The sequence below is a fragment of the Xyrauchen texanus genome, chromosome 46 (assembly GCF_025860055.1).
Source record: "Xyrauchen texanus isolate HMW12.3.18 chromosome 46, RBS_HiC_50CHRs, whole genome shotgun sequence".
In the NCBI taxonomy this organism is placed as follows: domain Eukaryota; kingdom Metazoa; phylum Chordata; class Actinopteri; order Cypriniformes; family Catostomidae; genus Xyrauchen; species Xyrauchen texanus.
In genome coordinates this window covers 15,834,936-15,949,732 of record NC_068321.1, presented here as the reverse complement: position 1 = coordinate 15,949,732, position 114,797 = coordinate 15,834,936, and the positions used below count along the sequence as shown (strand labels likewise).

The window sequence follows — 114,797 nt, the reverse complement described above, 5'->3', positions numbered from 1 at the left end:
AAAAGCACTTTACAAATGTATGTAAAATAGTCTGGCAGTGTAACTTAGATTATAATGTGACCTCTTGTTCGTGATGTGATGTTTCGTTCTCTTCTACAATGTTTGATTTGTTTTTTTTATCTCTAATATCATGTTTTATGTGTATACATTATCTGTGTATATTCCCAACACTCTGACAGTACGATATCTGTATGGGATATGTGATTTTTTTAAAATTATATTTCTTAAATATCTAAAATACATGTCTTTTTAAAACTAAAAATGGATGGAAAAACACGTCTTATTGGCTAAATTAAATAACCGGTACATTAAATATATTTTAATTCATATTTATTTCATTTTAAACAACATAATTTAAATGATATTCACTTTATCAGCAACAGCGCATGGACGTGAATATCGCGATATCTGCCTTTGATCTCGAATTTGTCTCATCCAGTACGAGAAGTGAGAAATGTCCGGTTTGACAGTACATTTCACTCCTCCCCGCCGTGTACTCACGTCTATTCTCGAACGAGATTACCATTTTGTCATGGTCACATGTAAACAAACATTTGACGTCATCATCGTGCGTGTCTTGTCATCAGACCGGACGTTTAATATTTACCTCCAGATATGCTAGTTTAACAGCATTCGGAATTATGATTTAACATCTCACTCTGCGTGTAAGTTACAATGTAAGACGTTAGCCAGCTTTCCATTCTACATGTCCCTTTAGAACCTACTTAACGATCAAGAGAATAAACTCGCTATAGCAATCAAGTGAGTTAATCATAAGTAGTTGCATAGTTATGTATTACACGCATACATTCGTATAGATGATAAATATGTTTACGTTAATCTGTTTGTTTTCTACGCTTGTGTTGACTGCATAGATTCAATTCACCATGGGTGCTGAACAGAGTGGAGATGCTGAAAATAAGCATTCAGATTTCAATGCTTCAGGTGCTGAACATTATATCGGTAACACTTGAGTTTTACCTTCGGATATTATGTTATTGTTGTACAATATGATATACATGGGAATGGTTATCATTATATTCTTTCATATCTTTGTGTCCTCATCATTGCCTTTCAGTTGTACCCTCTCCAGCCAAGCAAAGAGCAAAAATGGATGACATAGTAGTCGTTGCCCAAGGAAATGCATCATTACGGAACATCCATAATGATCCAGATGTCATAAAATTACAAGAAATTCCCACCTTTCAACCTCTTCTTAAAGGTACAGAGCAGTCCACATGACAACTGATTGTAGTGGCTTCTCATAATTGATTTGATGCCATTCAGTATCAGACCCTGATTTTGCTCTCAGGTGTGCTCAGTGGTCAGACCTCCCCCAGCACTGTCTGCCTGGAGAAGTTAGATGCTGCACAGGTTCTGCAGCTGTGTGTCCGATACCAGGATCATCTGCACCAGTGTGCGGAGGCTGTAGCTTTTGACCAGAATGCTCTGGTTAAGAGGATAAAAGAGGTATTTGCCATTGCTTTCTACTGATCTTTTCTACTAAATGTTTCTCTCTGTCAATTGTAAAAATTGGTCATTCATTCCATTGCTAGATGGATCTGTCAGTGGAGGTGTTATTCAGCATCATGCAGGAGAGGCAAAAACGTTATGCCAAGTACGCAGAGCAGATCCAAAAGGTCAATGAGATGTCCATGATTCTGAGACGCATCCAGATGGGCATTGACCAGACGATACCACTGATGGAGCGTCTCAATAACCTACTGCCTGAATGTGAGCGCCTGGAACCCTTCAGCATGAAGCCTGATGGAGACATCAAATAGAGTTGTCACGCCACTACACAGTGGGTTCATACTGTAGGACTGGTGCTTTGTAGAGACCCTCCTCAGGTCATCTCTTGTTGTTTACCTATGGAGCTTTTCACTCTGCACTCTGAAAGGCAATAAGCTTGCCTGGATCAGGTGTTATTTGGCCACAAAACAAGTTGTACTGTGCAAAATGGAAGAACTAAAATACCGAAATGCTTGTGTATAGATTTACCTAGGCCTAATTGAGTGCTTTTAAAGGGCATGATGAAATACAATATACTTCTGCCTCTGGAATTTAAATGTCATTTAATGAGAAATAATGTCATTAATGCATTTGGTGCTCTTGAATTCAAGAGTCGATTCATAGGTGGATGTCACTGAAGTTAATGGCATTAAATTGTTTAAAAAATTTGTTTTCAAGAGAGATTTATTATTTACAAATTATTAAATATATAATTATTTCATCACATATTATTTATGATTAATAGAGAACAAAAAAATTCACAGCATGTTTCAGATTCTGATATTTGCATAAAATGTTAATAATTCATGCCTTTTAGTGTTGTAGTATTATCATATTATAAATGTAACATTGGTCTCACTACAATTGTTTTGAATTTCTCAGTGGCACTTTTTATTGTTTATTTTATTTCCTAATTTAAGACTGTTGGTAACATTATATAATAACATTCATTATTAATATGAATTATTAATACAGTATTAAAGGTACACAGTAAAACAGTTTAACTCCTAAAGACATTACATTAATAGTAAAGTATGTACTAGTAAATCATGAGAACTCACACTAAAATGAAGTTTCCAGTCATATCAGTAACCTTATAAAAGCTTTTTTTTATCCACACCTGGGGATGCCATGTTAGAATCACATGACCAGCTGAATTATACTCACTTAATCTCAGTAACTGTGCTGTTATTGGACACTTTCAGTAATTTATTAAAGTAATCATGGCTGACTGTGAATACTACATTTCTACAATGGCATCTGAAACTGAAAACTATTGATTTTAAATTATGCTGCATCCAAGCCACTAGGTATCAATGTAAGTCCAAGATGACACAAAGACAAAAGCTACTGAGTGCACCTTTAATTAATAATAATATTAATGACTTACATATTTACACTGATCTGCAAAGTATTATATAATGTTAATGATTAATTATTAATGAAAGTTATGAAATGTTACCAGGTTATTGAAATATGATTAAAATAATGTTATTATTTTATAAAAAAAAAAAAAAAATATATATATATATATATATATATATATATATATATATATATATATATATATATTTTTTTTTTTTTTAGAGCGAATCTACAGACACTTTGCGCCATCTCGTGGGTATGTAAAGAATACATTCACATTACATTTTTGTCCCTCAATGTTTCGCCAGGGAAACTCTACTGTCCATTCAATAGGCAACAGTGGCGTTAATAGATAATCTTAAAGGTATATTTAACCCAAAAATGAAAATTCTCTCATCATTTACTCACCCTCATGCCATACCAGATTGAATGACTTTCTTTTTTCTGTTGAACACAAACGAAGATTTTTAGAAGAACATTTCAGCTCTGTAGGTCCATACAATGCAAGTGAATGGTGGCCAGAATTTTTAAGTTTTAAAAAGCAAATAAAGGTAGCTTAAAAGTAATCCATAAGATTCCAGTGGTTTAATCCATGTCTTCAGAAGTGACATGATAGTTGTGGGTGAGAAATGGATCAATATTTAAGTCCTTTTTTACTATAATATTTTCTTGCTGCCTAGTGAGTATGCACAAAGAATGCGAATCGCCAAAATCAAACGAAGAAGAATGTGCACGTGAATCATATTGCATCTGAAGTCATTGATTTAACCACTGGAGACATTTGGATTACTTTTATGCTACCGTTATGTGCTTTCTAAAGCTTCAAAGTTCTGGCAACCATTGTATGGACCTACAGAGCTAAAATATTTATTTGTGTTCTGCTTAACAAATAAAGTCATACACATCTGGGATGATGTCAGGGTGAGTAAATTATGAGAGAATTTTCATTTTTGGGCGAATTATCCCTTTAATGTAACTTAATGTTATTTTGGTCACCGTATGCAGTCAGTTTAAAAACATCTACTCGTGTAAAATTCCTGACATTATATTGACATATACTGTAACGTGTTTACTTCGTTTTAATGCATTTATCATCATATATGTAATCACACCTCTGAACACCACTTATTTATAAAAAAGAAACAGTTCATTCTCCGTGCCAGCAGGTGGAGATAAAGTGAGCCTCAAAGTAACCCACAACAGAGTGAGATGAAATCTGGTCAAAATAGCATGTGAAACGCTAACGTGATTGTGTTAACTGAGACTGCCCCTTTATAGCTCACTCCATATATCATTTGTAAATCAACACAAGACATTAATTCGCCAAATAAAAAGTACTGATTATGCGTCGACTGGGCTCAGTGCAGCAGAAGATCCCATGCGTTTTCCTAACGGAGGTGAGAGACGAACCGTCCAGAAAACGCGAATGTCAGGTGCGTGAAAAAGCAGCATTTTATAACCACAGCCCGTTGAACATTACTAATAAATTATAATTGCAAAAAACGACGAGGCACTGCATAACAATTTAGCGCGTGTCCTCGGTCTTATTTGACAGCCCCATCATTTTATATATATATATATATATATATATATATATATATATATTAATAAGTGCATTGCAACGCTTGTTATCATTAGCAGATAGACTATGCACAAAGCATTATGCTCGGTCGAAGTATGTCATGCATTTCTTAGTACATTAGATGCTAACTACACCTATTTTTTTCCAACATGTTTGCAGTCCCATTGGTCAGTGTTTTAATGCTTACGCACTTTTTTTTTGCTATTCAGCAATTTCAGGTGGTCGCCACTGAGAACGTGAACCCTTTAGCTCTTGCATCAGATATTCACAGTGCAGTTGCAACTGAAAAGATAGATGGAACATGCTGCTATGTCACAACATACAGAGGTATAAAATGCAAAGCTCACAAAACAATCCTTAAAGGAAAATTCTGGGTTATATTCAAGTTAAGTTCAATCAACAGCATTTGACATAATATTGATTACATCAAAAAGTAAATTTGTCTTCACCCTCCTTTTCTTAAAAAAAAAAAAAAAATCAAGGTTCCAGTAAGTCACTTACAATGGAAGTCAATGGGATCAATCTGTAAACATTAACATACTCACTGACCATGTAATGTAAAAAAAACAAAACAGACGATTTAAACAACTTTACAGTTCATAATGCATGAGTTTTAATAGAAGAATGAATGTAAGTGTATTTATAAAATCATAAACTTCACATTTCTGCTTTTATACCCTCCAAAAATTGACCCATTCACTTTTATTGTTAGTACCTCACTGTAACCTCGATTTATGCTTTTTTTTTTTTTTTTTAAAGAAAAGGTGGGACATGTAATGTATTTTTTTGTTAATATTATGCCACAAATGCTGTCATTTGAGTTTAACTTGTATTGGACCTGGAATATTATTTTAACACGTACAGCAGACATACACATTGAACTCTGTGATTTGCGATGCTGAATCTAAATTGATTATGAAATTGAATCTTGAAAATATTTAATGATTCTTATGCTATGGTAATGACATAACAAAAGCTTTAGTATGGTATATTAATAATGTTCAAACCAATGAATTTCACATAAAGATGCTCTTTATTTTGCTTTAAAGGGGAACCATATCTCTGGGCACGCTTGGATCGGAAACCCACCAAACAGGCGGACAAGAGATTCAAAAAGTATCAGTATTCTCAGAAGTCCTGTAAAGGTATTGTCTTCTAAAACTATGTTATCTTGCTTTGGTCACATGATTTAACTTGCACTATTATGTGGCCTCGATTTATTTGCAGAGGATTTTTCAGTCAAAAAGATTGTCACATTAACAGTCAATTGAGAATTTCTGAACATCTGCCTTTGATTTGCTCTGCTCAAAACAGGTTTTGTGTGGAATGTAGAGGAAGATTTCCGAGATGTGCCAGAGTCCTGGATCGCTGCTCACAGAGTCCAGAATGAGAATGGCCATCCAGTGCCTGACGAACACGGACACACCCCAGGTGGGTTTGTGTATCAAGATCACACTCGCCTTTCTCCCTAATGTCTCTGCTCCAATTTAAACTGCACTGAGGGAAAAAAATAGGATACTAATGGCAAAACAATATTCTTTTGGCATAAAGGGTGGGTTCCGGTTGACCATATCAACAAACAGTACTGCTGGCATGCCTCTGTGGTCAACTATGATGCTGGTGTTGGACTTGTCTTGAGGACGGATGAAAAAGATGAAGGATTGCTCAAAATTGTAAGCGTTCCACTAGCAGACCTCATGGAGCAAACGCTAGAACTTATCGGGACCAACGTTAATGGAAATCCTTATGGCAAGTATTATATAACTGTATAGATGAAACTAGATAGGTAAAGTTTGTCAAGACAAACTTTGATAATGGCTTGACAAAGCCTTGACCTAAAGTTTAAACTATTTAAAAATTTTAAGTTTGATGGATTTACAGACATTACAATAAGCTAAACAGAGAGCTAGATAGATAGTCAGTCAGACAGACTGTCACATAATTTGTCAGAATAATCATCAGATAAGTTAGAGAGCAACTTAAGCAGATTGAAGGGCTTTTGTGGGTTTGTTTACATTTCTGACAGTTGGGATTTTGAATTAACGAGCATTCCGTTGACCCATTTGAACATTCTGTCAGTCCAAGTCTATGGGATTTTCCTGATAATTTGATAGTCCGCTGTGCGAAAACAAAGTCCAGTTTGTTCGAAAAGATGTGGCACACTATTCCAGAACAGTCTGAAGGTCTGTGACAAATTTTCGTGGATGTAGCTTAATAGCTCTAGGAGGAGTTTGTATTAGAAATTTCGGTCTTGGATTAGCGATTTCAAAAAAACACTAAAACTTTGTAGAAAAACACTATTGGCTTTGTCAAGCAAACATGATTCCTGTTACGGCACACCGCAGGCAACAGTGCTTCCGGGTCCTTCAGAGCAGTGACTTTTAAAGGTGGATATGAGCATAGCTGCATTTGTAATAATAATGTAACAATGTTTATTAAAGCAAATTAAATCTGTTATAAAAGGATATCTATGGTTTAAAGTGAAGAAATATATTTAGGTTCTTTCTGACATATCAACAAAACCAGTTTTAATCGCCCTGTATGACGTTACAGATTGAAATAGTCTTAAAATAAAAATGTAAAAACTACCCTGACATGCAATGGGTTTCTTTATTTCTGTTTAAAACATTGTTCCATAATATATACAGTAAATAATAATATTTTATATTTAAACATTTAGTATTTAAATTTATAAAAGCCGATTTAGTTTTAACAAGTTACTTAATGCATTTAAAATAAATGCAGACATATTTTAGAAGTTTTGAATTTTTATTTGCATATTCATTATACATATTATACATTCATACAAACAGCCAGTATACGCTGCAGTGTTGGAAAAGGGGCCCCTTTCAATCTTACATGGTGATCTTGTTCATATAAGATGATCCTCAAATGATTTGGCCTCATTTCTGTCACAGTGGTTGTGCTTTGGAAATTAAAAACAGCCGTTTGGATTGGAGTTTGTTTGATAAAAACAAAAAATGGAATCTGCCAACAGCCGCAGTAGGGCAATGGGGTAATAATAGAGCAGAGATGAACACAATGTCAAGAATCTGTGAAAGATCATAATTTATGTCAAATCCTGAGATTGTCTTGGTCCTCTGCCATGAAGCCCAAATCTCCAATAATCACTTGGTGTTTCAACCCCATAAACGGCACTTTTCTTTTTTTGCCATTCCCAGCCCAATTTGAACAAGTTGAGCCAGTGGAACCAGTTATTTTCTGGGATGCAAAAGAACTGGAAAGTGCTGCCACCTAGTGTTTCTTTGTAAACAGTAGTTTCAAGGAATATTTTTCAAACAACACCACTTAAAAACCTTTGACTATATATGAAGTATGAAGTGTCTAAACTAGAGCTTGGGTCTACATCTGTATTGTCTAGCAAGTAACTGACTGGAATTGTGTAGATTTGGGAAGTAACTGACTGACATGGAATTCTGTAGGTTTGGGAAGTAAGAAATATCCAGTCCATGTTCTTGTGCCTCACGGAATCCTACAGATCCAAAACCCGCCTCAACTGGAATACCATCAGCTTTATTCCTGGTTTCAGGAATCCAGCGAAGGGCAATTGGAAGGAATTGTTTGGCACTGTAATGATGGGACACTGTTGAAGGTAAATTATTATTTTACTTTCTTTTCATAACATATTTTTGGCAGATTCGATCACTTAAATCTTTTTCTCCAGCTACACCGCCATCACCTTGGTCTGAAGTGGCCTGTTGGTGACACCTTCCTGAACACCAGACCTGTGGTTGTCCATGTAGAAAAAACAGAGTCTGATCCTGAAGTTTCAGAGAAGGACTTGTTCAATGCTTTCTCCCGCAAAAATGGACAACACTTCAGCTGCATACAGAACATCCAGTTTGAATGCTGAATTCCTAGATGTCCTACCAGACATTCCTACTTTGTTTTCACCTTTGTTTTTGAACCGGCGTGAAGTTTGAGGGCTTTTGTCGACCATTAATATTAGCCAAAACATTACAACTGCCTATTGTGATTATCCATTGACACATTGTCCATAAGCACTTGGTATGACAGAAGTGTGATGTATAGTAATGCTGTGGTTATGCCCAAAAAAGGGATAGTTCACCCAAAAATGAAATTTCTATCATTTATTCACCCAATCTGTATGAATTTCTTTCAGACTGACTGTCACATAAGTCATGTTCTCATATACAGCCCTTTAGATGGTAGGTGTGAATAGCACATTTGGTACTTTTACCAGTAAAGGCAACCCAAAGGTTTTCCCGTAATTTACCTGGTTGCATGTGTGAACGGGGCAACAGATAGTCAGATTAGCTGTCAGAGAGAATCATTTAAAGCAGGTTAAAGGCCTTTTGTGGGTTTGTTTACATTAACATTTTTGACAGTTGGAGTTTGAAATAATGAGCTTTCCGTCCATTTGAACATTCTGTCAATGTAAATGTATGGGATTTTTCCCAATATTTGATAGACAAATCAGTTAGAAAAGACATGGGTGTTAAAAATGTCAGTCTTGGTTTAGGATAAAAAAAAAACACTCTTTTGGCATTGTCAAACCAACATAATTACTGTGACGTTTTTATTTAAATGTACTTCTGTGGAACACAATTGGAGATGTTAGTCTCAGTCACCATTCAATGTTGTTGTATGGAAAAAGGATTAAATAACAGTGAGCAGTCACTCAGATACATACTCCCTAGCATTTTTTTTTGTGTGTGTCCCATGGAAGAAAGTCATACAGGTTTGAATCAACATAAGGTGAAGTACATGATTATTTTTGTGTGAACTACCCCTTTCATACCTTGCACTTTTTCTTTCAAACAGTGTTGCTTTTTAATTGTTTGGTTTCACTTTATATTAGTTGTCTTGACTTCAACTATTATGTGCTAACATTAAAATACATACAGTACAATGTATTTATAATTAATAAATACATGAATTGTTTATGTGTCATGCCACCTAACATTTAGACCCCATCCATCCAACCTGCCACCTCGCAGCCTCACCTCCCATTTCCCGTTACACCTTCATGTACCTGTAATAACACCAGGCATTGACCATAGCACTGTTGAGTGCCCAGCTGTAGCATGGCCACCACCACTTCTTTGATCTGATGCCTATCTGGTAACGGTTTACACATTGGTCATGCAGGTCAACACCTCCAATATGTGCATTTCAGTCTTTATACTGTAAGTGATTTCATAAAATAATGTAAATATAAACTTTTTACTTGTCTGAATTTCAACATTATAATGGAATCATAAGCTAATAGTCATAAAAAGTATTAGGATCCTTGACCGATTAGAATGAAACGCATCCAAACTGGATGAAGGGGTCTCAATATTTTGCCCCTTACAGGACATATCATAAAAGGTTGAAAATGATAAACTACAGCAATTAATTCCATGCTTTAAGTTATGTTTAGGTGGAATATTATAAAAGCAAAAACCACTAAAAAAGACCAATAACCTTGATTTATTAACCTATTAACACAGTATACCCCATTTCCCAATGATATATGTACTTACAAGGCATTTGCCCGCCGGCAACTATTGTTGCCGCTTGGACTTTTGAGTAAGTATACAAGACGCCATAGATCTCTTGTCATTTTTGTTTTGTTTGGGTGATTCTAGAGACCTTCATGATTATGTAGATTTACATATGTCAATGAAAATTACCTTTTATTGGGAGGGTTTGACTTTGCCATGTTTCCTGGAAGTAGGGGTAGGAAGTTGACCGCATTATGTGACAGGAAGTGAACACCATTTTTTTTTTCCTCCTTGAAATCCTTTATTTGGTTGTTTGCTTGCAAGTCATTGATATATAAAACATGGATAGCATCTAGAAAAATACTTACAAAAGGAAAATGACAACTATACACTGTGGCAACTATAGTTGCCGGTGGGCTTAAATGGTCTGACCTGTAGGCCAGTGCTGAGCCTCTGAACCTTCTTCTTAAGGTCAGTCAGCTGATCCTCCCAGGGCTTCTTTTTCACTCTGCAGTTTGTTCTGAGACTTCTGACTTCTTTGAAGATCTTTGTTTAAGCTCTCCAGTTATTCTCTCAGGGAGTCTTCCTTGGCTTTTGCCACTCGTACACCATCCTTAGCTCCCTGCAGCTCTTCACTGAGGTCCCTCACACATGCCTAAAAAGGAACACAGGGATATGATATTTTTATAAACTAGGTTTGGAAAGTTAGTGTTGGTTAGGATTTAGGGTCAGGATATACCATAAGTATTTGGACTGTGAGACACTTTTCAGAATTTTAGCACTTAACGCCACCACTATGGATTTGAAATGAAGCAATCAATATGTGATTGAAGTAGCCTACAGACTGCCAGCTTGAATTTGGAAGATATTTACTTCCAAAGTGGGTGAACAGTTTAGGAATTACAGCATGTTATATACACAGACCCCCATTTTCAGGGGCTCAAAAGTAATGGGAAAAACGAACATACTCATAAATAAAGTGATCATTCTTAATACTTGGTTTAAAATACTTTGCAGTGAATTACTGTCTGTCTGGAACCCATTGACATCACCAAATTATAGGTTTCCTCCCTAATGATGCTTTGTCATACTTTTGATGCAGCTGTCTTAAAGGGATAGTTCACCCAAAAATGAAAATTCTCATGTACTCACACTCATGCCATCCCAGATATGTATGAATTTCTTCTGCAGAACACAAACAAAGATTTTTATAAGAATATCTCAGCTCTGTAGGTCCATACAATTCAAGTGAATGGTGACCAGACCTTTCAAACTCCAAAAATCACATTAAGGCAGCATAAAAGTAATCCATATGACTCCAGTGTTTAAATCCATATTTTAAGAAATGATATGATAGGTGTGGGTGAGAAACAGATGAATATTTAAGTAATTTTTTTCTTTACATCTCCACTTTCACATTCTGAAAATGAAAGTATATAATAAAATAATAAAGGATTGAAATATTAATCTTTTTCTCACCCAAAGTGATTGCATTGCTTCAGAAGATCTATATTAAACCACTGACTACTTTTATGCTGCCTTTATGTGATTTGTGGAGCTTGAAAGGTCTAGACACCATGCACTTGCATTGTATGTATGTACAAAGCTGAGATTTTCTTCTAAAAAAATCTTTGTTTGTGTTCAGCAGAAGAAAGAAAGTCATATACATCTGGGATTGCCTAAAATTATGTAAATGATGACAGAATTTTCATTTTCAGGTGAACTATCCCTTTAAGTCGATGCTTGTTTGTGGGTCTTTCTGCTTTCAGTTTTGTGTGACTTCAGCAAGTGAAATGGATGTTTAATTGGGTTGAGGTCAGGTGACTGACTCAGCCATTGAAGAATATTCCACTTATTTGCATTGAAAAGCACTTTGGTTGCTTTCACAGTATGTTTTGGGTCACTGTTCATCAGTACTGTCCTCTCAGTTTTGCAGAATTTTGCAGAATTTGCTGAACACTAGTGACCCAGTTACATTGGCAGCCATACATGCCCATGCCATAACACTTTCCCCACCATGTTTCACAGGTGATGTAGTATGTTTTTTTTTTTTTAATGAAATAACATGGAAGTAGCCTACACCTGGCCATAAAACAGCTTCTAAGTCGATTGTCGACTTTTGAGCATCTGAAAATAGGGGTCTATGTACAAAAAATTCTGTAATTCTTAAACTGTTCACCCAATTTGGATGTATCTGCACTTCAAACACATATTGATTGCTTCATTTCAAATTCATTGTTGTGACATACAAATCCAACATAATGAAAAGTGTCTCACTGTCCAAATACTGTTCCAATGGAGGGCAAGTGTATGATTAGGGTAATACTTTTAGGGTTAAAAAAGTTTTTAGGGTTAAGGCAAGAATCTAGAATAGGGTGTAGGGGCAGTTCACACAGGACACCTTCTTACATTAGTCTGCACTATTTTTTAATTGTCATTCTATGTAAACACGTCTTAAACATGTCTCCTTTTTTTTAGAATCTCGTGCCATAAGCCACTATGTGTCAAGTTACAAGAAGTTAGATGTTTACTTCTGTGTTCTATACCATTATTCAGCTATGTGTCTAACTGTTTTTGAAAGCAAGAATTAATCATGTGTGAATGGCACATTAGAATTTATGGTTAGGCACAGGTTTAGGATCATGGTAAGAATTTTTGGGGTTTAGGTTTATCTTTGTTCTCCATGACAAAGTTCCAAGAGAGCTTTACTGAGAGCCTGCTGACAAGAAATCAAACACTGATCTTATTCATGGTAACATACAAACATCTATAAAAAAAATCCAGAAGTATTCTAGATAATCCACTGTGTGATACCTTTAGCTGTTTCTCTTTGAGGGCCAGCTGGGACTTCAGACACTCCACAAGATTCTTCATGGTGTTGGATGGTGACCTAACGTTTGCCTCTTTCTGGGCCTCCAGTTCAGTGCGGAGATTAAGGAGTTCATTTTCTGTCTGAGTGAGTTGAGCACGCAGCTCTTCAGCCTCCTGGAACATCCATTTCATTTGGGCAGCATGTCTTTCCTCTAGACTTAGAATTAAAAGATAACTTAAAGAGGTTAAACAAATCAATATCTTTCCACAGCCAGAAAGTTATAACAGAGTAGAAAGAAAGTAGAATTCTAGTAGTCAAGAAAGGATTAGTAGTTCTTTTAGTTCTATTTAAAAAGTTTGATTGTATTATCTGACTTACCTGGCTGTTTCTGCAGAATGTTCCAACTCCTGTCTTTGTTGGTCCAGCTTTGCAGTGACGACCTTCAGCTTGTGTGTCAGAGAGGAGAGGGAATTGTCTTGCTCAGCCACTGTCTGCTCCATTTCTGCTCCATTTCTGCCAACCGCACCAGGTGCTTAGAGGTCGGCACAGTGATGGTGGGTTTTTTCATTAGTTCCTAGTGAAGGATAACGCCAATGTAAGGAAACCAAGATTTTGCAAAGCAGGACGTGCTCAAGGATCAACATCATCTGTTGGCACTATCAAACACACTTAGTCCCTAACCTTAACAATAATTTACCACTTAAGTCAGTGGCAAATTATAGGTTTTATAAGACCATTGTTGTTCAAGCCCTAAGTCTATTCCTAAAACTAACCCTGAAATCTGATTGGTGGATCCAGGACTACATTTACAACGTGGCTTCCTGAGCACTGGGGACCAATTCAGATTGGCAATCTAGTATAGAAGTTTTATAAAGAACACTCTTTCTAAAGTGTACCAGAGCAGTCTGTTTGAAGCGGCCCATTGATGTGTCCATGTAGACGTCCAGTTTCTGATGCAAGGCCCTGACCTCCTCCTCATGTCTTTTGATAATCTCCTGCTCCTGTTAGAGGAACAGAAAAATTAAAGGTGGAGTAAGCGATATCTTTCCTGAGAAAGATATTTGTACTCAACAGCCAAACAAACACACCCCTCCTTTCAGTGCTCCTTCAAAAACTCCACCCCCAAATTCTTGCACACTCAGTAGTGTTGAATGGATCGGTCCGATCAGTTTATTCAGCGCACACACAAAACGGACAGCTAGCGGACCGTGAAGAGACATTAGCGGAATTTGACAAAAAGCGTACTGGATTCAAATGACTTACTCCACCTTTAAGAACATAACATCAGATCAAATATGGCTCATAATAGTAGTAGTATTAAAAGATAACTGAAAAAGTCAACAGGCACCTGTCGAGCCTTTGCTAAAAAGTTCTGGTTCTTTTTGAGAACCTCCTCTTTCTGATCCAGGTGGCCCTGCAGGTTGTTGATGGTCTGGTGTGCAACCTTCAGGGCGGCCTGGCTCTACGAGCCCTCCTGTTTGCTCAGGTCAGCCAGGAGCTTCTCTCTCTCTCTGCAGCAGCTGGTAGGCGGAGCCTCAGTTCATTGATAACTTTGTCTCGGGATAAGATATTTTGTTCTGCCGTCCATAATGCTGCCTCTTTTTCCTTCAGCTTCTGCTCAAACAACAAGATGTAATGCAAACTTTCCATTTATGAACAACCAAATACATTGTTTTTTTTCATGCAATTGTTTTATGATGTGTTGGTAACACTTCAAATTCATCTTATCACTTATGTAGAATATCACATGGTCATCCTATGATGAGTGGAGAAGTACCTCTTCCAGAATTTTGCAGGTAGCTCTTGTCTCAAGGATGGTACGAACATGCTCTTTGATTGTTCTAAGAGCGTAGTCTAACTGGTGAGCCAAAGGCTGATTTGGATCTGGATGAGAGCCGGTGGCATCCTCAAACTAAATCCAATAAAGTACAAATTAAACAGTAGTTAAACTGCATTTTAGTTAACAATTTAAAAAAACACAGTAACAAACTCTAAGCAAGGAACAATCATTTGGGGGTGTGAAATTTAAAGTGTACTTGTGTACAAATTATAATGATAGAACTATACAAATAGCTTCCTGTATTTATGTGCAAGTCAGAGCTGATGCAAATATTGATTTAATTGTTTGGTGGCACCTTCTGAGCTTTGATAAGGATTTAATTCTGCTGTTTCTCATGGGTATCGAGTTGCCGCTCCAATTCAACCTCCCTCTGATCCCATATCTGCTCCTTCTCCTCAAGAAGCTGACCCAAGTTAAACAAATGATTAGGTCTCACTGCAGAAATTATGCATGAATGTGCATTCTGTATAAGACTAGGTTAAAATATCTATTTAATGCTTTTTACATTATTCTGCTGCACCAGCTTTTCTTCCAGGCCACTGAAGGTATGTTCTTTTTCTGCCACAATGTTCTTTAGGTACTTGATCTTTTCTTTCTGGGCACCAAGCTGTCTGCATTGCCTCATTTCTAGCAGACGAACCTCCTCCAGTTTCTTATGCCACGTACTTACCTACATGGGTTGATATTAAACTTTGTCACTGAGTATAAAATACTGATTTACTTCATATGAGTAACATATGAAGTACACTGAAAGGAATTTTCTGGGTTCAATACAAGTTAATACAAGCATAATGTTGATTACCACAAAAAAATAAAATAATTCAGACTCGTCCCACCTTTTCTTTAAAAATGCAAAAATGGAGGTTATGGTAAGGCACTTACAATGGAAGTGAATGGGGCCAATTTCTGGAGAGTTTAAAGGTAGAAATGTGAAGTTTATAATTTTATAAAAGCTCTTACAATAATTATTCTGTTAAAGGTCAAGTATTATTTGAGTTGTAAACTTGTTTAAATCGTAATTTTTATGGCCATTGTTTGAGTTTTTGTGTATATGGCATTAAGTCGTCATGGCAACAAAGTTAGTAAATGATTTTATCCCACTAAAATCATGTTAACACACATATTGTTTATGTCTTGTTTCTATACTTTTGAGTATTTTTCAATTACAGATTGGCCCCATTCACTTCCATTGTAAGTGCCTCACTGTATTTTTAAGAAAAGGACAAATTAGTTTTCAAGCTATACATTTAATAAAATTAATTTGGATAATTCCAAGGCTAGAAAAGTGCAGTTTCTGCAGAGAAAAAGTCTAACACTAATGGACCTTAAGTGTCCAAAATGTTTCCAGATTATATTTTGGGGCCACTGCAAAGTTGTGAATTTATGTTAATAACGTCACACTCTTCGACTCATTACCATAATCAATCAACCTACTTTTTGAGCTCTAATGGAGTAGAGCTCAAAAGTATACAATCGCTAAAATTTGGTATAATTTCTTTAATTAATTCAAACAAATCTATAATACTTATTCTGGAGACTTCAGAACTACAGAGCACAAGTCGTATGCTTATATACTTTTCTGGTGCTTCTGCATCCTTTTTGAAGCATGAAAGCTATATTTCCCATTTATTGCAACTGCATGGAAAATGTAATAAAATTTTCTTCTTTTGTGATCTATGAAAGACAGCAAGTCATACGGGTTTGGAACTTTCATTTTTGGATGAACTATCCTATTAATCCTATTTAAGAAATTAGCAGAAAAGTCTACCAGTTGTACTGATGTTTTCCCAGGCCTGCTCCAAAGTGTGAAGCTTCCCCTTGGTGATCTCAAGCTCTTTATTAATGGAACTAATGCGCTCATGTAAAGATATATTTTCACTCTCTGAAATTAAAGGAGAGTATGGTAAAGAAAAAGAGAAAAAAAATATAGGCCTTGTGTTGCTTAACCAAACTTACAGGAGATGTACCTCAAGGTGCTCCTGGGTGGTTGCTTTCTGAACAAGGTGATTGTCTTTCTGCAGGAAGTTTCTGTACTTGATAGTTAGCTCAGTGTATTGTTTGTTGGCTCTCTCCAGCTCTGAGGCAGGAACACTATTCTCAAGAGATTTCTCCAGGGCCGCCATTTTGAAAGCTGCCATTTCCTGAGGGCAAAGCAAGTTTAAAGAAAGAAAGGGTCAAACATTTGGAATCATTTTATGTGTAACCTCAGCATAGTTGTAGCTCATAACCATTGTAAACTAAATTGAATTTAAAAAACTTTTTTTATTATTATTATTAGCAATGATTAGGCTTATGTGGGAAGCCAACAATACGAGATATAATTTTTTGTAATTAAAAAAATAAACCGTATATTTAATTTGTCTATAAATTGCATAATATGCAGATTATCATTCATAATCAATTACTACATATAGTTAAAGAACTAAGCTAATTTACAATGATATACCAAGGCTTTTATACCTTGAATCTCAGCAGGTAGTCGATCCTTTCTGTGACTGCAACCTCCATTTGGGTAAAGTCATCCTTTAGTTTGACATTCTCCTTCCTCAAGTGCTGCTCAAGCTCCAGCAGAGTTGTATAACGTCTCGTCAGACACTTCTCGTTCACCCTGAAAACCATCATCTTTCGCACCGTCTCAGACAGCTCCCTTCTGATCTCCACTGAGTCCTTTTCAAGAGCCTCTATCCAGTGCTGAGAATCAACACATAATGAGAAGAGTAAGATATGTGAATGTGGATGTGGATGTGGATGAATTAGAATCTTAGAATTATGAACTCTAGATCTGATGGTACTTTATATGACTGGTAGACATGCAAAAACCAAACTGTAGCTGTAGTATGACATGTAATGAAGTAGCAATATAAAATATATCCATAATGTTAGTGATTTGTTTATTTCATTATAAGGATTGTTCTGATTGGAAGCCAACAATTGGAGGGCTTATTTTTTATTAAAACGGAATGTTCTATTTCTACAATTTAGTAATTTAATAATTTATTAATTTATTATTATTATTAATATCATTCATAATGTTTCAAACCTGAATTACTTTCTTTCATGTAGCACAGTCAAGTACCTCAGTATGGTACCTCAGTCAACCTTCGTTTTCATTGCATCTTTTTTTATTGCAAGTGAATGGTGACCAATGTTGGGTAAGTTTCTAAAAATAAGTAATCCACTACAAAATAATAATTACTTTTATATAAATGAAATCAGATTACTTTACTGATTACTTAATCTAAAAAGTAATCACATTACTAATTGTTTTAGTTTTAAAGTAACTTTCTAGATTACTTGTCTGTTTGAAATTTTCTGCTCAATTTCAAAATGTCTATATTTCCTCCTCGTTCATTGTTGCACACACTTAAGCTGTCACAGAAATGCTAACAGATGTACATCCATCCATCCATCCATCATCAACCGCTTATCCTGTGTACAGGGTCGCGGGGGGCTGGAGCCTATCCCAGCTAACATTGGGCGAAAGGCGGGGGACACCCTGGTCAGGTCGCCAGACAGATGTACATATTAATTCATATTTTAAATGTTTTATACATATACTTTATCGCAAGCATTGCTCTTAAAATGTTCGTTTCACTACTTGTTTTACTAAAAAGTTAGTTATATTAGAGTAACGAATTACTTTGTAATCGAATACACCCAACACCTGATGGTGACTGAAGCTAACATTCTGTCGAACATTTGAAAAAACATGAGGGTGAGTAAATGATGACAGATTTTTCATGTTTGAACTATCCCTTTAAGTGTGAGCACTGTGTAATGGATATCTGCCAGAATTTCTATATGGTGCATCCATAAAATAAAGTACTTCAGAGACTTATAGTGTACTCCTTGATTTTAACTGTATCCACCTCCCTTTGTTCCTCCAGTTTAGATTTCAGCTCTGCAAATGAGTCTCTCTCTTTCAGCCAAGACTCCCTCTCACTGACACAAACAAGGTGAAATAATATCATGATTTATTAATGACTGAACATATGTATATATATATATATATATATATATATATATATATATATATATATATATATATATATATATATTTGTTTTTTTTTCTGTTGGTATGACATACCTTTGATACTCCTTGTACAGTAGTCCTTGTTGATGGTGGATCACTGCAAATTTCCTTTTATACTCTTCCAAAGACGAATCAAGCTGCTGGATGGAGTCTTCCCTGTTTTTATTCTCCTACATGTCCATATTTGAAGTCTCATTATTACTTACTATACAGAAAAACAGGGCTGGGTTTCCATTTTAAAAAAACAACAGTAACTACACTGAAACGCACCTTTAGAAGTTGAACCATATACTCATTAAGATCATTGATGACCTCAGCACTCGTCTGTGTCATCTCTTCAGGTAAGGATAATGTCTTTTGTGGGATGGAACTACCAGCTGATTTGCTCATTGATTCAACCTCACTTTCCAAGCAAGCAATCTAGTCAAAGATTAACATAAACAAGAGGGATCACTCTCTGAATTAACTAGCAGCAGTGATTCAATGGAAGCAGGTAAATGTTTTTTGAGCTGTTATTACCACCTTATTCGCTTTCATCAGCTGATTAAGAGTGTTTGTAGCTTCTTCTCTAGAAGCCTTCATCTCCTGTCGTAACTCCTCGTTACGGCCGGTCAGCTGATCTGCCTGAGCTCTCAGTTGCAGGGTTGCATCAAACTTCCCCTCAGAGTACTTCATCTCCAAAGCCTTAAGAAAAATAGGATTATTACACAGAATATCCTAAAGTATGTTATACTAATTAAGTTAATTAAATTGTTCTTGTCACAATTCAGCACAGAAGTACTAATTGCTAGTCCTATACAAAATGAATTTCTGCTGCAGAACTTTTATGAGTCCTGCGTGTGATACATTTTTAAAGGTGCAAAACAATAGAACTGCATGTAGAATTGTTTAGAAGAATAGCATGTCACACTGTAGGACACACATTTTATGTCAACTACCCAATACATTTTTTTTAAACAATGGTTAAAAAAAGGTATAATTGGAATGTTTCAGCAATAAATAAGAGTGTATTACTCTGAGCTTCGTTTAAAGGGATCGTTCACACAAATATTTAATTCTCATCATTTACTCACCCTCATGCCATCCCAGATTAGTGAATTTATTTCTTCTGCAGAACACAAAAGCTCTGTTGGTCCATAGAATGCAAGTGAATGGCTACCAAAACGTTGAAACTCCAAAAGCTTATAAAAGCAGCATAAAAGTAATCCATAAGACTCCAGTGGTTAAATCCATTTCTTCAGAAGTGATATGATAAGTGTGGATGAGACTATAACTATAAATCTCCACTTTCACATTCTTCTTATTTTGTTTTTGGCTATTCACATTCTTTATGCATATTGCCACCTACTGGGCAGGTATGAGAGGTATTTATAATACAAAATATATATGTTTCTCACCCACACCCATCCTATAATTTGTAATCCTATAATTTGGAGTCTTATGGATAAGTTTTTCTGCTTTTATGTGCTTTTTGGAGCTTTACAATTTTGGTACCCATTCACCTGCATTGTAAGAACAGAGCTGATTGATTCTTCTAAAAATCTACTTTTGCGTTCAGCAGAAAAAAGTCATACACATATGGAATGAGGGTGAGCTACTGATGTCAGTATTATCATATTTAAATAAATTATGAAGAATTCCACAGAATTGCTCTGACTCAGTGTGGGCTCACTAATCAGTTGGTTAATAACTGATTCACAAGTGCAGCTCAATAAAGAGCTCCAGGTGAACATACATTGACAAGTCTCTCCAGGCTTGGAAAGCTGGTGAGGGTGTTTTCTTCTGTATGTCCTGAATGGCCTGCAGGATCTCCTTCATGCCCTGCTCCAGCTGTTTAATCTCATTCAACATTTCATTCACTGCGGGAGAGAAAGGAATATTCTAGCCATGGAATTTCACATGGAATTCTAAATGTTCAAAGGTCAGGTAGTGAAGAGGCTCACATTTGGCTTTTATCTGTGCAGATTCTGTTCTCTTGAGCTCCAGTTCTTTGTCTTTGTTGTTCAGCTCTTTCTGTAGCTGCTCATTCTTCGAAAACAAATATGTTTTTAGCTTAACTTTAATGATTATAATGTTCAAAAAGCTTTCAATGTTTTATTCTCTGATGTTGGCTTACTTTGAGTTTGATTTCCTCACCAACAGATCCAGAGATGGGGCTCTCTCTTCTGTTAGATCTGCTATACCTTTCATCAGCATCATCACCTAGCAATGTGCTACTAACTACTGAGATACCTGAAATTATGTAAATATGGTGTCAGTATTACAAATTATATAACAGTTAGTTCTAGTCCTCTATTCTGATTGGACAAGCGGAGTGTCGATAATTTGCATAACAGCACTGGTGCACTTCACAGTTAGTATCACTCTGCATTTCAAGTCAAGTCAAGTGTTTTTTATTGTCGTTCAACCATATACAGTTAATACAGTACACAGTGAAACGAGACAACGTTCCTCCAGGACCATGGTGCTACATAAAACAACATAGGACAAACACAGAACCACATGAGACTACACAGACTAAATAACATACCTATATAAAGTGCACATGCAAACGTGTGCAAAAAGTACGGGACAGTACAATAAATTACTAAAAATTAACAGGACAATAGACACAGTAAGAGACACTGCACCGCCAAGCAGTACACAGTAGTGCAAAAAGATGAGTTTCTAAAAATGCCAAATGTAAACATAACATACTATGATATAGTGTTTTATGGACATATGTGACAATAATTAAAGCTTTTGGAACTATTTTCATTGTGAAGCAATTATAGACAAAATACAAGGCCATATCGTGTCTAAAATGCAAGTTACTTAATATTAAGTTCTTGTTTATAGACCTAAAATAAATATCACACAAGCTCATGTGATATCGCAAAAATGTACCATGAAATAAATCATCTTGGTCTCACCTTTATTCTTCACCAGGGCAAGAATGCATTGTTTCAGATCAAGATAGATGCTCGATCTATGAATTAACACAAGTCCAGTAAAGTCCAGTTAAGGGTCAGAGAAAATTCAACATGGACAACTGTCCAAAGTCAGACATTATGGTCTCAAGACATCAAGATCACCTGTATCTGTCTTCATTACCTCTTTCAGGAGAACCTGGTTCTCTGATTTGTACTGTCTCTGTTTTAAAACCTCTGATCTCAGGAATTCAGTCAAATCCAGTTCTAACTTTGGATTTAACCCTGGAGTGGGAAGATAATCCCAACCCAGATTATAGCACATATTTATTTGAACAAAATCAGTATGGAATGTGAAAACACTGTAATGCTTCTAGGTAAAGGTAAAATGAGAGGGAATTCCTACAGAGTAAAAAGAAAGATTGAAGTGTACCAAGTCATTCTCTTGGATCTTCGTTCTCATCCAGTAGATTGTTGATTTTCAGCTCTCTTTGATCATGGTCTCTATCTCACAGTCTCTGACTCTGAACTGGTTTTTGGATTCTTTGATCTCTGCAATAGCAGCTTCCAAGCCATCCGTCCCCTGAAATACTTACAATAGAGTAGAGTATTTTACTTTGCTAAATGAGGGGACCACTTCAAGGCAAAGTCAACGTTTAAGTACGTATAACATAATATTTTATTAGAGCAGACATACTTGTTGTAACTTAATGGAGACTGAAAAATATACTGTATAATTGACCGTTGTCCCAGGCAACTATATCCTTCATGGCTGTGCTAGTTTCATGTCTCTCATATCACTCCACAGTCTCTTTATTCTCACATAATAAACTAATTTGAACTCAAATCAAGATTTCATGCCCATTTATTTCATAACTTTGTATGTAACAGTGTAATAAGTGGGATAATTATCATTTTCGACATCATCTAAAAAAAATATTTTGGGAGAAACAAGATCTGTTACAAATTCTGATCGCCCTGTCAGGGTTAATTTTGTAATAATGATCGCTAGCTGTACATTGTGACCTTTATAATCAAAATAACTTTTGAAGATGTTTTGTGACATCATCAATTTGGGGATGAGTCAACCTAAACTTCATCAAACTGTTTACATAGGCCACTATCAATATGAGATTGAGAGTTGATTGTAAACTATAACTAAAAGTAAACTGCACATCAACACTATTGGCTGTAGTAGTGATTACTAATTTATAATCTATATCAGCATGCTTAATAAACTCACAGACTTACACAGATGGATATGGCTGAGTGTGTCATTAAGCTCTTTGTATTTATCCCTGGAGTCCATCTCAGCCAGTTGGGCAGCACGCTCGGCCTCTAGAGCTCTTCTTTCAGCTACCTGGAGTTTAGCACTCGACTCGAATTTACGCTGCTGCAAGCTTGGTGTGAGGCCTTCAAAAAAACAATTACAAAAAGCAGATTAATGGTGCATTTATGTGTAAAGTTGAATGGGATCAGTAGTACAGACAGCAATTCAAGGGAGATTCATAACTATAATGGTATTCTTTGTAGACAACATGCACTTACAGTGGAAGTCTATGGGGAAAGTGTACTGGAGGATTTAAAGGGAAAGTTCACCCTAAAACTAAAATTCTCTCACCATTTACTCACCCTCATGCCATTCCAAATGTGTATGACTTTACTTATGCCGAACACAAATAGTTTTTGAAGAATATCTCATCCAGACCTTTGAAGTTCCAGTAATCACAATATGGCATCACCAATATTAAACTTCTTTTTTTTTTTTACTATAAAAAATCCCACACCAATCATATCACTTCTGAAGCTTCCGATTTAAACATTGGAGTCATATTATGGATTACTTTTATTCTGCCTTTATATGATTTTTAGAGCTTGAAAGGTCTGGTCACTATTCACTTGCTTTGAATGGACCTACAGAGCTGAAATATCTAAACATCTTTTTTTGTGTTCGGCAGAAGAAAGTCATACACATCTGGGATGGCATGAGGGTGAATAAATTATGAGAGAATTTTCATTTTTGGGTGGACTTTCCCTTTAAAAGGTTGTTTTTATCTATTTTTTAAATGTTATATTTTTGATGAAACACTTCCATGAATTATTCAGAAATATATGTTTATTATTTGATCTGTAAATTTGCCTAAATTGTAATTTTGAGACTACTTTTCTAGGTGAATGACTACATAATTTACATGATAATAATGACATTATGATGGATATAACTTTGGACAGATAAGGTTAGTAGGCGATTCTATCACAACAGTCTCATGCATGTGTAATATTTGAGAGTTATGGTTATAACTGCGAAACAGTGTGACAGTTGCATATTTCAAATGTTTATGCACAGTGCTGTACACTTGCCCCATAGAATTTCATATAAAGTGCATAACAATAAATATAATTTTTTGCTTGTTTTTACAAACACAGAGGAAATTATTTCAACTAATTATTGGTGAGGCCTTATACCCTAGATGTCAGGATCCCAACACTCCTGTAAGCTTTCATTTGGTGTCGAGATCCTTTACCTGTTTAGTGCTTTAACCTTGTGTTTGTGTGTTTCTTCCCATCTACTGGCTAATGTCTTGACCCCGCCCCCTCATTTGCCCTGTTATCTGTCTGATTATTAGTTGTTTGTTTCACTTGTCCTTTTCTCCCATTTATAATTCCCTCTGTCTGTCTTGTTTAGTTGCTGATTCATTCCTCATGTTTGGTTGGTTTGTTGGTCTGTTAAATTTTGCACTGCACTTCTGATTATATCTGTCGGATTCTTTTTGCCTGTTTTTGACTTAGTATTTTGTCTCATTTGACAATTGCCCTTTGGTGGTAAATCACTGCACCATACCATAAATGATTAAATATGTCTCTCTGCAGTATTTCTAAAGGTAGCACCACCACTCTAAATGTATTAAGATTGATACACTGGCGTATACAAATGGAAACAGACCTTTAACTTTCTTTAAAGGCTTTTTCAGCTCCTCGATGAGCATTGAGTTCCTTTCCATTTCTATCGTGTACTGCTCGACTTGCACTGACAGCATCTTGATCTGGTTGTCCCTCTCTTGCACAGCCTTTTGAAGTCAAACACAAAGTCAATGACTTCCTTAAAGCCCCGCTGGGACACAATGAGATGAACCAATATGATGGAAGACTTGGCAAAGATGGATGAAGAGAGTCAAATGTAAAAACACAGACATAGAAATGAGGTTCATAAATTACCTGACCCGGGAAAGACATAAACGAGAGAGCAAGAATGGAAAAGGAAACATTTGAAAGCCAATGAGGTAGATGAAAGGAAGCAGTAAAGCTTAAAATGAAAACAACAAAAGAAACATCACACAAATACTCAACAAATACATGAAATACTTGTAGGAAAAGCACACAGATTGGTTGGCAATGGATCTGAGACATACAGTATATTAAGTCATGATTAATAGCAGGACTCAACAATAAGTATGGCCTAATGACCCTGGGCCAGTGTGAGCTTCAGGCCAGGAACTGCCATTTGCATCAGTACTGTGATGGCACAAAATCTTACATTTGTTGATCATATACATGTGTTTTTTTGCCTTGGAAATGGAAAACTTTGGTATATAGCATATTGGACATTGTTTAAAAATGCCTAATATTTACATAGTTATCTAGATGGTTAACATACTCTAGATGAGGCTTTGTTAAAATTGCATGAAAGATCTTTGATAGTCTTATAAATCTCAGTTAGAATGGGTTGAACTTAAACAAAACTCCATATGCCATATTTTTTCAAGCAAAATTGTATTAATGAATTCATAAATATCTATGGAGTTTATAAATTTTTAATGTCTAGGTATTATTGCAAATTAAAAAACGATTTTTTAAAAGAAAACTTAACATTTCATGAAAAATATAAATATATTTTTAGATATTATTTTTGCATTTTTTGAGGTGGGGCCATTTTAGCAAGGCAAGTTAAAATCTAGACTACTTCCCCAAGCACAAAAGAAGATGTATTGTTGAGGCCTGAACATTTTTATAAAATGAAAAGGAAGCTGATAAAATTAAAATGTACATCTAACAAAATTTTAAGATATACTTTTCTTACAGTAGGTACAGTTGAAGTCAGAAGTTTACATACACCTTAGACAAATACATTTAAGTTTCATTAAGTTTTTCACAATTCCTGACATTTAATCATAGAAAACTTTCCCTGTCTTAGGTCAGTTAGGATCACTATTTTATTTTAAAAATTTGAAAAGTCAGAATAATAGTAGAGACAATTGTTTATTTAAGCTTTTATTACTTTCATCACATTCCCAGTGGGTCAGAAGTTTACATACAGTTTGTTAGTATTTGGTAGCATTGTCTTTTGTAATTAATAATTTTTATTGATTCACATATATATACACACCTCATAAAACAAAACATATATACAAAGTATTACAAAGTTAAGTGAGCCAGCTGTTATGAGTTCAACAGATGACGTAATCATTCCAACGTCCCGTAAATATACTCCACAAAACAAACTCCAGCCAACAGGAGGCATAAGCATGATGAACGAACAGATTAATCCACAACTGACCCGAAGCAGTGTTATTCCACAAAACAAGTTCCAGCCGCTAGGTGGAACCAACACAAAAAGAAACAAAACAGGCATCCCGGTTTCTCGGACGGTCAAGTCAATTCACTCACATAGGTCACATAAATGTATATACCATGACTTACTCAGTCCGTCAACTATATTAAAGACATCTTTTGTGTGAGCATGTAGATATTTTGCGGTCATCCGTAGTGTCTTTTCTCAATCTGGTCGGGAACTTCAGTGTGAATGTGATCCTCCGTTAATGCAAAAGTTTCTCCAAGGAAAAGTGCCACTCTCAAAATGGAGTCAACGCAAAAAGGAAAAAAATGGTGCCCAGCTTCCTCCTACAATAGTCAATGTAAAGCAAGTCGATCCACTTACATGAGAAACACCCAATGGTTTATTCACCCATTGTTTGTATAAAATACAGCGCTTGTTTCGGACATGTACTGTAAATACTGTACTTTGTGACCATCCTTCGCTTCTATTCTCAGCTTGGCCGGAAACATCATTGCAAAAGCGATCTTACATTGATGCAAGAGTTTCTTGCATTCCCTGAACCAATCGTGTTTCTCTCTTATCGAACTTGCAAAGTACAGGAACAAGAAAATAATTTTATTCTTCCAAGAAAGCTTCCCTTTTCTCCTCGCATGGCACAACACAATATCTTTATCGGATGATCTCAGAAATTTGGCCAGGATTGATAAGGGCCTTTCTCTCCCAGCAGATCTCTGCGAGCTTGATCGATTTCCAGCTTGAGGCCTGTTATGTCGAGCAAACTCTGGAAAAGCTTATTTAGGAATTTCACCATATCTCTGCCCTTCTCATGCTCAGGAATTCCAACAATTCGGACATTATTCCTGCGATTCCGATCCTCAAGATCTTCAAGTTTTTCAAAAACATGTTCCAAATCAACTTTGGTCACGGTTAGCGGATAATCCGATGACTCCAGATAATCAATTCGTTTCTCAACATCTGCCACTCTTGTAACTAACTCAGAGAATTTTTTTTCCATAGTCGTAATCAATTTATGTATTACAGCGAGATCCTCCAAGTCAGCAAGAACCTTCGTCAGCATCACCAACATTTTGGACAGCTGACGCTGGATCTCCACTCCTGCCGCACCAGCCAAATCGAGTCCCTGGTCTGTTGGCCTGACGGGGCTTTCATCCTGAACACGTAAGTGTCTTTGACTGTCTTCAGAGCCCGAGGATTTTAACTTCTTTGCCATGTTTTACCTCAAAGAGCAAATGTGTAACTGGGTGTATCGAATTTCACCAGATTATAACATAAGAATAAATTAAGTGCACAAAGCTTATCTTTACATGTCTGCTTCTACATGAAAATACCAGGAGATCAGCAGTTACTAAAATACTCAAACCAGCCCACCTGGCACCAACCAGGACCATCGCATCCATGCGATTATCTAATTAGTGCATAAAATCATGCAGATATGGGTCAGGAGCTTCTGTTAATGCTCACACCAACTATCAGAATGAGGAAAAAATCTCAGTGATTTGGACTGTGGCATGTTTGTTGGTGCCAGATGGGCTGAGTATTTCTGTAATTGCCGATCTCCTGGGATTTTCACACACAACAGTTCCTAGAATTTACTCAAAATGGTGCCAAAAACATCCAGTGAGGGGCAGTTCTGTGGACTGAAATACCTTGTTGATGAGAAAGGACAAAAGAGAATGGCCAGACTGGTTCGATCTGACAAAGTCTACAGTATCTCAGATAACCACTCTGTTCAATTGTGGTGAGAAGAATAGCTATCTCAGAATGCTATTCTAAGATGCGGTTTGGCGCTGTTTTGGCGGCACGAGGGGGACCTACACAATATTAGGCAGGTGGTTTTATTGTTGTGACTGATCTGTATATTATTCTAATAACCAAGATTATTTGGTTAGTTGTATTTTATTATTTGCATATACCATTGTTTTTTCACCTTTAGACCTTTTTTGGTTGCAATCTAAGCATTGATCACCACTCTTGTAAGAAACAGATATTAGATTTAGATTTAATAAAGGTCAATGACATTATAGATGTGTGTTAGCAATGCTAACAAATAGGTTGTCTGTTCCCACAGTTCGTAAGAGTAACAAATAATTTATGTCATCCCATACTCATTTTACAATATTATTGTTTGACCAAGGCTTGCACAAAAACAAAGCATTCTTTTCTTCAGAAGTGACTCCTTAAACTCAGACTGGTAAAACCACATTCACTTAAACTGAAAAAAACAGTAACTCTCCACAGAATTACTGAGAAATGAGGAACACTCACACCAAATGATCTAATTTGAATATAAGATGTTATTACTATTTGTTACAGTTGAGAGGATGGTGGGTGTGGAGCTCACAATCAACTCCTCCACTTTGGCATTAACAGCAGCCATAACAGGGACATCTTCTTCAGCTCGAGCCTGGATCTGTTCTGTCAACTCTCTGACTTTTAAAAAGACAACAGGCAAAAGCTTTCTTTACAAATAGTGTCAATAAATCCTTTTTTGAACCTATTAAGAAGAATTATTTTTTATATAATTCCTTTCTCAAGCTCAAGGTCGCTTTAAATGGTTATATCATTGCTATATATAAATACATTAATTACAAAAGAAAAACCTATTAAATCTTTTTAAACTGCACTATTATGACTCAATACATTACTACATTACAACTTTTTCTGTTGAAGCATAATTTTTTGTAAATCTGCTTTTTGTAAATCACATTTATTTAAATGTGTGTTGTGAAAAGTGCTATACAAATAAAAATGACAACTTGAGGACTATGAGGTAGTGAGTTTCATAATTTAGGAGCAACAACACAGAAAGACCTACCACCCAATGAAGACAACTCATGTACACAGTTCAGTCACGCAAACTTCTCAGATTTATGCCAGACTCAACCTCAGTTAGCAATTTCAAAAACAAAGATGCATTGTATGTTTTTGCAATTGGATATCCACTGTTTAATCTCAGTCTCAGACCACAGACAAAAATACAGAAAACATTTCACATATTAAAAGCTTAGTGTGACCGCCCCTTAAGTGGGAAGTTCTTGGCCAGAATAAGCTGCAAAGTGGACCAGACTTTGCTGGTAATCAAAAGTCTGCCTGTGCAAGTGAGTTTCATTAAGGATACAGCACCTGTATCTTGCCATGATCTCTGTCTTTTCTCAGTTGATCCATGATGGCATCTGTCTGCTGTACTGCAATCTTCATATTGTTGTACTCATCGGCCATCTTTTCCATCTCCTTCACAGACTCCTCCAGATTCTTCTGCAGGTGCTCATTCTCACCTTTTTAGGTTGGTAGCCATATCCTCGGCATGCTGGGAATATGGACAATATGCTGACCAAAATGATGACACAAAGCAGGGGACATATTATGGAAAACAATATTTTCATTCCTCTTTTGAAATAAAAGTTCATAAAAAAATTTTGTACATTTATTGTATGTGTATCCTATATTATGTGTATGTGTATTCTACATTGTGTGTATTGTTTACTGTACATTGTATATTATTATTGTGTTGTGTAATTATGTGTACATTAGATATGTAAATTGTGTTGTGTAAATATGATGTTTATTGTAAATTGGTATATGTCTCGTCACTGTCATGACTGCTATGTTGTTTGGAACGGCACACAAGACTTTCACCCACTGTTGCACTTGTGTATATGGTCGTGTGACAATAAAGTGATTTGATTCTCAGTCCACCCAGACGGTCTGTTGAATGACAGTTTGAACTACACAAACTACTTTTAACTTCAAACTACTACTTTACATATAGAAATCTTAAAAGGTACAAAATAATAACTACATGAAAATTGTAGATAAACTTTGATGTTGGCTTGACAAAGCCTTGTCGAAGAAAGTTTGAAAAAAAGTTTAAAAGCTTAGGGTTTTACAGTACAGTCAAGGACAGGTGGACAGACAGACAGATGGATGGACAGACAAGACAAAAGAGTGACAGACAGACAGACAAGACAGACAGACAGAGAGACTAATAAGACAGAATATATATTTAATATAAGAAATAGATAATTACAATAGTTAAGAAAAATATAGAAAGAGAAAGAAAGAAGGAAAAGGGCGAGAAAAAAGAATATGAGTCAGAATGATAGATAGACAGAGAAAGAGAGAGAATTATAAAAAGAAAGAAATAGTGAAATAAAGAAAAGGAAAGAAAAAAGAAAAGAAAGAACATGGAAATCAAAGGAAAAGAAAAGAAAAAGAAAAAGCGAGAAAAAGGAAAAAGGCAAGAAAAAAAAGAAAGTTAAAGAGAGTAAGAAAGAAAAAAGGCAAAAAAATATGAAAGAAAAATAGAGACAGAATTATAGATAGATAGATAGATAGAAAAAGAGAGAATAATAAGGAAGAAGGAAAGAAAGAAAGACAAATCAAAGGAAATGAAAAGAAAAAAGAAAAAATAGAAAGGAAGGAATAGAACAGAAACGAAAAGATAGATAGATAGATAGATAGATAGATAGAGAATAATAAGGAAGAAGGCAAGAAAGAAAAATCAAAGGAAATTAAAAGAAAAAAAGAAAAGAAAGAAAGAAAATAAGAGACAGAATTATATAGACAGACAGACAGACAAAAAATCTTAAATATAACCTTTCAAAACCAACCCAGTAACCTAATCCTTTGACCGCATCGGAACATATTTTAAATATCAATGTCATGATGGCATTATGTACGAGGCTAAATGTGATTTTGGTGTCACCTGCAGATCCTCCATGCACTGGTAGAATTGTTGGTTAGCTCTGGTAATTCTCCTCTAAATCTCATTGCTCTCCTCCTTGGTCTGAAAAATGTCTTTCTTATCCGATTCCTTTTTGAAGAACTCAAAATCCTGTTGCAGCTGTTCATTCTGCAGTATAATAAAAATCCATTACTTTATCACAAAGCATCATTTACAGGTGAATGAGTGGATATTATATGTCATATAAACATAAGGTGTAATGTTTCAACTTAATTATTGGTTCTGAATGGTTGAAACATTCCATGGGTGTTTTTTATTTTTCTATAATTGCACAGCTATGATGTAGTTCCAAGATTGCTGACCGCATTACAGTTGCATATCATGTAGCCACATTCTTCTGAAGTGTTACAAAGCTTCAAATTAACAGAACGTCAAAGATCCATCCATCATACCATGGGAAAAGAACCATATAAAGACAAAGACACTTGTCAAGCAAATCATATAAACAACTAATTTATTTATTTTATTCCAATTTCAATAATTCAAAAGAATTATGTATTATTTGTCATATAGCTGATTCTTCTGATCAAAAGTGACTTACATTACACTTATTACAAAGAAAATCCCCTTGGGAAGCAACCTGGGGTTAAGTGTCTTGATCAAGGGCATCATTGTGATAGTTAATTGATCAATAACCTTTCGTTTACCAGCCCAGCCTCTTCTCTCTCTCTAATATACACACAGTAGTGCCTACACAAAAACACACAGTATGCTGGACCTACTGTAAATGTGATGGGTGGTGAAGTTCCATTTGATGTAAGCATGTTTCTAATAAATAAGAATTCTGCCTAATCTGGGGTCTTACCTCCTGCTTAAACTGCTTTATATTGAGGGGGCATTGACAAGAGATTAGAGCAAAGATAGAAAAAGATAAAGAGCATATATGAAAGTAAAATGAATCGTCAGACAGGGGGGCACAGATAGACTGGTACCCAACATAAATCCATAAGACTCAAGTCTTTAAATTATTTTTGAGATGTGCAGATAGAGAATACTGAGAAATAATAAAAGCATAAAGAAAGTAGGGCTTACCTCTCTTTTCAGTTTCCTGTTCTTCTCTTCAGCCTCTTCAGCATGGAGAGACAGCTGTGAAATGCAAAATCAGAAATCAATGCATTAACTTGTTCTCAATCCTACACCTGCAGCTTGCATCTAGGTTATTATTTATTTTATATGGGTTTTTAATGGACAGTAAGACAGGAAAGTGCTAGGAAAATCAGATCTGGTAAGGACGGAGGTCAGACTTGAACCTGTGACCCCCTAAATAAACAGCTATTTTACTGTATTTGTCACACACGTGCTACCCACTGTGCTGTTAACAATGTATTAATTAATAAATAGCACAATAAAAAAAAATAATCCACTAAACAGCTTTGCTACTTTTCAATGTGGTATTTCAGCACAAAACCAGGAAATTCAGGCCTACCTCTTCGTTGGCTTTCTTTCCTTTCCCATTTCTTTCTCCAGCTGGGTAACCTCTCTCTCCTTGCGCTCCAAGTGACTCTCCAGTTGGTGAATCTCATCCCGGAGGAAATGGGTGTCCCCCCCACCCATCACGTGCTGTGCCATCTGGACAGGAATGAGGCAAATCTGAATAAGCCTCAAACAAAGAGCCATGGTGCCAAAACTCTTCATCTATGCATGTGTGTTGCTGATGCAGTCAAGCTGTCCAGCTCAATGATATCTAATTTATTTTTACAATAAATAACATATCAAGGAGAGACTGTGAAAGGTCTCACTGTGATCTTTAAAATTGGCATGGTTATAACTGCAGCAACACACAGGGAATTAGCTCCGTAATCTTCTTAACACTGCTCTTGCACACAGACAGCTCACAAACATCACATAAATACAAATCAAATGAGTCATGATCATTTGTTTTCATTTTTGCAGTAATGTCAGATAAAGTAAGTAAATAAAACCAAATAAATAAATTGCACTGCTGTGTTAAAACAATCCACAAAAAACATGTCTCTTGAGTAACTAATAAATCAGTTACAGTGCTTGCAAGGCTCAACTACATTCAAACTTTGTCTTGTAGATAAATTCAGTCTTAGATTTGCTATGTACAGTATATTTATTCATTTTAAACATTATACTTTAAATGAAATCCAATATTAAAGTTTTGCAATTTCCTACTGGCTTACAATGAAAACATTTTCAAAGATCAAAATCTTAAAGGGATAGTTCACCCAAAAACAAAAACTCATAATTTAATCACCCTCATGCCATCCCAGATGTGTGTGACTTTCTTTCTTCTGCAGAACATAAATGAAGATTTTTGGAAGAATATCTCAGCTCTGTAGGTCCATACAATGCAACTACATTAAACACATAAAGGCAGCATATAAGTAACCCATATGACTCCAGTGGTTTAATCCATGTCTTTCTTAAGCAATCTAATCGATTTTGGGTGAGAACAGACCAAAATATAAAAAAAATTGTACTGTACATCTTGCAATTGCAGTGCCTAGGCACGATCATTATTTCAAGCTCTATTACACTTCAAAGTGCTTGACACATGCACAAAACGCTAGATGGCGCTAGGTAGTTTAAATGAGCTTAAAATCATGATAGCCAAGGAGACTGTCGATTTCAAGATTTATTGTGAAAAAGGAGTTATATTTTGGTATGTTTTCTGGTCTAATGGTGCATTCCCATAAAACGCAAAGCGAGCGTTTCACGAGGCGCGATTACATACAAAGTCAATGCAAAGATGCGAATAGACACGAAAACGCTTCATTCGCGTATTTAAAAATCTGCATGACGCGCTGTCGCGATAGCCTACCAGCATTGAGATTGTCCGGATGTTACTGACATACTGATGTAGTAGCAGAAGAAATCAGGAAAAATGGATGAGAAAATGGTTGTAGCGGTGTGTGGGAACCTGGAATTGTATGACACAACGTAAACGTATCTGGGACTTCCACAACAGATACAGAGCAGCAATCATTGTGATATCGGCCATGGTTAATGGCGGAAAGATAAATTGTCATAGAAGCGCCACCTCCTGTCCTTTTCCAGAAGAGAAGGGGGAATACTCGCAGGTTCGCGTTACTCGTGTGAACGCGTGTTTAAACACAAATTTAATCCAGCGGTCAAACTCGCACGAACAATGCGAGGCGACATTTTTTTACGCGTTGTATGTGAACGCACCATTAGAAGGCATGGAGTCATATGGATAACATTTATAATACCTTTATGTGCTTGTTGGTGCATCAAAGTTTTGGTCACCAGTCACTTGCATTGTATGGACCTACAGAGCTGAGATATTCTTCTAAAAATCTTCATTTGTGTTCAGCATAAGAAAGAAAGTCATGCACATCTGGGATGGCATAAAGGTGAGTAAATGATGAGAGAATTTTCTTTTCTGGGTGAAATATTCCTTTAAGTTGTCATTCACTGAAAATAATGCTGGAGAGCCGTGGTCAATTTCATTGTATGAGAAAGAGCAGCTTTGACATTTTTACCATAAATCGCTCATTCTTTGTTCCACAGAAGAAAATGTCATACAACATTGGGATGAAGTGAGAGTGAGTATAAAGTATGGTGAAATCATTTTCATTTCTGGGTGAACAATCCCTTTAAAAATTAAACACATACCATTAAAATCATATCACAGATTCTCTCATCATCATCTCCCAAATCTTCAGGGTCAACTCCCATGAGCATTTTCCAGTCTGCAGCTGAAGGCATCTTTCTGTTGCAGTGTATTGACCTGCAGTGCTAAACTGAACTACAGTTTAACCTATTAAATGTCAGTGTGTTCACAAAAGGCGCTTTTCAGTGAAAACTCTCAGTCAGCTTTTCATATTGACAGCAAAAATATGATGCCAATATATTATTGTTATTTACATTATTCACATCGACTCCACACAGACCATTTGCCCAATTCCTTTATATAATGACGCCGAGATATAGTATAATAATAAATGAAGAATTTTTTCTATGCTAGATATTATGTAGAAATGTAATGAAAAAGCCAAGATTAGCTTTGTATGCAACTGGTCATACTTTCTCTTTTTTAGTCAGCTATATTATTATAAAAATGCATACATAAAGGTTAATGTTAAAATGCGCTACATAATGAACGTGTGAATAGTAAATAATAAGTGTTATTACATATTATTAAACGACAAAGACATTTAAATAACCCAAGCAGACCTTATAAACAAAAAAAACATAGCCATCTTTTATGTCTCTTGAGCTGCTGCTAGGCAACAGTGAAAACAGTCGTAAAGCGATGTGTCGTAAAGTCGTATCTCGGAGTTTTAAAATGTTCAACAATCTTTCGTAAAAGTTGCATTATATATATATATATGTGTGTGTGTGTGTGTAGTGTGTAGTGCAGAACAAAGTCATACACATCTGGGATGGCATTAAGGTGGGTAAATGATATAAGAATTGTCTTTTATTGGGTGAATGATTCTTTAAGTTGTTATTCACTGAAAATAATTCTGGACAGCCGTGGTCACGATTTCATTGTATGGAAAAGAGCAGCTTTGACATTTTTACCATAAATCACTCTTTGTTCCACGGGAGAAAATGTCATACAACATTGGGATGAAGTGAGAGTGAGTATACAGTACGGTGAAGTCATTTTCATTTTTGGGTAAAAAGATCCCTTTAAAAATGAAACACTTAACATTATATATTGTTTAGTTGTAAATGTAAAAATATGTACATTTTGCCAGTTGCTTTTATTCTGACGAGTAATATGTCCCGGAAGTAGTGTTGTGGTGTTAATGTCGTTATAGATCGCATTTGCTACTTCAGCCAAAATAAACACACATTCTCTTTTCATTGAGTTTTTCCCCAGATATGACAGGGTGAGTCTTCGATTTGATCATGTTATGTCGATCGTCAATGATAGATCAAGTCTGTTTGTAAAAATCCGTGAAATGAGAGCATGCTAATGGAATAGCTTGAGATAGACTTAGCTATCTCTTGGCTTTTTAACCCAGCTTTTCCCATCACCATTACATTTATTTATTTGAAATGGATTTGTACACAGCTGTGTGCTTGCAATATTTGATTTATCTCAATAAAAAAACAAAAAACAAATGTTAATTTATTTTTAAGAAAGCTAAATGTGTTTGAATCCCTTTTCTCTGTTGTGCTCAATCCACCAGGATAATTCGATTTATTTATTCATTCGTTCATTTTAGAAGTCGGCTGCGATTGGCAAACCAAGCTTGTGACATGGCTGGAAAAGAGGTTGTTGTTCAATATGCTTATTTTTAACCCCTGTTAGTGGCTAATTCATTATTTTATTGTTGCTACTGAATTAGACTTTCAATCCGAACAATTATTACAAAGTAATATTTCATTATTATTATATATCACAATTTATTACAATTATAAAACCACAAACCTCTTCATATTAGCTATACTTTTAACATCACTTGTCTCTAAGACAGTGAAGACAGATTTAATGGTACACTACATTTTTGGCCCCAACATTTTAGGTATCTTGGGGAGTTTTGCCCAGTAACCTGGTTAATTTCTGACCCTGCACGGTAACCATCATTTTCACCAAAGTATCATAGCTCCTGTAGTGATTGTTACTATAATGTGTAACTTAGTATTACCCACCACTGTCATCGAAAAAGAAACAAACAAATTGATTGTGAAAGCTTCTGACACTATTTGAAAGATAAAACCAATTTACTATTGCAAAACTCTGGTATTTTGGCAGAAATTGTGGTAACAATGGTAAGTAAGGCTTCAATTAGTCTATGGTGTTGTTGACTTTTTAAAATGTTGGTAACACCCTAACAGGATTTTCAGTTGTTTCAGGGAGTTAATCAAGTCTGTTTTGTCTTTGCAGTGCTCAATGAGGTCTCACGTCAGCGATGGCTGTAGTGTCATGGAAGGAGATCTGTCTTCTGAGTGGACTGGTGGTGGGATGCTACTGGAACAGCCTATTTTGTGGTTTTGTGTTCGATGATGTCTCTGCCATCTTGGACAACAAAGATCTTCGTCCCACCACACCTCTGAAGAATCTCTTTCTCAATGACTTCTGGGGTACACCAATGTCAGAGGTAATTTATTTCCCCCTGATGTGAACACCTGAATTAAATATATTGAAAAGAGATAACTGAAAGATTTCTTTTTTTTTTTAACTACTTCAAAGGTTAATCTATGAGCCCTAACCATTGTGCCTTTCAGCAAGACACTTAAACGGATACTGTAGTTCAATTAAAAAATTTAAATTCTGATTACAGCTCAAATTATACAAATTTTTACTTTGAGTCATGTTAGATAAAATCATCTGCTCTTGTTTTCCAGGAAAGGAGCCATAAGTCCTACAGGCCGCTCACTGTCCTTACCTTTCGTCTCAATTACCTGTTCAGTGAGCTGAGCTCCTCATCCTATCACCTCCTCAATGTGCTTCTTCATGCTGTGGTGTGTGTCCTCTTCCTCCACTTCTGTCGTCTGCTCCTGGACCGAAGCACCAGCCTTATAGCAGCCCTGCTGTTTGCAGTTCATCCCATTCACACAGAGGCTGTAAGTACTGTCTGAAAAAATCCTGTTATGTCTATTTAAAAGATTTACCAAATTAATGCAAAAATGCATTCCGACTTTTTACACCTTTTCTTTAAAAAAAAAAAAAATCGAGGTTACAGTGAGGCATTGAAGCCTAAAGTATGCATGTTCAGACGTGAACAGGACACGTGATGGAAATGATATCATCAGCAGAGATTTTTTTCCATTTGCGCGTCTTTGAATGCGCAGAATGCGCCTGGAGTTATTTGCACTAATTAGTGAGTCCACAAGGTGGCAACACTTGCAATTGAAGAAGCGCTTGAAGATGTAATCACAGCTAAACTTCAGGAAATGAAGATAAAAACAAAAACAGTGGATGTGCAAGTCAAGAATGCATGTGTGGGGAGGTTTGGAGATACCTGCATTTATGTAACTGTCCGGTGTATCATAGCAGTCGTAGCATGCATGCGGCAACCGACTGTGAATGCATGCACAGTAATATGGAGTATATTTTGACAGGGTCGCATTCGACTGGATGAAGACGTGGAGTGTTCAAGTAAAAATGGAAGTATACCTAGGGCTTTACAATGGAAGTGAAAAGAGACAATATTTGGAGGGTTTAAAGGCAGAAATGTGAATCTTACTATTATAAAAGGACTTAAATATGTTTTTTTCTGTTATCTTGTGTATTATTTGAGCTGTAAAGTTGTTTAAATATCTTTTCCAGTAATTTTAGTGTTTGTTGACATAACATCGTCAAAGGGAGGTAAGCGATTTATCACACTAAAATCATGTTAACCTGCATATTGTGGCTATACTTTTGAAATAAATGTGAGTATTTTAACGTTTACAGGTTGGCCCCATTCATGTCCATTGTAAGTGACTCACTATAACACAGATTTGTGCTTTTTTTAAAGAAAAAGAGGGGCAGGTGAAAATGTATTTTTGTGATCAATATTATGCCACACAAATGCTGTCGATTGAGATTAACTTTTGTTGAATTTCAACATTGAAAAAATTTCAGCGCTTTTAATGTAGACTAAAAACCTTTTTTTTTTTTTTTTAGATAATTTCAGTCTTAAGGGTCATATTTAATTTATTATGTAAAGTTTATACTTAAATGTAAGATAAAAGATTGACTTGCACTAAAAACTAAAACAATTCGAAATGTTACAGACAGTGTTGATGTTATCGCATATTGTATTTGCGTAATGAATTGTTATTGAGCATTTCTCACGAAAACTAGCAAGACTAAAAAAAAATGATTTTACTCAAAATCTAAATAAGAAATTACAGAAAATAAAGCCTTTTTATGGACAATTAAGATTTTTTACATTGTGACATCATTTTTATGACAGTCACAGATATATTATTAATACCACAACATGAAAAAAACAAATATTATTTAAATTAAGTATTTATACATTATAGTTGACCTCCCTCAGTCCTTTCATTTTTGTTCATTTTAATTTAGAAAATCATAGTACAATAACATCTTTTTCCTGTAATACAGTAAAAAAATGACTGTTACGAAATGATCATCATTCAAAACACTAGGAATAGTAAAAGTTAAAAAAGTGTCTTTAGATGTCTTCACTGGTCTCTGTGATGGCTCTAGACTCCGCAAATAAAAATGTGTCTGCGGACCATGGTCTCTGACGCTTTCAAACTGTCTATCATTTTGCGTGTTCTCATAGTACTGTAGTTGCAGTGAATTATTCCAAGTGTATCTGTCTGTATCCTGCAAGACTACAAGGAACATCCACTTCACTACACACCCACTACAAGTAACGCCCCCCTTTGATCATCAAGCAAATCTATTTGCTAAAAGTACTTTTAAAATCCTATGCAAACGCTGTGATTTCATTTTCTCTTAACTCTTTAAATATAACAAAGAATAAAGTTTAAATGATATGTTACATACCATATTATTAAAAAGAAGATATAAATGGTAAACTGAACTTGTAGTTTTGTGGAAGTGATATTTACTCTATTTACTTACAATTTCTGCATGTTCAATAATAAAAAATTTATAAATGGTAAGATATACATTTATCTGTTCTGTTCTCTCCAGTTAGCCTACAAGCTAATTGTTTAGCCTATTAGCTTAGCATAACACTAGCTTCTTCTCTTCACTTTCATTTAATTTCTCCTCACTGTAGCCACGTAGTGATACTGTGGTACAATTGAATTTAAAATAACTTTTAATTTGCGGTATATTGAATGATTTTATAATCTTTTCATTTTTAAAACCATTGTGGTTAGGGTTAGAGTCATTGATAGGTGAAGGTGTATGTTTGCGGCGGAACTCCAAATAATCACAACAAACAGAGTATGATTTTGGCATCCAACTGTTCCAATACTTAAGATTTCGCTGGTTATTTGGAAGTGGCGTAACTTGCATTGGGTGTGTCGTGTAATGCGTATGTCTTGTAGTAGACTTGTAGGACCCAGACAGACCCCTCTCAGTTATTGAGTCTTAGTGCCATTTTTAAGCCAAGTTGTCTGTTGAGGGTGTTATTTTACTGCTGTTGTGTTAAACAACTGTTTCTGCATGATGCCCATCTCAATGAAGCTCATCTGTTATCTTTGGAGTGCAAGGTTTTGGATGGAGGGGTCATGGCTAATTCAACTGCTCAGTCTTGTGGAAGTAGATTGGCTGAAATCACTTACAGCACCTTTAAGGGTCCTAAAAATAATGCCATGATACATGATATTTCATCTTTTTTTTAAATTGATTTGGGGTTAAATATAACCAGGATATTATCTTGACAGGTTTTGTGAGGATAATGATATCAATTTTATATGTATTTGCTCAAAATTGCATACTGATGTGGCATTTCATTCACACAAAACCTCATTGTTGCCAAGAAAGCACTGGTATTTTCTTCAGGACATACAAATCATAAATAATACAGTTTGTTGCATGCATGACTAGGGCCAGTGGAATATATTTCTTCAACTTTCATGCTACATATTTGTGCCTTTTGAAGTTAGAAGTTGCAGCCTTTTGGTTACCAGTCTCTAGGCTACACTACCCTCCTCTGTATGCCTCATAAAGGGCCAAGTTAAGCCTCCCCAGTGCCCTGGGCAAGCTCATGAATATGAATTAGGTCACGTGATCTTCAGTTCTACACCGGTTAACCAACATCATAATAAACGAATTAATATTCATGAGCCATGCCCATAAAGATTTGCTCATGACCCAGAGAGTCACAAACTACCAACATATCACAGAAGACTCACCAATGACATATGTTGAAGCGTGTCCAATAAAGAACAAATAGTAAATACAGCAGCCCTTGAATGGCCGTTATTATGAATGTAACACAGACAGAAATCATTTTATTTAGACTGCGGAATACATACAAAAATAGCCCATGCCAGTAAGGATAGATACAATTACCATGCAATCATGTTAAAACACTCAATCAGTGATCTGCATAAAATTAAATGACACTCATCACTATCATCAAACCACGTAAAGTGCCCTCTTTATGATCTTTTTGAAAGCAAGCCGTCAAATATGTCTTTGAAACCCAAAAGGTGCAGGGGATCATTGTGCTCTGTTTACATTGTCATTGTACAGTTCACATTGTCATTGTACAGTTCAGTCTGTTATAATTCACTGAGGTCCTCAGCTGATTTTGATTAGGCTGATCTCCGAAAACAAATGCTCTATGGTTTAAGGATGAATTCAGTTCTAAGCGCTAAGAGTATGGAGCCAATTCAGACTGGTAATGCATATAAATACATATTTTTATAATGTGAATCCTTGTGTGATTTATTTTTTATTATTTTATTTTTTTTCAATGTTAAAATAATGTTTCTTATCGCAGAGATAATTATAGCCTACAGTAAGGAAGCCATTTGTAGGTTGATTTCCCCGAAGAATGTAAACACTGGCTCTGTAGCACTTTCAAAACTTTATTCCCTTAGTTTGAGTGACGCGACAACTTTTGGCTCAACCTATTGTGTGACTTTGGGGCGGGAGTACCTGTAATACACTGTTTAGCTGTGAATTTGCTCGTGTTTGCAAGCAACAGCAGTCTAAGTGTGGCAAGAGTGTTCAGGAAAACTGTTTAGAAATAATAATTCTTTTTTTTTTTCAGAGTATGGTGGTACTCTAGTGGCAGGGCCCTGAGCTGCAACCCATGTTGCCCTTTGGGTTAACGCAGCCTTTGCCTCATAAGCCTCTGTGCGACATTGTTACTGTGTTGAATGTCTTGCGGAAAAAGTATATTCTCAATTACTTCATTTATGATTTATTCTACTCCTTTTTTGCTTGAGGAAATGAACATCAGTAAAAAGGTTAAGGAACTAGCATTCAACAGACACGCTGTCATTGACATAATTGACGTGTCTTTGCATTTGCCACCTCATGGTGGCAGTAATAGACAGAGTTTGTTGTCCCAGTGTGCATTGCATGTAAACAGTAGAACATTACCATAGAATTTCTCATTGAAATTGAGCCTCTTCCATTGCAGTTAATATTTGTTTTATACTCCTAATGTTGACCTTTCCCCTTTTAAGCAAGTTATCACTTGAATGAATTTCATAAAGGGCTAAATGCTTGGAGATTGGGAATAAATAAAGACTTTGATTAACTTGAATGTTGTAGTACGCTATCTGATTAAACAACCGCTATTTGAGGAGTGGTGGAAGTTTATCAGTTAAGGATCAGGGCTGCTTGTGAAAAGGTTGGGTGTTCAGTTCCTGTGATCTAAGATCTGAAGGATTATTCAGATCTCAGTTGTGTTGTATAACCATTATGCCCTCTGGCACAGCCCTAAACTGTACCACAGAGGCTGAGTTTCTCCAATTGATTTTTAGAAAGTTGCTTTGAATAATAATTATTTATTATTGCAATCCAGCAACAGTGGTTACTGTACACCTGGTCTAATGCCATACCTAGTCTGTATTTACATTGGCATGCAATACCTTTAGTAAGGCATGTACTTTTTATATAAACGGCTATGCCTTACCATGATTTTACCATGGGAAAGTGGTGTTCTTAGGCATGATGCAAATCCCCTGACCCCTGTTAAAATCGTATTGCTTTTATTGAATGGAGGCAACAGCAAAATGATAAAATACCAATCTTCAATAAACATGAAATGTATTAATAATTACTAAAGGAATAAATCATTCTTCAACCAATTAAAATAGTTGATTACACTAACTATAGGCTATTTGCCATTGTCAAGCAATGCAGCAACTTGACTAATTATTATAGAATGTGTGGCCACAGGTGTTTTTTTATAGTCATTTTGCCATGGGATTGAATGCGGCCAAACAGAATTTAGAGTGAGCTATGTATGGAGATTATTTTGATAAAATAGCTGTTTTATAAGAGAAGTCGCAGACAATTTTACGACAGGTAGGTATTCATTTACGGCTCTCCCAATTCATTTGGATGGTATTCACAAACCATGATTTACTGTGTAATATGCTGGTTGACCACTATCCTCTCTCCTATGGTTAAGCCGCAGAGGTTAAAAGAATCTGATGTCACGTTAAATGCTGAATTAAAAAAAAAAAAAAAAAACGACGTAGAACCATGAGTCAGGGGGATCTTTTCTACTGTATCTGCAAAATTTTTTTTTTACCGAGTATTTGCTTATTTTCTGAGGAAAATATCTAAGCAAACAAAAAATGTCTTGAAGCAGAATTGCATAAGATATTAAAGGGATAGTTCACCCCAAAAAATTAATTATCTCGTTGTCCCAGATGTGTATGAATTTCTTTCTTCTGCTGAACACAAATTAAGATTTTTAGAAGAGTATCTCTGCTTTGTAGGTCCATACAATGCAACTGAATGATGGCCAGAAATTTGAAGGTCCAAAAAGCATATAAAGGCAGCGTAAAATTAATCCATATGACTCCAGTGGTTTAATCCATTGCTTCTAAAGCGATATGATAGGTGTGTATGAGAAACAGATATTTAATATATTTAAGACCTTTTTTAGTATTAATTCTCCTCCCTGCCCAGTAGGTGGCGATATGCATGAAGAATGCTAATTGCCTGAAACAAAAGGAGGAGGATGTGGAAGTGATAGTGAAATTGGAGATTTATAGTAAATAATTACATAAAGATTGATTTTGTTTCTCATCCACACCTATCATATCGCTTTCGAAGCAATGGATTAAACCACTGGAGTCATATGGATTACTTTTATGTTGCTTTTTATGATAAGATGCGTGGATTAACGTCTCCGATGCGGAGGCAAATGAGATTCGTCCTCCACAACCCGGATTGAGATTCACTATGCCACCACAACAGTGGTGAGCGCATTGGGAATTGGGCATTCCAAATTGGGGAGAAAATGGGAGAAAAGGAAAAAAAAAAGAATAGCATTCTGAGATGCTATTCTTCTCACCACAATTGTATAGAATCTAAGTTACTGTACACTTAGTCTGCCGAACCAGTCTGGCCATTGTCTTTTAACCTCTCTCATCAACAAGACATTTCCATCCACAGAACTGCCCCTCACTGGATGTTTTTTGTTTTGGAGAGAGGTTGTGGCTGATTGGTTTACATGAAGTGCAATATATACCATGAAAGTTGTTCCTTGTGCTTAAATGGTGCTTGTTTAACAAAACCCGAGTACATTATTTTTGCGAGTGTTGTTATAACATCATATGTTCTGGTCACGGGACAATGCCCACATCCCCTGATGAAGCATTCATACTACTCACCTGCACACTTTACAAGTTTTACCAGCCGAGAAGTACATCCTTCATCAAAAGCTCTGACAGTACACTATTTTGGACGCAGCTACTTTGTCATCAAAATGTTTTATTTTAGCATATGGCCATCCTTCTTTAGAAGCTACAGTCCATGAGAACATTGCTATGCAACAAAAATGTGTGCTGTGCAGTAATATGGAGAACAAGTGTTTTGCCTCAGCTGTTACTATATTGTGGATTATAGCAGAGCTGTAACGCTACCTTGACCAATCAGCATCCAGGACTGAAATTGATCAGTTTTAGAATTGTAATTATAAAACATACAAGTAATATACAATTATGTGCAATATTTTCAGCACAAGTTCTTACAGATGGCACAAGGGAAAAATAATTTCTGCTTCACAAATGATGATTGATTGCTGAAAACTGGTTTCTCTTGCACCTGTCATATGATTCTGTGTGACACTTCATGGCATAAACTTCCCCATTCAGACTGTGGCTACGGCATAATCATATGCACTGCTGTAGAAACATGCTTTAGACATCAATCAACATCATCTGACATATTTATTTTACGATCGCAGATTTGATCAAATGACATTCTGCTTGTTGGAAGTGTTGAGAGATATGCACATCAGGCTGTTGAAAGGTTTAATTTCACTCTTTTGTTTTGTGCTTAAAGGTGACTGGTGTCGTCGGCAGGGCCGAGTTACTATCTTCCATATTCCTGTTGGCTGCTTTCCTGGCGTACACCAAATCAAACGGCACATTTCACTCCATTGGTAAGTGTTGCCATCACCACAATGTAATCCATGCATGCATACACACATGCACACCGTGACAAGTTCAGTCCTAGGACATGGCGCACAAGCTGCAACTTGCCTCTCATTCGAAAGCGCACCACGATCCCCACCCAGAAGTTTTAAGTACACAGATCTACTTTCACAGATCTATCAAAGTAGGATGTGTTGTTTCTGAGTTGACACACTCTCAACAACAATTATTATATTGGAGCTGATGTCAAACTCCCATTGTGATTATTGAATTTATGTATATATAACAGATGGTTAAGCCCCATTTTTGTTCTTCCCTTGTCCATGGAGTGATGACAAGCAATGTTTTTTTTTTCTTATTTATGTCTTTTCTTATTTCTTAAATAAACTGTTACCTTCATTTTAAGGTGTAAAACTTGGGTGGATTAAAGTTCACAGGTGAAAAGTGCATGTAAATGTTCAGTCGTTAAGTCCTAAGACAATGTTGTTTGCATATTATGACCCGTATGGCTCATAAAATCTGTGGTGGCGGTGTGCCACAGCTGCAGCCGTTTCTGGTTTTGACTTTTGTGTACAACATTCTTATTCTGGGATGCTCTTATTATTTGCATCTCACAAAGACTTGTGTGGTAGGATTCCATTGTCATTCAATGAAGTTGAAGCCAAGGGTCACCCATGGCACACCAGATCTAATACAATTTTAAAGATGCATGAAGTAAAAACTATTTTTACACTGATAGAAATGAACTAGAGAGGAAAGTTTGTCAGGAAAACTTTAGTTTGGCTTTAAAAAGCCTAGTCTGAAAGTTTATTAATAGGTAGAATGCTTAGTTAGGCATTGCTAACATGTTTTAGCATGTTGCTAGCATGTTGATTTGTTAGGTTAGTCTTTTGCATCTGGTTGCTTGGCAGTTACCAAGGTGATACTCAAAAGGCTCCATGCTACCCTGAGTCAAATGAACGAAAATGGAAGTCTCTGCGATATTCTGGTTCAGAGATAAGTGATTTGTTACTTGGTTTCTAGGATAACCCCATCTGGTTGCTTGGCAGTTACCAGGGTGATACTCAAAAGGCTCCTTGCTACAATGAGTCATATGAAACTGGAAGTCACTATGACGTTCTGGTGCAGAGATATGTGATTTGATACTTGGTTGCTAGGGTAACCCCATCTGGGGTTACTAGGCAGTTTCCAAGGTGATACTCATAAGGCTCCTTGCTATCTGAGTCAAATGAACGAAACCAGAAGTCTCTGTGATGTTCTGGTGTAGAGATACTGATTTAAATGATTATGAATGGAAGTCAATTTGTTTTGGTTGCGAGGGTGCTCTAAATGGTTGTTAGGTTGTAGCTAAGTAGTTTCCATGATGATACTTGAAGACTGATTGCTCACCCAAGCAGAGTTTCCGCTAGAAAAAAATGGTGCCGGTCAAAGTGACCGGCAGAGGTTTCGTTTTACGGACATTTTGATGATATGCCGGTCAAATATATCGCCTCTTAATTAGTCAAGTTGAGGAAAACTGGAGGCAGTCTATGTAACTTAAAGAGGTCATGACATGGTTTTTTTATTGTATTATTATGTTCCCTTAGGTGCAATTATAGTATTAATATATTTTTTTTTAAGAAAAACTTTTAAAATCTAGTGATTTATGACCTTTTCCCACCCTGTTTCTCATCCTCTGATTCAAACAGTCTGTTTTGGGGGCGTTTTCCATTTAAGACCTCAGTGTTAACGCCCACTGTTATGATTGGCTAACGTCAGTGCCTATGTATCAATTATTGACGCCTCCAGCCAGAACAATATGCAAGTAAACTAAGTAAAAACACTGTGATTATTCATAATGAATGAAATTGCGCTTTTAAAAAGTAGTTTAAAGTTTAAAATAGATTACTTACAGTTTGCGTTGTCGTTGTTCCCAGAATAGTCGGCACGGACTTATCTTTGAGCAACAGTTTTCTGGCAAAGCCAGCATCATATTGAGATTTGTTCTCAAAACAGTCATCCTTAAAATGTACAGAACAAACGCTTAAGTTAACACTGCCGTGACTGGGTCGATCCGCAAAAAATAAACTGCATCCATTTTTCCCTGACGTCTGGATCTTTCGGCAGCTTATTCAGAGGTTTTGTTTGACCACAGCCAGGAACAGCACATCTGTGTGGCATCGTAATTTTCCTGTGCACAAGTAGTCTCTGTCAGAGCTCGCTGTCCATCGACTGAACACTTGTGAGGCGACGGCGATACTGAAATCAGCGTAGTTGTCTTGCGCTTAAAGCGTAGTTATCTTGTGCTGGAGGCGGTCATATGCAAACGCTGTTACGTCACTTCTAACCGACACGTCACTTCTAACCATGAATCCAGAACGAGCTGTATTTTGAGCTTGATTAAATAAATGATTCGTTTAGAATGGGGAGGACGTCTTAAAATATTAAACTTGCAGGACGTTTTAATGATACAAAGACCTCTTATATACCAAAAGATCAAGGCAAATTTGGTTTCTCATGTCATGACCCCTTTAAAAAATGACATAATCAGGCCGTATAGAATGCAACATATTATTATTAGCTTAACTTTCAAATAGACGAAAAAAAAAAACATGAACGTCCGATTGGCGTCAATCAACGCCAGTTGTTTTTTACTGTGGTTTCACACACATTCACTTTTTGAAACATTGAGGCACGGATGTACCTAATACAAATAAATAAAACATCTCCAGTTAACTAGCAGATCATTCATTTAGTCCGTTATTAAATAAGAGATCTAGCGCTAAAATCTGTTGTTTTTGAAATCAAGCTGAGCTTCGTGTCCGCTGCTATCAGTTGCATGGACGACGCGCTGCGCGAAGTGCGCAATCTTCACTAGGACGCACGCTTTCAATCTATCGCCGTTGCGGAGACTCTCTATTAATTCGGTGAAATCACAAAATAAAATGGACACAAACGTGTCCCTGCTTGATATAGACTGTAACCATGCACTGATGAACATAGGCTATTCAGTTTTGATGATAGAGAAAAAACTGCACGAATGCGCGGATTAGAAGCACTGATCTCTCTATAATGAGATGTTCCTGATTCACCATCGTCTGGCCTCTGAAAAAAGCTTTTAAAGCTAGTCTGCCTGGGCCTGGCCATATTTGAAACGTCTCACTCAATCGTTCGTTGTTTAGGTCTATATTGCAGCCGTTTTAGGCGTGCGCTTTATTTGAAATGCAGCATGCGATGTTGTTTCATAACTTTCAAACGATAGAGCCTGTTCCTTTATAACATAGCAAGAGATCGGTGTATTTTTGCTTTATACATTTTAGGCTTATTCTCAAATTCAGATTGTGTTAGGGGGACGGGATTATTAGGCAATTTTAATCGGACAATTTGACCGGAGAGATTTAATTTTGTCGGACATTTAATTTTTTTACCGGCCAATGTCCGGTAATTACCGGACAACGGAAACCCTGCACCCAAGTGAAACAAGCCAACTCTCATGTCTCGAGGACATTTTTATCCGAAGATATCACTCTCAGCCAATTTGAATGGAAGACAATAGGGCTGGTTGCTAGGATGTTCTAAATGGTTGCTAGGGCATGGCTAGCCAGTGACCAGAGTGATTCCCATTGGCTGCTTACTAACCTGACTCAAAAGAGCCAATCCCCAAATGTCTAAAACATTCTGTTCTGAAGATATCCTTCTGAATCATTTTGAATGGAAGTCTATGGGGACGGTTGCTAGCGTGCCGTAAATGGTTGCTAGGGCATGGTTATGCCATTTGAAAGATGATACTTAATGACTGATTGGTAGCCCAAGTGAAATGACCCTACCCACATGTCTCTACGACATTCTGATTGGGAGATATGATCCACCAAATTTAGTGTCTTGGTAGGAAAAAACATAATTGGCCAGACCCATGCCATAGTATGCCTATGTGGAATTTTTGTGCAGGTTTACCTCCCAGGGGTACATCTTACCCACAATCAAGTAATGCTCCAAAATGGCTTGCTAGGCAGTATGAAATTAGTCCAACCACATGTCTCTACGAAATTCTGATCCGGAGATATGATCTGTCAAAGTTTGTTGCATCGCAAAGTATATGGGATTTTTAAGGATGTTTTTTGCTTCCCAGGGGTGCACCGTACACCCATCCCCAAAAGTCACAGCACAGGTGTCGTAAATAGGCCGGTCGATTTGACACCTCATTTGTGGGTCTATGACAAATGATGCAGGACAAGTTAGGTGCTGAAAAAGTGTATAATAAGTATGTGTGATTAATTAGTGGTTCTTGCAAAGCATCACTATTATAAGTTTAAAAAGGCCAACCTAATAATAATAATAATAATAATGATCTTAAATGGTAGATCAGTAGGTTTGCTCTTTAAAGCCAACCTAATAATCATTTTAAAAAGTACAGTGATGTTCACAGAGTTCACCTGTAAAAAAAAATGCTTATATTTAGGAATTTTCTAATTTAATTTAGTTGTTTTTACTTGATTATATTATCATACATTTTTTGATTTTTCAAAATTTCACAACCTTGACAAATGTCTGTTTATTTCCAGGTTCATATTAGATTTTGAATTCGAAAATTTCAGTGTGGACTGTTATGTCCCCCACTGTATGTTTAAAATGATGTATGCATAAGACATAAGTGTGCTACCTCTCTCATGGTGACCGTCGTGCTGAGGTCGATTATCTGTTATTGGACTTTAAGCTGAACATATTGGGTTCAGATCTGTAAAAATCATCCATATTTGGGTAGAAAGTCATATGTTTGGTGACTGTTGGTGCCAAATACATGGAACAGACTCAATGATGACTAAAATGGCACAGAATGCAACTCATTCTGTGAAATCTCATTACTAAAATCATGTCTTCATGCTATGTTAACCTTTAATCATTGTTGTGTTTGCATGTGTAATTAGTTCTTATATGCAATTATTATGTTTTATTTGTTTCTAGAGGCTTTGGAGACTTCAATTATTTTTGTAATGCAATAAGTTTTGTTTCCTTTGTTGTATCAAAACAAACATTTCTCAGTCACAGGTGACATAATTGGGAACTAAACAAAAGCATTTCTTCTGAGCCACCTTATTTAAACCCAGAGATATATCATTTGAAATCAGAAAAATAATTAAAATTAAAATATTTTATTTTAAATATTAAATATAAATATTTTTAGCATTTGCTTTGGCTTAGAGTCTCATATTCTATCATCATTAAAATATTTGAAAATATTTCTTTAGAATGATACCAAACACTTGACACTTTTGTTTTTATTTGTCGCGTTATAAGCCTTTCATTTTGGGTATGCCACTGAAACAAGAAATCTTTAAAAATACCCTCAGAGCTTCAGGGTTAAATGTTTTTTTTTTTTTTACACAATAATGTACTTACCGTAACACTGATTGATGAGAATCTTTCAGCACCATGGTACTTTTACAGATGTGTGTACTGGTTTACTGGATCATAAATTAACCCAGACATTTCACTTTCAGTGTGGACCCCCATTATTTTAACCGTGTTCCTGGTTGCCATTGCCACGCTATGCAAGGAGCAGGGGATCACTGTCATCGGGATATGCTGTATTTATGAGGTGTTTGTTGCCCAAGGGGTAAGAACCACATTTATTTATTACCTCATAAATAAAGGATCTGTGATTCACACTGTGTAATATGTCAATATGTCAATTTTATTATGTCAATAGGGTCTGTTATTGGGTCTTTGGATCAAAGGCTTATTTGCAAGAAACTACAAATAAAGACAACTATATTGCTTTTAGTGGAAGCCATAAAACATGGTTCTCTTTTTGATATTAGAAGCCCTATTTTCTTGGCAGAAAGACAGAGGGAGTAAGAAACTGTTTCCCAGATGGAAAGACTTAACACGTCTTCGCAGGGTACAGCCTCAAAAAACAGCTGTAGACATATTTGGACACTTTTGTCAGTTGCTGGCACTAGCCTGACAATTTGACAATCAATAAAAATGTGTCAAAACAAATCCAGAAAACTTTTATAAAGAAAGTGTTATTAATGAATAACCTTAACTAAAAGATTTTGAAAGTATTGAGCATATAACCAAGCTTGAGGTATCAGTGGGAACAAAATCCTGTGGCGTGTTGTACTGGTGTGACAGTTTCCACAAATGGGTTCCAAAATTAGGCCTAAAACGTTATGTGTGTGTGTGTACATGTTGTTATTATTAATATTATTTTTTTTGTAAAATTTTTTTTTTTTTGGGAAACGTCAGTGAAAGGTGCTTAAAGGGATAGTTCACCCAAACATTAAAATTCTCTCATTTACTCACCCTCATACCATCCCAGATGTGCATTACTTCTAAAGATCAAACAAACAAAGATTTTTAGAACAATAATTCAGCTTTACTTTCACATTCTTTCACATTTTAAAAGTAAAAGTGGAGATTTATGATATGAATAGAGATTTTTAATGAGCAAGTAGAGTAAATGAGAGAATTTATTTTTGGGTGAACTAACCCTTCAAGGGGGGAGGATTTCTTTTTTTTCTTTTTTCATGTTTCATGTCAACACATCTAATAGATCTCACAACAGGAAATTGGGATTTGCTATATAATAATTCATGTGACACCAAAGTGTACTGAATTTATATAAGGTGCTAAAAAATATTGGTTTTGTAACAACGTTCAACAATTGCATAACAAGGGAGAAACCGTTTTTTGAAAGCATTATGTATTCTACCTATTTTTCTATTGATGTCTTGTCACTCTTGCCTGTCACAAGCTAATTTTCTGGTGTGAATCTAAAATATTAGGGCATGTCTACTTTTGGTTTTTAGAGGCATTAACTGGGTGATAACCAACAGCTTATACAAGGTATTTATCTAATATCGCATTCAATACCTTCTGCCTGAAAAAAAAAAAAAACAAGGGAAGAAGACATCGTAACTATTTTGTAAGTGACAGTTGAGTACATAACTTGAGGGAAACATCTCTCATTTCTAATAGCACTGAAACAAAACAGCATAGTCTCATAGTTTTCTTAACCACAAGTCTTACCAGATGTGAAATCACCCTATTTCATTTAAAATGTTCTGCAGAGTTTCAAAAAATCGAAATCTTTTGTGCACTGACATTAGTTAGATGCTGTGCGCATGGCGTGTCAGTCAATAAGCACACATTACAGACACGAAGGAGTCTTTTTTATGTTCTATATTGATTACCATGTTATTGTTCTCTGTTAGCAAATATTAGCATCTATATTTCAATATTAAAGGTGTAGTTCATCCAAAAATAAAAATTATTTCATAATATTCTCCCCCCATTGTCATTCCAAACCAGTTTGATTGTTTTTTCTCTTTTGCTGAACACAGCATTTAGCAGAATGTTCACACTGCTCTTTTCCAAACAATGAAAGTGAATGGTGACCAGGGGCTGTCAAGCTTCAAAAATGGCAAAAAGCACAATGAAAGTATCATAAAACTAGTCCATTCTAAATCTCCTAAAGCCATATGATCGCTTTGTGTTTGGAACAAACCAAAATTTAAGTAGCAATCATTTACGAGACACATGAGAACCAATGGCATCATTGATGTCAAACCTGGTGTGAGATATTTCAATGCGCCGTATTTGAATATGCTTGAACATGAAGGAGATTCGAACTGTGTAGAAGATTTATCCTTTTTTTTTTTTTTTTTTTCCTCCAACACGCAAAGATATTATCTATGGCTTCAGAAGACTTTATATGAGCTTTCATGATGGTTTTTGTCATTTTCGGAACTTGATAGCTCTTGGTCACCGTTCATTTTTATTGTATGGAAAAGAGCAGCTTGAACATTCTGCTAAATTTCTATCATTCAGGGATGCAACAAATTAAGGGTGAAAAATAAAGATGGAGTTTTCATTTTTGGGTGAACTTTTCCTTAAAATAAAAGCCATTTCAAAGACCCAGTGTGTTTATTTGAACTTGTCCATTAGTGGTTGGATGTACAGCGTTTCCTTTCCTCTTTTGAACGCCTACCATGCCCTTTGTATTATGCAATTACATTTTACATAATGGACTCTGGCATAATTCTCTTGTGTGCTTGCTCCTGAAAGGGAATGAAAATAAGCAGCTGTTGTTTCTAAAAAGATCCCGAGGTCTATGGCTCTTTACCTTGGACGAATTGTTCCGCAGTTCTTCCTGTATGCAACTTCAGCTATGACTCTAATTCAACCCTTATGCATGAGCATCTCATGGACTTTGATGTTCCAATGAAATATATGTAGCTTAAGTAATTACTCTGATCGGCCTAAGGCGTTACAAGCACAGCAATTAAACAATAATGTATTAAATGTAATGTTGATCTAATGTGTCCGGTGCAGAGCTAATGTGTTGTGTGAAAGTTTTGTTGCAGCATCTTATATAGCACTTACTCTAAGAAGTATCTTTCTTGGTCAGAGATGTGACCTAGTGGTTAGCACAATGTCCTCCATTGAACAGTGGTGCCCATTTGGGAGATGTGGCTTTAGATCTGCCCTACACTCTGTCCCGATCTTCTCTCCTTTTACTATCAATAAAGATTTGTAATTTATTGGAGTAATAGGTTTTTGTGGTGTTTGATATAACTTTAAACGATAGAACTTGCAAAATTATTGATTCATGTTCTTTTTTGGGTTAATAAATGGAGATCAAATAAAGGAGTGATTAGGAAAGATGAAACGTGTTGCCAACAAATAGACCATTTTGATAATATATGGTTTTATATTCTTCAAGCAGTTGTGGTTAATTCTTTTAACTTTGTGTTATATTGTCATAGAAAATGACAGTATTCTGAATAAATATTAACTAACTTGAATGACACAGTAAAAAAAAAAAAATGCTATCTCTGCAACAGAGTGGAATACACATTGTGCACATCGTATAGTGTAATTTGGAGATGAGCCCCCCAAGATGGAAATCCTAGAATCGTCCCTAAACCTAAGAATGAGCAATAGCAATTGTTAATAATTATGTGATTGAAAATGATTTATAAAATATGACTTGTATCATAAACATGACATATAATAATTCTGTATATATATATATATATATATGTATATTTATATATATATATATTGGTTTCTCCTTATGTCAATTGTTTTCCCTCTCTTTTCATACAGTTCACTCTGCCCGTGCTGATTGACACCATAATTCAGGTGTTGAGAGGGAAAGACGGATTCCCCCACGCAGTTCTGCAGACCCTGCTGAAACTCATTGTTCTGATCATCAGCACACTCCTGCTGGTCATCATCAGGGTGCAGGTCATACAGTCCCAGCTGCCAGTTTTTACCAGGTGAGATCACAGCCAAATTAATTTTACCCATGGCTAAATATTATTGTGGGGAAAATATTGTAGTATAATAAAACAGTTTGACTGTGTCACTTATAAGTTTTTTTTACATGTACAAAAAACATGGTAACAGTCAGGAGTCTGGATAGGTGTCAAATACACATTTGTATCATTTTGGCACTGCTGCCGGCAGCGCATTGTAAAACAACGGTTGACTGGCGTAAACAAACCAAACCAGTCACGTACATTTCCTGCTCATTTGTGGTCATCTCTGCTTTTCTCTACCAAATATTTGAAGTATTGATATAGTGCAAAATGGGATTTTCGTTCCAAAAATTGCTCTTGTGTAACTAAGAATACATTTGAGTTATACATTTTAGACATTGATGACACAGTCGGGCCGCTGATGTTTTTGAAAATAAATTCACACCCTGAGGTGGTTGCGAGGTGATGTGGCCTTTAGACTTTGGGATGTGAATTAATTAAGTTCAATGATCAGTGTCCACTTGTACCATGGTAACCACATGTTTTCTGCGATGTGGACGGAATCACTGAATCCAGTCATAAAAATGTAATCAGCTATAAAATGCGGAATGTTATGGAATTTGACATATTTGGTACAAAAATGAATGTTTGAATGTATAATTAATCAAATTAAAATTGTGATATGTCCTAGTATGAGTCTTAAACTGCTAAAGGCTGTGATTTAATTAAATGTATATATAATCTGCATGTGCTACGTGCTTCAAAATGAATTTGGGAAGTTGGCTGCTCATTCACTGACAGCACAGTCATGAGCATGTGTGCTTTTTGTGTGTGTGTAGTGGATGACAGAGAGCAGAGCGCTCTGAATCATACAACACATACAGACTATTCATTTATTTAAATAAATCAAAGATTTTATAGGAGATAACAACATATTACTACTGTATAGTAATTTGTAGACAACATTTTGGTCAACTAAGTGTTGAATATTAAATTCAGAAAACATAAGCAGCCAATAACTACAATATACATCATGACCTCTCGTTTGCTTTTGCTTTAATTTGTTGGGCACAGAAAATGTCCTGTAAATGCCCTGGGAAATTGTGCCTTGAAAAGAGCGGGAACACCGACATTATTGCTGCAAGTTGCTACTTTGTTGGCAAGCAGCCTAAACTTAAACAGTAGCTTATTACTTAAAGCATCATGTTGCATTTGCCATCAAAAAAACACCCCTTACCCAGGGCTTTCTCGCTGTAATGCACAACCTCTCATGTCTTAGTGCTTTATGATAATACACTGATTCATTGCTGTAAAGATTTGTTTTAAATGTAAACGGGTTTCTTTTCTATAGACAAAATAGTGTCAATCATCAACGGGACAATGTGACAAATGAATGTAAACATGTCTGCGGTGTCATATTATGGGAAAATCTTTTTTTTAATCCAGTATGTTAACCGTCTGAAATGTTGTGGACCGTCACAAAACTTATATAAACATCAGCTCCCGTGCCAGACCCAGAAGCACTATTAAAGAGGTTCTCGCATTGTGATCGAATCCTCCCACCCTTGTACAAAATAAGCATCTTCAAAAGTCCAAAAGCTTTGTATAAAAGAGAAGTATGCCTTATACATAGACAAACTCCTTTTCTTTGATCATTACCGGTGAAGTTGATTAGGATCAGTATGAAAAATCCTTTTGGATTTGTCACGGAAGCAATCTCTAATCCCCCAGACATAATCCACCGACTGTCTCCGAACGTCTGTAGTAGCTTAATCGCACTGCTCTCTGGAGACATAATATGCTAGATTAACATACTTTCTATATATTTTATCCTTGAGTTGTATTTTGGAATAATGTGATAATGCTGGAATGTCCCAGCCAAAACAAAAACATTCTTCTTCCAAGCGATTGGATTTATGACCGGGTTGTGCAAATGGTTTTATTGGGTTTTTAATACTTGCAGTTGGCTCTCCCACCCTTGAAACCTCTCTCCCAAAGCACACCCCTCTGTGAAAGCCAAGTGATAAACTTGAGTTTGTGTCCATTTCAAACAGCGGAAATATTTCTGCTTTGGAAAATATTAGTTATTAGTTAACATGGCAAGTGTTTATAGGGAAAAATGAAAGCCGATGTCAAGGTTATTTGCTTTTTTACCTTTTGAAGGTTTGTTTATTTAATATGAGGACTGAATTTTAGTGGGTGGAAAAACAAAAGTCTGTTTCTTTACTGCTGTAGCTGAACTGGTAGAGCATTGCACGAACAACAACAAGGTTATGGGTTCAATTAACCAGGAATTATGCTTACTTATCAAATGTCTTGAAAACACTTTGTCACTTTTGATGAAGGCCTCTTCCAAATGAATAACTGTATAATAAAGCAAAGTACAACTAATGTTTGTACTTGGTTTTAATTAAATCAGAATGCTTTCTCATTTCCTGTTAAATAATGGGTTCCCATAATCATTATTGTCTAGGGAGAAATTTTATTTAATTCAGGAAATACCACCATTTGCCTTAAATTCTTGCGATTCAATGAAAATGAGTAAAATCAACACTATATTATTCTGTTTTGAGAGTCATGAGTCACAACAACTCTTGTCAATTTGGCAGTCTTGTTGTTTTGGTGACACTTGGTGACATTAAATTGATAGTTCACTCCAAAAAAAATTCCATCATTTACTAACAATTATATCGTTCTAGGCTGTCAGTCCCTAACATTCTTCCTTGCATCTCCTTTTGTGTTTCAGAGAAAAAAAAATTAAGTCATTCGGGTTTGGAAATGACTAAATGATGACAGATTTTATATATTTTTTTTTTTGGTTGAACTGTCCCTCTAAATCTGTCTATTGTTTAGTGTGGCTTGGACCCTATTTATTCTCTCTGTTTGTACATGCATGTGGAACATGATTTGTTGCAGAATAGTGGTCATGGGCTGAATTATACCAACATAAATATTGAAAATTTATATGGAAACTAAAGGAAAATGTTCTTTCAAAAAAGTGAAATAGCTGGGAAACATGGAAATCTTGCAGTATGTTGTCAGCTCATATATATTGTCAGATTGCATGTTAAATTCTATGCAGCAGTTGAGATCACCTTGAATGAACCCATTTTTTTTTAACTTTTTTGATTATAGTGCATATAGTATATATTTATTTTCATATTAATGGTTCACAATGTCTTGATTCACAAAATTCACAAAAAGCATTGGTAATCACTGTTTCCCCTTCAGTGAACTATGACTGCAACTAACAATGAGTAAACCTCAAAGAACTTATTTTAGAAGATATTTTACCCCACAATTAAAAGAAAGAAAATGTATTAATACAACAACAAAACAAAAAAAATCAAAAAGGCAAATTAGAATGGTCTTAAAATGTTTTTTGTTTTATTTGTGCAAAATAGTTTTTTTTTTCCAGGACACTACAAGAATGTGGTATTTATTAACATTTGTAAATGTATTTGGTGTCATGAACTAACAAAGAACAATATTTTATACAGCATTTATTCATCTTGGTTAATGTTATAACAATACAATTATTCATTGTTAATTCATAGTGCATTAGCTAATATCAATATACAACTTTTCAATTGAAAAATGTTGAAATTAACATTGACCAAGATTAATAAGTGCTGAAAAAATATTGGTCATTGTTAGTTCATGTTAACTAATGAAGATGACTAATGTTAAAAATTACAACCCTATTTTAAAGTGTTAGCAGCTTTTTTTTTGTTTTTATAAACTAATTGTTACCTTTTTAAACTATTTAAAAAACATTTATCTCCACATTATCACTGTCTTCTTTATGTAATTTATGCTTTGTTCTGATCATTTGTTCCATAATCGTTGTTGCCTTCATTTAGGCCCCTATGAAATAATTTAATGCAATTTGGAAATTTTTTTTTTCCCAAATCCGGTTTTATAGTTTAATTAAATTTTATCAGTAAAAAAACTGTCTCCTCAAATTAATTAATAGAAGTTATCAAATGAAAACAGACCAATTACATTTCAACATTCCATTGCATTATTATTTTATTAAATAAAGAGCATCTACACTAATCCTTACAGTACAATCCAAAACCCAAAATTGGAGTTTGTTGTATTTGTGTTTTATTTTTATTATTATTTATTATTTTAGTCAAATACAGTGCTGCACATTAGAGCATCACAGTATTAATGAAAGTCTTGCTTGAGATATTGCTTAAATATAATGTAATTATTATTGATATTATTATTACTACTACTACTACAATAAATATAACATTTTACTATACAGAAGTAATATATTTCTGCCACATTTTTTTCAATTGCACATGTCTAATTTAATGATGCTTTTATTTTGGCCTTTGATGTGGTTACTGTGAGCAGCGGCTTCTCACATTCATTTACTGTTGAAGCACACCGCTCATGTAGGATATTTGTTTAATTAAATCTCATCCTTTGTGGTTTAATCTTCACACTAGAACATATCACAATTTTAATTTGATTAATTTTGCATTTATACATTAATTTCATCCCAAAGATATAAAGTTCTGTGACATTCCGCGTGTTATAGCGAATTCCATTTTTATGACCGTATTCCATCTGTGTTTTTCATAACACAGAAATCATAGGGCCCTCACTGACACTCAGGAATGAGTAGCCAATAAAAGCCAATACATTTGTTTTCCCCCAGCTAATTGATTAATTGATTTGGAGAAACCCTTTTTCTTCTCTGTGTTTCTCATATCAATTACCCTGTCCAAACAGTCTAGTGCTGCTTTTAACAAATGTCTCTTATGGTGCAAGAACTCATTAATTATTTCCTATCTCTTATTAGGTTTGATAATCCAGCTGCCGTGAGCTCCACCCCAACCAGACAGCTGACCTTCAACTACCTCCTGCCAGTAAATGCCTGGCTGCTGCTCAACCCTTCTGAGCTGTGCTGTGACTGGACTATGGGTACTATTCCCCTAGTGGAGTCACTGCTGGACCCACGTAACCTGGCAACGCTGGCATTTTATGGTTTACTGTGCGTCCTGGCCCATCACAGCCTGTGGTACGCCCACAGCTCTGCCAAGATTGTTATTATGGTAAGTTGGTGGGAGGAGCTTATTGGAAATTTTATTACATCTAAATCAAAGTTTGAATTAAAAGAAATGGAGCTTAATGGCTTCCATCTTTTTCAAAGCCACATTACATTATTTTTTCCGTTGAACACAAAAGGAGATGTTAGGCAGTATGTTAGCCTCAGTCACCGTTTACTTTCATTGTTTGGAAAAATATGCAATGAAAGTGAATGGTTACTAAGGCTAACATACTTGCTTAACTTCTCCTTTTGTGTTACAAGTCAACAGAATATTCATTTTTGGAATAATATCCCTTTACATTTTTCTTGTGGTTTTTCATTTGTTTGTATATACAGGTGAAACTCGAAAAATTAGAATATCGTGCAAAAGTTCATTAATTTCAGTAATTCAACTTAAAAGGTGAAACGAATATATTATATAGACTCATTACAAGCAAAGTAAGATATTTCAAGCCTTTATTTGATATAATTTTGATGATTATGGCTTACAGCTTATGAAAACCCCAAATTCAGAATCTCAGAAAATTAGAATATTGTGAAAAGGTTCAGTATTGTAGGCTCAAAGTGTCACACTCTAATCAGCTAAACACCTGCAAAGGGTTCCTGAGCCTTTAAATGGTCTCTCAGTCTGGTTCAGTTGAATTCACAATCATGGGGAAGACTGCTGACCTGACAGTTGTGCAGAAAACCATCATTGACACCCTCCACAAGGAGGGAAAGCCTCAAAAAGTAATTGCAAAAGAAGTTGGATGTTCTCAAAGTGCTGTATCAAAGCACATTAATAGAAAGTTAAGTGGAAGGGAAAAGTGTGGAAGAAAAAGGTGCACAAGCAGCAGGGATGACCGTAGCCTGGAGAGGATTGTCAGGAAAAGGCCATTCAAATGTGTGGGGAGCTTCACAAGGAGTGAACTGAGGCTGGAGTTACTGCATCAAGAGCCACCACACACAGACGGGTCCTGGACATGGGCTTCAAATGTCAAGCGTCTTACCTGGGCTAAAGAAAAAAAGAACTGGTCTGTTGCTCAGTGGTCCAAAGTCCTCTTTTCTGATGAGAGCAAATTTTGCATCTCATTTGGAAACCAAGGTCCCAGAGTCTGGAGGAAGAATGGAGAGGCACACAATCCAAGATGCTTGAAGTCCAGTGTGAAGTTTCCACAGTCTGTGTTGATTTGGGGAGCCATGTCATCGGCTGGTGTTGGTCCACTGTGCTTTATTAAGTCCAGAGTCAACGCAGCCATCTACCGGGACATTTTAGAGCACTTCATGCTTCCTTCAGCAGACAAGCTTTATGGAGATGCTGACTTCATTTTCCAGCAGGACTTGGCACCTGCCCACACTGCCAAAAGTACCAAAACCTGGTTCAATGACCATGGTATTACTGTGCTTGATTGGCCAGGAAACTCGCCTGACCTGAACCCCATAGAGAATCTATGGGGCATTGCCAAGAGAAAGATGAGAGACATGAGACCAAACAATGCAGAAGAGCTGAAGGCCGCTATTGAAGCATCTTGGTCTTCCATAACACCTCAGCAGTGCCACAGGCTGATAGCATCCATGCCAAGCCGCATTGAGGCAGCAATTAATGCAAAAGGGGCCCAAACCAAGTACTGAGTACATATGCATGATTATACTTTTCAGAGGGCCGACATTTCTGTATTTAAAATCCTTTTTTTATTGATTTCATGTAATATTCTAATTTTCTGAGATTCTGAATTTGGGGTTTTCATAAGCTATAAGCCATAATCATCAAAATTATATCAAATAAAGGCTTGAAATATCTTACTTTGCTTGTAATGAATCTATATAATATATTCGTTTCACCTTTTAAGTTGAATTACTGAAATTAATGAACTTTTGCACGATATTCTAATTTTTCGAGTTTCACCTGTACATATAAAATGAGCCTACTCATTATCTGTTCTTGGATATTCCTGAAAAAACACAACGGAGAGACATGCAGGAATATTTTCAAAAATGGTTTGAAATAATAAGATGCCTTGGGCCTAATTTGCAGTCTGTCAGATATAATTTAGGCTGGTTCTCATCAATTGATCTCAGAAGTTATGGCACATGAGGCATTTTCCCAGAAACTGAGTAAACCTAGTCCTAAATTAAGTATCCCCCCTTGTATCAGAGTGAGTAAGGGTGATCATTATGAGACTGAAATATCAAAATACATTTGAAAGAAATCAAAGCTCTGGACATGTGAAACAGCCACAGGATGTGGCTTGCATGTCTTCATCAATGACATGAGTCTAAAGACAGGATGAAAGCAAAACATCATGATGGTGTCTCACAAATTACATTCAACTCACTGGATGTACTTCCTTTAAGGCACGTCTGTACACTCCGTGACCATCATGGCAAACATCCTCCTGTTTGCTTGAATGGGAGAAGACAGGAATCTTGAAAAATCTTTGTTTCAATAACATAAAGTGGCCCCAAAATGTATAACTACTTAAAGGGATAGTTCACCCAAAAATGAAAATGTTCTCATCATTTACTCGCTCTCATGCCATCCCAGATCCCATATGACTTACTTTCTTCTGTTGAACTCAAATTAAGGTTTTTAGAAGAATGTTTCAGCTCTGTATGTCCATACGATGCAAGTGAATGGTGATAAACTTTGAAACTCCTAAAAGGAGATAAAGTCTGCATAAAAGTAATCGAAACGACTCCAGGGGTTGGTTAATGTCTTTTTGAAGTGATTCAGCTGGTTTTAGGTGTGAACAGACCAAAATATAACTCTGTATAACTCTCTGTACATCTTGACAGTCGTGTCCTTGGCGATCATGATTTCAAGCTCGATTACACTTCCTCCGTGTTTCCACGCATCTTGGAAAACCTGAAAAAAAACTGGTATTTTGCAATGCAGTTTTCCAGTTATGAATAAAAATGTAATGGCAAATAATTATTGTCCTGTTAAATATTTTAGTATAAAAAAACTAACAAGTTTTGTCACTAACAATGTTTTTGTCATATGTACAAAAACATGCTAACAATCAGGACTCTGGATAGGTGTCAAATACACACATTTGTGTTGCTTTGTCACTGCTGCTGGCTGCACATTGTGAAACAACATCAACAGGAGACTCTCATGAGCGAAGCCCTACCTATTTATGTAAAAATTTGATAAAAATGATGCAATATGTTAAAAAGAATAATTAATTCATATGATTCTATTTTCACAGTTTTGATCATAACATTTAATTAAACGGTCGAATACAGAATTCAGAAACCATTTCCATTCAATAATCACAATGAACATCATGATTTCTCATGTGTTTTTGCTTAAATATTACACCCGATGGGTACATAAAATGTCCTTCAAAATTTTATCTGTTCTCAACCAAAAATGTATTGGATCACTTCAGAAGACGTTGAGTAAACCACTGGAGTCTTATGAATTACTTGCATGCTGACTTCATGATCTCTTCATGAGCTTCAAAGGCCTGATTGTTTTCAGCAGAAGAAAGTCATACACATATGGGATGGCATGCGGGTGAGTAAGTGATAAGAGATTTTTAAGTTTTGGGTGAATTATCCTTTAAACCACAACGATGGTTACTTTCATACATTATTTAGGAAAAAGAGCAAACAATCACACATCATGGGGGTCTGATTCAAAATGTAGATAAAACTTGGAAATAGTTTCAGGATTTTGAAAGATCTATGACATAAAATGAAAAATAAATATTTAAGATTTCACACATTGTCTTGGTCACTTATCAAAATTAGGGGGTGTCAGTACAGACATTAACAAAGAAAATGTAAAATTGCACTCAATGTCAAAACGTTTGCCGATCCCTGTACTAGAGTTAAGAGTAACTGCTTCATACATTAAGTCCCTTAAAAATGACTTTGGGACCAGTTGATTTAAAGTAAATGGCTTTGGCTTAATGAGTTAGAAAAGTCTAGCATCATTTGTTTGCAAAATGCCATTTAGTTTGATATTTTGCATGTAGTGTCATGACTTTAACAGTGTTAAATGTGGCTAAAGTTCACAGTACTTAATGGGGCTACATAATTCAAATCAGTAAAAAAAAGCTTCTTTAGCTCACATCATAAAAATTGTATATTTCAGGCTGGTCGAGCTAAAGCACATGTAAATTCTAGAGTAAAAAAAAAAGTGTTGTGATATTTACAATGTATTTGTGTTCAAGTGGGACAACTTCTTTTCCTTATTTGATACTAGTAATACTTCACTTCTTTATCATTGAAAAGCACATCAACACTTGCTAAAACGTACCTGAAAACATACTTGATGCTTGGAAATGCATGTAAGAATTGTATTAAAAAGTGCAGTTATTTGTTACTTTTGGGTTCTAAAACACACTTATTGTTTTCATTTCAGACTTGAAAACTTGAAGTCTACTAGCTGTACTAAAAACATTGTTTCACACCGTTTCATACCCAGAGTTCTGGAGTACAGTTCAATTGAACTATAATAGCTTTAGGAAACTGTCTCAACTCAGATTTAATGATTCATGTCTTCTGAATGAACATAGATTTAATTCTCGCTAAACTTTGCAACTTTGTGTCAACAAAATGGTGCACAATTACATTTTTCTTCGTTAACAGCCAAAAGAGGCATATTTTTTTAACTTCTTGTCATAAAAGAGCTTATCCAACATAGCTTGCAGCTGAAGCTCTAATATCTAATATATCTGACCACTGGCTGATTCCCCGCTCTCGAAAGTTCACAGTGTCACAGTTTATATTCCCTCGTCTTGTGTTCACATCTCTGCACATTTGTTGTGTAACAACACATTGAATTCTTCTTGTGTGTCTCCGCGCGCTGTCAACAGAGTTTGGTGAACTTCCTCGCTCTGTTGGCAGAGGCTGTTCTTTGAGACCGGGGGACACAAATCATTATTAGTGGACAATGCGAACGATGAAGGAGGGAGGGGTTGAGTTTTTACATTTTGCTACGATCTGAGTGGTTTGGAGGACAGAGAACAGGTTGCATGAGGATATAAGTTTGTATCTGTTTGATTTGGCCACGCTTAGTTATTTTAATGATTCCCTGTGGGACAACTATCTCCTCTCATTCTGTGCAAACAGGAAAAACTTTTGTTGTGAAGGTTTGGCTAATTTGACTGAACATTTTTTATGCCGCATGTTCAAAAGCAACCAAACAGCATGCAGAGCCGCAGCTTATAATAACCGAGGAAGAAGCTTTTATTTGAGCAGTAACATCTTTCATTCACGTTGATTTTGGCCTCTCAATCAACGAGCAAATTGGATAAATATGATGTCCTCTACACTGCTGTTTTCCTACTCCGTTAAATCTGCTCCTGAGCAAGCAACGCCTGACGGTTTAGTTCTCGGCACACTCTGAAGCCGTTGCCAAAACCAATACTGCAATTTCATTATTAAAACCACATAATGTGAGATGAATGCCCCTGTTTTTGGAATCGTGCGATTAAAAAGCCTCCTCTCTATAGCGCCCTAGAGTTTACATCACGATAAACTCATAAATTTGGGGAAGCTTTGAAAAGCGATTCTTCTGCTGATAAAAGGTGAGATTAGGCGTAGCTAGACAAAACAAAATAGTTTGTTCTTCAAAACAGGGTGTCCAAGGGCTGTGCCCTTAAAGGGGTTCAGTGTTTCAAAAAATCCTGATCCATCACCTTGTCATAAGGTGCTTTTCATGAATAAACCCCATAATCCCAATCTTACATCTTGTGGCCTAGCAAGCATTGTGCGAGGCAGGCATGTTTGCCTATGGTTGATGGGAAGGACCATGTTTGAGGAACACTGCAATGACATGTTCCCGTTTGCGTTAAATAAATCATGATTGTTTGTACATTTTCACCATTTAAAGAAATTATCTCTGTCCATCAGGATTACGTAGCTCAGTAGTTGTGTTGCATGTCTAGCATGTATAATTGGGTTTAGTTTGAGATTAATCAAACTCATGGTTTTGGTTTTAGACAAAGCTTTATGAAACCAGCCAAATGTAAGAGTTATTAGTATTCAGACCTGCACAAGCTTGTCTGAACCCAACAATGAGAACATTTAAATCCAAGATTTTTTGTTCTGGAATTTCACTATTTACTGGGCCATTTTTGTGCCTCGTTGGTCACATAGACAAATCCCTAATTGGACGTAAGAACGAGTGGTGTGTATATTTCCCCTCAAATATGAAGAAAATCCCATTTTCATAACATGTCATTTCAATGTTTACTAGCCAGCACAGTTTCACTATATTGGTTCAAAAACTGCTCAAACTTCAGAAGGAATGCCATTCTAGACACCAGCTGTACACAGAATATTATTGTATACCTTTGCTGTGTACAGAACCAGATTTTGACATCTTTATATGAAATGTAACTTTGAAGGGACTCCCTGGTCATATGTTCAAACACACAAGGAAGGAAGTTGTACCAGTAGGCCTGGAAAATGTTGTCATACGATAACATTAGTCTGTTTGTTCATGGTTGTGAAAGTATTTTGTTCCTTATGAAAAAGGTACAGTATGGTTTTAGATGTTTAGTACACTTTTTAGATGTGTATACACTGATTAGTGCACTTCCTTTTAAAACAGTAAATGTTTTTATGCAAATGTGTCATTTTTTTAGACTAGCACTCCATCTGTAAGAGATTAAAGTATTAGATGAATAATGGGACAGTCCATGAATAAGGTACAAATTAGGGCCTGAAACGCTTAATGTAATTTTAAGTAATTTTCTCTTTGGGTCTGTGAAATGGTCTGTGAAAGGAGGTGGTTAACCTTGATGTTGAAATGTTGATTATCGAGCAAAATGTTATTTGAGGGGTTTTATTTTATATTAATAAAAAAGCTTTTGGTCATTAAAATAAGATTAATGCCAAATTTATGAAACTGTTGAGAATCCAAATTTTTGTAAGGGAGGGTATACAAACGCATATACACTACCATTCAAAAGTTTGGGCACTTGCCTGAAATGTTTCTCATGATCTTTTAAACCTTTGATCTGAAGGCATATGCTTAAATGTTTGAAATTAGTTTTGTAGACAAAAATATAATTGTTCCACCATATTAATTGATTTAATTACAAAGCTAAAATTGTATTTAAAAAAAAAAACGTTTTTGAAATCGATGACTAGGACCGAATAATTAAGAAAAGTAGCCAATAAGCACCCAACATAGATGGGAACTCCTTTAATATTGTTCAATATAAGCATCCCAGGGTGATACCTCAAGAAGTTGTTTGAGAAAATGCCAAGAGTACATTTCTGCAAAATCTAGGCAAAGTGTGGCCACTTTGAAGATGCTAAAATATTTTTTATTTATTTAGGATTTTTTTTGTCACAACATAATTCCATTTCTATTATTCTATAATTGTGATGACTTCACTATTATTCTAAAATTTGAAAAAATTAAATGAAGAATGAGTAAGTGACACTTACCGTAGCCTTTCTTTAAGCTCGAACGTGTCTGGCCATTCTGCATTGACCTCGCTCATCAACAAGGCATTTCCATCCGGAAAACTGCCGCTCGCTGGATGTTTTTTGTTTTTGGCATCATTCTTGGTAAACTAGAGACAATCCCAAGAAATCAGCAGTTACAGAAGTCATCAAACCCGTCTGGCATCAACAATCGTGCCACAGTCCAAATCACAGAGATCAAATTTCCAAAAAGTTTGATGTGAACAAAAACTGAAGCTCCTTACCCATATCTGCATGATGTTATGCATTGGACTGCTGCCACATGATTGGTTGATTAGATAATCACATGAATATGTAGATGTACAGGTATTCCTAAAAGAGTGCTCAGTAAGTGTACTTGATGCATTTAAAATGCTAGGTTAATACTTTTCATGCTAGGTTAATTTTAGTTTAGATAATAGTTTATTTGTGTTTGTACCATGTTTGTGGGAAGTACAGTATCATTTGGTAGTTATTTCTCTGGTCTTTTTTTTTGTCTCTTTTAGGCACTGTCTCTTATCGTCCTCCCTTTCATTCCTGCATCCAATCTGTTTTTTCCAGTGGGCTTTGTTGTGGCTGAAAGAGTCTTGTATGTGCCCAGTATGGGATTCTGTGTTTTGGTGGCCCATGGAATCAAAATTATTTCCCAAAGAGGGTAAACTTCGCCTGAACAAATCCCTATACCTTACTCTCTTCGGTTTGTTCACACTGCACACAAATCCAATTTGGTTTTCAAATCCAATTGCTGTTGATGAAATATGATTAGTTTGTTAAGACAGTGTAGTTAATATCAACTATATATGGGTTGCTATAGCGTCAGCACGATGCCTAGAGACGTTCTCCTTCCACAACTGAAAATAATTGTTAATGTGGAAAGAGAGGTTGGAAAACTAGAAATTTACTACATCTACACTATATCATGACATACCCCTGCGCTGCTTAACTTGCTAGACAAAATGAGGGACAGAGGTATTGTACGCATTCTTGCATTATGTTGTGTCCAAAACTGCTGACTAATTTCCCCTTTCAATATTTACAACGTAGTGAATTTCACATATAATTTCGCTATATGAGAAATTAGAGCGAGAATATAGAGCAATTTTATTCAGTCACAGCTCCAGACAATATTGCACAATATGTACACCATAGTTACATAGTTTTCATCGTGTCCTGAATGATGAAAAAACAAATTAAACTGACAGAGCACCAAATCCAGCTGAAACATTTTCTAAACTCTAAGCAAAAAATCTTATTTTAATCTAATTTTAAACCACACATTGATGTGGTTTGGATCGGGTTTGGATTTCATGTGTTTTTTTGCTGTTCAGAATTCAAAGTACTTGTCAGAGTTGAATCAGATACACCAAAAAATTTAGATTTTTGCTGCCTACCTGAACAAACCATTTTGAGTAACTTGTTTCTTTGCCTTAAAACATTTTACAAAGCCTTACAATGAGTTTTTATTTAAATGTATACATTTTGCTTTCTGCAGATGCCTAAAGAAAATGTCTTGGTTGCTCATTGGCGTTCTTCTAACAACACTTGCTGTGAAGACGTTTACTAGAAACTGGGACTGGGAGTCTGAATACACACTTTTCACATCTGCACTGAAAGTACGAACACTTCCAAGCACACATTAGTCATTTATAAATGCACATCTGGCCAAAGGCTCATACATACTATATTCTTGTATTTTGAGATCATTACCATGCATAAATCCAGCTAGCTGCCTTGTATAAATGGAGGAGGCTTGACATTAAAAAGAGTACAATGAAAACAATGTCTTGAAAATATGATTTGTATTGTCAGCCTGGTATGCTTGAAACATTTAAAAATTGTTCTCCTCCAGGTGAACAGGAACAATGCCAAGCTTTGGAATAATGTCGGACATGCTTTGGAGAATCAGAACAATTATGAGAGAGCTCTGAGATACTTCCTTCAGGCCACAAGAGTACAACCAGGTAACTGAAGTAATTTCACACTTTTTAAAGGTGTTTAGCCATTTATAAAGGATATTACTTTCTCCTATCCTAACTTAATATGGTGTGACAACTATAAGTTAGCCATTGTAGGTTGATATCTCCAAAAAATTTAAACACTGGGGCTCTGTGGTGCGATCAAAACATTACTCTGTCTCTTTAAGCATTCTTACAGCCCTACGCTGCAACAATGACTTAACCAGTGGTGTAAGTTTGGGAACTGTTTGTCAAGCCAATGGAAGACTTTTTTAACCCTTTAAGCTCTGAGGGTGGTTTTAAAGATTTCTTGTTTCAGTGGCATACCCTAAATGAAAGGCTTATAACTCGATAAAAAAACAAAAAACAATGGGTCAAATGTTTGGTATCTTTTCAAAGATTTTAGTGATATAGATTATGATCAATTCTGAGACAATCACAAAACAACATGAGCCAAAAATTAAATTTTGTGTTGATACTACAAAGTAGAGCTGCATCTAATGATTATATTGATAATCAAATAATCTAAAGATTATTTGAACAATTATTCGACTATTCTTGCAATTAATGCAACGATAAATAATTAGCTCTTAACCGACTATTCAGCTTGTGCTTCGACTTAATAGGTTGTATTATATGTGCTTACTAACAATTAGGGCTGTGTTGATACAATCAAATATCGATATATCATGATATTTTTGTCACGGTATTGTATCGATAATTAGAACCATGTTTCGTGATATATTGTGATATTTTCAGTGTTGTTAGAGATGCTTCTATGTGGCACGAAAGAGACAAATGAATCCAGCAGGATTCACGGTTTCTCTCACAGATATGCTGGACCTCATGTTTTTGAACCTAGGGCTGGGCAAAAATATATATTTTGTACTTAATCTTCATTTGTACAATCCCAGTTTTGATTCTTAAAATGCCAAGATCACTCTTTCTATCTATCTGCAAACCCCAACCATCAGATGTGCATAAATCCTTCTCATTTGCTACAAAAAATATCTGTGATTAACCCCTGGCTAATTTTTTTTTTATTTCACTCACCAGTGTTTGAGTGTGGTATAGAAGTTCAGCACCAAGATCTTTTCACTGTGTGCTGTTTTGACTCTCTCTGTGTAATGTGAGTCCAAAGACTAGATCCAAGCAAACCATTTGTTGTTTAATGATGTCTCTTTTAATATCCTTTCTGTTCTCTACAGTCAGTTATTTATCAAAAACAGCAAAAGGAACATTTTGTTCTAATCACACATAGCATGGATGCTGTAAAGAAGCCATTCGACCAAACAAACAGTACTGGCAAAGTCCCTGAAACAGGTCTTAAAGAGACAGTACCATTTTAGCGCTTGTTCTACATACAGGGATGCAAACTACTCGCCTTTCAGCTAGTCACCTTTTCTGAAGTTAATTTGCCTGAATTTTTTGGTAAAATGTTCTACATTTTCCTTATTAAAATGACTTGAAATTGTTACTTTAAGCCTAAACACTTAAAAAAAAAATGTAAATACAACAAACGAATCAACTGAAAATATACATTTGGAACATCTGCTATGAATTTCTCATCTTTTTTACCTCTGAGTTTGCATCCCTGTACATATCTAAGTACATAGTTGTAAATACACTCACCTAAAGGATTATTAGGAACACCTGTTCAATTTCTCATTAATGCAATTATCTAATCAACCAATCACATGGCAGTTGCTTCAATGCATTTAGGGGTGTGGTTCTGGTCAAGACAATCTCCTGAACTCCAAACTGAATGTCAGAATGGGAAAGAAAGGTGATTTAAGCAATTTTGAGCGTGGCATGGTTGTTGGTGCCAGACGGGCCGGTCTGAGTATTTCACAATCTGCTCAGTTACTGGGATTTTCACGCACAACCATTTCTAGGGTTTACAAAGAATGGTGTGAAAAGGGAAAAACATCCAGTATGCAGCAGTCCTGTGGGCGAAAATGCCTTGTTCATGCTAGAGGTCAGAGGGGAATGGGCCGATTTGTGAAGCCACAACACGCACAACCTTGAGGCGGATGGGCTACAACAGCAGAAGACCCCACCGGGTACCACTCATCTCCACTACAAATAGGAAAAAGAGGCTACAATTTGCAAGAGCTCACCAAAATTGGACAGTTGAAGACTGGAAAAATGTTGCCTGGTCTGATGAGTCTCGATTTCTGTTGAGACATTCAGATGGTAGAGTCAGAATTTGGCGTAAACAGAATGAGAACATGGATCCATCATGCCTTGTTACCACTGTGCAGGCTGGTGGTGGTGGTGTAATGGTGTGGGGATGTTTTCTTGGCACACTTTAGGCCCCTTAGTGCCAATTGGGCATCGCTTAAATGCCACGGCCTACCTGAGCATTGTGTCTGACCATGTCCATCCCTTTATGGCCACCATGTACCCATCCTCTGATGGCTACTTCCAGCAGGATAATGCACCATGTCACAAAGCTCGAATCATTTCAAATTGGTTTCTTGAACATGACAATGAGTTCACTGTACTAAAATGGCCCCCACAGTCACCAGATCTCAACCCAATAGAGCATCTTTGGGATGTGGTGGAACGGGAGCTTCGTGCCCTGGATGTGCATCCCACAAATCTCCATTAACTGCAAGATGCTATCCTATCAATATGGGCCAACATTTCTAAAGAATGCTTTCAGCACCTTGTTGAATCAATGCCACGTAGAATTAAGGCAGTTCTGAAGGCGAAAGGGGGTCAAACACAGTATTAGTATGGTGTTCCTAATAATCCTATCGGTGAGTGTAGTACAAATTAGGCATGTAAACAACAAACATGTTACCATATACTGTATATATGCAGTTTCAATACACCATATTTATTGATGTGGACTACGTTTAAAAAAAGATAAAATGTCACTAAAATTATGAAAAACTAATGATAAAATAGAATTTGTTCAATTTATATGTCTGTAATTTTAAGGGGACCTATTATGCAAAATTCACATTTACATGGTTTTTGTACATAAATGTGAGTCGGCAGTGTGTGTACACAACCACCCTACAATGTTAAAAGTCCACCCACTCCTCTTTCTTATATTTCTATTAATCAAAAACAGTGTGTCAAAATGAATGGTTTTCGTTTCTGCTCTAAAGTGACATAACGTTAGAGCAGGCCTCGCCCATGACTGGTGATGGACTCCACCCTATTATAATAGATCCTCTCCTGAGTGATCTACACACAGATCGACATTTTATTCAGTGCTGGACCAGATACAGTGAGAAGAATAATTTAAGATACAGTATTCAAGGTGACCAGAGCTGTGTCTGGGACGGGGAGCAGCAGCTCATTTGCATTTAAAGAGACACACACGAAAACAGCCTGTTTTTGATTCCTCTCAAAAAGAGGCATTTACAACATGGAATAATAAATTATCCATGGGGTATTTTGAGCTGAAACTTCAGACACATTCTGGGGACACCTGAGACTTATATTACATATTGTAAAAAGGGGCATAATAGGTCTCCTTTAACATGTTAGAAGGTCCCCTGTATAATGAATAGCAGCATTAGCTGAAATAGGGCTGAGCCATTTTTCAGATTAATTCGAATTTGCGAGAAATCAAGGTTTTGCTAAAAATATTGCAAACGTGATAGTTAGATTTGTTGTAAATGCACCAAAGGCTGAAAAATGAAGAGAAAAATAATTAATAGCGCTTGTCTTAATGCCACTCCAGATCTGATCATCTGCACGTGTGGTGGCGCATTCCAAATGAATGTGACAATTTAACAACATGGAGACTGTTATTAAACACAGCTGTAATATTCCCAGTCTGAGTTCTCCATGTGATTGTAGCACAGCTTCGTCCATCATGCAGGTATAAACCGGCTTAAGACCATACTAGCCTCGGCGTGCGCATGTTGATAATTTCAGTCTCCTTTTTTTTCTATTTGCCCATTTAAAAAAAAGTGTTAACATGACAGTTATGGGCGCTTCATTTCAAGTCATGGACAGGATAAAATATTTATCATGAACATCCATGAATTTGATAAAAATCAAGATAATTTTTTTTTGCCGTATCGCCCAGTCCCAAGCTGAAAGAGAATTTCTTTCATACTCTATGCAAGAAAAATGGGCATTATAACTGAACTATCCACAAATTAATTAAAATTAAAAGCAAAATCAAACCATGATATCGTGATGCATCACGATAGATCGAATCAGTACATGTGTATCGCAATAAGGATCATAACGCTGGTGATACCCAGCCCTACTAACAATACAGAGGACAAAATCATCTTTAAATAAATAAATCTAAATGACATTCACTTAATTACAAGGAAAAAAAATATATAAATTATATTGTTATCAAGTGTTTTTGTCTTGTTTTACATTTTAATTTCTCTACAAATCCTTAAAACAAGAAACGTTTTCTTGAGAAGCAAGATATAGACTTTCAGAGAATGTATCTTGAATATAACTGTATTTTGTGTAAAAGTGTATTTTTTTTTCACTTGTTCATACTTCTGCCAGTACAGTAAAGACAGAATATACTTGGAGTATATTCAATATATATTCTCTGAAAGCAAGTCTAAATATCTTTTATGTTGCTTTTCAGGTAAATGTATCTTGTTTTAAGGATTTTTTGATATTTTAAAATATTAAAATATATTACATATTATATTCAACATTCTCAGATAACAATTTCTTCTACAGTATAGCCCCTTAAGTAGATGTACATAAGGAGTTTGGGATATTTACATACAGGATATTATGATCACTACGTCATCATGTTATAATCTAGATGGAGCAAACGTGCTTGAGAGACGATTGTCTCGAACGAGAGGGTTTATAAGCTGGGTGAAGTTTGAAACTCCCTCTTGCGACTCATAAGTTGGTCGGACTGCACAGAGATTGCCAGTTTTGGAGTTTGTGCTCATGTACACAACCAACTTCCTTATTATTTGAACTTTAATAAAGGGTGTATTTAAGATGTAATGCCAGGGTGTTTCATTTTTAGATTCTCCTTATAGGCAAGTTTTGCTCAAGCGGAATGCTATGTATGGCTCCGTATTATTTCAATATGACACTGCTTCAGTATTTCATTATTTTTTATTTTTGTATTAGAATTCCATCATACTTTGTAATCTATCACCTTAGGCTCTGCTCTAATTAGGACCTAATTTGTAAATTATAATGTGTCTTTTGGTATGTTTTTGCACCATATTATTTCTACAGCACAAAATACTAAAAAGGCTTATTTATAATACATTTCCTTCTTTCTGAAATCTTGACAGTGGAAATTAACGCAGACAGCCTGAGCTCATTTTAAACAAAACTCTCCATCTGAGATGTGATTTTAGAGTCCAATGCTCTCATTTGTAAATTATATTGTGCACTTTGAGAAGTTTTTGCATCAGATTGTTTTTACAGCACAAAATACTAAAGTCTTTAATTTATGATATATTTCCTTCAGTTCTCTCTAAACTACTTGCTGTGGAAAGTAACCCATTTTAAACAACTCACCATCTGAGATGTTGTTTTTGGGGTCAGATGCCCTAATATGTAAGTGCTAATATGTCCTATGATATGTTTTTGTTCCATATTCTTTTTACAGCAAAAAATACAAAAAGTAAAAAATATTGGAAGGGGAAATTAACACAGAGAGGTTGAGCTTATTTCAAACAAAACTCACCATCTGAGATGGTGTTTTAGGGAGGTGTGAGAAATTCAGCCTTTATTTTTGTAAGGTTGAGACATGTTGGTAAGGACAATTTAAAATAGATAAGCTAACAAGTAGTAGTTTATGTAGTATTTCATGGGACTGTATGAAAACATTGGCTTCGAAAACTATTTTCACACTTTCACGTCTTGAGGATTTAAGGATTTGAAATTAGATGATGAGGATTTAGGGTTTGTATTCATTGTACTCTGCTTCTGTCATTAGGCTACCTGCGAGGAAGACGATTGCGGCTGACTCTTGACATTAATTGTTAAAGTTATGTTGGTTCATTGAGCCAACTTAAATCGGAAATTCACCACCCAAGATGTGTTTTTCCGAAATGAACTCTGTAAACACATTAATGGATAAGGAAATCCTGGCCTGCCTACCTTTGTGCCAGTGTGCTTTTAAAAACAAAAACTTGTGTTAGTGGCTTTCTTAGAAAATTCTGGAAGCGTTATCAGTTTCACACATTAAAATATACTGACACTAATTGTTAGCTCCCTTCCATTTAAGATTATGTGGGCTACGTGGTTGTAAAAGGTTGTGAGGGAATGCTTTCTCGGGAGGTGGTTTTCCGCTTGCTTCCCAGTCTTTTCTGTTGTCCCAGATGAGTTTTAAATTAGTAAGCTGTCTGTAACGGTTATTATTTATGCTTTTTAAGTCCTCTGAAGCGATATGAATCAGAGTACACTATCTACTCTGTCTTTAAGATTTATCTATGGTATTTTCTCGATTTATGATGTGATACTTAATATTATCTTCTCTTCTAAGATGACATTGGGGCGCACATGAATGTTGGGAGGACCTACAAGAACCTAAATAGGTCCAAGGAGGCAGAGGACGCATATCTCATTGCAAAATCACTTATGCCACAGGTATGGAATGACCTCATTGAGAACAAACAGAGTGGGGTTGCGTTTACATTTAGACTACCATCAGACTTTTCCTAAATTTTAAAACTTCCTCAAGCTTCCTTAAGTAACTTAAACTATGCATCAGATTGCCATCATAATTAAGTTAGATTTCATAAGTGCTATGCTCAATTGATTTAGACTGATTTATCATCTGAGTTTTAATCTGTGATTCAGTCCAGTTGAGATGTTTTCTGAAGTCTGGTGTTACGCAAGTAAACCTGTTACCTCCTCTCCTATTCATCTTATAAACATTTTTCTTCAGTCTCAGCCACTCACTGAGCCAAATGCAACATATATTTCAGTTGCATGGCAAAAGACAACAGCCTATCTTATCTCAAGATAAACTCTCAAATATCTGCTTAAATGTTGCAAAACTCAACCAGCCCAAAAAGAAAGTTATTAAGCTAGCTCTTTTAAGGGAAGTTACTATGCTGTGTGATTGTGATGTTTTTCTTTGTGTTTTGGCTGGGATGACAAATGGATTTCCCTGCCTTAAAGGGGTCATGTCATGAAAATTTAGAATTCTTAGAATCTTTTGAAAGAAAATAATTTGTTGAACTTTGAAAACATAATGTAACTTTCAGAACTTAAAACTTGCTCCCCAGTCCAAAAAACATTCACATATATAAGTGTTTCCTCAGTCATGGGAAACCTGGAAATATCAGGTTTTCCAGGCCTGAAAAAGTCATGAAAATCAAAAACTTAAAAAGGTCATGGAAATAGTGAATAAATATTTTTCTAGCCATGCTCAGCTCTAAAACATTTCATCAGCTAGAAATTGCTCTTTGTGATTGCAATATAATGTATGTGTGTAAATATGTATATCCCAGTCTTGTAATGTTGTAATGTTGTAATGTAATGTCTCTCTGGGAAAAATAAAATAATAAAAAAAAATATGATAAGACCCTGTGTGATCAGACTAAACCAAAACTCTGCACTGTTTCTAGTGATGCATCTATAAACCAATCTGATGCATTTCTTATAATAAAAGGACAAAAATATTTGGAACATCTTAATACATTTTTAAAGGATCAAAACAAATGATTTATCATGGCTAAAACAAAGCACGTCTTAGTCATGTTTCAAATCTGTAGACTGTGGCCTTTGAACTGCCCATGGGTCCACCTTTCATCTAGGAAACACATGGAAGGAACATATTGAATATATTATTTCAATACATGGTCAGAAATGCATGGAAATGTCATGTGCTTACAGGCCTGGTTAATGCATGCACTCACTGATCTCTCCAAAACACATTGGCAGATCATTCCAGGGAAGAAGTATGCTACGCGCGTGGCTCCCAACCACCTGAACGTCTACATTAACCTGGCTAATCTGATCCGGGCAAATGACTCCCGTCTAGAGGAGGCTGACCAACTCTACAGACAAGCCATCAGCATGAGACCTGACTTCAAGCAGGCCTACATCAGTCGGCAAGTCTCTGTTTGTGCTGACAGTGTCAAGAATTCCTCTGTGTTTGTATACTTGTGTGCTTATTACAGGGCCAAATAAAACCGAAAGGGTAATCAGTTGTAGCACAGACAGTATTTTGGCTTTGCAAAGGTTATTGAAAGTCATACATTACATAGATTATAATATTGTACTGAAAGAAATTTATGTTTTTCTAGAACTACTTCGACCATGGAGAATATTCAAGACAATTCAGGTTTCAATATTATATTAAAAAAAAAAATGCACCAAATATTCCTCATAAATATAAACGGAAATCCGAAGCCAGGCTTTCAGATACACTACGAGTATTAGGTTTTTGCTGTTTTTGCTACATTTTGCATCAAGTGAAAATGTACTTTGTCGTCCTTCTTTGTGATTTCTCTCTACATGTCTCATCATGTTAATGAAATGTTGATCAGATAAGCTATTGAAAGTAGATTTACTGGAATGCCTTGGTTCTCATGAACGTCAGGATACTCTCAACCGCACAATGAAGAGAGAGCAAATAAAGCAAACCAAAAAAAATCAAAAACCATAACCTTTATATTTCTCAAACTATTTGCTAAGAAAATATCACTTAAAGAAACCAATCTTTCTTGTTGTACATGTGTATTATATTTTCGAGCATTCCTGGTAGAGGTATTCCAAAAATGTCTTGTTTCTCTCAAAACTCAGAGGGGAGCTTCTGTTGAAAATGAACAAGCCTAGTGAGGCAAAGGATGCCTACCTACGAGCTTTGGAGCTGGACCATACCAATGCAGACCTCTGGTACAATCTAGCTATAGTCAATATCGAGATGAAGGACCCAACGGAGGCTCTGAGAAACTTCAATCGGGCATTGGACCTGAATCCACGCCACAAACTGGCTCTCTTCAACTCTGCTCTTCTAATGCAAGAATCAGGTTTGTGGGAACTGATGATGATTTGATACGGTTTAAAACCAGATTTAACACATTAAAGGAATAGTTCACTCAAACATGAAATTTGCCATTGTATCATTTACTCACCCTCATGTTGTTCAAAACCCATATGGAACACAAAAGGAGAGTTATTTTTTTTTATTTGATTTATTAATCAGAATACGATGTCATTTATTCATTAATTTAAAGCCCTATAACGAAGCAATTCAATCATATTGCACAACATATTACACACATATTACTGGTGTACTCCCTTATTCTTGATTTATCAAATCTCAGCTTCAAACACTTTGGCTAAAATACAACAGGGATGGTTTGGCCAAAAAAAATTTTGCAACATAAAAGGAGATGTTAGGCATAATGTTAGCCTTAGACACCATTAAATGTAATTGCATGAAAAAACATGCAGCATCTCCTTTTGTGTAACAACTAGTGGAAGAGTAAAGAATGACAGAACTTAATTTTTTTTGGGTGAGCTATCCATTTAATGTGGTCAGTGTACTTTAGGAAAGTCAATATTTGTTTCAGATGAGGTCAGGTAGCCAAGTTGTAAACCTATGGATTCTTTGCGTGCCACCTCAATGTAATTCAGCAATCTCTCATCTAATTCAGCAATGTTCTCATGCCTGGGAATGTTAGCGTTTGATCCAACAGCAATAACTTTAAATTGAAGGTGACTTATTGACCCTAACTCTGAGTTTTACACAATTTTTTAAATCTAGCTTTGAATAGCAGGAAAAGATGGATGGATTCGCGTAGTTTGAGTGAGGCTTTAGCTAAAGTCTGTTTGTCATTTGCCGGAGATTAACACGCCTACACTGCTGCTGCAATGTAAATAACATGAATACAACAGCTCTATTTGCACTTGATTTTAGGACCGTTGTTCAGACTGTTTAATCATGTGACTGTGGAAGCATGCTGAGATCAATTCACAGGCCTGCTTGACACTGTTATTCTTTCATTTGGTTTTGTAGTTGTGCCCATCCATATTGATTTCCACATGAATGCAAGTTGGTGAGCATAAACGTAACCTGCTTTCTGCGGTTTGCCAGCTTTTGGCCTACAATAGTTTTATCGAACGGTCTTGTGGTGATTGAAAGCTGACTGACACTCCCTACCCTCATTCTGACCTTATCATTGCAACATAGAATGGTGAACATCATAGATCTTGTTTCAAAAGAGTCAAAATACTCAGACAACAACGCAAGGCATTCGGGCTTCATTTGGACAAGGCACCATTTCAGTGTAACCACAAAAATATAAAACCAGTTAATGCGGTTTAACAATCAAAACTTTCTCTGCCATTGTTTAAGTTATTAATTATTCCATATTTAGTTTAATTTAGCTTGGTTTCTTTGGCAAAATGTACTCCTAGCCGTGGTCTGGCAAGGCACTGAATAGACTTTCCAGAGTTCCCATGGTCATAGAAAACCAGGAAATATCAGGGAATTGAAAATGATTGTAAGTATACCATTTTCTAGTTGTGCTAATTTCTAAAATATTTAGACAGCTTGAAATGTGCTCATTGTGAGAGCAATTTCTATTAAATAATTTTTTGAAATCATTATTCGGTTAACATGAACATCTGGACAACGTCATGAAATTTCATTGTTCAAAGGGGAACCCTGACTTTACTTCACTTTACACTCTTCGCCCACTCTTTCACATACACTTGCATCTTGCAATCTTTAAAAAATGTACAGCAATAGAGCTGTTCAACCATGACTTGAATTTTTAGACAAACCCAGAAATCTTATTCGTGGCCATGGGTTCCCTCTGGATATTCCTATGGGTTTTTATAATGGAGTTTTTCAACTTAAAGTAAAATAAGGTCTGTGATAAACATTACTTGACGATACATGGATGTTTTGTTCTACAATTTAAATTACACACTTTCATACCTCAAACATGAATTTTGAACTCGTGTTTTTGTTTAGTTTTTTTGTGAAAATGTATGCTGTTCAATATGGCTTCAAAAAACATGTTTGCGGTGTGATTGTGTGTAATTTATGTTGTAGAATAAAACATCCACCTATCATCTAGTAATGTATTCCACAGACCTTATTTTACTCATAAAAAACTCAGACAAAAATCCAGAGGGAAACCATTGTGAATTCTCGTTGAGGTTTTTGGACTACAACCTGACAGTTCTATTATGTACATCATATTATTTTATATAAATGTAAATGTTTTCAGAAAGTTCATTATTTTCATCTTGTTCTTTAATAGGAGAGGCAAAATTACGTCCGGAGGCCAACCGTCGCTTTCTTACCTATGTGAAAGAAGAGCCAGACGATGCTAATGGCTACTTCAACCTAGGAATGCTAGCAATGGACGCTAACGAGAACAAAGAGGCAGAGCGCTGGATGCGTGAGGCCATTCGACTGCAAGCGGGCTTCCGCAGTGCTTTGTTTAACCTGGCACTGCTCTATTCCCAGTCTCAACGTGAACTGGATGCTCTCCCAGTGCTGGATGAACTTTTACAGTACCACCCCGAGCATGTAAAAGGCCTGATCCTCAAAGGCGACATCCTTATGAATCACCGCAAGGATACGCTTGGTGCTAAGGCCTGTTTCGAACACATTTTAAATATGGATCCCAGCAATGTACAAGCCAGGCACAACCTTTGCGTTGTGTACTTCGAAGAACGGGAACTGCAGCGTGCAGAGCGTTGTCTAATGGAGACATTAACCATGGCTCCTCATGAAGAGTATATACGCCGCCACCTCGCCATTGTGCGCAACAAAATGTCCGCCATGAGTGCCGCAGGACAACCAATTACACCAACAGGGGACAGTGTGGCAGCTAAACCACTACAGCAACAACAACAGGAGAAAAAAGATGAGGTTGAAGGGTGGGGCGTTGCCTCAGGAGCAGGGGAGGATGCCAGGAAAGAGAAGAATTTGAGGAAATCCTCCACAACAGAAATCACAAGCGGCCAGGGCCACGACCAGTCAAAGAAGTTGGATGTGAGCCAGCCTGACAAGCGGACTAAGAGCAAATCCACAAAAGAGATTAAAGATATAGAAAAGAAAAGAGAGGCCGCCTTGAAGAGACTGGAGGAGATTGAGCGCATATTAAGCAGTGATTAACCTTGTTTGTCAACCACACTATTTTTATATAACTATTTAAAGCGCGAGAACGAGACTCTTTCCTTTTAAATTGAGCCCTAGTTTATGCTTGTTTTTTTTTCAGCGCTTTTGTTCAATTGTTAGGTTTCTTTTTTGTTGGATTGCTTTATATTTTTGTTTGATTGTTTGAATTTGTATTTTGTGGGGTATACCTCCTTTTATCTGTAGCTTTAATTATGTAAAGCTGCAGAGATGAAAAGGGAAACCAGGTTTGCGCTTCCAAAATGCGGAAAAAAGGCAAAATATTAGGTACCATCTCTTAAACCCCTACTCCAAAAATTGTGGATGCACAATTACGTCTTATTTTAATCATATTGTTTATTTATGATTGTGTATGTATTGAATCACTGGATTAGTTTTACTCACTTTGTGTATTGGTTGTTACCACTGACAGTTATTAAATGCATATTACCCATAATCACAAATTAAATGAATAGTATTATAAGCCAGCCTGTTTTAAACCAGGGTCTCTGGATGGTCCGTCAGATGGCAGTTGGGTTTTAGCTCTGCATGGCCCTCCCACTCGACTAAATTTCCCTTTGCATGACATCATCAAGCTTCCTCGTATTCTCTGCTGCTGTTTTTTCACGTGTTGTATTATCGCTGTTGTTTTTTCCATCTCGAGACAGAATCGTGTCAGTGTTTATTGTTTAATTATATCCCTCTGACCTAATCTGAATAAGGGTCACCTCCTTCTCTCGCCCTCCATGTCAATGCTTTTTAGTGTTATTTTTATGTTTTGTTATTTACTACTTCATGCATTTTCTTCAGGCTACATCCAATGACTTTCATACCATTGGGGCTCTTTTCTGATTTGCTGATTTCACAGATTTGTCACGCAGAGGCAGACTTTTCCATTTACTTTGGATTTGGCCTCCTGTTGCTGCCTTTCATGCTGGCTCTTGTTCTGTCCATGCAGATCTGTACCACACAACATTTTATTTTTATAATCAAGCAAAGGATCGTTTGCCTAAAAATCTATATCTGTCATCATTTATTCACCCATATGTTGTTCAAACTTGTATTGCTTTCTTTAAAAAATAAAAATAAATGATTGTATGCAGTATGACAGCCTCAGTCACCATTCACTTTAATTGTATTGAAAAATATTTTATCAAAGTGACAGGCTAACATTCTGCCTAAGTTCTACGAAAGAAGGAAAGTCATATGGGTTTGGTGAATTAAATGTTTGCAGAATTTAAATTTTTGGGTGAACTATCCCTTTAAGTGAAAAAAACCCCAAAACATTTAAAGGTAACATCACGTAGCTTGATATTTATGTGGGATATTTAAGCTTTAGGATCAAGTCTGAGAAACGAAATCATGCTCTTTATCCACTGACATGCGTTACTTGAATATTTTAATACGATGTGCTGCAAGATGATCTGCAAATCTTTATGCTGCGATCGCAGTCTTGTTTGGTGTAATGATTCATGTGAAGCTGAAATATCCATGAACTTTAGCTGGAGTGTGTGAGGCTTAGTGGCAAGCCGTTGTTTTATTGTTGACTTTGAAGGTGGGCCCTGAAACATCTCATCTGACATCTCAGATCATCTTCACAGGAAAATGGTACCTGAGAGTGAGCTAATCTGTCAAGATAATCTAAATCTGCAAAGCCTTTAGGAGTTATGCTTTTCTATATATTCTACAACATTAACGTTATTAACAATAATGTGTATTCTTTGCTGGCTGTGTCTGGGGCACATATGAAAACTCTAACACAATGTTGCAATTAAACACTAGTTAATAAAGTCACTTTAAGTAGCATTAACCTTTGCCTTTATTTTGTTATAATTGAGATCATTAACTCAAATTATTTCTCTCATTTATGTTGTTTCAACCCCATATAAATGACTCTCTCCACACAAAATGTGCATTTTTAAAGTATATCCTGGCCTTTCTTTTCCATATAATGAAAGTGACTGGTGACTGATGACTGAGGGTGTCAAGCTTCAAAATTAAAACAAAAAACATAAAAGTGGTCCATGTGACTCGCTGTATCATCTGTAGCCATACTGAAGTGAGTTCGTGAGAGAAGTAACAATGTATGACACGTGAACAAATCACTCTTGAGTCAACTTTCCATGAATCCACTGACCCAGTTGACAAACCAATCTGAATGATTTGTTCATGAGTCAGCCTCATCAGGACTAGATGATCCTGTATTTCATTAACTTTGTTATGTACAAGTGCAAAAACATTTATGTGAACCCTTTGGATTTAGCTGGTGTTCAGCATTTATTGGTCAAGAAATGTGATTTCATCTTCATCATTGTCACAAGTATAGATAAACACAATGTGCTTAAGCTAACAACAAACAAAGTTTTTCATGGATCTATTGAACACATCCCATTAAACATTCACAGTGCTGTGGAAAAAATAGGTGAACACTTTAATTTAATAACTGGTCAATCCTCCTTTGGCAGCAATAACCAAAATTCCAAAGCATCTCAATTTGGTTAAATCAGTGATTCCAACCTTTTTTTCTGCCATGCCACAGTTTTTACAATTAAACAAACCCAACGGCACACCTCTATCCCACTGTCCCACATAACCATCGTTGATAGTTTTCCTTTTCAAGAACTTGTCCATGTTTTCTGTCCATGGAAATTCGGCTATGCAAAAACAAAACAAAAAACAAGTCACATACAGTGCTTGCGTTAGACTTTCTCATCCACCATCATTTTGACAGACAGGGTTGTCTTTGCGCATAAAGCTGCAGAAAGAGTCACAGATGGGCGATTTTAAAAGTTTGCCACGTAAAAAAGTGGAGATGTGCACAATAAACATTGAAATCATGTAGACCTATTTGGAAGAGAGAAAAAAAGCTTGCAGTTGCTTTTGAAAGCATGAAGTAATACAATTACTCGTTTATGTTTAGGTCTAAGTGTTTTCTTGGTGAATTTAAATTAGTTCAATATTTTTGGTCTCTGATATTTGTAAACAATAAGGTAATATTTAATTAAAATAAATTATGAGACATTCAATGTCTCCACAAATTTGTACAGTTTTGAAATATTTCTTGTTGCAAAAACGTGTGTGTGAAAAACACTTTGGCGTAAAGTCACTTCATAGACTTCGATGTATTCTGATGCGAATCATGTGAAAGACCCTTAACGTGTATAAATATCACTCACTTTTGCACATTAATTATTGCTCTTCACAATCAAAAAAGTGACCGATTCTGGTTTCAAAATGGTGAATTTCTCCAAAAGGTGAGGAGTTTGGATGCCTGAAATTATATATTTTTTTCATGCATTTATTTATTTTGTGGAATTTTATAATTTTCCACGGCACACCTGACAATCTTTCACGAAACACTAGTGTGCCCAGTGGTTGGGGAAACATTGGCTTAAGGTCTGGGATCTGACTGGGCCACTCCAAAAGGTGGATTTTCTTTTTTGAAGCCATTCTGTGGTGGATTTACTTTGATTGTCCTGCTGCATCACCCAAATTCTCCTGAGCTCCAGATGGCACACAGCTACCTTGAAATTATCCTGTAGAATATCTTAGACTCATTAACAGAGATTTTAACCAGTCCAAATGATTCCTTCTAGTCATTAGCTTTCACTCTAGGTTTAAAAAAAAAAACAATTCTTTACCTCATTGAGCTTTTTGAGGTGTGCCATTTGAGTTATATTGGCTGGACTTCCAGGGAGAGTAGCCGCAGTACTAAATCGTCTCCATTTATAGACCGTTTGTCTAACTGTGGACAAATGAATATCTAAGATCTTTGAGTTAACTTTGTAACTATTGCCAGCTTTATGCAAAGCAACAATTCTTGATTGTAGGTCTTCTGAGACCTTTTTTATGTGAGGCATTGTCCATGTCAGCAGATGCATTTTGTAATAACAAAATTAAAATGCTTGAGTGCTTTTTAGAAGTCAAAGTAGCTCTAACACACACATCCAATCCTTGTTTCATTAGTGGATGCCAAGTTTGCAAACACTGGGCCAATTAGCTTTTGCTGACATCTTTAGTCGAGGGGTTCACATACTTTTTCCACAGCACTGTGAATGCTTAATGGGATGTGGTCAATAGAGACAAAAAGGATTATAAATGTTTGTGTGTTGTTAGTTAAAGTGCATTGTTGTTTGTCTATACTTATGACTTTGATTAAATGAGATCACATTTTATGACCAATTAATGCAGAAAACAAGCTAAATCCAAAGGTTTCACACATTTTTCATGCCACTGTATTTTCACCTCATTTTGAGAAGCCTTTTAAAGTGTGTTTTCAATTAAACTTGAAACCTGAGCTGCTGCAGTTTGCAGTCACCTGTATGTTCTTTCTTTTTTGCAACATCTGTGTATCTGCCTCTTGTTTATTTTGTTGTTAGTTTGATAGTCTATGAAGACAGATTTACTTGGTTGTATCTTATTTATAATAGAAATGTTTGGGGTTGCAAGTACAGTACTGTCTGTCACTCACTCAACATTGTGTCGATGTAGTGACACTAGGGGTTTGCTCTTGAGAGCCCCAATCACCTTTGCTTTATTCAGAAAAGGCCAATGAAAATTGGCGAGTGTAATTTGCATTCCGCTCTCTGCCCCTGACATACAGGTATAAAAGGAGATGGCATGCACAGAGCGCACGTGTGTGGGGATTACGGCGCGTATCAGAAAAAAAAAAAAGTGTATATTCAAAAGAGTATATCGTCTCTGAAAGAGATGGATATTATTTAATAAAAGTAAATGTTTGTCGGGGCTGTTTCATATATATATATATAAACGCACAAAACACCTTTCAGTTACAAGAAATTAAGGAGGAATTTTAATAACCTCTTTACTGTCTGCCATGTCCTCTTCCAACAACAGCCAATCACGAGAGATTCAAAGAGATGCAGCCAATCAGTACAGGATTTGGTTAGCAGCCAATAGCATTTGTTAACAGAAAGGATTGGGCCCCACCCCTCAAAACCGACTTGTGTGCGTAAAGATTTCAGCTGCGCATGTGTGCAGAAAGTAACTCACGCGTGTGTGCAGAAAATAACTCGCGCACGTGTTGAGATCTGTGCGCACATGTGCAGAAAATAACTTGCGTGTGTGTTCAGATCTGCAGGCGCGTGTGGGACCTGTAATGTCTCACGGTATTGTTATTTCTGCTCGTGACTTGTTCATTTGTTTGGACAATCATATTTTTTGTGCTCGAGTTTAGGATTTGCAAGTTCTGCAGGTTTACATTTTACGTGCAAGCTTTGTCATGTTGCTAACATAGTTGTAATTAACTTGCGCGCTGTGTTTATGCACTTGCACTGTTTTGTCCAACATATACTGCCATACTACACATACAACACCAGGCACGTGTGGCAGTGTACAGCAGGCGAGTGTTTCAAACAGCTAGACAGATCGCAGTTAAAGGGTTAGTTCACCCCCAAATGAAAATGATCCCATAATTTACTCACCCTCAAGCCATTCTAGGTGTATATTACTTTCTTCTTTCAGCCAAACACAATTGGAGTTATATAAAAAAATACCTCTCCTGGAGAGGGAAGAGCACTTCCCCAGCGCTATTCTAGCAGGTGCTCGGCGGGAAATTGCTTGATACAAAAATCAGGGAAGGCCACCACCTGTAGCCTCCTCAGGTAAGTGCCTCCTCAAACCCTTAACGGGACCAGGGAGATGCCTAACCTAATTCGCTGGAAGGGCACGAAGTGGTCGAGCACTTACATGCTGCAGCTTGCCCAGGTCCACTCCTCTGTACCTTGTGACATGGTTCAGCACCTGCGGCATTTCGTATTGAACCCCTAGTGTCACTACATCGACACAACATCGAGTGAGTGACAGACAGGGAACGTCTTGGTTACTGATGTAACCTTTGTTCCCTGATGGAGGGAACGAGACGTTGTGTCCCTCCTGCCGCAGTGCTGAACCGACCGCTGACATGGCTAGGACTCTCTCTCGGCTCCTCAGCACAAATCTGAATGAGTGGTGCACGCCATCTCCTTTTATACCCGTATGTCCGGGGCGGAGAGCGGCATGCAAATTCCAGTCAACAATTTTCATTGGCCTTTTCTGAATAAATCTCTCAAGTGATTGGAGCTCTCAAGCAAACCCTAATTGTCACTACATCAACACAATGTCTCGTTCCCTCCATCAGGGAACAGAGGTTACATCAGTAACCAGGACGTTTCCACTAAATCATCCAGCTCACTTTAGAACTCATTCAACTGCACATGATGTGTCATATTTCAAATTCCCCTCTCAGCTTGAGTCCTTATGATGCTTCTCGAAAGATATTGAATCATATATGATCCTCCTCTTGTTTACTTTGCAGTTGCTTTGTTTTAACACAAAATTTTTGTTTTTGCCTCCTTAATTTACAGTATTTACCTTTTATTTCTTGTCTGTCTTTTATTTTCTGTTTTTGACTGAAATCTTGACTTATGAGTGGTGGTGGGCCTATTATTTTCCAATTAAAATTGATTACTACTGGAAAGTCTCGTAAATGCCACTTGTTTTGACGTATGCACAGAGACAAAACATTTTCGATCTGCAAGATGCATACTGCAAGGTTAGTCTTTCACATACCTTGGACTTGTGTGCTACCCAAAGGCTGTATGTTATTTTACCAGTTGTCAAAGCCTCAGGTTTCAACTCAGCCGCTCGCTGTAATGTGATATGTGTGCAATGAAGCGCGCTGCAAACAAATGGTACTTTGTTGTATTTGTTGAACAATTTGGCATGGTATTGATCTCAGTAATTAACAATCTTTGTGTTAATCCATTAACCCTGGCTGATGGATTCTTGTGGAAATAGGCTTATTGTAAGAGTGAATAACTAGTATTTGTTGGGAAATGTTTAGATCTGTTGCAAACGTAATTATGTGCAATATAACAAGAGTAGCTACTAAACTACAGTTTATGTAGTCTGCAGAGGTTCTGGTTCAAGAAACAAGATTGTCATCACATTGACATTTGATCACACTAGATGTTTAATATGATTATGCTTTCAGTCCATGTGAGAGCACGATTTATATTATTGGATTAAAGCCTCAATGACTCTTTTGTAGTGGTAATGCTTGATTAAGTTTTAAATGGCAATGTCCGTGGTTTGGGAATTCATGAACCGGGTTAGGCCCTGTGAACAAGATTAGCCTTATGAGTTGACGTACTCAGACTGCATCATCAATGAGATTGGCATCATTTTATAGAGAAAGCATACTTTATAATTAACGTGATTATTAATTATTGTCTGCAGGTTGTAAGTTGACATATTTTTTTGGTTTGTTTCACTTTCTATCTTTCAGTAATTTATCCTTCGCTAAGCTCCAACCCCATTAGCTACCGCTGCTTGCTCCAATAAGCTTTACATAACTTCCCATTCAAATGAATGGGAGATTGCTGTGAATGGAACGTTTTTTTTGTCAAGACATTCTCATAAATTAAATTGACAGTATACTTACGTCGGCTGGAATGAAGTTTGTGTTTATTGTAAAATAAATTATTAAATTACACAGTAATCTGATTGAAAACGGTGGAGACTGTGAATCAGAATTGAGGCAAAAGACTATTACACACTTACAAAAAGGTGTTTTGTGTCTCCTGAAATTTCTTGAAAAGAAACACTAAACAACTGCACAACCCATTGAAGAGACTGCATGTCTATCCCTCAGAGGCCTGTTGTCATTCCTGTCAAAAAACAAAAATGGTACTGCTGTGAATAAGGGCTATTGGTGCAGTCAAGTCCTCCTGATAAGTTCATACTTAAGAGGTGGGAAATCATATTTACATAAAGTGATGTGCATTCAAGTGATGTTATTCAGAAAGAACAGACCTATTTTTCAATTTTATATTTCTTACTCCCTTTCAAAGGCAGGAAGCTGTTTTAGCACTATACAACAAAATTAAGAGCAAAACCACGCATTAGGTGTGTAATAAATGTTATCTGTTTTATCATTATTGCGCGGCCACATATAATGATGGGAAATGTAGTTTTGTCACCACATTAACAAGCTAATTGAGTCGTATTTTCTGGCAAGTTTTATCATTCATCAGAAACAGTACAAAAATATATACACACTTAACTGCAGAGTCAAAATCATCAAGAACAACAGAATTATTACCAATAACAATTTGCTTCCACAATGATCCTTAATTGACCCGCCCCCCAACTCGGAAAGTTGGGGCTCCCAAAAATTAATGTTTCCCACTCACATGCTGCCTTCAAGTGCACCTGGGAAGCTCGTACCTCCAAGTTGGGCTTTCGTTACAATGACATGCATTCATGTGGGAAACAAAATACCAAAGAAGCCAAACTTTATCAATTATGAAATAAATGATGGCAAAAGCAATTTATTCAGTTGTACCGGTGAATAATGCGACTTTGTGGTGGCGTTCATGTGCTATCAACTAAATACGATCATTCCGACATGACATGAACACGCCATATAGCTGTGTCCTAAGTGTAGTACTGTCCTGGAACACTGCACATGGAAAAAAACATTTTTTTTTGAAGTAGCAAACACACACAATGCGTTGCTGGTAGCTTTAGCTCATTTAGCTTTAGCCAAACTCAGTTCAACAGTTATATATTAAATAACATATAAGCGTGAGTGATGGTAAAGCACATTCTCAAATTGTTCATATGTGTAAAGTACTGTCTTCACAGGAGTTTCACTCGTTGCCACATTCACCATTAATTACAATGGTTTTGTCAGGCTAGTATTGCGGCCAGGGATCCCTACCCCTTCTGCTATGTAGAGCAAGCCACAACTGCTTAGTCTGTGAAGTGTCCAAAATTCCACAAACCATTATTTCTGTTGAAGATGTAAGTGATCAAGCTAATTTAAAGTTCCACAGAGACCGTGTTTACAGTTTTTGAGGAAATCTACCTACGAATGGCTTACTATAGTTGTGTCTGCATATTAAGCTGAGATAAGAGAGAGTATTTTAACACATTGTGTAGTGTTTTGAACCACTCATAGCATTATTAAGAAGAAATTAGGTTGTTTATTAGAACATGGGTCATTAGAACAACATACCCTGTCACAGGGCCAAAGTGTTAGAATTTGTTTATTTTTCTACTAAATTATATATCAGCACAGGATAAGCGGTTGACGATGGATGGATGGATTATATATCAGCGTGTGCACTTGAAACAATTGTTCACAGGACTAATTATGCTCACTTTGAAATGTACCAGCATGACTCGTTTAGGGCTGTCTAAGGTGAAATTATTGCCCTTGGCATGTACTGTGTTATAAACAACATTTTCTACAAAGGTGAAACAAATGTGTTAAAGCAGGGGCAGTACCTGGATGCAATCTTTTCTTTTAGATCTCTAGATTAGGGTGGGCCACAGGTTGTTTAGGCATTGGACCGGGAGGCTGCACACTTCTGGCAAACATTTCAGTCAAATCTTATATGCATGTGAAAATAATGAGTGGGCAATTTGCTGCAAGTTAGACGTCTATTTGGTATATTGCAGAAGAGCAAACAACCTATAAAAAATAAGTCTTCCAGATGTAAATACACACACATCAAATATATGTGTGGGTGATGTATGTACGCTATAAGGGCACTCGCACAGCTTACAGTACAAAATGGCATTGAATGGTGCAGAAGTATGCGAGCAACAGTGACAGTGTTTACAGTTTTTGAGGAAATCTACTTACAAATGGCTTACCATGGTTGTCTCAGCATATTAAGCTGGCATTGATAAAGTTTCACACTTGAGCTTTAAATATGCACTTTTCGCATTTAAAAAGTCTTACTCCAACAGTAATGAATAGTCATTTTGAAACATGTATAAAATCATGACCTCTCACATGAGGCAAAGACTCAGTAACTTTATAAAAGCTGTTTTATCCTTCATAGAGAGGGTTCCCTCATGGGGGCCACCATTTTAGGATCAGATTACCAGCTAAATAGTACTCGTTAAATTTCAGTAACTGTTCTGATATTTGGCACTTTCAATTTCAAGCTGACAGGCTAAAATAGATGTATCATGTCACTGTCAATACAAAACTAGTTATCTTTTCAAAAGTAATCTTTTCATGGAATGGAAAGGAGAAAGGCATTGTTTGAACATGGTTTGTCAACTTATCAGCATCTGGTTTCCTTCTACCCCACAGGCACCGGTGTCCTTAAAGGTAGAAATTATCTTGAGATGGTGTATTTTGTGGGGCTTGTAACACCAGTCTGACTGCATAACTAGTTAAGTCACAACTTGCTCATGTGCTACTGTTTATAATGTCTTTTTTGCAAACTTAGTCAACTTGTTTCTCACAAATGTCAGTTAGACAGTGCAAACAAATGAATCAGATGCACATTAGATGTTTCACACATGCATCAGCTGTATGAGTCACTGCTTTTGTATTAGGGATAATTAAATATGGTTCAGCCACGTTCCTTTTCAAATAGGAATTATGCTGTGAACCAGGGTTTATCAGGCCCCTCAGGCACATTGTGTAGTGTTTCAAGCAACTCGTAACATTACTAATAAGAAATTAGGTTGTTTAATAGAATGTGTCATTAGAGAAACATTCCCTGATTGTTTGAACTGATTTTTGTTATTTTACTATAAAATGATATATAATATTATATATTAGCCTGTGCAACTGTTCACAGGCCTAATTATGCTTGCTTAGAAATGTACCAGCAGTGTGACTTGTTTAGGGCTAAGGTGAAAGTTATTGCCCTTGGCATGTAATGTGTTTTAAACAACATTTTCAACATTTGCGTTAAATCAGGGGCGGTTCCAGGATGCAATCTTTTTATCATTAGGGTAGGGTGGGCAACAGGTTTTTTCAGCATTGGAACGTGGGGCATCAGAAGTGTCTGGGGCCATTCACCCGGCCGTTCATTAAATAGTTATCTACAGGATGGTTTCCAATTGGACGTTTTAAATAATAAAAAAATGGGGCCAGACCTGTAAGGGATTATTTGTGCTTATTTTAATTTGATTTACAGAAAGCTCTGCAGATTTCTGGCTCGCCCATTTGTTATTTAATTTTTTTAAACCTTGCTTGTTCGTTTCGTTAATTATGGCTAATCTGATTATGCATTATGCTAAGATAATACTTCTCTAAATTACATTTTCTCATGTTTAATTGCAATTTTCCTCCAAAATCAGCATAGTTAATGTGAAAAATGTCTGCAGATTCTATCTGGAATTGGTCACTGGTAATTATGAAATATGAATGGAGGGTGAAAAATTTAAGGACAGTTGTGAAATTGTCAATTATTAAATTGTCCAAGCTGGCCTATCCTGGACTAAATGTATACTATATTTTCTTATGTCAAAAACAAAGCACCGCTAATGGGAGAAGCGATATGCTATGTTTCTTTCCAAACTAACTATAATGCATAATGTATAAAGTTGATTATTTTCCTCAATCCCCTAAATACATAATACAATTTTAGGAATTAATGTTTGCTTCGATTTTTTTTTTCTTCTTCTGTTTTAGTGCTTAAATATGCCTTTAAAATCACAAGACACAAGTTATTATCTAAAGTCCCACCAATTGGACTTGCAGCAAAATGTACTTGTGGGTGAACTTTCTGTCACAAAAAATAATAACTTGGCATTTAGGTTTCTGTAAAATAATAGGTAGGGCTGTTACAGTTATGTAATTTGGCCAATGATTAATTGTCAAACAAATAATTGTGATTATGATGATTAATTGTATTTTTTAGGGCTCTTATGATTATGATGATTAATTTTTATACAAATTGTCATACTTTTGACATAGGTGTATGTGTGCTTCATAAACCTAAAGAAGTCATTTATTCATATTTCACCTTTACACCATGTTTTCCTTTAAGGCATTAGAAACGAATGAATAACATTAAAAATTACTTTTGAAATGTTTAAATATTTCAAAATACTTAAAATATATTAGAAAAATAGGTTCCAAGGCACACTTCAGTTATTAGATAAAACCACTTTTATTGGATTAGTTATTTCATTGTAGAAACAATTTAAAAACTATCAGCAATAAAATCAATCTTTTTGATTTAAAGTGTCACTTTTTGGTCAACTTGGTGCATTTTGCATTTAAACTGTGGTTGTTGAAACCCAGGCAATCTAAATTGTTATTATATTATATTTAGGGCTGTCAATCGATTAAAAGATTTAATTGAATTAATTACATGGTATGGCGATTAATTAATCAAATTAATTGCAATTTATCGCTTACATTAATATTTGCAGTGAAAGCCCCTCAAATAACAATAATTCAATATAATCAAATACTTATAAATAATTTCTCCCAAAGAGAAATCGGTCCGGAGCGCTTCGCATTCTCTAAAATCCTCATTTATATTTTCACGGGAGTTTGGTGCGAACCTCCACAAAACCTCCATGCATCACAGTGCAGATCATACGTTTATTTAATACATGTTACTTGCCTTCTTTCTCAGAAAATATTTCAGTCTGTTGACAAAGATATCATATGACTTTAGAAGACTTGCAATATAGCACATGAGTCATATAGATCACTTTTATGATACATTATGGCACTTTTGCGAAGATTGAAAGCACCAGTCCCCATTCAATGCAATTGCTTGGAAAAACGTGACCAGTGTGTTCTTTAAAATGCCCAAAAAATGTCAAATGGGTTTGGTATAAAAGTAGGGTGAGTGAATGATGAAGGAATTTTCAGTTTTGGGTGAACTGGGTGAGTTGCTGATAGTTGCTGATTTTCTATGCATCTTGTCTTTACTTGTCGCTCTGCCTTTCCAGCATAGCACCAGAGGAACAGAGTAAATGAATGAAATACTTGGCAGCACATTTATTGCCTTGGACAAAAGTGCCGGCATTGTTTCCATCTTGAGGCATGTTTTAAAATGTGTCATTTTAATATATATAGGAATGATGTGAAAACATTTGTACTGCATTGCTCATGGTTGTGTGGGAACTTTCAGACTTATCTGTTTTTAATTGTGCAATAAAGCTTACGTCATGTGGTTTTTATCTGGTGACATTCAAAATGTTTAGAAACAGAAAAACAAGTCACAAATGACATGAAATGGCTTCATCTTGAAACCATTATCTTGTTCAGTTAGTTCACAATTTCCTGCATTTGATCTGGGAACCACTATTTTAAGAAGCAACGGTTGATGGTCCTATCACTGTAATCTGTGATGCGTAAACTTTATCCAGAACAATTTTGGGAATTCCCAGGGTACATTCGTAGAGTCTTGGCTCATATCGGTCTCCTGCTGGGTTTGACTTCTCAGCTGTATAACAGCTGGACATGAGCAGTCGGCAACAGGAAGTGGCACGCCGGCTACTGAAGCTAAGCTGCTTAAGTGCTTGTGTTGGCCCTGGCCTCAGATGAAGTGTTTAAGCCTTGAGTTTAAGCCCATATACTTGCGTAAGGAGTGGCGATTAATCATATGTCAATACCTCTCCTTATTTTTTGCTGCTCCTATATCTTTTTCCACTTAAAGGGATAGTTCTCCCAAACATGACAATTTATTTTTTATTTATTGTATTATTGCTGTCACTCAAGCTCCAAAAATGACCATAAAGGAAGTGCATATAACTTGTGCGCTATATTCCAAGTCTTCTGAAGCAACACGATAGCTTTTTATGAGGATCAGACTAAAATTAGCTTAAATCTATGAAAATCTTCCCCTATGCCAAAGCTTGCATATAACCTGTCTTTGCAACAAGAATTCAAAAAAGTGCCGTGTTTAGATACTGCAAAGCCGTTTTGAGTCATCAACGATGATGGTGCATTTTTTTATCTTGTCGCAAATGCAGGGTAGATGCAAGATTTGACTGAGAAGAAAATCATCATTGAAAATATGTTTGAGATATTTAACGCTCAAGCTATTGTGTGCTTTCAAAAGACTTGGAATATAGTGCACAAGAGGTATAGACTACTTTTGCAACATTTATTTTTTATATGTTGTTTAGGATGGAAAGAGCTGCGTAAAGATTCTTAAAAAAGAATCTATTTTTGTGTTACTCGGAAAATGATCAAATCAAATTGTTTGCACAAAGACAGGTTAAATAAATACCTGAAATGTTCATTTTTGAGTGAACTATTCTTTTAACTCCCTGGATGTCAGGTTTTATTTCTCCAATGTTTCCTGTGAAATCCTGCCTTGCGAGTGTTATAAGATTGTATCATCTTGAAGATATCAATCTGGATCATCAACCAAAACTAGACTAGACTGTATCATATGATTTCTAAGCAACCATCACCCAATTTTATCACATCTTGTGCGACTTACCAAAAGAATGAATGCAGCATGCTTGGAATACTTTGTCACATCTTTTAAGACTAACAGTGTGCACTCTGTGCTCTGTTTCAATATGTAAGCCTCTCTTTTGTTAAAGCATTCAGTCAAAATCCCAAATGACCTTTAAATGATTTCACAGACCAGCACTTGCTATATATAATATATTAGCTATTTTTTAAATCCTGGAATGTCATGAGCTTGTCAATGAATCTGAGTTCTAAAAGTCAAGTATTTATCCTGAAAATAATTTAAACTGCTGAATTGTTGTTGTGTGTTCTTATTTGTATTTTATTATTTATATATAAACTTTGATGTCACTGGTTTATGATGCTGTCAATGGTGACAATTTGTTCTTTACTGTTCATTTCAGTTAAATATGCCCACAAGTATTTTTAAAGAGATTACAGACTATTAGCAGGCAATGAACAAGTGTGTCTTCAACCCTGAACCTGGAAGCGTGAAATCTGTAATTACAATCACACTTCAACAAGAAGTGGCATTCCATAAGTGGATTTTTAAAAAATCTAATTAACATGTCTCTCAAAGGCAGAGCAAGTCAGTAAAAGTTCTAATGTAATTGGTTATATCTTCCATTAAGCATCTTGTCTCTGAGCCACACGTACACCTGTATGGACATTGGCTAACACGTGGCCAGAATGACCTCTCTCACGTTCACAGTGCAAAAGTGCAATTCTGTGTTATTTGCCCATAAGGACATTATTTACCGAAGAATCTGGGAACATTTTTCACAAGGACCCACTGGGATGGGGAAAAAATGTCATGCAGGGTAAATGAGTTTGGGGTGCATTCTTCTGGATCAATTTCACAGCATTATCTTGAAGTTTCAGATGCTGTCACATAGTTTTGGCATGCTTGTGCCTTTTTATGGCTTGTGAGTTCTGCAAGTTCTTTGATGTCCTTTGATGACAAATGAGCACCTTTTCTTAGTCTATTGTGGGCTAATAAGAAACATCAATGTGCAGCGATCCATCATGCTGCGCGTAATTTTATGTAGCCAAACACTGATTTAACAGCAAAAGGTCTGGCCCAAATTGCAGCTTATTTTGGCCTCGACTGCCCACTTAGACAGGAAGTTTAACAAAATGTATTGTAACGCGACCAACCAAACTGAAAGTAAAGTCAGCCTATTGGATTAGAGCTTGCCAGATCGAGAAAGTGACTTCCAGACTGTGGACATGTTGTCTTAGGCTGATACTATGCTGGGAAACATAGTGTGACTTTAAAAACATCTAAATGAACACAGTGGCTTTTACCATGATAAATTAATTATCTGTTTCACTGATGGATGGGAGAGAAAGACAGTTTACTGTTTTGGTGTGAAGGAATGCAGAATACATAACAGTGTTGTTGTCGTCCTCTATTAATTTAGTCAGTTTGGGTTGTTTTAACTTTTATAATCACATTTAATTAAATTCAGGCTTATGTTTTGAAGTGTTTTGGTTCGTTTAGCCGTAGCATAACTACCCAAGCAGTCACACATTAATCAGTTCCTGACATCTGTTTTGTCTATTTTGTTTGCATGGCTAATAGAAAGTCTTAAGAGACAGCATGTGTTTCTGCTTTACAATATATTGTTAGGTGTAAAATAATACACAGAGTAACACACCCTAAAAAACTTTCGAGCTATGATCATTCTTAAAGGTATAGTTCTCACAAAAACAAACATTTAGTTAATGTTGTTCCAAACCCGTATGATGTTCTTCTGTAGAATAAAAAATAGAAAGGTTAGACAGAATCTTAAGTCATGAGTCACCAATCCATTTCACCATTCACTGAATGCCATATTGACATTTGTTGCTTCTCTGCTCTAGCTGACTGATATGTTGACTCACTTAAACAACCGTTTCTTTTTTAGGGTACAGAGGAACCATAACAGGCTTCTGTTGCCAGGTAAATAGCAGCTATATTTCTTTGAAAACTGTACATTCCTGAAGGTAGTGGATTAAAAGACAGGGGCCTAACACAGGCAGTTTAACACAAGCTTGCTATCTCCAAAATAAGATGCTGTCAGTGGTCGTCAAAGGGGTCAGGGGTTAGGAGCCACTCGACAACCGCTCTCTGTTTGAAGACGTTAAGAAGGTCTTAGAGACAGTTGGGTGATAGGAAATCAGAGTGACCTGCTTCACTCTCAGACTCGAAATAACCCTCAGCTACAGAAGAAGAAAAAAGTGAAGAGAGTGCAGACTGATTTTTCTGGGAGGTAAGAAAAAACGAATACAGGTAGTAATTTAAGTACTCATTTATTTCTATGGCCAAAGACAAATAAAATAAACCGTTAAAAAAAATGCCTACTCCAACGGTTTGTTATACTTGCTATGTTAGTATTTATTTATTCAGCTACATACGTTATTTATGTTTAATGTGCTGATATGTACTTTCATATAGTGAAAGTGTACATAGACTGCCAGTCTTGCGATGTGGACTTTTAAACCTCACTGTACACTTTCAGGGGAAACTGATTAATTTACATTTGAAACATGTATTATGAGTTGAACATACTCATCATTTTATTTATTTATTTTCTCCCCAGTTTGGAATGCCCAATTCCCAATGCGCCCTAAGTCCTCATGGTGGCATAGTTATTTTCCTCAATCCGGGTGGTGGAGGACGGTCTCGCCTCCGTGACGGTCAATCCGCACATCTTTTCACATGACTTGTTGAGCGTGTTACCGAGGAGATATAGTGCGTGTGGTGGCTTCACGCTATTCTCTGCGGCATTCACGCAAAACTTACCACTAGCTCCACCGGAAGTGAGAACCACATTATGTCGACAACGAGGAGGTTACCCCATGTGACTCTACCCTCCCTAGCAGCCAATTTGGATGCTTAGGAGACTTGGCTGGAGTCACTCAGCACGCCCTGGATTTGAACTCGTGACTCCAGGTGTGGTAGTCAGCATCCCATACTCATTATTTTTAAGTTATAACCATTCAATTAAATTGAGTAAAGTTAAGAAATCCCATCAGACATCCTTATGATCCTTCTGCTTAATTTTTAGGCCATGTCAGTAATCTCCATCCATAGAGCATTTTTCAACATGGTACAGCTGTGGCATTACTTGGAGGGTAATGTTTTCAGTGTTAGGTAAGTTACTCTCAAAAAAGGTAATCCTCTACAAATGAGTAATTACATCTCTAAAAACTGTATACAGATTACTTTACTGATGACTATACATTACTATTTACTTTACCTTTACTGCTACTTTCGAAAACGTTTTTCCTTGCAATGGATTCAAAGTATTGTCTACTACTTGTTCATTGTTTCACGCCAGTCATAGACCTCACATTTCTACCTTACAATGACCCAGCTGTAGCAGAAACACAAACAGATGGACCTATGAACATAATTCATGTTTTTAAATGTTGTCTACATTAATAATATTATTTTAGAAATATGTGAATGCCAAGTAACTTACTACTTAAAATAATACATTATTTGAAGGTCAGTAACTGTAAACTGATTGAAAAATGTAAAGTGCAATATATTACACTACTTTTTGACTAAAATGTAATTAGATTCCAGTAATTAATTACTTTGATCTGATCAGATTACACCCAACACTGTACCATTCTCAAAATCTCCTCTTTCATACACAGGTAATTCTATAGTCTTAGATCATCTATATTGAACACATGCTCAATAATGCAAGTTGTTTTGTGGAGACCAAAGCTTACCTTAGTTAGACAGAACATTAATGTCCTTGATGGTTTTTCAAATAAAACAACAATTTACAAAACACCATGGGTAACTGTAAACACAACTACTACTCACCACACAACTTAATTTCCAACGACAACTATTTATGCTCCACATAACCCGTCATACCTTACACAGGCCTACCTACATAAATATTCAGATGCATGAGCCAAGCTGAGCTCAGCTGAAACAACTCTACTTTTTCTGATTGACTTTAAATAGTTTATATAAATTCAGTAAAAACTAGTGCTGTCAGGTGATTACAGTTTTTAATCGCATAATTTTACGTAGTTAATCGCAGATTTTGAAAAAGCTGAAACTTGACTCTAAATAAACAGTACTTTTTCTTTTCCTGCCCTTCCACAGTATAAAGATAGAAATGCACTAAAATAGAACCAATTCGAGTAACATTAAACGTTTACCAAAGTCTAAGTCAGAGTTTGACTAATTGAAAGAACTAATCCCCACATAGATTGCATATTAATTGCAATGGGTATTACATCTCTTGAACTTTCGTCCTCCACAATATTAATCAGCTGGCAGACTGTGGCTATCTACTTTGTTACAGCAATCATGAAGCTGTATTCATGATTCACGTCAGTGTCAGCGTCAAGTGACGTTTTGAACTCCACATGAAAAGCACTTGAAGACAAAAACATCTCATTCTTCTTCTGTGGTAATCAAAATATACCTTACTTAGGCTGAAAAATACTTTCTGTCACAAGACACATCTAGGCTTGTTTTGTACAACTAGTGTCAAGAGCTCCTTTCCCCATAATTTTATCACTGACACAGAATCACTGCCGTGTGTTTGTTTGTTGTGTGCGTCATTGTTATGACTCTATGCAGACACATTGCAAAGATTCCGCCCTTCCAACCAGCGTTTATGCTGGTTTATGCTTTATTAAATTTAAATGCATTTATCGTGATTAAGAAAAAATAATGTGGTAAACTTTTTTAATTAATTGTATGCATTAACACTTTCATTTTGACAGTTTTAATAACAAAACACAGAACACATTTTAAAACATATTATTAAGTCAAATGAAAAACGTAATTGAAATGAATTAAAAGACCATTAACAATGATCAAAAACAAAAAAAGACATTTTATTAAAAAAATTTCAGTGTACTGTATGTTGGATTCATCAAAACATTCTGGCCCACTATTTTGAGCATCGCTAAGGACACATATGGTAAGATCCTGAGGCCATCTCTTGGGTAAGCTAATTATCTTTAGAGATGTTGTTCAACAATTGTATTAGGACTTTATTAAGGGTCTGTAAAAAATAAATGTTGTTCAACATACAACCCATATTAGCATGTTTTTGCTGAACAGCAATGGTGGCGCATCTACAGCATGACCTTTTCTTCTCCGGCAGCTTTGGAAATCACTGAGCACTTACGGAATTCAGTCCCCCACAGGTTAAAAACCAACATCGACTTTGCCTGCATGGCATCTTCTGAACCTTACTGTACTGGACACAAATAAATAAATTGGTTTTCCACAAATGATTTGCACATGATATCAGCTTCATGTGATTTCATTCCACAGACGGGCAGGCACCGAAATGTCTGGAGAGAAAGCATTTATGAGAGTTCTCTCCTTGACATTTACATGTACTTAACTATTGTCTGGCAGACAAGAGAGGTTTTGACAATGCAGTCTTGTTATTTACTCAGTGATACTCCTAGTGTGCGGATGGTATAGATGTCATGCTGAGTTAATAATGATGGTTAAAACAACCAAATCATTTTAAATGTGTTCTTTGAAGAACAGTTTTCATCAGTGAGGTCCTTGAAAAAAAATATTTAAATAATATATATAAAAAAGAGACAACCAAAAAGAGAAATAGCTTAACTTTTTGATGTCAATGAGAAATTCAAAGGACATTTTTATTACACAAAAGTTGCTCTGTTATTGCTCAGAACACTTAATGGATTTTACAGTTTTGTTTAATTTAAGTATCAATTTTAAGATGTTTCTTCTAAAATGCCAGAATACAAAAACAAAAAACAAACAAACGAAACAAATGAGACAATTGTTGACATACAATAAGACAGTATAGGACTATTCATTTAATGCAGATAGTATAGCGCAGATAAAAATAGATTTTAGATTCTTTTGATATGTTCATATTGAAATCTCAAACTTTTGATAATAGAAAATTTTATGTGACGCATTTATTATTGTGTTTTTGCCTGTATGTTTTTGTCCTTTTAGATAACAAAACTTCAGAGGCACATTATTCAATTTTTGAACACAGTTGTGACCACTTACAATGCGACGAATATCCCTTGGCCAAATTGGTCAAAAAAGTGAGTTCAATGTCCTTGTGTTTTTGTTTATGTTTACTCCATTGTTCTGCATTACAAGCACAAATTCTACATCATGTCTAACTAGGGATTAACTCAAGGGTTTTCCACTGCCCTCGCTAGTATGTGGGTAAACATTGCTTAATATCAAACAGTAGATACATCTGTTGTGCGGATGCATGTAGAGTTCAACTCACTTAAAATCCTGGAGGGTGACTGGCCTGATGCTTCAAGCTCCCACATATTGTGTTACAGCTCTGGCAGCTCTGTTTCAAAAGTTCTAACACTGGAAAAAAAGTACATTTTCTGTCAGATCTGATCCTTATCTCAGATATCAAAAAGACTGAGCATGATGGACTATAAAAAGTGTTTCAGGTCTCAGTGCAAGTCAACCGCAAACTATTTGAAGTATCTTCACGTAACTTTAACAGAGCATCAGCCATGCAGTGCGGCTGGAGAGAAATTCAACATCAACAACATCATGATTACATTTGTGATAAAAGATCATTAACACTGTCAAATTGTGTGGTAGTTGAAGAAGTGCTGAAGGGAATTTTGTTTCAGAGATATCCTTAACCCCAATAACAGAAATACATATAGTTTAATGCTTTAGCATTTCAAAAAAGCAGTAGTCCAATACTTTTAAAGATATACAGTATAATGCTTCAACACACTATTAAAACTGTTATGAAACTTATGATTTAATGTTTGATATTTCTTCCTTTATCCTCTGCCTAGTGTGGGAGATATTTAGCTATTTTAAATTGAATTGTGTGTATTGTGTGTAGAGCTAAAACATATGGCGTAATATTTTAATGTTTATTACTTGATTATTAAAAAAAAAAAGAAGCTAACATTGCAGTTACAGTGAGGCACATACTGTGGAAGTGAATGGGGTCACTCCATAAATGTTAAAATACACACTGTTTCAAAAGTACAGCCATGAGATGTAAACATATTACATGTTAACATGATTTTAATGTGATTAAATTGATTACCGGGAATACAGGGTTTACCGACGTTACATCATCACGACAACAGAGTTGTAATATAGGATTTAACTGTACACAGGTATGGTTCGTAAGCCATTTTATTACACTAAATCATGTTAACATGCACAATATTTATGTTTTGCGGCTATACTTTTGAAACTATTTGTATTTGAATGTTTATAGACTTTCACCTTTAACTTCCAGTAAGTGCCTTACTGTAAATAGTTAATGTGGTAATTAATGCTGATGACAGACAAAACAGATAATAATTTTAAAACCTTGGCCATTAAAGGAATATTCTAGGTTAAATACAAGTTAAGCTCAATTGACAGCATTTGTGGCATAATGTTGATTACTACAAAAAATAATTTTGACTCGTCCCTACTTTTCTTTAAAAAAAATAAACCTCTGACAATGGAAGTGAACGGGGCTAATTTTTTGAGGGTTTAAAGGCATACATTTTAAGCTCATAATTTTATAAAAACTCACATTAATTCTTCTATTTAAAGTCATGCATTATTTGAGCTGTAAAGTTGTTTAAATCTTCATTTTTACAGTCATTTTTGGATTTTAGTGTTTGTTGGCATTACGTAGACATTTTAACGAAGTTGTAAAATTGGCTATAACTTTACACTGAACAAGTTATTAAGTTAATCTCACTAAAATCATGTTAACATGCATATTGTTTATGTCTTGTGGATATACTTTTTAAACTATGTGTATTTTAACATGAATTGGCCCCATTCACTTCCATTGTAAGTGCCTTGCTGTAACCCAGATTTTGTCTTTTTTTTTAAAGAAAAGGAGGGACAAGTAAAATTAATGTTTGTGGTAATCAACATCATGCCATAAATGCTGTTGATTAAGCTCAGCTTGAATTGAACCAAGAATATTCCTTTAAAGGGGGGAGGAGTGGCTGTGTGTTAGGGTTACCTTGTCTTGTTTCACTGTTGCCCTTTTGTTTGCCATTTTTGTCACTTTTGCATTCCTTAGTTTTCAAAGCTTTTGTCCTTTGTTTAGCTCCACAGTCTCCTTGTTAGCGTTCTTGTTCTCTGTCATTGTTTTCACCTGTCCTCATTAGTTTACCATTGGTTTCTGTTCATTCACCTAGTTATCTTGTTTGAGTCCTGTTTGTTCATTGGTTCCTGTCTTCCCTTGTCCACGTATTTAAACCCTGTCTGTTTGTTTAGTCACTGTCTATCGTTGTATGTTGTTAGCCTGGTATGTATCCTCCTGCCCGAGTTTTCTAGTTTATGTTTTGTTTCCCCATTGTGGGCTTTCCTTTGTGTTTTGCCTGTCTACTAGTCAATAAAGATAACTGCGTTTGGATCCTCAACCTTCGTCTGCCTTCGCTGCCTCATTCTTAACACTGTGAGTGGTGCCCCTTGCTCAAGAACCAATCATCTAGCCGCGAGGGCTGAGGGGAGGATGGAGGGTTCCAGTCCAGCCCAACGCTCGGGGTGGTCCAGGCAAGCATAGCGGACAGCTGGGCTTCGTCCTCCGACTGGTCCTCCACGTCTGAGTCTGCCATGACTCTCTCTCCGATGCAGCGACGAAACTCTCATCCAGCTTGGGGGGTCCGAAAGAGACATCAGACTGGCCGTAAGGCGAGCCAGTCTCATCTCGGACCCGGACGGAGGCAGACATGTGTGCTGGGGAACATGATTGTCTAACATCATGCAGCGGCCCCTCAAATTCAGCAAATCCAATTAGAAGAGAGTTGAAGCAACATTATAAAACAAAATTGCAGGGTTTAAACATAATGCACATCCAACACATTGCATCTGAATTTATTAAACTGTTCATCTCTAGAACAACTGTTAACACTCAGCACCATAAACTATCAAACATTCATGCCCAGGGCGGTAACCCCCACGGTGGCATCTTGCATGTTGAACTCCACCTGCCATCTCATTTACAATCACAGTGGTCAAAGTGTCTATGTTAAGGGTTAGGAATAATTAGCCATGGAAGGCCTGCTCTCTTGACTTGAACTGCGAGCCAGTGGGTGGGGCCAAAGGTGCGACAAAGCATGTCAGGCACTGGTGTATGATGATGGCGCCCGGTTCCAGTTCATATGAAATGTTACCGTTCTTAGTAAACCATTTCTTCAAGGCTTTGTGCATATGGACATGGTAATGCTGGACAGTAAAGGGCCCCATTTTACTGAAAATGTTTGTCTTAGAATATTGTATGGCTGTATAAATGATTTGATGCATCTGCCAGTAATTGGTCTTGCTGAAATAGTCAACATTATGCAACAAATGTTGATGACTGAGCTTAACTTGTATTGAACCTAGAATACACCTTTAATTAGTGTTGACATTTTGGCCATGTTGTGTAGTTACTTAGAGGGATAGTTTACTATAATCCTCATGTTCTTCCAAATCCATTTTCTTTCTTTCCTCTGTGGAACACAACAGTAAATAATTGAATGAATGTCCTGTTGGATGAATACAATGGCAGTAGATAGCGACTCACTTTAACCCTTAACACTCTATCATCATGAACAATCTTAACATTTTGGAAGTGCTCATGTTGAGGATACTTTAATTTCGTGCCTGCTGACCTTCCACAGGCAATATGTTTTAACTGTGAGCCAGACATTAAGTACATGGGATATAGAAATAGATTGTATATGCAGATATGACACCTCAATCTACCCACATGCAATTGCATGTTAGGGTGGAGTTGAAAGAAAAAGATTACAAGCCCACTAAATGTCAATCATGTGTGAAGTACTTTGTTTCTGTTTTTCACTGCCAATAAATAATATGGCTTCACTCAAATAGGTGCAACTGCCTGAGAAAAGTTTTGTTGGCATGTCTTTCCTCAATTGCTGTAAGTGATTTGCTCAAAGCTGTTTTTCCTCTTATAACATGAAAGATTGGGCATGGGATAGGTAAGCATCCCTGTTATTAAAGCTAATTAAAAATGATTTTGCTCTGGTGTTATGTACAGTATCTCTATCACAGATTTACACACTGTTATGAATTTGCATTGGTATTAAGGGCACACTTTGCCAAATCCGCACCCCGAAACAATTTAGCCGAGACTTGAAGCACATGTGAATGGCTTTGTTGTGTTCTTAGGAAGCAATTTGCAGTAGTGGTCTTTTAAAAGGAAAGATACCTCATTCATCAAATATGTGATTTCAGTGGAACCTTTCATTAAGACATTCAACTTTGCACATTTATGATGCTCATTAATGGCTGGGCCATTAAATTTTGGATAATGTATCAGATGTTTGTTATAAAATAATTACGATTACATTTTACAACAAGGTTCCATTCGTTAACAGTAGATCTATCGGGAAAACACACAGGCTTGAGTGAGGTTTAAGATGCCATTTATTTTATGAATGTAAAACAGAAAAGTAATGTCTTTCTTTGGCGTAGGCCTCGTCTGGCGGTCCGAGGGAGTTGTACTCGGAACAGTCATATCCTGCCGGAGATAGGAGGCAGAGGCGAGGAGCCTACCCCTGTGTGGGACAGGGCTCAACTGGTGGTGGTGGAGGTTGCCGTGTTAGCACACTGAAACAGCAATGTGATAGATTGTGAGTGCAATGGCTTACATGCATTGGCTAGGAATTACCCAGTTAATGGCGTGATGATGAACAGCTGCTAGTCTTCCCGCTAGAACTATGCTGCGTTTCATGCATTATGTATCATGAACTAATTAACAATACAATTTTTACAGCATTTATTTTTCTTTGTTAATGCTAGTTAATAAAAATACAATTGTTTATTGTTACTTAGTGTTAGTTAATAATGCATTTTTTTTTAAATGTATTACTATATGTGAAAATTAATATTAAGATTAATAAATGATTAATAAGTATTGTTTGTTGCTAGTTCATTTTAACTAACGTTGTTAACTAATGTTTACAAATTGAAAATTACTGTAAAGTGTAACCGCATTTATTAATCTTAGTTAATGTTAATTTTTTGATACATTTTTGATACATTTTTTAAATTAAAAGTTGTATTTGTTAACATAAGTTAATGCACTGTGAACAAACGTGCTAACATTGAACATTTGTATTTTTATTAACATTAACAAAGAATAATAACTGCTGTAAAAAATTTATTGTTCATTGTTAGTTCATGATACCTATTGCATTAGCTAATGTTAACAAATGGAACCGTATTGTAAAGTGTAACCCTAACTACAATGCTGGACCAAAAACTATGTGAATGGAATTTGCATGGCATGTGCGGTTTTAACGTATCTCTATGTTCTCGTACCTCTCATTTATCTGACATTGTTGCTTGGAATTTAGATATACTTTTACACATAGTCCCAGTGTTCAGGAAATACACCCAGATCCAATACATTGATATAAAATGGGCTACTGACTACTATTGTATGACTACAATAGAGATGAAATTTCACAAAAGAGATCACTTTAATATCTCAGTTGTTTCAGTGATGAGATATTGTCTTGTCACACTTTTTGCATATGCTTCTATCATTCTTTCCACCAAGGAATTTTGGGATATTTGAATCTGTTGATATTTGAACAGGGGTGTAAATACACAAATTCTCCCTTTAATGTAATTAAGTAGTTTTTCCCAGGAATTGTACTTTTTTCAAGTAGTTTAAGATGTTAAACTTTTGCTTAAGTTAAACTTTTTGCATTTTAATTGCTGTAACTTTACTTTTACTGCGCTATTTTCCCAAAGTCTGTGCTCGCTGTGTCCTGATTTTATTTCTATCTATCAAGATGATTGCTGGAGAAAGCTTCGTGACTCCCATCAAATCACACACTTGAAAGACAGCTGTAGATTTGGCGCCAGCTGTGGAGGATGCCTCAAGCACAGTACAACACCTGGAAGGGCTTTTCGCAGTGAAAAAGGCCAATTGCCTGACTGTGTCATGTGAGTTTTAACTTGCTCAAGCCAGATATCAGCATCAATCCTGCCTCTAATTTGAAGAAACATATCGAGGTAAATTTCATATTTCTGCTTACTAGATTTTGTGTGCGTGTAATGTAGCCTCTAAATTAACTATCTATCACTGAGCTTATTTGGTTGATGTGAGAGATTAAGGTGATGTTATCAACAGGGTTGGGCGATGAAACAATCTTGATGTTTATCTGAAAAATAATAAAACAGAGATTGATATCGATGATAATCTTTTTAGTAGTTTTCTATATTTTGCTGATGTTCTATATCTAGACCAGGGGGTGTTCATTACATTGATCATGACTGAAAGACAACCACTGGTTGGTTGATCTAAATAAAATATAAAAGATTTACTTTTTATTTTCTGACGTATTTAGCTGCGTGCTGTTTGACTGACAGGCAGCTAATGTTTGAGCGATAAATTATCAAATACAATATATAATTCCGCCAATGCCCGTCTTGATGAGGATTTAACATAAAAGCTGTTGGTTTGCATATTTGGCATATTTGCATCAAAATGTCAGACTTGAAGTGTACATGTATCTGGATTGAGCACTGTCTTGTAGGCTATGTCATATAAAGACTATTAATCAAACAACAAGGAAACGAGAAAACCACTCACTAATTATGGCTGAATAACTTGAGTAGCTTTAAAAGTATTAATGTAATAGAATAAAACAGTTATAGTTTTTAATAATCAGAAAATTAGAGATGATAAAATAATTTACAATTATGCTTAGCCTTTATAAAGATCAACATTTGTTGAGCAATACTTCAGGCAGAATATTCCACTTAAAAGTAATCCATATGACTCCAGTATTTAAATCCATGTCTTCAGAAGTGATATGACCTGTGTGGGTGAGAAACAGATCAATATTTATGTAAATTTTGGCTAGAAATGATTCTCCCTACCCAGTAGATGGCGATATGCATGAAGTGTGTGAAGAAAAAACAAAAGAAGAAGAATGTGAAAGTTAAAGTGGAGATTGACTGAGCAGTGATTAGAATTTATAATAAAAATTGACTTAAATATCGATCTGTTTCTCACCTAACCAATTATATCTCTTCTGAACACATGGAGTCACATGGATTAGGCTAATATTATGCTGACTTATGTGATTTTTGGAGCTTCAAATTTTTGGGCCCCTTTCACTTGCATTGTATGAACCAAAAGAGCTGAGATATTCTTCATACATTATGATATTGAAAATAACTTTTCACATTTCTGTAATCATGTCACCCTTTTATTTTATTTAAATCAGATTATTGTAGTGGTTACAGTATCATGGATAAGTGATGTATTTTAAAAGTTGTCAATCACAAACACCTATAAAATACCTATATTTTTTATTCTTTCTGGCAAACAGCAATATCAGGGAATGTAAATTACGGTATGTGTGCCCCTTTTTTATATTGCAGCATAGAGTTTTTATTATAAAGAGGCATATTGTTTGCAATTCAATACTCACTACTCATGAGTACTTTTAAATGAGCTACACATTTACGCATACTTGAGTAGTTTTTAGGACAGGTACTTACATTTACATTTACATTTATTCATTTGGCAGACGCTTTTATCCAAAGCGACTTACAAAAGAGGAAGAACATCAGCGAATCATCTTAGGGAGACAGTGGTACAAAAAAAGTGCCATATTACAAAGTTTCACTATCATCATAATAGTATACAAAACAGATTTAAGTGCAACAAGAAATGTAAATATATATATATATATATTTATTTTTTTTTTTTTTATTGACCGGTTAAGTGCTTTTGGAAAAGATGTGTTTTTAGCCGTTTTTTGAAGATAGAGAGTGAGTTAGCTTCCCGGATTGAGTTGGGAAGGTCATTCCACCACCGTGGTATGATGAAACTGAAAGTCCGGGAAAGTGTTTTGGTGCCTCTTTGTTTTGGTACGACAAGGCGACGTTCCTTAGCCGACCGCAGGCTTCTGGTGGGAACGTAGCTCTGCATAAATGTTTTAAGGTATGCTGGAGCAGACCCAGTGACTGTTTTATATGCCAGCATCAGGGCCTTGAATTTAAAACGGGCATGAACCGGCAGCCAGTGGAGAGAGACAAAGAGTGGTGTAACATGTGCTCTCTTAGGTTCATTAAAGACCAGACGTGCTGCTGCATTCTGGATCATTTGGAGAGGTCTAATAGCACATGCAGGAAGGCCTGCAATGAGAGCGTTACAGTAGTCCAGTCTAGTTATGACAAGGGACTGAACAAGCAGTTGTGTGGCATGTACAGAGAGGAAGGGTCTTATCTTCCTGATATTGTAGAGTGTAAATCTACAAGATCTTGCAGTTTTTGAAATGTGGTCTGTGAAATTTAGCTCATCATCAATGGTTACCCCTAGATTTCTGACCGCTTTGGAAGGTGAAACTGTAGTTGGACCCAGCTGCACGGTGATGTTGTGTTCAACAGCCGGGTTGGCTGGAAAGACAAGGAGTTCGGTCTTGGCAGGGTTGAGTTGAAGGTGGTGTTCCTTCATCCAGGCCGAGATGTCTGCCAGACAGGCAGCGATTCGAACGGTCACTGTGGTGTCGTTGGGCTGGAAAGACAAGTATAGTTAGCGTGTCATCAGCGTAGCAGTGGTAAGAGAAACCATGTGACTGGATGATGGGTCCCAGTGATGTTGTGTATATGGAGAAGAGAAGTGGCCCAAGCACTGATCCCTGAGGTACCCCAGTAAGTAACTTGTGTGGCTTGGATACTTCCCTCTCCATGCTACCTCAAAGGACCTTTCTGAGAGATAAGAGTTGAACCAGTCAAGCACAGTTCCAGTGATACCCAGTTTAGAGAGGGTGGAGAGTAGGATCTGATGGTTGACTGTGTCAAAGGCAGCAGAAAGGTCCAGCAAAATCAGAACGGACGATCTCGATTCAGCTCTCGCCTGTCTCAGCGACTCGATGACAGACAGCAGGGCAGTCTCAGTGGAGTGTCCACTTTTGAAGCCCGACTGATTGTCATCCAGCAGCTTGTTCTGTGAGAGATAGGCGGAGATCTGATTGAAAACTGCCCTTTCAAGTGTTTTTGCCATGAATGGGATGAGAGAGACTGGTCTGTAGTGTTCTATCTGTGTGGGGTTAAGTGCAGGTTTTTTCAGCAGTGGGGTTACTCGAGCCTGCTTAAATGTAGTGGGAAAAGTGCCTGCAAGAAGGGATGTGTTAATTATGTGTGTAAGTGCCGGTAGGATGGACGGAGAGATGGCCTGGAGAAGGTGTGATGGAATGGGGTCAAGGGAACAGGTTGTGGGGTGGTTGGAGAGGAGGAGTTTAGAGACCTCAGTGTCAGTTAAAGGAGAGAACATAGGGAAAGAAGGGTTGCATACAGGAGCCAGGTGTTTGACAGGGTGTGGTGCTGTGAATGTATTGCTGATGGCTGTAACCTTATCAGTAAAAAATGTGGCGAATATATCTGCTGTCAGTGATGTGTCAGGTGGTGGAGGGGAGGGCAGAGAAGTGTGTTAAATGTTCTAAACAAGCTACGAGTGTCTGTGGTGCTGTTGATCTTGGTCTGGTAATATGAAGTTTTTGCAGTTTTAACGTTATTTGAAAAAGTTGCGAGCAGAAGCTGATATTTACCTAGATCAGCTGGATCTTTAGATTTCCGCCATCTCCTCTCAGCTGCCCTGAGATCAGTCCGATGTTCACGAAGGACGTCAGACAGCCAGGGGCTGTTTGGTGTAGTCCGTGCTGGTCTAGAGGAGAGAGGACAGATGTTGTCTAGACAGGTTGTTAAAGTAGAGCTAAGTGTGTCTGTGGCAGTGTTCACATCAAGCATGGAAAATACATTTATTGTGGGAAGAGAGGCAGAGACATCAGTGGAAAGGCGAGAGGGTGAGAGGGAACGGCGGTTACGGCGAAAACCTATGTACCTAGGTACTTATACTCTACTCATACTACATTTTGTAAGATGTAACAGTACTTTTACTTGAGTATTATTTTTCAGTACTCTTTCCACCTCTGTTCTTGAATATAACATAACTGAGGTCTGCATTCGACTCCTGAGGTATGAAAAAGCAAAGCCTCTTAGCAATGATTTTTTCCCCTCTCTTGGCATACCTATTCAATTAAGATGAGGTTGATTATGGAAACTTCTGTTGAGACCAAGACATTACAGTCTCTTTCTGTTTGCATGGCGCAAACAGTGCTATTTATTTAAAAAAATAAATTACATTACTCAAATAAACTCAGTTACTTCCTCATAAGTAAGATAAATTATCCACTTTTAAGGCTAGTTATTTTTCATTTGAAAACTCTAGCAATGGTTCTGTTTTTGGATAAATTTGAGAGAGCTATTTTCATTAGATTCTCTTTATTTAATTAAACGGTTGACCTTTAGTACCATGATTAATTGATCATTTTCTTGATGTGTTGTTTTGACTGTGTGGATGCATTGAATTGTGCAAGAATTTTGGCTGCCACCCAAGAGGTAATGATAGCATAGTTTCGGAAAGCTTTCAATAGCTTTTCCTAATAGAGCGCCAAAGTGACAAAGAGGAATGCCCTTGCCTCAAGTAACCTCTGTGAATTATTAATACTAAATATTCTAATGTTAACCAAGTACAGTAAAATGTATGTATGAGCAGTTAATATGTATATATAAATAATGGCCATTGATCATTGTCAGTGGAAAATATTAATTGAAGGATTATGAGGAAGGAAATTATTTAGAAGGCTGCACATATGATATTTACCTCCCAACAGAACACAAGATATGCATGTTATCACTCATTATTTGAGATTAATGTAAATTTTACTCTTGAAGGAGGAAGAAACAGAGGAATAAATGATGGAATTTCAATGAAAGTCATTTTTAAGGGTCAGATCAAATTGAAAAGCTACTTAAAGTGAAAAAGGAAAATCCTGCTGTCATTTACGCACCATGTTGTCATTCCAAACCCATATGACTTTCTTTCATTAATCGAACAAGAATGTTATGGAGATGTTTTGAACAATGTTGTGAAAGTGAATGGTGACTGAGGCTAACATTCTGCCTAACATCTCCTTTTGTGTTCCACAGGAAAAAATAATAATAATAACTTGAATTTTATAGCACCTTTTAGCAATTTAGCTCAAAGTGCTAAACAAAAAATCAAAACACACAGTAAAACACAAAGTAAAAATTCACAAAGCTGTAAAGGCAAGTCAATCCAAATGAGTTTTAAACGAAACTTAAATTCATAAAGACCATTCCAAATGAGTTTTAAACAGACACAGATTTAGCAGATCTAATATCCAGGGCAGGCTGTTGCATAATCATGGGGACTTCACTGCAAACGCTCTATCACCTTTAATTTTGTATCTGGATCATGACAAGAACTGGTCTAAGAGGTCTAACTTTTTGGTAAATTCTTAAAAGCACTGCTAAATAATCAGGTGTCTTAATGCCTTAAATGTAACTAATAAAATCAACCCTAAAATTAATAGGTTAACCAATGCAAAGTGTAATATGAAATGGAGTAATATGATTAAAAGGCACCTGTTTTATCAGTAATTGCTGCAGAAAATAACATACAATCCAATCTGCTATACAAGCTTTCAAATAAAGAACATTTAAATGAGTCAGATCATTGGGATTCAATGACAAATACAACTGAATGTAATTTGCATAGCAATGTAAATGTATGTTGTATTTTCGAATCACAGAACCAAGAGTTAACGTATATAGAGAACAACATTTGCCCTAACAGGGATCCTTGCGGAACACCACAATTTATTGTTGAAGAGGAGGACATCTCATCTCCTCCAACAGACTACAAATTTTCTATTCGAAAAATAACAAACCAATCTAAAGCTACCCCAGATATTCCCACCCACCTCTTCAATGTATAAATTAAAACGGAATGATAAACTGTATCAAACGCTGCAGTTAATTCAAGCAACACTAAAATGGAGCACTGTCAGCATCCTCCGCCAGCAATAAGTAATTTGTCACCCTAAGAAGGGCAGTTCATGTACTGTGGTTTTCTCTAAAACCTGACTGAAATTATATTTATATACAAAAATATTATCATCCTTCAACCATATGAAAGAAAGACTTAGGGGTTTGGAACAACATGATGGTGAGTAAATGATGCCATTTTTACTTTTGAGTGAACTTTTCTTTCAAGGAAACTTGCATTTGACATAATCAGAAAATCAGTCCATAATCAAAATATCATGGCAGATCTGCGATGAATTTGGAACATACTGTTCAAATAAAATATTGCATTCAGTGTATATCGGCATATCGCATTACATCATATTTGCATAAAATAGATGCCTTTCATGTCATTTTACTCAAATCTCAGGGGGAATATGCCTTTGTACCAAGAATGTGTTTTAGACAGGTAGCCAAACCCTCACAATGTTATCAAGTTTCTCTTTTGAAATTATTCAATGGTACACTGTCAAAAGAATCAGCGACAAACAATACGAACACCCAACAGTACTCAATGATACAAGGAAACACCTCAGCATTTACACACCCTTTTGCCTCATGGGACTCTATAATCCTTGATGTTAGAAAATGTATGTTTACATTTAAACTGTTACCAAAAATGGCTCTTCAAACACTGAATTAACTAAATAATTTAATTTGACATTTTCACCAAAGAAATATTTTTTTCTAAACCATTTTTTTATTCTAAAAGAGGGAGACGTTTTATGTGACATGTTAACAATAAGTTAATTTAGCTATTGTGGTACAAGCAATATAAAACAGATGTTCAATTTGTTTAAATCACTGACTCCTTTTTAAGACAGTTTTAACCTCCAGAACACCCTCAAAATGATCTATTCTGAAAGCTTTTCTGGATGCTATGCTATAGTGTTAAATGTGGTAACCTGCGATTTGTTACTTAATGAAGTCAGGTTTATTCAGTAATATTAATAACATTTTTGACTTGAATAAAACCAGTTAATTTAGATGTTGCCACATGAAGCACAATTTTAGGTTACTTGACAAAGCATTATTTACAGTGTATGATGACAATCACATAAAAAAACTATTTTCAATTGCACGCATTGAAAAATATTGTGGCTAGGGCAAAACTTTGTATGCTTTATGATTTGACTTAACTTGCATTTCTCTGCAGCAACCAATAGATCTTTTAAAATGAGTCATATTTTTACATTGCAGCCTGGCATTTACTCTATCTATTCTATAATAGTCAGATTAATAATCAAGATCATTTTATTGAATTTTGTTTTTGTGCAACAAACATTTTAAACCAGATGTCTAGTTTGTTTATCTTATTATTTAAATCGGATGTTTATAACATATACAGTAATATAGGAAGAAACAGTAGCCAATTAGAAGTATTTCTACGTTGTAGATGGACATACAACTATTTATCAAACACTTTAAGCTTGCTAAGTCCTTTCACAACAGGTTCACCTTCAAAGCTTCCGTGTGATAAATGTGAGTCTTCATGTCCTTTCCCAAAATCATTGACCCCTTCGAAGTACAGCCCTCTATGTGCTTTAATTTTGCTTGCTCTTCTTTTTAGGAAGCTTTTCAGGCCACCATGATATAACGCCAATCACGACCATAGAATAAAAAGGGCTTTTCAATTGTATTTCAAAATAGCGCTGACGAAACTTCACAAGTATTGACTTGAATTGAATTGTCAGAATTCCCATTCACTTTAGAAATAATGGTAGTGTGGCTACTGATAATATGTATAATAATCATGATAATTTTATTGAATTATGCTGTTGTGATACAAGCAACATTACACAAAGGTCCAAATTGTTTTGGTGTTACTACAACCACATGTAAGTTGGATGTACCAATAGCCTCTGTTGTAGATTAACAAAATGTCATAGAACAACATTTCGAAAACTCATTCAAACACTTAGCAATCGCTAAGTGCCTTTACAAAAGGTTCTTCTTAAAAGCTTCTGTATGATAAATTAGTCTTCTTGACCTGTCCCAAAATCATTGACTCCTCTTCAAGGCAGTTTCAGCATCCAAGTTTGCACTAGTTTCACTTTTCAGGAAGCTTTTCACATCTTTTCAAATGTATCGATCGGCAAATCCGCATAATTTCCAGTGAGCAACAGATTTTTGTTTGGAATTACTCA

The 114,797-nt window shown here is 36.2% G+C and overlaps 3 protein-coding genes and 1 pseudogene across 7 annotated transcripts; 3 read left to right on the top strand and 1 right to left on the bottom strand.

Annotated features, from left to right (window-relative positions):
- Nucleotides 1-553: 553 nt before the first annotated feature.
- On the top strand, nt 554-2,180 carry borcs5 (BLOC-1 related complex subunit 5). 4 transcript variants are annotated; one of them, XM_052120031.1, is made up of 5 exons: nt 554-762; nt 876-945; nt 1,079-1,222; nt 1,313-1,470; nt 1,557-2,180. In XM_052120031.1, the coding sequence occupies exons 2-5, from the start codon at nt 888-890 to the stop codon at nt 1,782-1,784; spliced, it is 588 nt and encodes a 195-aa protein (XP_051975991.1). In that variant the 5' UTR covers nt 554-762; nt 876-887; the 3' UTR covers nt 1,785-2,180. The 4 variants fall into 4 exon arrangements, with proteins under 4 accessions (XP_051975991.1, XP_051975989.1, XP_051975992.1 ...); XM_052120029.1 differs by having other exon boundaries at nt 876-963; XM_052120032.1 differs by having other exon boundaries at nt 570-665.
- A 1,911-nt stretch (nt 2,181-4,091) lies between these two features.
- Nucleotides 4,092-9,551, top strand: c46h12orf29 (chromosome 46 C12orf29 homolog). The gene is made up of 7 exons (XM_052119955.1): nt 4,092-4,310; nt 4,669-4,786; nt 5,509-5,604; nt 5,774-5,890; nt 6,011-6,208; nt 7,903-8,072; nt 8,145-9,551. Exons 1-7 carry the CDS (start codon nt 4,221-4,223, stop codon nt 8,331-8,333), a joined length of 978 nt encoding a protein of 325 aa, XP_051975915.1. The 5' UTR covers nt 4,092-4,220; the 3' UTR covers nt 8,334-9,551.
- Nucleotides 9,552-12,598: 3,047 nt separating this feature from the next.
- Nucleotides 12,599-34,586, bottom strand: LOC127638048 (centrosomal protein of 290 kDa-like; annotated as a pseudogene).
- Nucleotides 34,587-35,101: 515 nt separating this feature from the next.
- Nucleotides 35,102-87,337, top strand: LOC127638262 (protein O-mannosyl-transferase TMTC3-like). Of its 2 annotated transcripts, none has more exons than XM_052119710.1 (14): nt 35,102-35,228; nt 36,675-36,888; nt 37,136-37,354; nt 44,706-44,805; nt 50,275-50,390; nt 53,891-54,063; nt 58,865-59,117; nt 67,033-67,181; nt 68,019-68,139; nt 68,376-68,487; nt 74,945-75,048; nt 76,351-76,520; nt 77,215-77,441; nt 79,689-87,337. In XM_052119710.1, exons 2-14 carry the CDS (start codon nt 36,700-36,702, stop codon nt 80,549-80,551), a joined length of 2,796 nt encoding a protein of 931 aa, XP_051975670.1. In that variant the 5' UTR covers nt 35,102-35,228; nt 36,675-36,699; the 3' UTR covers nt 80,552-87,337. The 2 variants fall into 2 exon arrangements, with proteins under 2 accessions (XP_051975670.1, XP_051975669.1); XM_052119709.1 differs by lacking the exon at nt 35,102-35,228 and adding an exon at nt 35,561-35,673 and having other exon boundaries at nt 79,689-87,336.
- The last annotated feature ends 27,460 nt before the right edge of the window (nt 87,338-114,797 follow it).

Excerpts from the sequence above, each read along its gene's own strand:
- borcs5 (XM_052120029.1), top strand. The coding sequence starts at position 888 with ATGGGTGCTGAACAGAGTGGAGATGCTGAAAATAAGCATTCAGATTTC. Across the intron at positions 964-1,078 it reads AGGTGCTGAACATTATATCG|TTGTACCCTCTCCAGCCAAG; the intron begins GTAACACTTGAG and ends ATTGCCTTTCAG. Across the intron at positions 1,223-1,312 it reads CTTTCAACCTCTTCTTAAAG|GTGTGCTCAGTGGTCAGACC; the intron begins GTACAGAGCAGT and ends TTTTGCTCTCAG.
- c46h12orf29 (XM_052119955.1), top strand. The coding sequence starts at position 4,221 with ATGCGTCGACTGGGCTCAGTGCAGCAGAAGATCCCATGCGTTTTCCTA. Across the intron at positions 4,311-4,668 it reads CCAGAAAACGCGAATGTCAG|CAATTTCAGGTGGTCGCCAC; the intron begins GTGCGTGAAAAA and ends TTTGCTATTCAG. Across the intron at positions 8,073-8,144 it reads ATGATGGGACACTGTTGAAG|CTACACCGCCATCACCTTGG; the intron begins GTAAATTATTAT and ends CTTTTTCTCCAG.
- LOC127638262 (XM_052119710.1), top strand. The coding sequence starts at position 36,700 with ATGGCTGTAGTGTCATGGAAGGAGATCTGTCTTCTGAGTGGACTGGTG. Across the intron at positions 36,889-37,135 it reads GGGGTACACCAATGTCAGAG|GAAAGGAGCCATAAGTCCTA; the intron begins GTAATTTATTTC and ends CTTGTTTTCCAG. Across the intron at positions 67,182-68,018 it reads AAAATTATTTCCCAAAGAGG|ATGCCTAAAGAAAATGTCTT; the intron begins GTAAACTTCGCC and ends TGCTTTCTGCAG.